The sequence below is a fragment of the Bombina bombina genome, chromosome 1, assembly GCF_027579735.1.
Source record: "Bombina bombina isolate aBomBom1 chromosome 1, aBomBom1.pri, whole genome shotgun sequence".
Taxonomy (NCBI): domain Eukaryota; kingdom Metazoa; phylum Chordata; class Amphibia; order Anura; family Bombinatoridae; genus Bombina; species Bombina bombina.
The window spans coordinates 1398194194-1398338372 of record NC_069499.1 but is presented as its reverse complement, the minus strand read 5'-3'; the positions used below and the strand labels follow the sequence as shown (position 1 = coordinate 1398338372).

General features: G+C 39.5%; 1 protein-coding gene across 7 annotated transcripts; it reads left to right on the top strand.

Moving 5' to 3' along the window:
- Positions 1 to 51302: 51302 nt before the first annotated feature.
- KHDC4 (KH domain containing 4, pre-mRNA splicing factor) lies at positions 51303 to 128376 on the top strand. Of its 7 annotated transcripts, none has more exons than XM_053705029.1 (14): positions 51303 to 51437; positions 58481 to 58763; positions 59380 to 59508; positions 60746 to 60825; positions 67798 to 67850; positions 68639 to 68802; positions 75094 to 75305; positions 75810 to 75870; positions 75971 to 76028; positions 90340 to 90590; positions 98701 to 98844; positions 100430 to 100542; positions 126302 to 126387; positions 127007 to 128376. In XM_053705029.1, exons 1-14 carry the CDS (start codon positions 51400 to 51402, stop codon positions 127204 to 127206), a joined length of 1872 nt encoding a protein of 623 aa, XP_053561004.1. In that variant the 5' UTR covers positions 51303 to 51399; the 3' UTR covers positions 127207 to 128376. The 7 variants fall into 7 exon arrangements, 5 of the variants coding, with proteins under 5 accessions (XP_053561004.1, XP_053561002.1, XP_053560995.1 ...); XM_053705027.1 differs by having other exon boundaries at positions 59377 to 59508; XR_008401266.1 differs by lacking the exon at positions 51303 to 51437 and adding an exon at positions 51445 to 51702 and having other exon boundaries at positions 100458 to 100542; positions 127007 to 127069.
- Positions 128377 to 144179: the final 15803 nt, after the last annotated feature.

The following is a 144179-nucleotide window of genomic DNA, read 5'->3' as shown; positions in this document are numbered from 1 at the left end:
GGACTTCAAAGGAAGAAAAGGAGAGAGATGGAAATGGAGATAGGTACTGATAGGAGCAGGAGGGGAAGAGTAAGATGCCAACACCGCCACCATGTCTCTCACCTAGCCTAGGTGTGTGGCTAAAGTGTTAGTTCGAAGGAAGGATGACAATTGAACCATATATTGTCCAAAAGCACCCTTGCAATACCCCAAGACCTAAAAGTCTTTCTAGAGTGACAAAACTCAGAAACTTGAGAATATCCAAATCATGGGAACAATAAATACACCTCTTTCAGGTCTACGATCATTATGAATGGACCCTCCTGGACCAGAGAAAAAGACTACTCCTTAAAGGTCAGCACCTGGGAAACTAGAAGAGATACTTAGATCCCATTCCCAGACTGGGACTGGAACTCTATCACTCCCAGAGAGGAAGATTCTGAGCCCAGCTCAAGGAATGTCTCTCATCATACCTGCATTGCAGATATTCTAGAAGAATCTGCCCTTGGGAGGAAATCTTAGATTGATGATTAGATGAAAGTCCCTGCAGAAAGAGAAAAAAGGAAAACTTTCCCTTAGTCTTACTTTCTTGACGTGTGGTAGAAAAACTTTCTTTTCACCCATAAAGTCAAAGGAAAAAATGTCAGACCAAGTCCAAACAAGGTCCCATTTCCAATTACAAACTAGGCCCAACCCTGCTTAGCTTTCGGGATCAGACTAGATCGGGCGCATTCAGGGTGGATGGCTGTAGACCTTGAAAAGAAACGCCAGAACCTCCAAGTGTAGAACTATAAAGCCTAGGCTGTACCACTAACCCACAGGTAGGATTCTCAGCTGTCCCAATGCCCGGCGGACAAGTACAGCAAGTCTAATAAGACAAGGCATTGTTTAAGGAACTATGGCAGCTATTGCATACCTCCCAACATTTCAAAATTCAAAAGAGGGACACCCCCCCCCCCCCCCCGCAAAAAAAAATAAAAAATTATGTGGGCGGGGCTTAAAAAATCATAAGACCAAATAAATATAAATAAAAAATTTAATAAATTCATAGATTTTAATACACTTAGGCAGCAAATCAAACACAAGCTCAAACCATTGGTATGGCTATGTGAGCTATGTATTTAATTATCCTTTGCACAGACATTGCTAAATATTTTTATCTTAATTGGACATTTAATAATAAATTCTTTAAAACTGCTCTCTGCATTCCTCATTAATATTCTAAGTTCTGGCCTTTAAAGTCAGCAAAAATGCACAGTAGCACACTACATAGTATACACTTATACATGCAGATACACACAAACACTACATAGCATACACTTATACATGCAGATACACACACACTACATAGTATACACTTATACATGCAGATACACACACACACACACACTACATAGCATACACTTACACATGCAGATACACACACACTACATAGCATACACTTATACATGCAGATACACACACACTACATAGCATACACTTACACATGAATATACACACACACTGCATACACTTATACAGGCAGACACACACACATTACATAGCATACACTTATACATGCAGCATACACTTATACATGCAGCATACACTTATACATGCAGATACACAGACACTACATAGTATACACTTATACATGCAGATACACACACACTACATAGCATACACTTATACATGCAGATACACACTTATACATGCAGATACACATACACACTGCATAGCTTACATTTATACATGCAGACATACACACACTACATAGCATACACTTATACATGCAGATACACACTTATACATGCAGATACACATACACACTACATAGCATACACTTATACATGCAGATACACACTTATACATGCAGATACACATACACACTACATAGCATACACTTATACATGCAGATACACACTTATACATGCAGATACACATACACACTGCATAGCTTACATTTATACATGCAGACATACACACACTACATAGCATACACTTATACATGCAGATACACGCTTATACATGCAGATACACATACACACTACATAGCATACACTTATAAATGCAGATACACACTTATACATGCAGATACACATACACACACTACATAGCTTACATTTATACATGCAGACATACACACACCACATAGCATAAACTTATACATACAGATACACACACACAGTTATGGATACAGATAGACACACACACTACATCATATATGGGTATCTGTAATTCATTGTATGGGGTCCTGGGGATGGCAAGCACATTAGCTGGCAGTCTGCGGCTGCCACTGTTCGTTACACTGCTTGTTACCCTGGTATTAGCACTGCTCATTGTATAAAACTGAAGGCATGCTAGTATTATCACCAGGGGTTAGACATCATCACTACCAGAGGTAGGTTAGAGAGGTCACCATTACCCGTGGTCAGAGTGTATACAGCCTTCTTACTCCTGCTTAACCCACACACCATTCCTTTTCCACAGGGAATATAACAGGTATCTAACCCTGTGAGAGCAAAGACAGCTGCTTCTGAGTATGGGACCAACAGAATTTAAAAAAAAATATATATATATTTTTTTTTTTTTAATTGCCTGGGGCAAATCGGGACAGATGGCTAGCAAGTCGGGACAGAGGGACAGACCCCTAAAATCGGGACTGTCCCGCGAAAATCGGGACAGTTGGGGGGTATGGCTATTGTCCATAGGGATTGAAGTTCTCTGAGCCAAAGCAGAAAAATTCCCTCCTACTTAGGACATGGTGCATTTTAATGGAGTCAGTGACAGGAAAATCCTATAAAGGACGGGAAACAGGGAGGATGGTATCCCTAGCTTCTCCTATTCCTGTGAAAATATTCAAGGCACAAAATCATATAAATGATAAAATTTACAAAACTTTTAAAGATTGACAACGACAGGGGTATCGATGTCGTCCAAGAAGCTAAAACCTCTTATAACAATACACGAGGTGTGCAAGCATACATCTGACGGAGATGACTTCAGCATCAGATGAAGGAATTATACTGTCCAAATCTGAGATTTCACCCTCAGAAATTAATGCGTATCAGAAAGTGGAGCAGAAACCTTACAATCTTAACTTTAAACGTCCTCTTGCATTTTCCCTATAGGAAGGAAAAAACAGACCAAGCCGCAGATACCGCAGGGGATACCTGGGCTGCCAATTCTGTATGCAAAAACACTCCTCCTGGAGATTTTGAGGAACTGCAGTGTGACGCCATAAAGGCTAGGGACGTTTAAGGAGAAAACTGTGGTGTAACCATAACAGTATCATCCTGGAAAACATAAAACTCATACAGCTAGATTACGAGTTTGAGTGCTATAGAGAAATTAACAAACACAACAAAAGTGGCGCTATCTAATCCCCTATAGCGCTGCCATTACAAGTTTAAAAAAACCCGTCTTACGCAGGCAATATGGAGATTTTGAGCTCCATACCGCACCAAAAACAAGCAGTGTTTTGATGTGCTCATGCATGCTTTCCCCATAGACATCAATAGGGAAAGCTGACTAAAAAAAAAGCCTAACACCTGCGATCGCGGAAACAAAAGCTCTGTAAACGCAGCCCCATTGATGTCTATGGGGGGAAAAAATTAATGTTTAAACCTAACACCCTAACATAAACCCTAAATCTAAACACCCCTAATCTGACGCTCCCAACATCGCAGACGCCTGTTTACAGTTATTAACCCCTAATCTCTTGCTCCCGATATCGCCGCCTTCTAAATAAAATGATTAACCCATAATCTGCCGCTCCCGATATCGGTGCCACTATACTATATTTATTAACCCTTATTCCGCCGCACCCCAACATCGCTGCCACTATATTAAAGTTATTAACCCCTATTCTGCCGCTCCCCAACATCGCCGCAACTAAATAAAGTTATTAACCCCTAAACCTCGGGCCTCCCACATCACTACCACTAAATAAACCTATTAACCCCTAAACCACCAGCCCCCCACATCGCAACAACCTAAATTAAACTATATTAACCCCTAAACCTAACCCTAACGTAACCCTAACACCAAATTGCAAACAAATATAAAGATGGCGCAACAAATATTGGTGAGGGTGTTATTTTTCTAACCTTTAGTTGTTTAAATAAGTGACACTTTATAATGGAATATTTTTAAAATATATATATATATATATATATATAGGTCAACTTTGCTCAAATATCTGATGTTAGCTGGTTCAAGTATGAACCTTTATTAAGGTTTCATACAAATGGTTCTTACAGGATTTTTCTAATGTCAGTGTGATGATAAGTAAACCTATTAAAATTTAAATAAACTCCAAGATCAAATTCCTTAAAAAAATTCAAAAATAATTTAATACACATAAAATTTCCAATGTTTCTACATACATGCAAGTATTTGATCATTCTGACTTCTTTTTACTTCTATTCACGCCTAGATTTAGAGTTTGGCATTAGCCGTCAAAAGCAGCGTTAAGGGGTCCTAACGCTGCTTTTTACCGCCCGCTGGTATTTAGAGTTAGCCAGGAAAGGGTCTAACGCTCACTTCCCTACCGCGACTCCTATCTTTTCAATGGGATCTGCCTAACGCCGGTATTTGGAGTCTTGGGAGAAGTGAGTGGTAGACCCTCTACCGACAAGACTCCTACCGCCAAAAAAAGTCAGTAGTTAAGAGCTTTATGGGCTAACGCCGGAATATAAAACTCTTAACTACTGTGCTACAAAGTACACTAACACCCATAAACTACCTATGTACCCCTAAACCGAGGCCCCCCCCACATCGCCGCCACTATAATAAAATGTTTTAACCCCTAATCTGCCGACCGGACACCGCCGCCACCTACATTATACCTATAAACCCCTAATCTGCTGCCCCTAACATCGCCGACCCCTATATTATATTTATTTATTATATTTATTAACCCCATTAGAAAAATCCTGTAAGAACCATTTGTATGAAACCTTAATAAAGGTTCATACTTGAACCAGCTAACATCAGATATTTGAGCAAAGTTGACCTATATATATATATATATATATATATATATATATATATATATATATATTAAAAATATTCCATTATAAAGTATCACTTATTTATTAAACAACTAAAGGTTTGAAAAATAACACCCTCACCAGCATTTGTTGCGCCATCTTTATATTTGTTTGCAATTTAGTATTAGCAAATTAATTTTTGGGATAATTTGTTTAATAAAGAGGCAGACTGGGGTTATACAGATTAGTTACTCTCACAATCTTTTGTAACCCTAACGCCCCCTAAATTTAACATAATTTAAATAGAGCTAAATTAAAGTTACAATTATTAACTAAATAATAGTTATATTATAGCTAGCTTAGGTTTTATTTTTATTTCACAGGTAAGTTTGTATTTATTTTAACTAGGTTATTAACTATTTACTAACTACCTAGTTAAAATAAATACAAACTTACCTGTGAAATAAAACCTAACCTGCCTTACAACACGCTCTAAAAAAATAAATTACAAAAAATAACAAACAAATTATCAAAAATAAAAAATAAATATTCCTATTCTAATAAAAAAAACACCCCAAAATAAAAAATCTAATCTAGAATGAACTACCAATGGCCCTTAAAAGGGCCTTTTGTAGGGCATTGCCCTAAAAATAGCAGCTCTTTTAGTGAAAAAAAATTACAAAGACCCACTAACATTACAAACCCCCACCCCCCCCAAACCCACAAAATAAAAAAAACTATCTAAAAAACTTAAGCTACCCATTGCCCTGAAAAGGGCATTTGCATGACGGCGAGAAGTCTTCATCCAGACGGCCTCTTCAATCTTCATACCAGCGTTGACGTCCTGATCCAAGCGGCGAGAAGTCTTCACCCAGGCGGCATCTTCTATCTTGATCCCGGAGGCACGGAGAGGGTCCATCCTGAAGACATCCGGCGTGGAGCATCCTCTTCATACGGTTGCCGCCGTACACTGAATCTTTAATGCAAAAGAAGCGATTCAAGATGGCGTCACTTGCATTCCTATTGGCTGAAAAAATTTAATCAGCAAATAGGAATTAGGGCTGCTAAAATCCTATTGGCTATTCAAATCAGACAATAGGATTTAAGCAGCTTTCATTTTATTGGCTAATTCATCGAATGGATGAACACTTCTCGCTGATTGGATCAGGACTTCAACTTCGGGATGAAGATCGTTCAAGTGGGACAAAAACTGTAAGTGGATTGTCGGGGGTTAGTGTTAGGCTTTTTTTAAAGGTTTTTTTAGGGTTTTTTTTTTTTAGTTTAGGGTTTGGGCAGTAAAAGAGCTAAACGCCCTTTTAAGGGCAATGCCTATACAAATGCCCTTTTCAGGGCAATGGGTAGCTTAGGTTTTTTTAAAATTAGGTTTTTTATTTTGGGGGGTTAGTTGGGTGGTGGGTTTTACTGTTGGGGGGGTCTTTGTGTTTTCTTTTACATGTAAAAGAGCTGATATCTTTGGGGCAATGCCCCACAAAAGGCACTTTTAAAGGCCATTGGTAGTTTATTGTAGGCTAGGGTTTTTTTTATTTTGGGTGGGCTTTTTTTATTTTGATAGGGCTATTAGATTAGGTGTAATTCTTTTTTATTTTGGATAAAAAAAAAATTTGTAATTTAGTATTTTTTTTGTTTTGTAATTAGATACTTTGTAATTTTTAGAGTAGTTTTAAGATTTTTTTCATGTGTAGTTTAGTTTTATTTAATTGGTAGTTAGTTTAATTTTAGTTTAATAATTATATTAGTTTAATTGGTAGTTTTTTTAATTTGACAGAAAAGTTTTAATTTATTTTAAGCTAGGGAAATTTTAATTTTAATATAAAGTTAGGGGGTGTTAGATTTAGGGGTTACTAGTTTAAATTAGTTTATTGCGATGTGGGGGGCTTCCGGTTTAGGGATTAATAGTTTAATTTAGTATATTTCATTGTGGGGGGGGGCTTGCAGTTTAGGGGTTAAAAGGTTTATTATAGTGGCGGCGGAGTAGGGTTTATTAACTTTAGTATAGTGGGGGCGATGTGGGCGGACGGCAGATTAGGGGTTAATAATATTTAAATAGTGTTTGCTATGCGGGAGGGCGGCAGTTTAGGGGTTAATAACTTTATTATAGTGGTGAAAATGGCGGAATAGGGGTTAATAAAAAATGTTAGTGGCGCGATGTTTAGAGCGGCAGATTAGGGGTTAATAACTTTATTATAGTGTTTGCGATGCAGGAGGGCCTCGGTTTAGGGGTTAATAGGTAGTTTATGGGTGTTTAGTGTACTTTGTAGCACTTTAGTTATGGGAATCCCATTGAAAAACATAATTTTTAGGAGTGGGGTACTGATGTTGCGTTACAGGCTAAAAGGCTTGCGGTACACCTATACCGACAAGACTTGTAATGGCTGCGGTGCTGTTTTAACACTGAAAATACCATATACTTGTAATCTATCTGATAGTAAATTACCTCTTGGTAACATCTAACTGTACTATACATCACTGTTGCTAAACAAACAGCACAGAAACATAAACATTTTAATCTCAAAACGTGCAAACTGAGATGGACAGATTTTAAAGAACCACAATTGTTCTTTAAGAGCATTAAAGGGACACTAAACCCAAAAAATGTCTTTCATAATTCAGATAGAGAATACAATTTTAAGCAACATTTCAATTTACTTCTATTATATAATTTGCTTCATTCTTTAGATATACTTATTGAAGAAATAGCAATGCACATGGATGAGCCAATCACACGCGGCATCTATGTGCAGCCACCAATCAGAAGCTACTGAGCCTATCTAGATATGGTTTTCAGCAAAGGATATCAAGAGAATGAAGCAAATTAGATAATAGAAGTAAATTAGAAAGTTGTTTAAATTGCACGCTCTGGGGGGCGGAGCTAGCCATCGAGGAGAACAGACACAGCACTCAGAAGCTCCCGCTTATTCTCACATTATATCCCCTTTACCTATAAAATCTTTCAAATATTTTACAGCAAAATGCTTCTACTTTAGATAGAAACACCAGAGATGTGAGAAATTGGGAAATTAAGCAGTTATGAGAATAGGGAACTGCAATGCAACGCTCCTACATGACGCGGCCCTGATTTGGAAAAGACAGTAAGTGGCCATTTCTGGTATCCCTGCATCCCTCAGAGAGGGGACATAAGATTGATAGCCCTCTGGTAGAACTCGGGCATACACGCAATGATCATCTAAGCCAAAGCCTACAGAAGCGTGTTGAGCACTCAGTCTTCCTTTTACCACACAGCAGGGCCGCTGAAACCCCCCTTCTCCCCCCCCTTCTCTTTATTTCTTTTCTTTTTTTTGACTGCCTGGAGAACGGAAAATATTTAAGGACAGTAAGAGCCATTGGAGCTGGACCCCTTAACCTATTTGGATTACTGCTCATCAATTGCACTTCACTCGAGTACTTAGAACTATGGCATACATGGACACTCTAGACGATCCTATTATTCAACGCATGGATGCCTGTTACTTGGATCTTAAACAGAGCCTATTTGTGGTATTACACCACGCCCAGCAATTTTTTCAGCCTTCACGGCGCGAACAGAGACGCAGGAGTTGCGGAGCTCCCCAGTCGCCACCTACTGACTACCCAGAGGCTGAAGAGAGGGACACATGGGATATCGAATCAGCTCATACGATCCTGAAAGCGTCTCACATCAGAAGCAAGAGACAAAAGACCGGACATGTCTCACCCTGTCAGATTGAGAATACCTCTCAAAGCAGCCTAAGGACTCTCCCTGATCCCCAACTAACAGGTACGCTGGAAAGACATGTGAACCCTCCACTTTGGCGTCTTATGCACACAGCAGATGCCCAGAGGTTAGAGATCTCCTGCACCATGACCATGGCTCTTTTTCCACTACCCCAGCACCGGACAGTTCAGCTGTACAGAAGTAGTAAGAACTCAATCTCTTTCTACTATGTTTTGCATAAGTCCGGAATTGGCTAAAAGATCTCTTATTTCAGGACAAGTAACTTTCAGTTTTATTATTTCTCCTTATTAGTTACTTGGACACCTGCACATCCCAGGACTTGTTCTTTCTCTCCCCTAATCCCTGTTGATTATTATCCATAGCATGTTTGTGGTTTTAATCCTACTGTTCAAAGTTAGTTAAATGGGAAAATGTTTTATTTATTTAATTCTTATCAAACCTCCTATAATATCTTGGTCTTATAAAGATCTATAATGTTTAATATGTCATATTTAGATGGTTTATACTTATCTAGAACAGCTATAGAGCACTCTTTACTGACTGAGCAAATTTAGTCCTTGATCTCCAGGGCAACCACAGGACTGGCATACAATTGCATAACTTCCCCCTCTGAGCTCTCTTCCGATATACGTATGATATTTAAAGATTGCAGGTCCCTCCTTGTTCCTCACCCTTACTCTAACACACACTACTTTGGCTGGGATGCTGTCAGCGGCCAGGGCAGCATTCTATCTAATGGATGGGGAGGGAAGAATATTAAATACCCAGTTCACAATACAGGAGGGGTACATCCTGGGGACCCTGAGAATCCCATATACAGTCATGTAGAGTGATCCTCTTCTCTGCTCAAATGTTTAAAATGTCCTGTTTAACCTATGCAGCCTCACTTAGAAACCTCTTATAGAAAAGACTTACATACCTCATTAGAACTACACTCTCCATATAAATAACAGGTCCCACCTTGAGACTTGTTGCGCACTATAACAGCTCTTATAAAATTCCTCTGGCCAGTTAATTACAATGTCGAAGCGCCAGCTCCTTGCAGTTCTCCTAGGCCCATAATATACTAATCCCACTTAAGTGGCTCTTGTTCATACTGCCCTTCTCTTTAACTCTCCCACATAATTGTGTTCCATCAACTCATTACTTTTCTTTATGTTCTTACCCTCAGATAGAACACATTTGTAACAGGGGCCCAACCTCCTTCCCCCCGCTCTCTTTCTTTCTCTTTTCATTTTCTTCTTATTCTCTAAAAGCAGCTTTTGTCTGCTGATTTTCCCCATCTTTCTATTCCCACACTAGGTCCAAAAGTGGCCACTTCAAATGCCAAGTTCCTCCTTAAATGTTCATAAGCTATGTAAGGTTGAAGAGCAACCTTCCTTATCAATTGAGGAACCCACTATAGAACTTAATATAAATATAAAATGAGGTTCAAGATGATTACCTATACTGACTCACTGTAAGACTGTTGCTTTATCTTGAATATAACTGTTTGTCATATCATATGTTATATATCTTTCATGGTATTTCATATTGATTGTACTATTCTTATAGCCTCAATAAAAAAATGTAATTAAAAAAATTTTAAAAAAAATTGCACGCTCTTTCTAAAGCATGAAAGAAAAAAATTAGGTTTCATGTCCCTTTAACTTTGTACATAGGAACAGGCAATGGTCCAAACACCATGAACATAAGCCCCACATAAAATCATGATAAACTTTTATTATATATAGCTCTTTATTTATTTATAAAAAATACAATAAGGCAGGGATGAGAAAAATAAAAATGTGTCATTCTCTTCAGAACGGCATCAAGAACAGGGAATGTTTTATTTTCATAAAAATCACTAAAAACGATGATAAACTCTTTTTATATATTAGCCACAACATAGCAGAATAACGACGACGCTCCACTCTCAGTTTGCGGAGAGTGAGGCGGTGTTCACCTGTCGATGAAACAATCTCCAACAATGGCGCCGCTCTTCATTGAGAAGGAGGCGGAGCCACAAACATACAGGGAAGAAGCGTGCTGAATCGCGCTTAACTCCAAATCTAGAGTAATTACTCCCCAACAATGGCGCCACTCTTCACTGAGGAGGCGGAGCCACAACGTACAGGGAAGAAGCACGCTGAATCACGCCTAACTACAAATCTAGAGTAAATACTCCCCAACAATGAAGGACATATGGGGCAATAAGGAACAATAATCATGTGAACATAAGCCCCTGCAGCTCTTATAAAACTGTCCCAAATAGAGAGTCACAGAAAAAACGGCAATTAAATCCCATAGGAATGGCGCCTAACATAAAAAGCGCACTGTCCTAAAATTTTACATTCGAGATACAGCTCGACATAGGCATTAACCCATTCAAACATAAGCCTCTCTGTTAAACTCTGAATAAAAGACAGAATCTTTCTCCCTGTTAACTCCTTCCTATTCTGAAGGATATTAACCCTTAGTCTCCATGTCACAAGTTATATAGTGCCTGCTCACTGCCATAAAACCCCACTCCTGAAGGGTTATGTGTCCCAAAGAAAATGCAGGTTAAAGCAATAGAAGATTAACTTTACCTGTAGGTATCTTGTCTTAACCCCTTCAGTGCTAGTCTCCTAACCCCTGAAGACAAACGGCACTTACCTGCTCATCCAGCTGTCCGGCAGGGAGACAGCCCACAAGTATGAAAGAATGCCGCTTCTTACAGAGACCTGTGGAAACAGAAAGATCAGAGTAAACCTACTCAGGCTTTCTATACCAGGGCAGCAACATGTTAGGAAAATGCAGCAACGCAAATGCTCACAAGTTCCTAACTGCTTTAAAGCCACCACTTCTTTGCTGAGTTCGGAGTTCAGCTAGATCCAGATTGTGATGGAAGATCAGAGCAATCCTGCCCTGGCTTCAAAACAAAGAAATCTTGATAGACGAATCTTTATCAGCCACCTAATTACTTCACCTCCTCCTTGCACAAGAGGCAAAGAGAATGACTGGGGGTTGTAGGAAGGGACGTGATACTTATCAGCTTTGCTGTGGTGCTCTTTGCCTCCTCCTGCTGGCCAGCAGTGATATTCCCAACAGTAATTGATGATCCCGAGGACTCACCGTGTCATAAGAAAGAAAAACTCAAAGCAATATTGCTTTTCTTCAAGAAACATATATACAGCAAAATGAAGCATATAAACTCAGAATAGATTGGGTAGGTGAAGTAATTGCAACTTCTGGAATCACTAGAAAAAGAGGTGTAGCAATACTTTTACACAAAAACTTGAAATATAAGATTATAAATTTAGAAATAGATGTAGAAGGGAGATTTATCATTTTACAGCTTCATATAATGGAACAAAGATATGTTTTATGTAATATCTATGGCCCTAACAACTAAGGAAAAGAATTTTGGGATAAAATGAAAAATAAATTCATGCAATTTGCAGACAGTAAGTTGATAGTAGCAAGTGATTTTAACTTAATTGCACAGTACCCATTAGATAGATTGTGTTATAAGGGAAAGGGGATCCCACCAAGACAATATGAAACTACCCTGTTCAGAGTATTTAGGAACTCACTAAATCTAAATTATATATGGCGCATAAGAAACCAGACACCTAAAAGCTTTACTTGTAAATCAAAAACACATAAAACTCTTTCCCGAATAGATTATTTCCTAATTAATGAAAAATTAACTGGCCATTTAGAGGCTGACATTGCATCTATTCTTATTTCAGATTATGCTCCAATTTCCCTGACAATAGCAATGGACGCTTCTTATATTTTTTCCAAATACCTTTATACAAATGTGAAATTTAAAAACTGGATGGTAGAAACCTGGAAGAATTTTGAATTTCATGATGCAAATTCAGTAAAAAGTCCTGAGATATACTGGGAGGCTTTCAAAGCTGTGCTCAGAGGAGAAATAAAGGCATATATTTATAAATTACGGGGAAAAAATCAGATACGTGATACACAATTAACTAATCAGATCACACTCCATAACACTCGTAAGGGCATAACAGTTGGAACTGCAGATATTTAAATCTCATTATATGCAGAGGATTTACTCAGATTCCTATTAAATACAGTGGAGAATATACCTAAGCTCAGAGGCGTAACTAGAAACCTCAGGGCCCCGGTGCAAGAATACATGAAGGGCCCCCCCTTATTTAAAACTGTTAGGGTGCAGGGGCGCAGGCACGCAGCCACTGAAAAAAAATATGGGGAAAAAACGTTTTTTAAAAAAGAGTGTTGAAAAATGCACCACTGTTAGTTACGCCCCTGCCTAAGCTGCTAACAGTTCTAGGATCTTTTGGTTCCTTCTCTGGATATGCAGTTAATTCACAAAAATCAGAACTGTTATGGCTATATAGGAATAAACATTCATACCCCTCCATACCATTTAAAGAAATAAGTAGTCTAAAATTTCTAGGAATCAATATAACTAGGTGTCCGCAAGAATGGTATAGGGAAAACAGTTCAGGAGTTATTAAGAACATTTTTTTTGTTTAAATATTTTTATTAATTTTCAAATCAAAATATCATTTTACAAATAAACTACAAACAAGTAACATTACAGGTTCAGTCTGTTCAAGAGTCACATTCATTATATATTTGTCGGTATTTTACTCCGAATAACTTTGTCATCGTAATAAACATAATATCTTATCCACAACAGAAAGAAACACTCTTATATATTATCACCTTCAACGTTGATTTTCTATGTGTCAATCCTTCTTACCCTTCTAGTCCCTTCCACATACATAATATATGGTTCCCACATTTCAATGAAGCGGTCCCTAGTATTTAGGAGTTCTGCCGTGGCATTTGACATATTATAGTGGTATTCTATTCTCTTTTCAATATATTCAAAGGTAGGAACATCTATCTTCCAGAACTTCGCTATGCACATACGTGTAACAGTACATATCATGTTAACTAACTTGGAGTGCCTCTTTAGATGCCCTTCTAATGGAAAATGTAGAAGGGCCTGCTCTGGAGAAAGGGCTATATCAGTTTCAAGTATTAAGCTTAAATAGTGTGAGGTGCGATCCCATATTCTCCTGACCTTACTACAATGCCACCACATATGTAGATATGTCCCCGCTTCGTCGCATCCTCTATAGCATTTATGGTGTTCACGGTCCTCAGCTTTAGCCCACCTATTGGGATAAATGTACCACCTATGTATTACCTTGAGGTAATTTTCTTTTAATGCAGCATTAGGGGAGAATTTAAGACCTCTCTGGATATTCTCTGCCCAGGTTTCAACTGACCAAGATCTACCTAAGTCCGGTTCCCATTTTATCATGCTATTGTTTTTTTTATCCTTCTCTTTGATGTTGAAAAGTGGATATAGTAAAGTAACCATACCCCTCTTATATTCTTTAGTTAAGCACAGTGACTCGTATATAGTGTTATGTTCTTTCTTTGTGTTTCCTAATATCTCTTGTACCCTGGATTTGAGTTGTAGGTAGTGAAACCAGAGATTTCTATCAGGTTCCCCCAGTTCTTCATATTGTTTAAAAGACAGTATCCTACCATTGACAAGTGTATCTGCTATGCGATATAGGCCTTTATTTTCCCATTTTCCCTGCATTTGTGAATTTGTTATTGACTTGATGGGTATCAAGGGTGTCGCTTGAGAACGGTTATTGATAATTGAAAGGTTCTGTTCAGTTTGTCCCATAGAATAATGGTGTGGTGTATTGCTACATACTGTCGTAGAATTTGAGGTCTGTCTTGTTTGTCTGCCCATAGTAATCTATCTAATCTGCCTATTTCCATGATATCAGATTCTAACTGAACCCATTGTGGAGTCTTTGTCGTTCTATGCCATTGGATGGTTTGGGCCATTCTAGCTGCATAATAATAAGATATTAAGTCTGGAAGTCCCACCCCCCCCTGATTTATGTCTGGTCAACGTGTCCTTATTAATTCTTGCCCTTTTCCCTTGCCATATAAATTTAAGAATTTCCTTTTGCATTATTTGTAGTTCTGAAATCGGTACATTTATTGGGAGAGAGCGAAATAGATAGAGGATCTTGGGCAGTATCGTCATTTTGATGGACATAATCCTTCCATATAATGAGAGTTTGTATTTGGCCCAGTTGGTCAACAAAGCTTTAACCTGTTTAAATATACCTGTGTAATTTTCTTTGTATAGATTATGCACATTTCGTGAAAGGAAAATACCCAGATACTTGATGGATGTCTTTGCCCAAGAGAAGGTAAAATTAATCTCCAGTAATTTTTTTGTGTGATTAGGTAGATGAATATCTAAGGCCTCGCATTTACCTTCATTCACCTTGTATCCTGATAATGAACCAAACTTACCTATCTCTGAGTATATTACTGGGAGGGATAGTAGGGGCTTAGTGACTGCGAGGATGACATCATCCGCAAACAGTGATATTTTGTATTCATTTTCACCTACTTTGATTCCTGTTATATTGGGGTTGTCTCTAATTTTCTGTGCTAGTGGTTCAATACATAATGCAAACAACATTGGTGATAGTGGGCAGCCTTGTCTGGTCCCATTCCTGATCTTGATTTGCTTCGATTGATATCCCGAGAGTCTGATAAACGCATCCGGCGTAGAGTACAACTTTTTTAACCCCATATAAAATGGACCCTTGATTCCTACCTTATTTAGGACTGCTAGCATGTAATCCCAATTGATCCTGTCAAATGCCTTCTCCGCATCCAGAGTAAGGAGCAGAGAAGGCATTCCTTTATTTGTTGCAAAATTTATCAAGTCTATGATCTTTCTTACATTATCTGGGGCTTCTCTTTGAGCTATGAATCCCACTTGGTCAGTATTTATTAAATTTGTGATGGGGGTAGCCAATCGATTTGCCAAAATTTTGGTGAAAAGTTTGAGGTCCTGATTTATTAGTGAAATTGGCCTATAATTTTTACAATATTGTTTGTATTTCCCCGGCTTTGGGATAATTGTCACCCTCGCAGTCAATATATCTTGTGGTATGTCTGTGCCTTGCAAAATATTATTAAAAATAGTTACTAAATGTGGTACCACCGATTTTTGAAGATCTTTATAAAAAGAGCCTGGGAACCCGTCCGGGCCCGGGGCTTTATTTCTCTTTAATCCTTTAATGGCTTGGTTTATCTCCTGAATTGTTATAGGTGCATTAAGCAGATCTAGATCCTCTTGGGGGATTTTTTTTATTGAGCTACTCTCCAGGAACCTATCTAATTCTTTTTGTTTATCTACTGCATTATTGGGTTGTGGCAGGTTATAGAGTGAGTTGTAATAGTTGGCAAACTCATTAGCTATCTGCAGGGGATCATTGGTTACTAATCCATTTGTTAATTGTATTTGTGGGATGGTGGAGGCTCTGGTCATATCTTTTAATTTATTTGCTAAAAATTTGTCAGGTTTATTACCATATGTGTAGTATCTTGTGTCGACTGCTTTGAAGGAGGAGATTGCCTCTTTATCAAGCATTAGGTTAAGTTCCTCACTTTTCTTTTTTAATAATTTAGTTAGACCTACCTTAGAATTTATCATTATTTGTTCTCGAATCGTGGAAATCTCCTTCCTCAATTTTTCTAATGTGGAGTTATATTGTTTTTTAACTTTAGAGGATTCAGCTATAATCAAACCCCTAATCGAAGCTTTCAGAGCACTCCAAATTATGTTTGGATTAGCTGTGGAACCCTCATTTATTCTCATTAATTCATCGATGTGCTTCTCAATTTGTTGTTTAAAGACTTCATTTTGAAGTACTTTGGGGTGTAGGGTCCAGGATCTTATTCTGCCTGGATTTAACACTCCTTCTAGATCTAATGTCATCATGTCATGGTCTGACCATACGCAGCTGCTTATAGTAGCCTCTGTAACTAGAGGAAGTATGATTTGACTTATTAAAATTAAGTCGATTCTAGAGCATGTGCCATCTACTGATGAATAGTAGGTGTATTCTTTGGCTCCTCTATTTACTGCTCTCCAGCTGTCTAGTAAGTTATGGTCTAATAATAAATCTCTTAAGATTTGCTGGTCTGGGGTCTGTCTTCTATTCTTTTGTGGGTCCGTTGTTGTCCTGTCTAATTTATTGTCTAAAGTCATATTAAAGTCGCCCCCCATGATTATTTTGTGTCTCTTCCAGGATATTAGCAGCTTACTTATTTTGGTGAAAAATGGCCCTTGGTGATCATTAGGAGCATAAATGTTCACTAACAGTATTGGTGTATTGTGTATCAATCCCCTTACTATGAGGTATCTCCCCTCCTTATCAGTGATTATTTCTTCCTCCTTAAAGTTAAGAGAGGCATGTAGGAGTATAGAAACACCAAATTTTTTCTTATTATTGATAGCATGATATTTAATAGGGAAAAGTTTATCCCAAAATTTGGGTGTCATGGTGGAGGTGAAGTGGGTCTCCTGAATCATCACTATGTTAGCTTTTTGAGCTTTATACTCTATAATGGCTTTCTTTCTTTTTATATTGGAATTAAGGCCCCTGGCATTATGTGAGATTATCTTAATCTGCATGGTAACTTTTTATTTTTAAGCTGAATAACATCTAGGAAACCTTGGTACCTGTAGCCTATACGGGCCGGAGATGTGGGACCTTTGCACACTGGGAGGATACCTTCATATTTGGAGTGTCTTAATGTACCTGTTTTTCATGACTGTTGTGCCTGAACCTTTAGAACTGAACAATAAAACATAAAACAGTTAAATATAACATTCAAACTGGGTGCCACAAACTGCACCTGCAAAATTTTTGACCTTCTGGTCAGTATTCAACTCTGGAATAGTCTTGTTATAACTTTCTTATTTTCTATAATCTGACATTATACCTTGAGGGAGAAAACATACCAGCAAAAAGAGAGTGAAGGATAGAGATCGGTATGAAAAGTAAGAGAAAAAGAAAAGAAGAAGAGAGGGACAATACAATTTTCCATTACAACTCATGTACTAATGTATCTTTCCATTATACCTTATATCCAGTCCAACTGTGCGAGGTAAAGTTCGAACTCTTATGGATCTTCTCACCCTAGTTCCATAAGGATGTAATCAGATATTATACCTTGAGGGAGAAAACATACCAGCAAAAGGAGAATGAAGGATAGAGATAAGTAGAGAAAGTAAGAGAAAAAGGAAAAAAGAAAGGAGAGACAATACACTTTTCAATTACCATTCGTGGACTAATGTCTCCTTCAATTATACCTTATACCTAGTCCAACTGTGTGAGGTAAAGTTCGTACTCTTAATAATCTTCTCATCCTAACTCCATAAGGATGTCTTCTTCAATGGACAGGAGGATTCTCCTCGCTGTTGGAGTTCTGGTCTTCATTGGAGGGTGTAGTTGGTCTTGATTTTTTTGGGTTACCTTTTTTAGTGACCATAGACCATTCTCTCTGGGGTGGTCTTCTCTCTGTCTGCTGTGTGGTCTGCGTTGTGGGTTCTTCCATTGTTATATCCAGTTTGTTCAGTGTCATTTGTCCCTCCTCTAGTGACGAGCAAGAATACAAGGTATTCTGGTGAGTAAAGATCAACTTGAAGGGAAAGTTCCAGCGGTACCTTATCTTCTCTTTGTTAAGTGCTTCTACAATTGGTTTCATTTCACGTCTTTTTCTCAGTGTTATGGGAGATAGATCCGTATATATTTGGATATTGTGTCCCTCATAGGTGATCGACTTAGCTTGTCTTGCTGCCTGCAAAATCATCTCCTTGACATGATAATAATGTAGTTTAACTATAATGTCTCTGGTTTTGGATTGGGAGGGTCTGGTGAGGGCTCTGTGGATTCTATCGAATAGCAGCATGTTGATTTCTGTATCTGGAATTAGTTGGTGGAATATTTCCGTAACATCCGCTTGGAGATTTTTGTAATCTTCTGGGAGGTTTCTGATTCTCAGGTTTGATCTTCTAGATCTGTTTTCTAAGTCTTCCACCTGCTCTTCAAGCTTTTTGATATATATAGCATGGTCTAACAGGGTGTGTTTGATTTGGGGAATCTCTTCCGTGATATCATCAATTTTGTTTTCCAATTCTGTTGTCCTTCCCCCTATTTCTCTTATGTCCTTTTTGAGGTCATGTATTGCTGTTTTCTCTTCTGTTGATTCTACTTCAGTAGGTAGCTTTGTTGGAGAGGCCGCTTTATCTATGAGTTTAAGTTTAAGCTGTGACTTAGATAAGCAGTCCTTTACTGTTTGGTTCCTGCTCTTCATCTTGGAGAGTGACCTCTTTCAGAAAATATGTTATAGAGTTAATCTGAGTTACAGATATATTGAAAACACGACCCCTGTATTTTCCTTTGCTCACTCCGCCTCCCTTTCCTCCTCCATCCATTTTATAAAAACATAAGTTAGTTGCTGGGCAGCATTTTAACAGATTATAACTTCATTGTCTCTTTAAGACTACTCCAGGTTGAATTTTTATAAGCTTAACCAAACATTGCAGAGTTTAAATCTTTTTCTAAAGTGCTGAAGGTATTTTTTAGTATCCCAGGGCCTTACGTTCTAGTGTCCACGTGACAGCTTTTACCACAGATATTCTCGCTAAAAGTGTCCCACTCTCGCCCTGATGAGGTGCAGAGTCAGGTTAGTGAGATGTGAGATGTTACCTGCTGTGGCAAACTTAGAACTACTTAAGTTAAGAGCCCTGAATCTGTTATTAGTGACTTCTCATGCTCATTGCCTAGTTAGGCATATGGTTAGTCAGTCTGCAGCTTTTAGATGTTATATGCTCTGGGAACTTCCCCCAATATCTTCTCTTTATATTGTAGAAAATGAGCCAGTTTATAATGCCCACTAACTCTCAATGTAAAATTTTGTGAAAGATTGATATATTGAGTGGATGTACAGTTCAGTCTTAATAGTGATGATGTATCAGAGAAAAGAAAAAAGAAATGGCGATTTTCCCGCCACTCACCCTTATGTTGTTGGTCCCTGATGTAGTCTCCAGAGCATATATGTGATTTCCAGAAGCTCTTTTCACCTTCTTTTTGTCTGATCTTCTCAGTCTTCACTTCCCAGCAATGACTCCTGAGGCCTCCCCCACCTCCTCTGATGAAAAACTTTCCGGTAAGCTGCTCACCTTTTAGAGCTTAATTTTGGCTTGATGCATCTAAGCCAAGGGTGAGAGGTCGGATGGTTAGGAGTTTATATATGATGAATTTGGCCCTTTGCTGTTCTGTCTCCGTTCCGGGGTAGGCCGCATCCCCAGCCTTTCCTGATTTTGGCATGGTCCTGAAAATCGGATCACTCGAAAATGGCTTAAAAACGCCTGAAATTTGTCCTGCTGCCTCTCAGTAGTATTTGGAAGCACACAGGACCAAATGTACACTGCTATTAGGGCCCAAAGAACTTTGTAAACACTTAATTTTATTCTCTTAGCCCAGAGCTCCAGCTAAATGCTTCTTTCCTGCTTGCTGGCTAGCTCCGCCCCCGTTATTAAGAACATTTTAACTGACAATTTTATTAGCTGGAAAAATTAATTTAATAAAAATGGTAGCCTTACCTAAATTACTGTATGTAATGCCAAACTGCAATATTCCACTTTTTAAAAAACTTCTGACATAAAACAATTAAAGGGCCATAATACCCAAATATTTAAACACTTGAAAGTGATGCAGTATAGCTGTAAAAAGCTGACTAGAAAATATCTCCTGAACATCTCTATGTAAAAAAGAAAAATATTTTACCTCAAAAGTTTCTCAGTAGCCACATCCCATTGTAAAGGACTTCTAAGCAACAAATCAGTATGCCTGTCTCGGGACAGCGGAAGGAGCGAGCTTTCGTGCACACTCATCTTATTTCCCTATTCAGTGTAAGGAAGTTTACAATGAAATCTCATGAGAGTTAAGTGAAATCTCATAAGATCACAGTAAAAAAAATCATGACCTCAGCCCTGCTGATGCTGATTGGCTGCTGTTCATTTCTTCATTTTTTATTTTTTTTACCTGCAGTTGGGCAGCAACTGAAGTATAACTTTTTACACAGAACCTATTCTGCTGAGCTGAGGAAGTTGTGAGGTAAAATATCTTCCTTTTTTACATAGAGATGCTCAGGTGATATTTTCCTGTCAGTTTTTTACAGTTACACTGCATCAGTTTCAAGTGATTTAGCATATGAGTATTATGTCCCTTTAAATGCTGCCTTTAAATTATTTTTATGGGGTAAGTCTTATAGAACTACTTCGTTTGGGACACTGCTATTTTTTACCTTTTACCTAAACTTTCATTAAAGAGACTCTCTCAGCTTAAAGAACATACTGGACATAATGCTGGACTTAATTTTCCCTCAATTCAGAAATATAACTAACGGCTAGATTACGAGTCTTGCGTTAGGCTTAAAAGCAGCGTTGGCCGGTCCCAACGCTGCTTTTTAACGCCCGCTGGTATTACGAGTCTTGAAGGTACAGGTGTACCGCTCACTTTTTTGGCCAGATTTACGTAAATTGCGTATCCTCTTTTTTCAATGAGACTTGCATAGCGCCGGTATTACGAGTCTGACAAAAAGTGAGCGGTAGACCCTCTCCTGTCAAGACTGGTACCGCATTTAAAAGTGAGTAGTTAAAAGTTTTACACTACACCGCTGTAGCATATAACTCTTAACTAAAGTGCTGAAAAGTACACTAACACCCATAAACTACCTATTAACACCTAAACCGAGGCCCTCCCACATCGCAAACACTATAATAAATTTTTTAACCCCTAATCTGCCAAACCGGACATCGCCGCCACTATAATATATTAACCCCTAAACCGCCGCACTCCCGCCTCACAAACACTAGTTACATTTTATTAACCTCTAATCTGCCGTTCCTAACATCGCCGCAACCTACCTATATTTATTAACCCCTAATCTGCCGCCCCCAACGTCGCCGCCACAATATTAAAGTTATTAACCCCTAAATCTAAGTCTAACCCTAACACCCCCTAACTCAAATATAATTTAAATAAATCTAAATAAAAATAACTATCATTAACTAAATTATTCCTATTAAAAACTCTTTTACCTGTAAAAAAAATTACAAATCCCCCCCCCCAACATTAAAACCCACACAACTAACCCTACTCTAAAACCCACCCAATACCCCCTTAAAAAAAACTAACACTAACCCCTTGAAGATCACCTTACTGGGAGAAGTCTTCACCCAACCGGGCCGAAGTCCTCAATGAAGCCGGGAGAAGTCTTCATCCAAGCCGGGCGAAGTGGTCCTCCAGACGGGCAGAAGTCTTCATCCAGACGGCATCTTCTATCTTCATCCATGCGGCGCGGAGCGGGTCCATCTTCAAGACATCCGGCGTGGAACATCCTCTTCCATCGAAGTCTTCTTATTAAATGACGGTTCCTTTAAGTGACGTCATCCAAGATGGCGTCCCTTCAATTCCGATTGGCTGATAGAATTCTATAAGCCAATCAGAATTAAGGTAGAAAAAATCCTATTGGCTGATGCAATCACAATTACACCTAACACTACACTATAATTAGATTAATTCCCTAAATTAAATACAATTAAATACAATTAAATAAAATTATCTAAAGTACAAAAAAACAAAACACTAAATTACAGATGAAGATAGAAGATGCCGTCTGGATGAAGACTTCTGCCCGTCTGGAGGACCACTTCGCCCGGCTTGGATGATGACTTCTCCCGGCTTTGTTGAGGACTTCGGCCCGGTTGGGTGAAGACTTCTCCCGGTAAGGTGATCTTCAAGGGGTTAGTGTTAGGTTTTTTTAAGGGGGTATTGGGTGGGTTTTAGAGTAGGGTTGGTTGTGTGGGTGGTGGGTTTTAATGTTGGGGGGGGATTTGTACTTTTTTTTACAGGTGAAAGAGCTGATTACTTTGGGGCAATGCCCCGCAAAAGGCCCTTTTAAGGGCTATTTGTAATTTATTGTAGGGTAGGGCTTTTTTTATTTTGGGGGGGCTTTTTTATTTTGTTAGGGGGGATTGGATTAGGTGTAATTAGTTTAAAAATCTTGTAATTTGTTTATTATTTTTTGTAATTTAGTGTTTGGTTTGTTTTTGTACTTTAGATAATTTTATTTAATTGTATTTAATAGTTTTTTTTGTTTGTTTGTTTTTTATAAACTCTTCATTTATTCTGTAAAAATATACATAATATAGAAGGAAAAACAAAAAAATGAAAAAACAGAATATATAATACAGAGAAATAACTAGTACCAATAAACAGTGATTAGCCAGCCTATAGTATTAGGCCTGGGGAGCCTTAATCTTCAAGGAAGGAGAAAATAAAAAACCCTCTCGCTAACCCCCCTTTCCTCCCTTACCCCTACTGCAGTTGAATATTAATAATTGCTTCTATTCGCTTTATACTCATATCTTGATGAATGATGAAGTCCCTCCAAATCTTTCCAAATGAGTTATCTTTTTTTCTCTCTGATCTATAATCATAGGCCGCTGTTATTGCTGCGTTCATTAATAATTTCCTTGCCTCATTAATAGAGGGAACTCTGGGGGTAATCCAGTTCTTAAACAGTAATTTCCTAAGAATTATTATAGCTGTTAGGATGAAATTACTTTTATTCCCCCATACAGGTCGAGCAGACAATAAAATTATAGAATCTATTGATAAAGTTACTCTGACTTTTATTACTTGGGAGAGAAAATACACTACTTTTAACCAAAATTATTTAACTTTTGGGCACTCCCATAAAAGATGACCTAGATTTGGGTCACTTTGAGAACATTTAAGACATTGATTTTTAACTTTATTATTCCACTTAGCTACTCGTCATGGTGTAAGATAGTCCCTATTCAAGTATGCTGAGTGGCAAAGTGATTGTTTTGGGGTTTTTTTGTTGTTTTTTTTTATACATAAATTAGCTTTATTATGTAAAGTATGAAATGAAAGTTACAGCTTTTGGAGACGCAGCTCCATATACGATACACAGAGAGCTTGATACTGTACATAGAAACTTGTGTGCTAATTAATTTTAATGAAACAATTTAACTTTGGACCGGTGCAACCCACGTCAATATAGGAACAACTTCATCTTAATTTCCATATGTAGCTTTATGTGAGATAAAAGTGTCTTCCGATTATTCTCATTTGTCTACAAGTCAGTAGAAAGGCCATAGGACTACACCATTCCCAACCCCACCGGTTGTGAGCCTGGAACAAAACTATCTGCTCTTAATGTATGATTCCCATGTTGTCAGGATATCCGAGTATATATCTAGTCAATCGTGTTTCAGATAATAAAGCTCCTCAAGATGGATCGACTCAGACACCCTTTGTGCCCACATTTCAATTGTGGGTGGGTCTTTTGAAATCCAATTTTTAGCTATTAAAAACTTCACGCTATTAGACATGATCAAAAATCATTTAAGAGAGGGTTTGCGTCTTATCTTAGGAGGTTTATTCAGTAGCCAAAGTAGTGGGTCTAGCAGAAATTGGATTTCCAATATATCCTCCACTTCAGTAATAACAGATCTCCATAAATTTTGAATAACTGTGCACCACCACCACATGTGAGTCATGCCACTATTAACGTGGCCACAACGCCAGCACTTATTGCTAGCTCTGTGATATAATCTGTGAATTTTTTGAGGTGTATAATACCACCTATGAAGAATTTTCAGGTTAATTTCTATAGTGGGTGGCGGTGATTGGGTTTTTTTAAGGCTTTTTTAAGGGAAAGATTCTTGAAAGTTTACAAATATAATTTTTTAATTGCAGAAAGTAGAATTTATGTTTAGTTTGAACTGTAGTGAATTTATCCTGATATTTAGGAAAATTATACAGCTTCTTAGAATCTTGGTCAAAAAGATCTTTAAAACTTAGAGCTTTAATGAGTGACCAAATATTAAAAATGTTAACTGTGTTCCCTAATGGGAAATAGCAATTCCCTTGTGCTGGTAACCATTTAGAAACGGTGGATGGATAACCAAGAAGCCTCATGGCTTTCCTCCATACCACTAAGATATCTTTATATAAGGGATGGTTAGGGATTGCCTTTCCCAAAACTTTATTTGATGCGTGTACCACTGTCAGGGATTTATCTCTTCTCTCACTGTGCCTTTAAGAATGTGAACTCACTACCCCTATTTAAGGCTCCTCCCAACAGAACTCATTGCTTGGTAATTTGTTGCTCAGTGTCAAGCTGCTTCAGAAGAGACCTAGCCGTTTATACAACTTTGTATTTTCAACTTATTGCTCACCCTGAGTTTCTGCCTACTCGAATCAACCTGCAGATTCTCTTTTGTGCCTGAAGTTTTGCTCCGTTTGTTCACTAAGAGATTTCTCAGTCTCTCTCCTGTATTGAGGTTGTTCCCTGTAGCGTGTGACGTCACGCCCGACATTCTCCCGCCGCGGTTCTCAGCCAGGCTCTCTGTGATACCGCTGGGACTTGTTGCTGTCTGGTAACTGTATCGCTCTGTCATCTCCAATATTACTGGTCTGTATATATTGCATTGTATGAACTGTGTGTATTGCTGCAACCTCATTACACTTACGCTTGCTATATATTAATTGTGAAACTCTCACTTGCTGGATATTCATATTCGCTTCAGATATCAATATGCACTAAACCTCTTACTGCTACTTACCAAATTACAAACAAATAACTGTGACAAAGATTATTACAACTACCATTATTCATTATCGGACTGCCTAAGCATATTTCAAACTTTACAACAATTAACCTCTATTGTGCTTGAAATGAACTGTTTGCTTTAACTTAAACTTTATCTGTTTCATCAGTTAAACACAGCTTATATTACTCTGATTGAACAACTCTGGAAATTACTAATATTCATTATCAAAGTATGGTTTACAAAATGACCAGAGGTTGATTTATTCACTTATCAAAGTACTGTGTGAATTTCAGTGTGTTTGCTAAAGCCTCCTGCATATACTATTTTCACTGCTAGACTGTTTGAATTAAGGCACCTGCACTAATTAACTCTTTCACTACTGCTGAAGTCAATCTTATAAGACTTACTCTCTTTTCTGCTACAAGCAGTTATTGTTGCGTGAAGGTTCCGTTTTCACTCAGCTACCCTGCTGTAGTGACCCTCAGATCAATGAGCATATCAGGGTTCCCTTAAGTTAAATCTGTGGGAATCCGAGGTAAGGTGTGAGACTGAGTGGTCCTGCATAAAGCAGTAAGCTGTAATTGTAGTGTTCTCTAAAACAACTAAACATATCCTTACATATTACCAAGCCTTAAAAAAGGAATACTACTAACAGCTAAAATCATGGATGTAAGTGAACTGTCCAGGAGAGTTGGATCTTTAGCTCAGAGTATGGATCACATGATTCAAGGCTTAAGGGATATACAACTAGAGAATCAGAGTATAAAATTTTTTATTAATGATCATCTTGCTAACAAAACTCCTAATGTTGAGTCAACTCCAGAACCCATTGTTAGTCCACCTGAAAAGTTCTCTGGGGACAGAGCTATGTTTAGGGATTTCAGGAATTCCTGCACTCTGCTTTTTACTTTGAAACCTAAGTCATACCCAACTGACAGGATTAGAGTTCTAACTGTAATTTCATTTCTCAGAGGTGAGGCCAGGTCTTGGGCCAATGCTTTTTATGAAAAAAATGATCCTATCCTAAATTCCCTAGAAGATTTTTTTTCTGCTATGTCTCTTTTATATGAAGATCACAATAGAAAAAATACTGCTGAAACTGCCATTAGGTCTCTAAGGCAGGGCAAAAGAATGGTAGAAGACTACATTACTGAATTTAAAAGATGGGCTCCTGACACCCTGTGGAATATTCCTGCTCTACGCAATCAGTTCCGTCTGGGACTCAATGATGCAGTTAAGGATGAGTTGGCAAGGGGTGTGATTCCAGAGGACTTGGATGAATTGATGACTCTCTCTATTGGCATTGATTGTCGACTTAGGGAAAGGAAGTCAGAGAGATCTTATTCAGAGACTACCCCCAGAAGAACCCCCAATTATCATCACTCAACTCCTTCCACAGCATTCACTAGACCCATAGAAGAACCCATGGATGTTGCAGTTATTAGGGGACCCTTGAGACCTGAGGAGAAAGCTAGGCGTAAGCTACTAAACTTATGTCTATACTGTGCTGAAAAGAACCATGCTGTTAGGGACTGTCCCTCTCTGATTCGACAAAAGAAGGGTAAGACTCCATTCAATAACCATACAGTTAATTTGGTTGACAGCATAAAATCTCATCTATCTATTTATGTCTCCTTACAGTGGTCCCATCAGAAGATAAACGTTCAGGCCATAATTGACTCTGGGGCTTCTGGGAATTCTGCTGATAACACTTTTATTGTTAATAATCACATCCCACTAATAAAGAAGAGTGTTGCATTAGCTATTCGTCTGGTTGACGGTTCATTCTTTAGCTCTGGTCCCATAACTCACCACACTATCCCACTCAAAGTGGTTACCCCTTCAGGACACACAGAGCTTATTTGTTTTGATGTTCTTCCATCTTCTGTTTATCCACTAATCCTTGGACTGAATTGGTTAATAAAGCATAATCCCACTATATCGTGGTCCACAGCTTCAGTAGTTTTTGATTCAAACCACTGTAAACAATCCTGTTTTGGGGTACACACACTTTGTCATATCACTGAACATAAGTTACCAGAATGTTATAGTGAATTTGCTGATGTTTTTGACAAAAAGGAGGCTGAGTCTTTACCTCCACACAGAGACTATGACTGTCCTATTGATCTTATACCTGGAAGCTCCATACCATATGGACATATATATCCATTGTCACAGCCAGAATTAAATCATTTAAAAGAATATTTAGATGATAACCTGAAAAAAGGCTTTATTAGACCTTCCACATCCTCTGCAGCTGCAGCAATGTTCTTTGTAAAAAACAAGGATGGCAGTCTTAGACCCATCATCGATTATAGGCAATTGAACAAATGCACAAAAAAGAACAGATACCCCCTGCCCCTCATACCTGAACTTATTGAACGTTTACAAGGTGCCACAGTTTTTACTAAACTTGACCTCAGAGGTGCTTACAATCTGATTAGGATGAGGGCAGGGGATGAATGGTTAACTGCATTTTGTACTAGATACGGTTTGTATGAATACACTGTAATGCCCTTTGGGTTGTGCAATGCCCCAGCGACTTTTCAATGTTTTATAAATGATGTCTTTCATGATTTGTTAGATATTTGTATTGTCGTATACTTGGATGACATCTTGGTTTACTCAAATTCTCTACAGGCTCACATTGTACATGTCAAACAAATATTGACACGTTTAAGGGCACACCATCTATATGCAAAGCTTGAAAAGTGTATTTTTAATACAAACACCATATCATTCCTTGGTTATTGCATCTCACCAGCTGGAATTTCAATGGAGTCAAGCAAAGTAGAAGCTATCACTAATTGGCCTATTCCACGTAATAAAAAAGATGTTCAAAGATTCCTTGGCTTTGCGAACTTTTATAGAAAGTTCATTAAAGATTTTTCTCTTATTGTCAGACCTCTCACTACGCTAACACGTAAGCAAGTTAAGTTTGTATGGAATCAAGATGCTGATCATTCCTTTAATACTCTAAAAACTAAATTTGTTTCAGCCCCTATTTTACAATTTCCAGATCCCACATGTCAATTTACGCTAGAAGTCGATGCTTCTGAGTTTGCTGTGGGGGCTGTTTTATCTCAAAGACGTTCTGAAAAAGAACCTTTACATCCTGTCTCCTACTATTCTAGAACTATGAGTTCAGCAGAGATTAATTATGGAATCGGTGATAAGGAACTTCTTGCAATCAAATCAGCTTTGGAGTTTTGGCGACACCTCCTAGAGGGTGCAACATATCCAATCACCATCTATACTGATCACCGTAATTTAGAATATTTAAAATCAAACAAGACCCTTACTGCTCGCCAGGTTCGATGGAGTTTGTTCTTTTCTCGTTTCGATTAAGTCATTACTTATAGACCAGGATCCAAAAATATGAAAGCTGATGCTCTTTCTAGAAAAGACCCTCGTCCTACTGATGTGGTTTCTCCTTCATCTATCATACCTCCGGATATAATTATTTGTTTAACAACTGAGTTTAAAACCATCTTACAAGAACATCTGAAGGATGATTCATCTTTGGGTCATTTGGATGTACTAAAACATTCAGACAACTTATACTACCATGGCACTCTATTATATATACCTCCTTCTCTCAGGAATGAGATACTTACCTCTGCTCACGACTCTTTATTGGCTGGTCATCCTGGAGTTCATAGAACTGCTCATTTGATTAAAAGGAATTACTGGTGGCCAAAGATGAATGATACTATTAAACAGTATATTGATTCCTGTATGGTATGTACAACTAAGAAACATCAGCATAAGAGTCCCTATGGTTACCTTCTCTCTTTACCAGTACCAGACAGACCTTGGGCAGCGATTGCTATGGATTTTATTGCTGATCTACCTTCATCAGCTAATTATAACACCATATTAGTAGTAGTGGACTTATTCTCTAAAATGGCACATTTCCTACCACATAGAGGATTGCCTACATCTTCAGAAACTGCTTCACTATTTTTGAATCACATTGTAAAACTACATGGTCTACCTGAAACAATTACCACAGATAGAGGTACGCAATTCACCTCAAGGTTTTGGAATCAACTGTGCTCCTCTCTTAACATTACTAAACGTTTGAGTACCGCTTATCATCCACAAACGAATGGTCAAACAGAAAGAACAAATCAAACATTAGAGCAGTACCTTCGTTGCTACTGCAATCAACAACAAGATAACTGGCATTCTCTACTTGCTACTGCGGAATTTGCCCATAATAATGCCGTAAATTCATCAACTAAAATGACACCATTTTACATCAACTACGGATTTCATCCCTCATACTACCCAAATCGGATCAACAATTCCGACATGCCTATAGTTAATGATCTTGTTAACACCATTGCCACCAATTTCACAACATTGAAACAAGTTTTACTAGAAGCTCAGGCTGTTCAGAAACACCATTACGATCTACGTAGATCCAAGCCTCCAGCTTACAAGATTGGTGACAAAGTCTGGTTAAGCACCTAAACATTTACGCTTACAAGTTCCATCTAAAAAACTTGCTTCTCTATATTTAGGGCCTTATCCAATACAAAAGGTCATCAATGTTAATGCTGTAACACTTAAACTACCAGACTCTCTAAAGATACATCCCACATTCCATGTTTCTCTTTTGAAACCGTACAGTACAATCAGAGACACGACTCAGAATGACACGGTGGATCCTTCAGTCATTGATGGCATGGAATATGAGATTGAGTCTATCCTAGACTCTCGTTACCATCGTAATCAACTTCAATATCTTGTCAGTTGGAAAGGGTTTGGTCCTGAGGAGGACTCTTGGGAGCCTTCCAATAATGTCTCTGCACCACGTCTTGTCTCCTTGTTTCATCGTAGAAATCCTGATCGTCCTGGTCCTTGATCCGCGGAGCGGCTCCTTGGGGGGGGTGTCCTGTCAGGGATTTATCTCTTCTCACACTGTGCCTTTAAGAATGTGAACTCACTACCCCTATTTAAGGCTCCTCCCAACAGAACTCATTGCTTGGTAATTTGTTGCTCAGTGTCAAGCTGCTTCAGAAGAGACCTAGCCGTTTATACAACTTTGTATTTTCAACTTATTGCTCACCCTGAGTTTCTGCCTACTCGAATCAACCTGCAGATTCTCTTTTGTGCCTGAAGTTTTGCTCCGTTTGTTCACTAAGAGATTTCTCAGTCTCTCTCCTGTATTGAGGTTGTTCCCTGCAGCGTGTGACGTCACGCCCGACATTCTCCCGCCGCGGTTCTCAGCCAGGCTCTCTGTGATACCGCTGGGACTTGTTGCTGTCTGGTAACTGTATCGCTCTGTGCTAATATCATCTCCAATATTACTGGTCTGTATATATTGCATTGTATGAACTGTGTGTATTGCTGCAACCTCATTACACTTACGCTTGCTATATATTAATTGTGAAACTCTCACTTGCTGGATATTCATATTCGCTTCAGATATCAATATGCACTAAACCTCTTACTGCTACTTACCAAATTACAAACAAATAACTGTGACAAAGATTATTACAACTACCATTATTCATTATCGGACTGCCTAAGCATATTTCAAACTTTACAACAATTAACCTCTATTGTGCTTGAAATGAACTGTTTGCTTTAACTTAAACTTTATCTGTTTCATCAGTTAAACACAGCTTATATTACTCTGATTGAACAACTCTGGAAATTACTAATATTCATTATCAAAGTATGGTTTACAAAATGACCTGAGGTTGATTTATTCACTTATCAAAGTACTGTGTGAATTTCAGTGTGTTTGCTAAAGCCTCTTGCATATACTATTTTCACTGCTAGACTGTTTGAATTAAGGCACCTGCACTAATTAACTCTTTCACTACTGCTGAAGTCAATCTTATAAGACTTACTCTCTTTTCTGCTACAAGCAGTTATTGTTGCGTGAAGGTTCCGTTTTCACTCAGCTACCCTGCTGTAGTGACCCTCAGATCAATGAGCATATCAGGGTTCCCTTAAGTTAAATCTGTGGGAATCCGAGGTAAGGTGTGAGACTGAGTGGTCCTGCATAAAGCAGTAAGCTGTAATTGTAGTGTTCTCTAAAACAACTAAACATATCCTTACATATTACCAAGCCTTAAAAAAGGAATACTACTAACAGCTAAAATCATGGATGTAAGTGAACTGTCCAGGAGAGTTGGATCTTTAGCTCAGAGTATGGATCACATGATTCAAGGCTTAAGGGATATACAACTAGAGAATCAGAGTATAAAATTTTTTATTAATGATCATCTTGCTAACAAAACTCCTAATGTTGAGTCAACTCCAGAACCCATTGTTAGTCCACCTGAAAAGTTCTCTGGGGACAGAGCTATGTTTAGGGATTTCAGGAATTCCTGCACTCTGCTTTTTACTTTGAAACCTAAGTCATACCCAACTGACAGGATTAGAGTTCTAACTGTAATTTCATTTCTCAGAGGTGAGGCCAGGTCTTGGGCCAATGCTTTTTATGAAAAAAATGATCCTATCCTAAATTCCCTAGAAGATTTTTTTTCTGCTATGTCTCTTTTATATGAAGATCACAATAGAAAAAATACTGCTGAAACTGCCATTAGGTCTCTAAGGCAGGGCAAAAGAATGGTAGAAGACTACATTACTGAATTTAAAAGATGGGCTCCTGACACCCTGTGGAATATTCCTGCTCTACGCAATCAGTTCCGTCTGGGACTCAATGATGCAGTTAAGGATGAGTTGGCAAGGGGTGTGATTCCAGAGGACTTGGATGAATTGATGACTCTCTCTATTGGCATTGATTGTCGACTTAGGGAAAGGAAGTCAGAGAGATCTTATTCAGAGACTACCCCCAGAAGAACCCCCAATTATCATCACTCAACTCCTTCCACAGCATTCACTAGACCCATAGAAGAACCCATGGATGTTGCAGTTATTAGGGGACCCTTGAGACCTGAGGAGAAAGCTAGGCGTAAGCTACTAAACTTATGTCTATACTGTGCTGAAAAGAACCATGCTGTTAGGGACTGTCCCTCTCTGATTCGACAAAAGAAGGGTAAGACTCCATTCAATAACCATACAGTTAATTTGGTTGACAGCATAAAATCTCATCTATCTATTTATGTCTCCTTACAGTGGTCCCATCAGAAGATAAACGTTCAGGCCATAATTGACTCTGGGGCTTCTGGGAATTTTGCTGATAACACTTTTATTGTTAATAATCACATCCCACTAATAAAGAAGAGTGTTGCATTAGCTATTCGTCTGGTTGACGGTTCATTCTTTAGCTCTGGTCCCATAACTCACCACACTATCCCACTCAAAGTGGTTACCCCTTCAGGACACACAGAGCTTATTTGTTTTGATGTTCTTCCATCTTCTGTTTATCCACTAATCCTTGGACTGAATTGGTTAATAAAGCATAATCCCACTATATCGTGGTCCACAGCTTCAGTAGTTTTTGATTCAAACCACTGTAAACAATCCTGTTTTGGGGTACACACACTTTGTCATATCACTGAACATAAGTTACCAGAATGTTATAGTGAATTTGCTGATGTTTTTGACAAAAAGGAGGCTGAGTCTTTACCTCCACACAGAGACTATGACTGTCCTATTGATCTTATACCTGGAAGCTCCATACCATATGGACATATATATCCATTGTCACAGCCAGAATTAAATCATTTAAAAGAATATTTAGATGATAACCTGAAAAAAGGCTTTATTAGACCTTCCACATCCTCTGCAGCTGCAGCAATGTTCTTTGTAAAAAACAAGGATGGCAGTCTTAGACCCATCATCGATTATAGGCAATTGAACAAATGCACAAAAAAGAACAGATACCCCCTGCCCCTCATACCTGAACTTATTGAACGTTTACAAGGTGCCACAGTTTTTACTAAACTTGACCTCAGAGGTGCTTACAATCTGATTAGGATGAGGGCAGGGGATGAATGGTTAACTGCATTTTGTACTAGATACGGTTTGTATGAATACACTGTAATGCCCTTTGGGTTGTGCAATGCCCCAGCGACTTTTCAATGTTTTATAAATGATGTCTTTCATGATTTGTTAGATATTTGTATTGTCGTATACTTGGATGACATCTTGGTTTACTCAAATTCTCTACAGGCTCACATTGTACATGTCAAACAAATATTGACACGTTTAAGGGCACACCATCTATATGCAAAGCTTGAAAAGTGTATTTTTAATACAAACACCATATCATTCCTTGGTTATTGCATCTCACCAGCTGGAATTTCAATGGAGTCAAGCAAAGTAGAAGCTATCACTAATTGGCCTATTCCACGTAATAAAAAAGATGTTCAAAGATTCCTTGGCTTTGCGAACTTTTATAGAAAGTTCATTAAAGATTTTTCTCTTATTGTCAGACCTCTCACTACGCTAACACGTAAGCAAGTTAAGTTTGTATGGAATCAAGATGCTGATCATTCCTTTAATACTCTAAAAACTAAATTTGTTTCAGCCCCTATTTTACAATTTCCAGATCCCACATGTCAATTTACGCTAGAAGTCGATGCTTCTGAGTTTGCTGTGGGGGCTGTTTTATCTCAAAGACGTTCTGAAAAAGAACCTTTACATCCTGTCTCCTACTATTCTAGAACTATGAGTTCAGCAGAGATTAATTATGGAATCGGTGATAAGGAACTTCTTGCAATCAAATCAGCTTTGGAGTTTTGGCGACACCTCCTAGAGGGTGCAACATATCCAATCACCATCTATACTGATCACCGTAATTTAGAATATTTAAAATCAAACAAGACCCTTACTGCTCGCCAGGTTCGATGGAGTTTGTTCTTTTCTCGTTTCGATTAAGTCATTACTTATAGACCAGGATCCAAAAATATGAAAGCTGATGCTCTTTCTAGAAAAGACCCTCGTCCTACTGATGTGGTTTCTCCTTCATCTATCATACCTCCGGATAGAATTATTTGTTTAACAACTGAGTTTAAAACCATCTTACAAGAACATCTGAAGGATGATTCATCTTTGGGTCATTTGGATGTACTAAAACATTCAGACAACTTATACTACCATGGCACTCTATTATATATACCTCCTTCTCTCAGGAATGAGATACTTACCTCTGCTCACGACTCTTTATTGGCTGGTCATCCTGGAGTTCATAGAACTGCTCATTTGATTAAAAGGAATTACTGGTGGCCAAAGATGAATGATACTATTAAACAGTATATTGATTCCTGTATGGTATGTACAACTAAGAAACATCAGCATAAGAGTCCCTATGGTTACCTTCTCTCTTTACCAGTACCAGACAGACCTTGGGCAGCGATTGCTATGGATTTTATTGCTGATCTACCTTCATCAGCTAATTATAACACCATATTAGTAGTAGTGGACTTATTCTCTAAAATGGCACATTTCCTACCACATAGAGGATTGCCTACATCTTCAGAAACTGCTTCACTATTTTTGAATCACATTGTAAAACTACATGGTCTACCTGAAACAATTACCACAGATAGAGGTACGCAATTCACCTCAAGGTTTTGGAATCAACTGTGCTCCTCTCTTAACATTACTAAACGTTTGAGTACCGCTTATCATCCACAAACGAATGGTCAAACAGAAAGAACAAATCAAACATTAGAGCAGTACCTTCGTTGCTACTGCACTCAACAACAAGATAACTGGCATTCTCTACTTGCTACTGCGGAATTTGCCCATAATAATGCCGTAAATTCATCAACTAAAATGACACCATTTTACATCAACTACGGATTTCATCCCTCATACTACCCAAATCGGATCAACAATTCCGACATGCCTATAGTTAATGATCTTGTTAACACCATTGCCACCAATTTCACAACATTGAAACAAGTTTTACTAGAAGCTCAGGCTGTTCAGAAACACCATTACGATCTACGTAGATCCAAGCCTCCAGCTTACAAGATTGGTGACAAAGTCTGGTTAAGCACTAAACATTTACGCTTACAAGTTCCATCTAAAAAACTTGCTTCTCTATATTTAGGGCCTTATCCAATACAAAAGGTCATCAATGTTAATGCTGTAACACTTAAACTACCAGACTCTCTAAAGATACATCCCACATTCCATGTTTCTCTTTTGAAACCGTACAGTACAATCAGAGACACGACTCAGAATGACACGGTGGATCCTTCAGTCATTGATGGCATGGAATATGAGATTGAGTCTATCCTAGACTCTCGTTACCATCGTAATCAACTTCAATATCTTGTCAGTTGGAAAGGGTTTGGTCCTGAGGAGGACTCTTGGGAGCCTTCCAATAATGTCTCTGCACCACGTCTTGTCTCCTTGTTTTATCGTAGAAATCCTGATCGTCCTGGTCCTTGATCCGCGGAGCGGCTCCTTGGGGGGGGTGTCCTGTCAGGGATTTATCTCTTCTCACACTGTGCCTTTAAGAATGTGAACTCACTACCCCTATTTAAGGCTCCTCCCAACAGAACTCATTGCTTGGTGATTTGTTGCTCAGTGTCAAGCTGCTTCAGAAGAGACCTAGCCGTTTATACAACTTTGTATTTTCAACTTATTGCTCACCCTGAGTTTCTGCCTACTCGAATCAACCTGCAGATTCTCTTTTGTGCCTGAAGTTTTGCTCCGTTTGTTCACTAAGAGATTTCTCAGTCTCTCTCCTGTATTGAGGTTGTTCCCTGCAGCGTGTGACGTCACGCCCGACATTCTCCCGCCGCGGTTCTCAGCCAGGCTCTCTGTGATACCGCTGGGACTTGTTGCTGTCTGGTAACTGTATCGCTCTGTGCTAATATCATCTCCAATATTACTGGTCTGTATATATTGCATTGTATGAACTGTGTGTATTGCTGCAACCTCATTACACTTACGCTTGCTATATATTAATTGTGAAACTCTCACTTGCTGGATATTCATATTCGCTTCAGATATCAATATGCACTAAACCTCTTACTGCTACTTACCAAATTACAAACAAATAACTGTGACAAAGATTATTACAACTACCATTATTCATTATCGGACTGCCTAAGCATATTTCAAACTTTACAACAATTAACCTCTATTGTGCTTGAAATGAACTGTTTGCTTTAACTTAAACTTTATCTGTTTCATCAGTTAAACACAGCTTATATTACTCTGATTGAACAACTCTGGAAATTACTAATATTCATTATCAAAGTATGGTTTACAAAATGACCAGAGGTTGATTTATTCACTTATCAAAGTACTGTGTGAATTTCAGTGTGTTTGCTAAAGCCTCCTGCATATACTATTTTCACTGCTAGACTGTTTGAATTAAGGCACCTGCACTAATTAACTCTTTCACTACTGCTGAAGTCAATCTTATAAGACTTACTCTCTTTTCTGCTACAAGCAGTTATTGTTGCGTGAAGGTTCCGTTTTCACTCAGCTACCCTGCTGTAGTGACCCTCAGATCAATGAGCATATCAGGGTTCCCTTAAGTTAAATCTGTGGGAATCCGAGGTAAGGTGTGAGACTGAGTGGTCCTGCATAAAGCAGTAAGCTGTAATTGTAGTGTTCTCTAAAACAACTAAACATATCCTTACAACCACGAACCCTAAAGAGTGTGGAGAGCAAACCTGTTCTTATAGGTATTTGTTTGAAAATGTAAACGACTGTAATAACCAGTCAATTGGCAGTCGTAAGATAGTTGCAAAATTGTACCATTCTAAATTTGGTAACGCCAATCCCCCTCTGGAGTAAGTTTGATATAAAGTCTCAAGTTTTATTCTAGCTTTCCTCCCACTCCATAGAAAGTATCTCAATGCTTGATTGAAACGCCATAAATTGAGTTTCTTAATCAAGAGGGGAAGCATCCTAAGTACGTATAAAATTTTAGGAATTATAAACATCTTATAGAGGTTAATTTTACCCGAGAATGAAACAGGAAGCGATGCCCAGCTCTTCATCTTATCTTTACTCTCCTGAAGAATTGGGGAAATATTATTCCGATACCAATCTGCAGGATTAGCAGAAAGTTTTAACCCCAGATACTCCAAGACGTTTGTTTGGATAAATTGATGCGGTTGAGAATTGTTCAGTTTTTTTAACCAGATTGTTTTGGATTTCGAAAAGTTAGTCTTATAACCAGAAACGGCACCGTACCTATCCAAGAGATTCAGAACAGAGTTAATAGAATCTTTAGGGTTAGTCACAAAGAGGAGAAGGTCATCAGCAAACAACAAGATTTTTAATGTCAACTTACCTATGCTAATTCCTGATAAGATCTCTCTCAATTTGATAGACAGGGGTTCTAAGATTAAATCAAATAAAAGTGGGGATAAGGGACAAACTTGACGGGTTCCCCTTAAAAGTACAAAAGATTGAGTGATACCATTGTTGATTAACAGGGATGCCTTAGTATCAGAATATATGTTACCAATGAAATCAACAAAATTGCCTCCAAAGCCATATCTCTTTAAAACCTCAACCACTCCATTCTGTCGAAGGCCTTCTCTGCATCCAAAGATATCAGGAAGGCCTCCGGCAGAGCAGAACTATCACCACTGTATAAAAAAATTGCATGGATGGCTTCCGGTGGGAGGGGCATGTTGCAGGTAGCACGCTCTGTAGCTTGTGAGTGAAGAGCCAAGTTTCAAACTTCCCCGCAGTTTCCCTATAGCCGGGAGTATTCAACCCGGCCAGGGAAGGTAGAGGCTGAAAAGGTTTGGACGGAAGCCTTACTTGCCAACAAAGGCCAGATGGCACTGTCCGCGAGCACATACGGCATACACAGAGCCGGGTGATGCAACAGAAGCATCGTGCAAAGTCAACAGTAGATGCCGATCCGGAACAAGGTTAGTGTGTCAGCACGAAGACAAGTGGAAGAGAAGCAGAGTGGCGCCTGTAGTGCCGGAACATCTTCGTAATTCCATCTTACCTCCCACTTGGTGAAGGCCGGGAGGTATCTCGCTCTGAGCCAGGTACGGAAGGTGACGGTGAAGCGACAGGAATCAGGTAGCTATTTTTCAATTGTGTACCAGAAGAAAAATTTTCACGTAAATTATGGGTCATATTAGCTGAATTGTAACACCACCCGGACTGTATGTGTTTGTTGTGGAGGACTTTTAACAGAGACTCATTTCTATTGTATCGGCTTGTAGCAGGAGAACTTTGACACATTTTTCTAGGATTTAATTGTTTGGTTGCTGGCTATCATAAGAGGGAAGCCTTATAGCAGGAGGAGATCAGATAAAGGAAGAAGAAGAAAAAAAAATATTTACTTATCAAGGAGTTATACACTCATAAAAAGGAAGCTTGATAAACTATACATTATGCAAGCCCCTATATAATGTAAGGATTAATCTGTCGGCAGCTGGAGGGAATATTTTCTGTGAAAAGCGTTTTTGGAAGACAAAGGTGGTTTAAGACCCAGTGTGCTTAGGCATGTGGACCAGTGTCTGGGACTTATTCAAGAAAAAGCTTAATTTAAGAGCGGATATTTGCTTTTGGAACACTTGGGCAAAAAAAAAAAAAAAAAAAAATAGAAAGCAACTCCCTTCTGTATAGCAGGGTTTTGAATTTGTCAGTGTGGAGACAGGTGTAACTGACTATCCAGCTACGGGCCTGGTCAATTAACAGGGACTTAAGAAAAATATAATTTGGAGATACTGAATTTATTCCTGTAGGTTTAAGGGGCAGGTACACTAAGTACTGGCCTCTGTTTGTGGGGGATTTGATTTATGGCCCTTATGGGATTGTTTGCAAGCTTTGTATAGAACATAAGCAGCCTGTTAATCTATATTGACAACAGAGCAGTAAATAAGTAGCATTTTAAAGAAAATATAGCTGACAATGTGGTCATAAAATAGCTGAGGTTTATTCATAGGCGCAGATTTACTGTTGATAAGCTAACACAAGTAGGGTCTAGAGGGCTGCTTTTGTTTTTTTTCCTTTGTATTGCTGTAACATCAATAATGCTAAAACCTATTTTTCCCTAGTAGGAATAAAGGGAAGAAAAAAAAAGAAAGAAGAGGGGGGGAAGAAAGGGAATGATAAGGGAAGGAAAAAAAAATATATAGAGATAGCGGCAGGACATTGTGTGAACTAGACATATTAGAGCATCTCAGCAGAAAATTTTGGGAGGATTTATATTTTTTGTTACAACTTAATATCCGCTGATTAAGTGCAATACTTTTGCCCCAGCTGTAACTAATATTTTCCTAGTGAATGGCTTGGCGTCGGAACAGCCAATAGAATGCGAGCTCAATCTGATTGGCTGATTGGATCAGCCAATTGGATTGAACTTGAATCTGATTGGCTGATTGAATCAGCCAATCAGATTTTTCCTACCTTAATTCCGATTGGCTGATAGAATCCTATCAGCCAATCGGAATTCAAGGGATGCCATCTTGGATGACGTCACTTAAAGGTACAGTCATTTAGTCGTCGGATCAAGAAAGAAGAGGATGCTCCGCGTCGGATGTCTTCTGGATGCTGCCGCTCTAGTCCGGATGGATGAAGATAGAAGATGCCGCCTGGATGAAGACTTCTGATGGATGGAAGACCTCTTCTTGCCCCGCTTGAATGAAGACTTCTGCCGGTCTGGATGTCCTCTTCTGCCCCAACGGATGAAGACTTCGGCCCGGCTGGGTGAACACGACTCAAGGTAGGGAGATCTTCAAGGGGGTAGTGTTAGGTTTATTTAAGGGGGGTTTGGGTTAGAGTAGGGGTATGTGGGTGGTGGGTTGTAATGTGGGGGGGGGTTGTGTTTTTCTTTACAGGCAAAAGAGCTGTTTTCTTTGGGGCATGCCCCACAAAAGGCCCTTTTAAGGGCTGGTAAGGTAATAGAGCTGTTAACTTTTGTAATTTAGTATAGGGAAGGGCATTTTTTTTATTTTGGGGGGCTTTGTTATTTTATAAGGGGGCTTAGATTAGGTGTAATTAGTTTAAAATTCTTGTAATATTTTTTTATTTTTTGTAATTTAGTGTTTTTTTTTGTTGTTCTTTAGTTTAGTTTATTTAATTGTATTTAATTGTAGGTACTTGTAGTTAATTTATTTAATTTATTTAATGATAGTGTAGTGTTAGGTTTAATTGTAACTTAGGTTAGGATTTATTTTACAGGTAATTTTGTAATTATTTTAACTAGGTAGCTATTAAACAGTAAATAACTATTTAATAGCTATTTTACCTAGTTAAAATAAATACAAAGTTGCCTGTAAAATAAATATAAATCCTAAAATAGCTACAATGTAACTATTAGTTATATTGTAGTTATATTAGGGTTTATTTTACAGGTAAGTATTTAGTTTTAAATAGGATTAATTTATTTAATTAATTTAATGATAGTGTAGTGTTAGGTGTAATTGTAACTTAGGTTAGGATTTATTTTAAAGGTAAATTTGTATTTATTTTAGCTAGGTAGTTATTAAATAGTTATTAACTATTTAATAACTATTGTACCTAGTTAAAATAAATACAAAGTTGCCTGTAAAATAAATATAAATCCTAAAATAGCTACAATGTAACTATTAGTTATATTGTAGCTATATTAATAGCTAGTAGTGGGCTTAGATTAGGTGTAATTAGTTTAAAATTCTTGTAATATTTTATTATTTTTGGTAATTTAGTGTTTGTTTGTTTTTTGGTACTTTTCTGATGGATGGAAGACCTCTTCTTGCCCCTCTTGGATGAAGACTTCTGCCGGTCTGGATGTCCTCTTCTGCCCCATCGGATGAAGACTTCGGCCCGGCTGGGTGAACACGACTCAAGGTAGGGAGATCTTCAGGGTTAGGTTTATTTAAGGGGGGTTTGGGTTAGAGTAGGGTTATGTGGGTGGTGGGTTGTAATGTTGGGGGGTGGTATTGTGGTTTTTTTTTACAGGCAAAAGAGTTGTTTTCTTTGGGGCATGCCCCGCAAAAGGCCCTTTTAAGGGCTGGTAAGGTACTAGAGCTATTAACTTTTGTAATTTAGTATAGGGTAGGGCATTTTTTTATTTTGGGGGGCTTTATTATTTTATTAGGGGGCTTAGATTAGGTGTAATTAGTTTAAAATTGCCGGTCTGGATGTCCTCTTCTGCCCCATCGGATGAAGACTTCGGCCCGGCTGGGTGAACACGACTCAAGGTAGGGCGATCTTCAGGGGGGTAGTGTTAGGTTTATTTAACGGGGGTTTGGGTTAGTGTAGGGGTATGTGGGTGGTGGGTTGTAATGTTGGGGGATGGTATTATGTGTTTTTTTACAGGCAAAAGAGCTGTTTTCTTTGGGACATGCCCCGCAAAAGGCCCTTTTAAGGGCTGGTAAGGTAATAGAGCTGTTAACTTTTGTAATTTAGTATAAGGTAGGGCATTTTTTTTATTTTGGGGGGCTTTGTTATTTTATTAGGGGGCTTAGATTAGGTGTAATTAGTTTAAAATTCTTGTAATATTTTTTTATTTTTTGTAATTTAGTGTTTTGTTTTGTTTTGTAATTTAGTGTTTTGTTTTTTTTGTACTTTAGTTTAGTTTATTTAATTGTAGATAATTGTAGGTACTTGTAGTTAATTTATTTAATTTATTTAATGATAGTGTAGTGTTAGGTTTAATTGTAACTTAGGTTAGGATTTATTTTACAGGTAATTTTGTAATTATTTTAACTAGGTAGCTATTAAATAGTCAATAACTATTTAATAGCTATTGTACCTAGTTAAAATAAATACAAAGTTGCCTGTAAAATAAATATTAATCCTAAAATAGCTACAATGTAATTATTATTTATATTGTAGCTATATTAGGGTTTATTTTATAGGTAAGTATTTAGTTTTAAATAGGATTCATTTATTTAATTAATTTAATGATAGTGCAGTGTTAGGTGTCATTGTAACTTAGGTTAGGATTTATTTTACAGGTAAATTTGTATTTATTTTAGCTAGGTAGTTATTAAATAGTTATTAACTATTTAATAACTATTGTACCTAGTTAAAATAAATACAAAGTTGCCTGTAAAATAAATATAAATCCAAAAATAGCTACAATGTAACTATTAGTTATATTGTAGCTATATTAGGGTTTATTTTATAGGTAAGTATTTAGTTTTAAATAGGATTAATTTATTTAATTATAGTAATTTTATTTCGTTTTATTTAAATTATATTTAAGTTAGGGGGTGTTAGGGTTAGGGTTAGACTTAGGTTTAGGGGTTAATAACTTTATTATAGTAGCGGCGACGTTGTGGGGCGGGAGATTAGGGGTTAATAATTGTAGGTAGGTGGCGGCGATGTTAGGGAGGGCAGATTAGGGGTTAATAAAATTTATTATAGTGTTTGCGAGGCGGGAGTGCGGAGGTTTAGGGGTTAATACATTTATTATAGTGGCGGCGATGTCCGGTCAGCAGATTAGGGGTTAATACTTGTAGTTAGGTTGCGGCGACGTTGGGGGTGGCAGATTAGGGGTTAATAACTATAATGTAGGGGTCGGCGATGTTAGGGACAGCAGATTAGGGGTTAATAGCTATAATGTAGGTGGCGGCGATGTCCGGTCGGCAGATTAGGCGTTAATACTTGTAGTTAGATTGCGGCGACGTTGGGGGGGCAGATTAGGGGTTAATAACTATAATGTAGGGGTCAGCGATGTTATGGACAGCAGATTAGGGGTTAATAGCTATAATGTAGGTGGCGGCGATGTCCGGTCGGCAGATTAGGGGTTAATACTTGTAGTTAGATTGCGGCGACATTGGGGGGGCAGATTAGGGGTTAATAACTATAATGTAGGGGTCGGCGATGTTAGGGACAGCAGATTAGGGGTTAATAGCTATAATGTAGGTGGCGGCGATGTCCGGTCGGCAGATTAGGGGTTAATACTTGTAGTTAGATTGCGGCGACGTTGGGGGGGGCAGATTAGGGGTTAATAACTATAATGTAGGGGTCGACGGTGTTAGGGGCAGCAGATTAGGGGTTAATAGCTATAATGTAGGTGGCGGCGATGTCCGGTCGGCAGATTAGGGGTTAATACTTGTAGTTAGATTGCGGCGACGTTGGGGGGCAGATTAGGGGTTAATGAACTTTATTATAGCGTTTGCGAGGCGGGAGTGCGGCGGTTTAGGGGTTAATACATTTATTATAGTGGCTGCAATATCCGGTCGGCAGATTAGGGGTTAATAAGATAATGCAGGTGTCAGCGATAGCGGGGTCGGCAGATTAGGGGTTAATAAGTGTTAGATTAGGGGTGTTTAGAGACTCGGGGTACATGTTAGGGTGTTAGGTGCAAACTTAGTGTTTCCCCATAGGGCTGCGGTGTTAGGTTTTTTTTCAGCCGAAACTGTCCCATTGTTTCCTAAGGGGGAATGCCGAATTTTACCGAGCTAATTCGGATTTATTCGGAGATACGGCAGCTATTTTGGATTCATTCAGTAGATTCGGAAGTATTTTAATTCGGAAATTCGAATCGATCCGAATCTCTGAATTTTCCGAATTTTCCGAATTTCCGAATAAATCCGAAACTAATCGCACATGTCTAGAAAATGTAGCATTTTGGTTAAATAGGTTTGTGAGCCACTCTGTGATTTTCACGCCTGAGAATATTGTCTTCTTCAGATTTGGTAAACAGTTTGCAACAAAAGAATATCTATTAATCACTACAGCTATTCAAATCGCTTGGATATTAATTTTCCGACACTGGAAAGATAAAAAGTATCCAACCATAGCTGAATTTGGTCAAAAAATGATTGATTAACTAATTATAGAACAAATGAACTTAGAGCCCAATAATGAAAGAGAGGTTAGAAATTTTTACTTAAAGGGACAGTCAACACCAGAATTTTTGTTGTTTAAAAAGATAGATAATCCCTTTATTACCCATTCCCCAATTTTGCAAAACCAACACTGTTATATTAATACACTTTTTACTTCTGTGACTAACTTGTATCTAAGCATCTTCTCACCGCCCCTAATCACATGACTTTTAGTTATTATCTATTGACTTGCATTTTAGCCAATTAGTGCAGTGTCTGCCACTAGCCACGGGCGTGATCACAATGCTATCTATATGGCCTACATGAGCTAGCTCTCCCCTGCTGTGAAAAGTAAATAAAATAGAGGCGGCCTTCAAGGTCTTAGAAATTATCATATGCACCTTCCTAGGTTTGCTTTCAACTAGAATACCAAGAGAACAAAGCAAAATTGTTGATAAAAGTAAATTTGAAAGTTGTTTAAAATTACATGCCATATTTGAAAAATTTAAGGTTTTTTTGGACTTGACTGTCCCTTTAAAATGGAGGAATATTATTAGTTCACAACCATTGGAATTACAAACAGAGATCTTGAGACCCCTGCGACAATCGGGTTTTGTGTTTTTAAAAGGAGTCATAGAATGTGGGACAGTACCTGAGAACACATATACGGTACTAGAAGGAAATAGTTGACGTATAGAAAGACCTAATAACCTAAATCTGTGGGGCTCCCCCCTCCTTCCCTCTGGTGGGTGTTTTTTTTGGGGGGGGGGGTTTCCACGTCTTGTCTTGTCATGTCTTGTTTTGTTTTATTTTGGCTTTATTATGTTTTTGTCTTGTTCTATTTTGTTTTGTCTTATGTTAGGTGTTGTGTGTATACTGTAAAAAAATCCCAATTCAGGTACTTAGAGTAAATTGACTTTTTGCAATAGATAAGCGACGATTTCTTTGAAGGGTAGAGACATTGCTTTAGTTTGAGTGTTTTAGTTGGAAACATACGCCTAGATTACGAGTTCTGCGTTAGCCTTAAAAAGCAGCGTTAAGGGGTCCTAACGCTGCTTTTTAACGCCCGCTGGTATTACGAGTATGGCAGGTAGAGGCTCACCGCTCACTTTTCTTCCGCGACTTTTGGCTTCCGCAAATCGCCTTACGTTAATTGTGTATCCTATCTTTTTAATGGGATTTGCCTAACGCCGGTATTACGGGTCTTGGAAGAAGTGAGCGGTACAGCCTCTACCTCCAAGACTCCTACCGCATAAAAAAGTCAGTAGTTAAGAGTTTTATGGGTTAACGCCGGAACATAAAGCTCTTAACTACAGTGCTACAAAGTACACTAACACCCATAAACTACCTATGAACCCCTAAACCAAGGCCCCCCCACATCGCAAACCCTATAATAAAATGATTTAACCCCTAATCTGCCGACCGGATACCGCCGCCACCTACATTATAGCTATGAACCCCTAATCTGCTTCCCCTAACATCGCCGACACCTACATTATATTTATTAACCCCTAATCTGCCCCCGCAATGTCGCCGCCACCTACCTACACTTATTAACCCCTAATCTGCCGACCGGACATCGCCGCCACTATAATAAATGTATTAACCCCTAAACCGCCGCACTCCCCCAACGTTGCCGCTACTATAATAAAGTTATTAACCCCTGAACCTAAATCTAACCCTAACCCTAACACCCCCTAAGTTAAATATAATTTAAAGAAATCTAAATAAATTTACTATAATTAAATAAATTATTTCTATTTAAAACTAAATACTTACCTATAAAATAAACCCTAAAATAGCTACAATGTAATTAATAATTACATTGTAGCTATTTTAGGATTTATATTTCTTTTACAGGCAACTTTGTATTTATTTTAACTAGGTACAATAGCTATTAAATAGTTAATAACTATTTAATAGCTACCTAGTTAAAATAATTACAAAATTACTTGTAAAATAAATCCTAACCTGAGTTACAAATACACCTAACACTACACTATCAATAAATTAATTAAATAAATTACCTACAATGATCTAAACTAAAATACAATTAAAAAAACTAAACTATATTACAAAAAAAACAAACACTAAATTACAAAAACTAAAAAAAATATTACAAGAATTTTAATCTAATTACACCTAATCTAAGACCCCATATAAAATAAAAAAGTTCCCCAAAATAATAAAATTCCCTACCCTATACTAAATTACAAAACTAATCAGCTCTTTTACCAGCCCTTAAAAGGGCTTTTTGCAGGGCATTGCCCCAAAGTAATCAGCTCTTTTACCTGTAAAAAAAAATACAAGACCCCCCCAACATTACAACCCACCACCCACACACCCCTACTCTAAAACACACCCGATCCCCCCTTAAAAAAACCTAACACTACCCCATTGAAGATCACCCTACCTTGAGCCGTGTTCACCCAGCCAGGCACCGATGGGCCAGAAGAGGACATCGGGACCAGCAGAAGTCTTCATCCTATCCGGGCAGAAGAAGACATCCGGACCGGCAGACATCTTCATCCAGGTGGCATCTTCTATCTTCATCCTTCCGGAGCGGAGCCATCTTCAATCCAGCCGACGTGGAGCCATCCTCTTCTTCCGATGTCCTAACGCAGAATGAATGTTCCTTTACATGACGTCATACAAGATGGCGTCCCTCGAATTCCGATTGGCTGATAGGATTAAGGTAGGAAAAATCTGATTGGTTGATTTAACCAGCCAATCGGATTGAAGTTCAATCCGATTGGCTGATTGGATGAGCGAATAGAATTGACCTTGCATTCTATTGGCTCATCTAATCAGCCAATGGGATTGAACTTCAATACGATTGGCTGATTAAATCAACCAATCGGATTTTTCCTACCTTAATTCCGATTGGATGATAGAATCCTATCAGCCAATCGGAATTCGAGGAACGCCATCTTGGATGACGTCATTTAAAGAAACCTTCATTCGTCGTTAGTCGTCAGGAAGAAGAGGATGCTCCGCGTCGGATGTCTTGAAGATGGACCCGCTCCGCGCTGGATGGATGAAGATAGAAGATGCCGCTTGGATGAAGACTTCTGCTGGATGGAGGACCTCTTCTGCCCCGATCGGATGAAGACTTCTGCCGGTCCGGATGCCCTCTTCTGGCCCATCGGTGCCCGGCTGGGTGAACACGGCTCAAGGTAGGGTGATCTTCAATGGGGTAGTGTTAGGTTTTTTTAAGGGGGGATCGGGTGGGTTTTAGAGTAGGGGTGTGTGGGTGGGTTTTTTTTTTACAGGTAAAAGATCTGATTACTTTGGGGCAATGCCCCGCAAAAAGCCCTTTTAAGGGCTGGTAAAAAAAGCTGATTACTTTGTAATTTAGTTTAGGATAGGGAATTTTATTATTTTGGGGGGCTTTTTTATTTTATTAGGGGGCTTAGATTAGGTGTAATTAGTTTAACATTCTTGTAATATTTTTTTATTTTTTGTAATTTATTGTTTTTTTTTTTGTAATATAGTTTAGTTTATTTAATTGTATTTTAGTTTAGATCATTGTAGGTAATTTATTTAATTAATTTATTGATAGTGTAGTGTTAGGTGTATTTGTAACTTAGGTTAGGATTTATTTTGCATGTAATTTTGTAATTATTTTAACTAGGTAGCTATTAAATAGTTGTTAACTATTTAATAGCTATTGTACCTAGTTAAAATAAATACAAAGTTGCCTGTAAAATAAATATAAATTCTAAAATAGCTACAATGTAATTATTAATTATATTGTAGCTATTTTAGGGTTTATTTTATAGGAAAGTATTTATTTTTAAATAGGAATAATTTATTTAATTATAGTAAATTTATTTAGATTTCTTTAAATTATATTTAAGTTAGGGTGGTGTTAGGGTTAGACTTAGGTTTAGAGGTTAATAACTTTATTATAGTAGCGGCGACGTTGGGGGCGGCAGATTAGGGGTTAATAATTGTAGGTAGGTGGCGGCGATGTTAGGGAGGGCAGATTAGGGGTTAATAAAATTTATTATAGTGTTTGCGAGGCGGGAGTGCGGCGGTTTAGAGGTTAATACATTTATTATAGTGGTGGCGATGTCCGGTCGGCAGATTAGGGGTTAATAAGTGTAGGTAGGTGGCGGCGACGTTGGGGGGCAGATTAGGGGTTAATAAATATAATATAGGTGTCGGCGATGTTAGGGGCAGCAGATTAGGGGTTCATAGGGATAATGTAGGTGGCGGCGGTGTCCGGAGCGGCAGATTAGGGGTTAATAGTATAATGCAGGTGGTGACGATGTTGGGGGGCGGCAGATTGGAGGTTAATAAGTGTAAGGTTAGGGGTGTTTAGACTCGGGGTTCATGTTAGGGTGTTAGGTGTAGACTTAGAAAGTGTTTCCCCATAGGAAACAATAGGGCTGCGTTAGGAGCTGAACGCTGCTTTTTTGCAGGTGTTAGGTTTTTTTTCAGCCAGCTCAGCCCCATTGTATCCTATGGGGAAATCGTGCAAGCACGTTTTTCCATCTTACCTCTACCGTAAGCAACGCTGGTATTGAGGTTAGAAGTGGAGCTAAATTTGGCTCAACGCTCACTTTTCTGAGGCTAACGCAGCCATTCAGAAAACTCGTAATGCCAGCGTTGGCTTAAGGGAGCGCTGGAAAAAAAAGGAGTGTTAGCCCCGCAGGTTTTTACCGACAAAACTCGTAATCTAGGCGATTATAAGGATACCCTTTATGCAGGGTAATTGATTGTGATATGGCTTTTTATATGTTTCTTCTTTTGTTCTCAATGACTCTGTGTAAAGTACCATGAATTGGATTGTAAATAAAAAGATATAAAAAAATAAATAAACAAATTGCATGAAGAATTCTCCTTATGTTATTTTCTGATGTCCTCCCGCTCACAAAGCCTACTTGATCGGGATGGATAACTTTAGGTAGAATTGCTTTCATCCTGTCTGCCAAAACCTTCATCAGAATCTTATAATCAAGGTTAAGCAGAGAAATTGGTCTATACACCGTTAGTTCTAAAGGATCTTTATTGTTTTTAGGGATAATGTAGGTGGCGGCAGTGTCCGGAGCGGCAGATTAGGGGTTAATAGTATAATGCAGGTGGCGATGATGTTGGGGGCGGCAGATTAGAGGTTAATAAGTATAAGGTTAGGGGTGTTTAGACTCGGGGTTCATGTTAGGGTGTTAGGTGTAGACTTAGAAAGTGTTTCCCCATAGGAAACAATGGGGCTGCGTTAGGAGCTGAACGCTGCTTTTTTGTAGGTGTTAGGATTTTTTTCAGCCAGCTCAGCCCCATTGTATCCTATGGGGAAATCGTGCACAAGCACGTTTTTCCATCTTACCGCTACCGTAAGCAACGCTGGTATTGAGGTTAGAAGTGGAACTAAATTTGGCTCAACGCTCACTTTTCTGAGGCTAATGCAGCCATTCAGAAAACTCGTAATACCAGCGTTGGCTTAAGGGAGCGCTGGAAAAAAAAAGGAGCGTTAGCACCGCAGGTTTTTACCGACAAAACTCGTAATCTAGGCGATTATAAGGATACCCTTTATGCAGGGTAATTGATTGTGATATGGCTTTTTATATATGTTTCTTCTTTTGTTCTCAATGACTCTGTGTAAAGTACCATGAATTGGAATGTAAATAAAAAGATATAAAAAAAAAAAATAAACAAATTGCATGAAGAATTCTCCTTATGTTATTTTCTGATGTCCTCCCGCTCACAAAGCCTACTTGATCGGGATGGATAACTTTAGGTATAATTCTCAAAAGATAAATTACTAATAACCTTACAGTGATAAATATAGCTATGTGACCGTAGTCACAGAAAATAATACAGAAGGAACCAAAAACATCTCTCAGCAAATAAGCTAGCATTAACATCCCGGTTTTTTTTATTTTTTTTTATTTTGAGGGGGCTTTTTTATTTTGATAGGGCTATTAGATTAGGTGTAATTAGTTTAAAAATCTGATAATTTGTTTTTTTATTTTGTGTAATTTAGTGTTTGTTTTTTTTGGTAATTTAGGTAATTGTAATTAATTCATTTAATTGTAGTGTAATGTTAGGTGTTAGTGTAAGACAGGTTAGGTTTTATTTTACAGGTAAATTTGTATTTATTTTAACTAAGTAGTTAGTAAATAGTTAATAACTATTTAGCAACTATTCTACCTAGTTAAAATAAATACAAACTTGCCTGTAAAATAAAAATAAACCCTAAGCTAGATACAATGTAACTATTAGTTATATTGTAGCTAGCTTAGGGCTTATTTTACAGGTAAGTATTTAGTTTTAAATAGGAATTATTTAGGTAATGATAGCAATTTTTATTTAGATTTATTTTAATTATATTTAAGTTAGGGGATGTTAGGGTTAGACTTTAGGGGTTAATACATTTAGTATAGTGGCGGCGACGTTGGGGGTGGCAGATTAGGGGTTAATAAATGTAGGTAGGTGGCGGCGATAGGGGCGGCAGATTAGGGGTTAATAATATTTAACTAGTGTTTGCAAGGCGGGAGTGCGGCAGTTAGGGGTTAATATGTTTATTATAGTGGTGGCGATGTCCGGAGCGGCAGATTAGGGGTTAATAATTTCATTTTAGTGTTTGCGATGCGGGAGGGCCTCGGTTTAGGGGTTATTAGGTAGTTTATGGGTGTTAGTGTACTTTTTAGCACTTTAGTTATGATTTTTATGCTACAGCTTTGTAGCGTAAAACTCATAACTACTGACTTTAGAATGCGTAAGGAATCTTGCGGTATAGGCTGTACCGCTCACTTTTTGGCCTCCCAGAAAAAGCTTGTAATACCGGCGCTATGGAAGTCCCATTGAAAAAAGACCACGCAAATTGCGTAAGTTAATTTGCGTTAAGGCCAAAAAAGTGTGCGGGACAGCTGTACCTACAAGACTCGTAATAGCAGCGGTAGTGAAAAAGCAGCGTTATAACCCATAACGCTGTTTTTTTACTCATAACGCAAAACTCGTAATCTAGCCGCAAGTTTTTTTTAAATGAAATTACTTTTTTGTAAGTAGTATAGTAAAAAATTTGTTATTTTAAAAAAAAAAAGTTATCACGAAAACAATTTTGTTATTTAAAAAAAAAAAAACTCGAGAAAACAACTTATGTTGACAAATAACTTTTTATGTTGAGATAACAAGTTAAAAAATAAATAAAAATGCATGCCCTCTCTGGGCTTCCGTATAAAACACAGATTCTCTATAGAATATTTGAAATCAAAATACACCTATAAAAATATCTGTTTTATTAAGAGACACTGCATAATCTGTACATCATTCAGGGTAGCACCTTCCTCTATGTGCACTGCAGTTACAGTGACACACGACGACTTCGGGATACATCAGTCATGTCAAGCAACTACAATATAACTCGGAAGCGCTCACCTGCGCATGCGTATAATTTGCGCAAGTTACGGTTCCCATTTGGGACACAATATACAGTACAGTATCTTCCTGGAGGCGGAGTGTTTACGTTTTGCTGAAGGCGTGTTAATGTCAGTACTAGTAGACTAACAGAGCGTAGTGACGCAGCGGAAGAACGCTGGAGAAGGCCGATTGCAGATGGTCGCCATGTCAGCGGGTAGCGCGCAACCCGGCGGGTGAGAGGAATGGGCTAACGCATGTTTAAAAACAGGAAAATACTGATGTGGTCTAGTGATTAATTCATTAGGCGTACGGTAGTATTTGGGTCCACGTTTAGGCTTAACCTCTTAGTTGCCAGAACGTACTGAACGCGTTTTCTTCTTTCTGGCTGCCAAGGAGTTAAGTAATGGAAGACCGACTTCGATACCCGTATAGTTGGGTAGGCCAAGTGGATGACGAGATATGGCGGAAGTGCTCGGGAGCTGAGGAGTGCAGCTCAATGTAAGACTCGAGGAGAAGCCTCTACTGGGTCAAGGCCTAATAAAGCAGGTTCAGCTGGAATTTATCCCGTCCTACAAATTCTTATTACTTGGCATTGAGAACCGTGGCACATTGCACAACACCCACCTTAGAGTAGATAAAAGGCTTAACCAGATGACAAATGTACGGTGTATAAACTATGGCCTGAGAACCTCTCAGCTTAGTGCAGATTTAGGATATGGCGAGTGTGATAGCTTCTTGAAAGGACTTTTTATGTGCATAGAATGTTAGCAACTGCATTGCAAAAAAAATAAAATTTCATTCAAAATAAATATTTTAAAGGGTTTACACCGGATGTCACTTGTTGGTTTGTAAAGCTATTTAAAAATGTTTGCAGATTGTAGCAAACAGTAATAGTTTGTAAGCTAAGTTTACAAAATGCAAATTATGCTTGCATGTTATGATGTATTCGTCAAACAAGCTTTAGTGAAACTGCCAGGAAAAAGTTTATGGGGATTTCATAGCTTTTTTCTTTCTTTTTTTAAAGCCCCCAAATATTTTTGTCAGTAGAAACATATTTTGCAGCTTTGAAGTAACACCTCAATGCCAATTTTTACAGCAAACTATTTTGTATGTCTGTATAATTTAAAAGGTTAAAGTGATGGTAAACTCTCTACTTTGTATAAACAGATCCGAAATGTTAGTAATATTTTAATTTGAGTTTAATTAATCAGCTGTAATGAAGGTGCGCTATAACTTTTTATTGTACATATGAAATTGAAATACCCACCAAGACCAATTTTTCTGTGAGCTAACGGTTTGAATATTTCTCTTATCAGAGCTCTAGCTGCAACAAAAGTGCTTTAAAGGGAAACTGAACCCAAATTTTTTCTTTCTCCATTCAAATAGAGCATGCAATTTTAAGCAACATTCTAATTTACTCCTATTATCATTTTTTCTTTGTTCTCTTGCTATCTTTATTTGAAAAAGAAGACATCTAAGCATTTTGTTTGGTTCAGTACCATGGAAAGCACTTGTTCATTGGTGGATAAATGTATCCACCAATCAGCAAGAACAACCCAGGTTGTTCACCAAAAATGGGCCGGCATCTAAACTCACATTTTTGAATTTGAAATAAAGATACCAAGAAAATTAAGACAATTTGATAATAGGAGTAAATTAGAAAGTTGCTTAAAATTGAATGCTCTATATGAATCATAAAATAAAAAATTTGGGTTCAGTGTCCCTTTAAAGGGACAGTCTAATTAAAAATATTGTTTAACAAGATAGATAATTCCTTTATTACCCATTCCCCAGTTTTGTATAACCAACACTGTTATAGTAATACACTTTTTACCTCCGATTGCCTTGTATCTAAGCTCTGAAGACTGCCCCTTTTATCTCCATTATTTTGAGACTCATAAATAACTCCACAGGAGTGAGCACGTTACTTGTATAGCACACATGAACTAGCACTATAACTGAAAACTGTCAAAATGCAATGAGATAAAAGGCGACCTTCATCGGCTTAGAAATCAGTTTGAGCCTAACTTGGTTTAGCTTTCGAAAAAGAATACTAAGAAAACAAAGCAAATTTGATGATAAAAGTAAATTGGAAAGTTGTTTAAAATTGCATGTCCTATCTGAATCATGAAAGTTTATTTTTGACTAGACTGTCCCTTTTTTAAAGGGACAGTCTAGTATAAATTAAACTTTCATTTATTAAGATAGGACTTTTAATTTTAATCAACTTTCCAATTTACTTTTATCATTAAATTTGCTTTTTTCTCTTGGTATTCTTAGTTTAAACTAAACATAGGTAGGCTCATATGCTGATTTCTAAGCCTTTGAGGGCTGCCTCTTATTACAGGCTTTTTAAATCTCTTTTCAACACAAAGAGACAAAAAGTACACGTGGGCCATATAGATAACACTGTGTTCAGACACAGGGGGTTATTTAAGATTTAGCACAAAACAATGCTAAATACAAGTCAATAGATAATAAACAGTCACAGTCATGTGATCAGGGGGCTGGAAGAAGGTTCCTAGATACAAAGTAATCACAGAGGTAAAAAGTATATTAATATAACTGTTGGCTGTGCAAAACTGGGGAATGGGTAATAAAGGGATTATCTATCTTTTCAAACAATAACAATTCTATGGTAGACTGTCCCTTTAAGTTGAGAGCACTGAACCATTAAAGGGACATTATACACTAATTTTTTTTTCTTTGCATAAATGTTTTGTAAATGATCTATTTATATAGCCCATAAAGTGTGTTTTTTTTTTTTTTTTAAATGTATAGTTTTGCTTATTTTTAAATAACATTGCTCTGATTTTCAGACTCCTAACCAAGCCCCAAAGTTTTATGTGAATACCGTCAGCTACCTTCTCCAGCTTGCTCCTGTTTGTGTAAAGGGTCTTTTCATATGCAGGGGAGGGGGGGTGTCTTATTTACCACTTGCAGTGGGCTTTCCAGCTACCTTTTCAACAGAGCCAAACTGACAGCTTCTAAGTAAGTTTTTAAACAGTTTTATACTGGATTTTTATATCAGTATCTGTGCATCTTATTCTTTATAGTAATGTCTATTACATGCAGTTATATGAAAATGAGTGTATACTGTCCCTTTAACTGTATTTTAATATCATATTTTTTTCTAAAAAGTATGTTGTTTTTTATAGCACTTACAACTAATGAATTAAACTCCATCTAAAATATTGCTCACATTCCTAATCTGTTTTATAAAGGGGAAAGTTGACTATCACTTTAATTCATTTTTTACAGTTTCATTATTTGATTTGCCTGCTTTTTTATGATGTTTTTATTTTTTTTTATTGCCCTCATAGAGGTGAGATTGCATACCATAGAATGCGTACCATAGAATGCATAGCCCCAATAAAGGTAGGATTGCATACCATAGAATACATACCCCCAATTCTTCAACATCCTTTACAGTTATTGATTGATCAGTGAGGGATTCTATATAATTTTAGTTAGCTCCCACTCACTTATAGCTAGCCTTTGAGTGTGTAAATTCCCATAAAGAAACAAGGTAATGTGATCTTAAAGGGACAGTCAACCATAGAATTGTTATTGTTTTAAAAGATAGATAATCCCTTTATTACTCATTCCCCAGTTTTGCACAACCAACACAGTTATATTAATGTACTTTTTACCTCTGATTACTTTGTATCTAGGAACCTTCTTCCAGCCCCCAGATCACATGACTGTGACTCTTTATTATCTATTGTCTTAAATTTAGCATTGTATTGTGCTAGATCTTAAATAACTTTCTGTGCCTGAACACAGTGTTATCTATATGGCCCACGTGTACTTTCTGTCTCTTTGTGTTGAAAAGAGATTTAAAAAGCATGTGATAAGAGGCAGCCCTCAAAGGCTTAGAAATTAGCATATGAGTCTACCTATGTTTAGTTTAAACTAAGAATACCAAGATAAAAAAGCAAATTTGATGATAAAAGTAAATTGGAAAGTCAATTAAAATTAAAAGTCCTATCTGAATAATGAAAGTGTAATTTATACTAGACTGTCCCTTTAATATACAGGTTGCATTCCATATGAAATGAGTGTTCCTTAAACTTTAAGAAACTCATCAACATACTTGTGCAGCTCACTCATTCCCAATACATTTTCTGCAGCAAATGACTACACAATTATATACACTTAAATGTTGATATATACAGTAAGAGGAAGCATTGAAAACGTAGTGTTTCCTAGTAACAAATCTCCAAAGGGAAAGCGGTCTCTCACTTTGCACATGAGTGGCCCAGCTTGTTTCATGGACATTACTTTTTCCTTAGGGGGTCCAGGAGGTATGTAGCTAAAAAATGTGTATAATGAAAAGTAGTGTGTGGTTGCTGAAAGAGATTAGAGCTGCAGTTTTACCTTGTGATAGTCTTTGCCAGCAGAAGTTATTCTTAGTCAAACAGAAGCTGACCTCTCCTTGGCACACATCAACTCACTAAACTGCCCATAACTTGTGTATGTGATGTCTCAGATGCCTGAGGCCGTTGATAATTGCAGCCTCTAGCTGGCTCCAGTCAGTCACCGCTGAGCCACTATGATGGCTGCAGCCACTCCCTCAATGCTGTGTAAAACACTCAAATTTAAAAAGCTTCCACATAGCACAGCACCACAAATGTTGCTTATTTGCTTTTGTCACAGCTTTCAGGGGCACCACTGTACCTCAGGCATAGCCTAGAGGAAATTTGGCAAACCATACCATGGCCAAGATGGAATCTGTGGGCAGTATGATGGTCAGACAGAGCAGGAGCGAGCTGCACTTAGTCTTATGGCGCGGTCGGGCCGGGCTGTGACTATACAGCTGGCCCGATGCGCTGAGTAAATATAACAGACCCGCTCAGCAGAGTACAGAGAGCGGGTCTGTAAAACAGCGTTTGTTTTTTTTTAAAAAAATTAGTAGGGTACAATTGTTTTATAATGTTTGGCTAATATAATGTTATATAATTCTGCACTATGTGCAGAATTATATAACATTATTTTTAAGGTTTACTGTCCCTTTAAAGTGATTGTAAACTCTCTACTTTGTATACTCAGATCCGGAATGTTAGTGATATTTTAGATGGAGTTTAATTAATCAGCTGTAATGAAGGTGCGCTATAACTTACTTTTTATTGTAAATATGACATTGAAATACCCACTAAGACAAATTTTTCTGTGTGCTAATGGTTTGAATTGTTCTCTAATCAGAGCTCTAGCTGCAACAAAAGTGCCTTAAAGGGACGGTATACTTAAAAATGTTGTTTAAAAAGATAAATAATCCCATTATTACCTATGCCCCAGTTTTGTATAACCAACACGGTTATATTAATACACTTTTTACCTCTATGATTACTTTTATATCTAAGCAGACTGCCCCCTTATCTCCGTTATTTTGACACTCATAAATAACTCCACAGGAGTGAGCACTTTACTTGTATAGCACACATGAACTAGCACTATCTAACTAAAAACTGTCAAAATGCAATGAGATAAGAAGCGGCCTTCATTGGCTTAGAAATCAGTTTGAGCCTACCTAGGTTTAGCTTTCGAAAAAGAATATTAAGAAAACCAAACAAATTTAATGATAAAAGTAAATTTATAAAGTTGTTTAAAATTGCATGTCCTATTTGAATCATGAAAGTTTAATTTTGACTAGACTGTCCCTTTTTAAGTTGAGCGCTGAATGGAGAACAGTTCAAACCGTTAGTCTTTTGAAGTGGGTGGTGGAGCTCAGGTATTTTAATTTCATATCTTTTCTAAAAAGTACATTTTGTGTTTTTTTTTTTTTTTTATAGCACTTCTTCATTACAACTGATTAATTAAACTTCATCTAAAATATTGCTCACATTCTCGATTTGTTTTTATAAGGGGAGAGTTGACCATCATTTTAATTCAGAAATGGAGGGCGGAGTTTGGCTATTGAAAAGTAATGGCAGTAAAAAGGATGTTAATTTGTTTTAAAAACATTAAGATTTGGCTAATATTTTATTCTGTTGCAACACAACATAAATGTTTTTTAATTACAAGGTGTTTACTGTCTAAGCTATTAAATTTGCAAAATGCATAATTTAATTAAATTGATTTAATGATAATGTGTTACAAAATCAGTGTAAACAATATTAAAGGCATAGTAAACCCAAATATTTTCTTTCATGATTCAGATAGAGCAGGGAATTTTAAGCAACTTTTCAATTTACTCCTATTATCAATTTTTCTTTGTTCTCTTGGCATCTTTATTTGAAAAAGCAGGAATGAATGCTTTAGAGCCGGCCTATTTTTGGTTTAGTATCCTGGATAGGGCTTGCTGATTGTTGGATACTTTTAGCCATCCAATCAGCAAGCGCAACTCAGGTTCTGTACCTAAAATGGGCCGGCTCCAAAGCTTTCATTCCTGATTTTTCAAATAAAGATACCAAAAGAACGAAGAACAATTGATAATAGGAGTAAATTAGAAAGTTGCTTAAAATTACATTCTCTATCTGAATCATGAAAGAAAATATTTAGTTTTAGTATCCCTTTAACCCCTTAATTGCTTAAAATTTCATGCTCTATCTGAATCACGAAAGAAAAAAATTGGGTTCAGTGTCCCTTTAAGAGTCTTAAAATAACACTCTATCTAAATAGTGCAAGTTTAATTTTTACTTTCCTATCTCTTTTAATAAAGGATATCAAGGGAACAAAGCAACATTGATAATAGAAATAAATTGAAAAGTTGTCTAACCTCTTAAGGACATATGACTTAATTTTTCCGTCACAAAACAATTGAGCAAACTGAAAGCTGTGTCCTTAAAGGGTTAAAATAGCATGTTCTATCTGAATCCTAAACATTTCATTTTGACTTTAAAAGCTACACATGCCTCCTAAGTGAGACAATAAAGGGACACTCAAGTCAAAATGAAACTTTCATTATTCAGACAGAGCAGCAATTTTAAACAACTTTCCAATTTACTTCCATTAACTAAATGTGCACAGTCTTTTTATATTTAAACTTTCTAAGTCACCAGCTCCTATTGAGCATGTGCAAGAATTCACAGAACAAGCGTGTATGCATTTGTGATTGGCTGATGGCTGTCACATGGTACAGTGGAAGTTTAAATAGACATAACTTAAAATTGTCAGGAAAAAAAAATCTACTGCTCATTTGAAGTTCAGATTAAGTGCTATTCCATTGTCTTGTTATCTTGCATTTGTTTATGTAAATCTACTGTGTTGACTGGTCCTTTAAGATTTGTAAGTACATGCAAGAGTTTTTAGCTAGTCTCATCATTATGTTTTGTAGGAGAAGAAGCAAATGGGACCAGCCAGGACCTATTGCAGCAACTCTCCTGCACCCTGGAGTGATGTCCTCTGTGGCCACCTTACCAACCATACCTACTATACCTGCCCTCAATATGGCTGGTGTATACATGGCTCCTGTAGAAACACCACCTCTAAATACTTTATCCGAAAGTGTCAGTGCTCCCTGTGGGGCCCTTGATGCTGCAGCAGCTGTAGCTGCAAAGATTAATGCTATGCTCGTGGCAAAGGGGAAAATCAAGCCTGCACAGAATACACCAGAGAGGGTAATATTACATTTCAATTCTGTGGACAATACAAAGGGAAAACAAATATATGTGGGCATTACATTTGAAACGTTCAACAATAGCAAACAAACAAAACAAAAACACAAGTGTATCAACATTTAAAGGGATATGATGCTTAATTTTGGTGGTTCTATCTAAAATAGATTTCCAAATGTATTACAGTGCTTTTATATAAGTATTCTTCAGTTAAATAAGTCAACTTTTTGCTTTTATCCATACCAATGAGTAGTATACTATAGGTATTAGTTGCATTGTGTTAGCTTTACTTTTAAAAAGCTCTTGTATTTACTTACAAATATTCTATCAGGTATATGAAAGTGAAGCAGAAAAATGTTAGAGTAGAATGCCCAGTCAAATAAAAATAATCTTATACATAACCAATGCTAAGTTGCCTTATAAAATACTTGCTACGCTCTGTAATAGCAACTTGCATCATGCTTGCCTGCCAAGAACTTTCAATTGAATGGCCAGTTCATACATGTAATTAAGATATGTATTCACTCTGCTTCACATAGAATTAAGGTATTTATGGGGTATAATTGCTATATTTTGAATTCTTAAAAAAAAAAATTATATTTTTTTCACTTGTCAGCAGATTCATACACCTGGTAAACCGCCTTCTGCTACAAAAAGCAAAGATGACTTGGTGGTTGCAGAAGTTGAAATCAATGATGTCCCTCTTACCTGCCGAAATCTTCTAACAAGGGGGCAGACACAAGATGAGGTTTGTGCTTTTTTCATATTAATACCTTTTCAGTGTTATGTAGTTCTTGACTTTACTAAAACATGCATATTAATTTTTCTCAACCATGGGTGAGTTCTATAAAAAAAAAATATTTTTAGATTATAGTCAATTTTAATTTAGCACATATTAAGTCTTATTTTTATGTATCATATACTTTTCTCGGGTTAACCCATAGCAATATTTAATGGGAACACTTTTTTATAGGATTAGGATATATTGTGAGTTGTTTGTCTTTTTTTCCCCCCGCTCTGTCTTTGAACTGTTTATTACTGATTTCAAATTAGTTAATGTAAAGTTAAATGAACACCCGGTTTTTAAAATTACTATTAAAAACAGGCGCACATTCATTAAACTTTACATTGCAGCGCTTTTTTAAATTTTTTTAAATACTTTTTTCTGTAGGAAACCCAGACCGGCGATACTCCGCCCGCAGCTCCTCTGTACTTAGCATATCAATGACGAAACCGGCTTCCTCCAACGATTGGATGAAGCCGGTTAAGTCATCGATATACTAAGTACAGCATGAGAAGTGGGCTGAGGATCGCCGGTCTAAAGAAAAAAGTGTGTGTATGTATGTATGTATACATATATACACACACATACATATATACACGCGCGCGCAGTCCCCGGGTTACGTACAAGATAGGGACTTTAGGTTTGTTCTTAAGTTGAATTTGTATGTAAGTTGGAACAGGCACTTTTTTTTTTTTAGGTGAAACTCTAGCCAAACCGTTTTGTTTTGGATAGCATAGGATAAAGTTTGTTTTGCTATCTGTGCCCCTGTTCAAAAAATTTCACATCACTTTCTATCCTTGTGACAATTGGATTTTCAGTATTTTGGATTATCCTGGAAAGAAGGATTGCCGATAAAGCTCTATTTTCTCTGTATGTAAGTACGAGTTGTACTTAAGTCGGATGTCTGTAACCCGAGGACTGCCTGTATGTATGTGTATATATGTGTGTGTGTGTATATATATATATATGTGTGTGTGTGTATATATATATATATGTGTGTATATATATATATATATATATATATGTGTGTATATATATATATATATATATATATATATATATATATATATATATATATATATATTATTCCTAAATTACAATATATTTATGGAAATATTACATTTTACATTGAACATATTACTTTATGTATTACTGAGTCCCATGGCCAGGTATAAAGGGCTGTGCATATTTGTCTCTGCAGATTAGTCGGATAAGTGGAGCTGCAGTATCCACCCGCGGAAGGTATATGACATCAGAGGAGAAAACTAAAATAGGACCTGGGTGTGTAAACTTTAATTATCTTTTTCTTTTTTTTTTTCTTTGTTTAAATTCGGTGTCTAGCATACCTATGCAAACACAGTACTGTAGACTGGTAACATTTAAAAGTATTTGAGTAAGGTGCATAAATAAATTTTAATATGAAAAACAAATAATGGAGAATAAGTTAAAGGGACAGTCAACACCAGAAATGTTGTTGTTTAATAAAATAGATAAGCACTTTATTACCCATTCCCCAGTTTTGCATAACCAACACAATTATAATAATACTTTTTATCTCTGTGATTACCTTGTATCTAAGCCTCTGCAAACTGCCCCCTTATCTCAGTTCTTTTGACAGGCTTGCATTTTATCCAATCAGTGCTCGCTCCTAGGTAACTTTACGTGCGTGAGCTCAATGTTATCTATATGAAACACATGAACTAATGCCCTCTAATGGTGAAAAACTTTCAATATCAAAGGCGGCCTTCAAGGTCTAAGAAATTAGCATATGAACCTCCTAGGTTTAGCTTTCAACTAAGAATACCAAGAGAACAAAGCAAAATTTGTGATAAAAGTAAATTGGAGAGTTGTTTTAAATTATATGCCCTATTTGAATCATGAAAGTGTTTTTTTTGGACTTGACTGTCCCTTTAATTCAACGGATGTTTAGGAACTTAAAGGGACACTGAACCTAATTTTTTTCCTGATTCGAATAGAGCATGCAATTTTAAGCAACTTTTTAATTTACTCCTATTATCAATTTTTCTTCGTTCTCTTGCTATCTTTATTTGAAAAAGATGGCATCTAAGCTGTTTTTTTTTTTTTCAGAACTCTGGACAGCACTTTTTATTGGTAGATGTATGTATCCACCAATAAGTAAGGACAACCCAGGTTGTTCACCAAAAATGGGCTGGCATCTAAACTTACATTCTTGCATTTCAAATAAAGATACCAAGAGAATAAAGAAAATGTGCTAATAGGAGTAAATTAGAAAGTTGCTTAAAATGTCATGCTCTATCTGTATCACGAAAGAGAAAAAAAATTGGTTTAGTGTCCCTTTTAAAGGGACAGTTCACTGTAAAAAAAAAAAAATCCCTGCATGTATTTCTTATGACTTGTTATACCAGCTGCAGAGTATAAAATGTATGCAAAGTTGCTAATTTATGCTTCTTTTTGCAAAATAAATAGCTAGATTTACTCTTTGAAACCACATCCCATCAAAATAGTCTTGGCTTGCTGACAGATCAGATCTCATTATCTTCTCAATCAAATGCTTCTTTCTTATCTCTGTCTCTGTACAATACTTATCACTTCCACCTCCCACTGCGAATGTAATTTCTTCTGCTGTCTGTGATTACAGTTACTCAATAACCTACACCTAGGTATAGAAACTTCAGTATAGGTAGGGATACTATAGGCTAAATCAGCTATTTGAAATGCCACTATAAAGGCTAAGGAGCTATTTGTAAACAATTTAATACACGGTTAATATGGATCATTAGGAACAAATTAAACAAGCGTTTTTGGGTTAATTGTCCCTTTAAAATGACAGTGTAGTCCTGGTTCCATCATTTTAAATATGTTAAGAACAAATGTTGCTATGATGAATAACTCTATTTTGTAAGGCAAATACTTAGTGATGGTAAACCCAAGCAAATAACAAACGCTGGGATTTACCATCACAAAAAAAATAAACGTTAGTTTCTCTCATTATTTTATAAAAAAAAACAATGTTAAGCTCACCCTATATGTGCACAAATATGTATTCCCTGCTGATTTTAGTTATCCTTTATAAAATAAAAATGATTTTTGTTTTATACATTTTGGTCTTCAACTTTCCTTTTAATGAGATCTAACTAGGTATTTATGTGCATACATATATAATGATAGTTACCAAACTTACAAATCCTCTATTAAAAAATGCTGCCGCCAATGTGTATTTTAGCGAAGTTTCTTTGGGACTCGCCTAATAAAACAGAATTTATGCTTACCTGATAAATTACTTTCTCCAACGGTGTGTCCGGTCCACAGCGTCATCCTAACTTGTGGGATATCTCTTCCCCAACAGGAAATGGCAAGAGTCCCAGCAAAGCTGGCCATATAGTCCCTCCTAGGCTCCGCCCCACCCCAGTCATTCGACCGACGGACAGGAGGAAATATATATAGGAGAAACCATATGGTACCGTGGTGACTGTAGTTAGAGAAAATAATTCATCAGACCTGATTAAAAAACCAGGGCGGGCCGTGGACCGGACACACCGTTGGAGAAAGTAATTATCAGGTAAGCATAAATTCTGTTTTCCCTCCAACAGTGTCCGGTCCACGCGTCATCCTTACTTGTGGCAACCAATACCAAAGCTTTAGGACCACGGATGAAGGGAGGGAGCAAATCAGGTTACCTAAACGGAAGCACCACAGCTTGCAAAACCTTTCTCCCAAAAATAGCCTCTGAAGAAGCAAAAGTATCAAATTTGTAAAATTTGGCAAAAGTGTGCAGTGAAGACCAAGTCGCTGCCTTACATATCTGGTCAACAGAAGCCTCGTTCTTGAAGGCCCATGTGGAAGCCACAGCCCTAGTGGAATGAGCTGTGATTCTTTCAGGAGGCTGCCGTCCGGCAGTCTCATAAGCCAATCGGATGATGCTTTTAAGCCAAAAGGAAAGAGAGGTAGAAGTCTCTTTTTTTGACCTCTCCTTTTACCAGAATAAACAACAAACAAGGAAGATGTTTGTCTCGAAATCCTTTGTAGCCCTCTAAATAGAATTTTAGAGCACGGACTACCGTCCAAATTGTGTAACAAACGTTCCTTCTTTAAACTGGATTCGGACATAAAGAAGGTACAACTATCTCCTGGTTAATATTTTTGTTAGAAACAACCTTAGGAAGAAAACCAGGCTTAGTACGCAAAACCACCTTATCTGCATGGAACACCAGATAGGGCGGAGAACACTGCAGAGCAGATAACTCTGAAACTCTTCTAGCAGAAGAAATTGCAACCAAAAACAAAACTTTCCAAGATAAGTAACTTAATATCTATGGAATGTAAAGGTTCAAACGGAAACCCCTTGAAGAACTGAAAGAACTAGATTTAGACTCCAGGGAGGAGTCAAAGGTCTGTAAACAGGCTTGATCCTAACCAGAGCCTGAACAATGCTTGAACATCTGGCACAGCTGCCAGTCTTTTGTGTAGTAAGACAGATAAGCGGAGATCTGTCCCCTTTAGAGAACTTGCAGATAATCCTTTCTCCAAAACCTTCTTGTAGAAAGGAGAGAATCTAGGAATTTTTATCTTATTCCATGGGAATCCTTTGGATTCACACCAACAGATATATCTTTTCCATATTTTATGGTAAATCTTTCTAGTTACCGGTTTTCTGGCCTGACAAGTCTGTATAGTCCCCATTCCACTGTTTGAGCATGCACAGTTGTAATGGTCTTAGATGAATTTGTGCAAAAGGAACTATGTTCCATTGCTGCAACCATCAACCCTACTACTTCCATGCACTGTGCTATGAAGGACGAGGAACAGAATGAAGAACTTGACAAGTGCTATAGAAGTTTTGACTTTCTGACCTCTGTCAGAAAAATCCTCATTTCTAAGGAATCTATTATTGTTCCCAAGAAGGGAACTCTCTGTCGACGGAGACAGAGAACCTTTTTTCTATGTTCACCTTCCATCCGTGTGATCTGAGAAAGGCCAGAACGATGTCTGTATCGAGCCTTTGCTTTTGACAGGGACGACGCTTGTATTAGAATGTCGTCCAAGTAAGGTACTACTGCAATGCCCCTCAGTCTTAGTACCGCTAGAAGGGACCCTAGTACCTTTGTGAAAATCCTTGGAGCAGTGGCCTAACCCCGAATGGAGGGCCACAAACTGGTAATGCTTGTCCAGAAAAGCGAACCTTAGGAACTGATGATGTTCTTTGTGGATAGGAATAGTAGGTACGCATCCTTTAGATCCACGGATAGTCATAAATTGACTTTCCTGGATAGTGGGGTAGAATCGTTCGAATGGTTTTCCATACTTGACGATGGTACCCTGAGAAATTTGTTTAGGATCTTCAAATCCAAAATTGGTCTGAAAGTTCCCCTCTTTTTTGGGAACTACGAACAGATTGGAATAAAATCCTATTCCTTGTTCCTTTATTGGAACTGGTGTATCACTCCCATCTTTAAAGGTCTTCTACACAATGTAAGAACGCCTGTCTCTTTATTTGGTTTGAGGGATGTGAGACATGTGGAACCTTCCCCTTGGGGGGTAGTTCCCTGAATTCCCGGAGATAACCTTGAGAAACTATTTCTAGCGCCAGGGATCCTGAACATCTCTTGCCCAAGCCTGAGCAAAGAGAGAGTCTGCCCCCCACTAGATCCGGTCCCGGATCGGGGGCTACTCCTTCATGCTGTTTTGTTAGCAGCGGCAGGCTTCTTGGCCTGCTTACCCTTGTTCCAGTCTTGCATCGGTTTCCAGGCTGGTTTGGGTTGTGAGGCATTACCCTCTTGCTTAGAGGATGCAGAATTAGAGGCCGGTCCGTTCCTGAAATTGCGAAAGGAACGAAAATTAGACTTATTCTTGGCCTTGAAAGGCCTATCTTGTGGAAGGGCGTGGCCCTTTCCCCCAGTGATGTCTGAAATCTTTCAATTCTGGTCCAAATAGAGTTTTACCTTTGAAAGGGATGTTAAGCAATTTTGTCTTGGATGACACATCCGCTGACCAAGACTTTAGCCAAAGCGCTCTGCGCGCCACGATAGCAAACCCTGAATTTTTCGCCGCTAATCTAGCTAATTGAAAAGCGGCATCTAAAATAAAAGAGTTAGCCAACTTAAGTGCGTGAACTCTGTCCATAACCTCCTCATATGGAGTCTCTCTACTAAGCGAGTTTTCTAGTTCCTCGAACCAGAACCACGCTGCTGTAGTGACAGGAACAATGCACGAAATGGGTTGTAGAAGGTAACCTTGCTGTACAAAAATCTTTTTAAGCAAACCCTCCAATTTTTTATCCATAGGATCTTTGAAAGCACAACTATCTTCGATAGGAATAGTAGTGCGTTTGTTTAGAGTAGAAACTGCCCCCTCGACCTTAGGGACTGTCTGCCATAAGTCCTTTCTGGGGTCGACCATAGGAAATAATTTCTTAAATATAGGGGGGGGGGGGGAACAAAAGGTATGCCGGGCTTTTCCCACTCCTTATTTACTATGTCCGCCACCCGCTTGGGTATAGGAAAAGCGTTGGGGTGCACCAGAACCTCTAGGAACTTGTCCATCTTGCATAATTTCTCTGGAATGACCAAGTTGTCACAATCATCCAGAGTAGATAACACCTCCTTAAGCAGTGCGCGGAGATGTTCTAATTTTAAATTTAAATGTCACAACATCAGGTTCAGCTTGTTGAGAAATTTTTCCTGAATCTGAAATTTCCCCATCTGACAAAACCTCCCTCATGGCCCCTTCAGATTGGTGTGAGGGTATGACAGAACAATTATCATCAGCGCCCTCCTGCTCTTCAGTGTTTAAAACAGAGCAATCACGCTTTCTCTGATAATTAGGCATTTTGGATAAAATATTTGCTATGGAGTTATCCATTACAGCCGTTAATTGTTGCATGGTAATAAGCATTGGCGCACTAGATGTACTAGGTGTAGACACAGTAGGAGATGATGTAGTATCATGTTTACTCCCCTCATCTGAGGAATCATCTTGGGCAATTTCATTATCTGTGGCAGTACTGTCCTTACTTTGTTTGGACGCTATGGCACAATTATCACATAAATTTAAATGGGGAGACACATTGGCTTTCATACATATAGAACATAGCTTATCCGAAGGCACAGACATGTTAAACAGGCTTAAACTTGTCAACAAAGCACAAAAAACGTTTTAAAACAAAACCGTTACTGTCTCTTTAAATTTTAAACAGAAAACACTTTATTACTGAATATGTGAAAAAGTATGAAGGAATTGTTCAAAAATTACCAAAAATAACGGAACCGGAGCCGTTTACAAATTTAACCCCTATACAGTCCCAGCTATAGCCTTTGCTGAGACCCAACCAAGCCCAGAGGGGAATACGATACCAATCTTTTCCAGCAAATTTCAGATCCTCACACATGCATCTGCATGCCCTGCTCTCAAAAAACAACTGCGCAGTAATGGCGCGAAAATGAGGCTCAGTCTACAACTAGGAAGGCCCCCTGACTGGAAAAGGTGTCTAACATAGTGCCTGCCGTTTAATAAACGTTCCCCAAGTTTATAAATGCGAATTGTCAGCATAAATATGAATAAAATGCCCAAATAAAGCAATCGATTTAGCCCATAAAAATGTCTACCAGTTTTTTAGCCCATATTAAGCCCTTTATTCTGTTTGTTTGACTAAGAAAATGGCTTACCGGTCCCCATGAGGGGAAATGACAGCCTTCCAGCATTACATGGTCTTGTTAGAAATATGGCTAGTCATACCTTAAGCAGAAAAGTCTGCTAACTGTTTCCCCCAACTGAAGTTACTTCATCTCAACAGTCCTATGTGGAAACAGCAATCGATTTTAATTACTGTCTGCTAAAATCGTCTTCCTCTCACAAACAGAAATCTTCATCCTTTTCTGTTTCAGAGTAAATAGAACATACCAGCACTATTTTAAAATAACAAACACTTGATAGAAGAATAAAAACTACATTTAAACACCAAAAAACTCTTAACCATCTCCGTGGAGATGTTGCCTGTGCAACGGCAAAGAGAATGACTGGGGTGGGCGGAGCCTAGGAGGGACTATATGGCCAGCTTTGCTGGGACTCTTTGCCATTTCCTGTTGGGGAAGAGATATCCCACAAGTAAGGATGACGCCGTGGACCGGACACACCAATGTTGGAGAAAGAGGAATTGTATTTCTGGTAGTTTTAATTGGCATGAGATGTTCCATATTACCCATATTTTATTTTTCTGGCTGTTCTCTTAAATACCATGTGCCTTATTTACCTTCTCATTTTGCATTTTTGTTTTAGAGACCGGCCACTGTATCTGCATGTTCAGGGTCAGACTCGAGAACTCGTTGATCGTAAGTAATCCTGTTTGGCTCTTGTGATGACTTTCTGTTTGGCCTTGTGATGTTCTTTTTGTCTTTTTACTTTGACACCAGAAGAATTAAAGAGCTTTGTATGTTATTTACTTGTTTTATCTTTTTATGATAATTGCTTTCTTATGATTTTGTATTGTCCACAACTGCAAGTGTCTGTTCCATAGAGTAACGTATGATGGTTAGTAATTGCTGGTTCCCATAGATCCCCTTTTTTTTTTTTTCTGTGTTTTTTGTGGGCCTGATTACATGAAGAGTAGCTTTATAGTAGGGTTGTCCACTGTTGGATCCAATTTTGTGGAAATACCTATTTGAGCTGAGGAAATGGAAGTACTTGAGCTACTAATTAACTTACCTCTGCTCATACAAGGATATTGTTAAAAATCTAGTCCTGTTCCTAGCCCTCAGACTGATGTCCAATTAGCACGCTGTGTATTCTTGCAGATACATGGTGGTGATGGCTTCACTAGCTTACATTGAACAAACTTTGCTAATTAGTATTAAACAGCACAAACCTTGTGAGTAGGGAAGACCATGTGCAGCTACATTTCTTACACAATCTACTGCTAGTGTTGTCATGCAAAATATCGGTGACAGCACTCTGAGCTTGCATGAGTTGGAAATGTATGTTTACTTTGCATGTTGCCTTTTAGGTTGGAGTTCTGGTACACATTAAAAGTTGTTACAAAGAGTGATTACATTTAAACTATGATTTTTTTGCACATAAGTAAACTGCAAAGTGCTTCAGATGAAATCTGTCTTGTCATTAGGGGCTGTAAATCGAATAAAGGAAATAATCACCAATGGAGTTGTAAAAGCAGCTACAGGTGCCAGTCCAACGTTCAATGGAGCCACAGTAACAGTGTATCACCAGCCTGCTCCTGTGGCAACACTACCTCCAGTTGCTCCACCAAAGCCTCAGTTCCAGTCAGGGGTAAGTGAACAAGCAATATTTCCACAGCAGCTATAAAATTATTGTGCTCGCAGGTTAAAATGCTAACTAGCCCAGAGGGAAAAAGTTACTAGTCCACTCCAGGCCACTTGACCACTGGAAATTTCAAGCCTTATGTGTGTCCCAACATTGTAGAATTTGATCATTTTCATAAATACATTTCTTTCTAATGACACGATGAGTCCACGGATCATCTATAATTACTATTGGGAATATACTAGGAGGCAAAGAGCACCACAGCAAAGCTGTTAAATATCACCTCCCTTCTCTCCAACCCCCTGGTCATTCTCTTTGCCTACGTTAAGAGCAAGGAGGTGGTAAAGTTTATGTGTCTGGAAGAAGATTCTTTAATCAAGATTTTATTATTTTTAAACATTGCAAGTTTGTTCTGCTTCTTCCAGGGGTTTAGCCGTAGCCCATGTCAGTCTCTTCAGTAGAGCAGTGGTGGCTTTTAAGCATTTGGGAACTTGTGGGGTATAATCCTCACTGCGCCTCCCAAGTAATTAATGCTGCCCTAACTTGAAAGCCTGAGTAAGATTACTCAGTCTTTGTCTTTTTTCCACAGGTCCATGTGAGGGAGCAGCCTCTCAAACCTAGTGAGCTGCCGGGCAGATTATATTGAGGTAAGTGCTATTTTTATTTTTCTGAGCAGTTTAAGGAAAAATATGGCACTTTAATACTTCACTTGAATGGGACACCATATACATTGCTCTTATTGTAGTTAGGGGATAATGTAAGGCAGTGTTTGCAGGCACTGGAGACGAGGAGACATAGACTCAGTATATTCCGGTCTAGAGGTGGTGGTGGGTTTTTTTTTTCTTCACTTGTTCCCGGCGGAATTACTTCAGTCAACCATCATGTTACGTCCACGATGGGCTTGGCTAGCTGAGGCAAGGTTTCTGTTGAGTGCCTTTTCACTTCCTGTGTTCCCGGAAGGGAGACATTCTGATTGCGGTCTTGCAGTTTGTGTAATACAGTCGCCGGAAAATGAAGCAGTTACGTTTTTAAAATTAAAGGGACAGTAATGTTTTTTTTTTTTTGTGAAGCTCAGATTAAAATACAAGTATATTTATTTCTAATTTGTTCAAATCTGGGTAAAGATGGACCAAGAGGCCCTGCAAAATGTTACTTGTTCTTTGTTTTGATTCTAACGGGGAACCACCAATGCCTTTCTGTTCCTCATGTAGAGAGAACATTGAATTACAGGGATAGACTTTTTGATTCTGAGCCAACATTATCTAAGGCAGATGTTGTTCACGGGTCTTCTGACAATGTTCAAGATATGCCGCAGCTTTCTCCTTAAGTGTCCAAAATGTTCGTCCACACATGCAGTGTGCCCCGTGCTTCCTCTCAAACTCTGCCTGGAGTTACGTTGCAAGACATCGCTACTCATGTCTTCTGCGGTATCTGATGCGCTGTCTGCTTTTCCCATGCTGCAGGGAAAGCGCAAGAGGAAATCTATGGATTCAGTGAGTAAGGTTTCTGACACAGTAGTAGCTATTCCTAAAGTTCCTTCCCAGAAATCTGAGGAGGAGGATACTTCGGTAGTATCTGAGGGGGAAATCTCAGACTGTAATTCCTTCTTCTGATGCTGAAATGGTATCATTCAGATTTAAGCTGCAACACCTCAGTTTGTTACTTAAGGAGGTTTTGGCTACCTTGGACGACTCAGACACTACTGTCGTAGTTAATTCTAAGAAGTCTAGCAAGCTAAACAAGTATTTTGATGTACCTTCCATGGTGGAGGTTTTCTCTGTACCAGATCGAACTACAGAGATTATTGCTAGGGAATGGGAGAGACCTGGTATCCCTTTTTCTCCATCCCCTATTTTTAAGAAGTTTCCTATTGCTGACTCTATTAGAGAGTCTTGGCAGACAGTTCCCAAGGGGCAATTGGAAGGGGCAATTTCTACTCCCATAGAGGATAGTTGTTCCTTTAAGGATCCTATGGATAAGAAGTTGGGGGGGTTGCTCAAAAAGATGTATGTGCACCAGGGTTTACAATGGCAACCAGCGGTGTGTATTGCTACTGTCACCAGTGTGGCGGAGTTCTGTATTGATGCATTGTCTGATTCTGTTCAGACAGACACTCCCTTTGAAGAGATCCAGGACAGGATCAAGGCCCTTAAGTTGGCCATTTATTTTATTATGGATGCTTCCCTACAGGTTATCAAGCTGGGAGCAAAGATTTCTGGTTTTGCCGTTCTGGCCCGCAGAGCCTTATGGTTGAAATCCTGGTCTGCGGATGTTTCATCTAAGTTTTTGGTGATTCCCTACAGGGGTAAGACCTTGTTTGGGCCGTGCTTGGCTGAAATTATTTCTGACATTACGGGGGAAAGGGTCATTTCCTCCTCCAGGATAACAGGAATAAACAAAAGGGACGTCAAGAGTAATTTTCGTTCCTTTCAAAACTTCAAAGGTAAGACTTCCTCTCCCTCTGCCAAACAAGATCAGCCCAAGCCTTTCTGGAGGACCAACCAGTCTTGGAACAAGGGGAAGCAATCTAAGAAGCCTGTTAATGACTCGGTCAGCATGGAGGGTCTGCCCCTGATCTGGGACCAGATCTTGTGTGGGGCAGACTCGCCTTTTTCTCTCAGGCCTGGGTTCGGGATTTTCCGGATCCCTGGGTGGTGGACATTGGGTTCCAAGGATACAAACTAGAATTCAAGACCTATCCTCCCAGGGGCAGGTTTCTGCTCTCAAAATTATCTGTATACCAGATAAAGAGAGAGGCGTTCTTACACTGTGTTCGAGACCTTTCCGCTCTGGGAGTGATAGTCCCTGTTCCACTGCAGGAACAGGGTCTGGGATTTTATTAAAATCTGTTTGTGGTTCCCAAAAAAAGAGGGAACTTTTCAGACCAATTTTAGACCTCAAAAGTCCAAACAAGTTCCTCAGAGTACCGTCCTTAAAGATGGAAACTATTCGTTCCATTCTTCCCTTGGTTCAAGAGGGTTAATTCATGACTACGGTAGACTTAAAGGATGCCTACCTGCATGTTCCTATCCACAGGGATCATCACAAGTTTCTGAGGTTCGCCTTTCTAGACAAATCCTTTCAGTTTGTGGCTCTTCCATTCAGCCTTGCTGCAGCTTCCAGAATTTATTTCTTAGGTTCTGGGATCCCTGTTGGTGCTCCGTTTGTGGGGCATCGCAGTGGCGCATTATCTGGACGACATTCTGGTTCAGGCGCCATCCTTTCAACAAGCAAACTCCCACATGGAGATGTTAACTTTTCTGCGTTCTCACAGATGGAAGGTGAATTTTGGAAAAGTTCCCTAATTCCAGCTACAAGGGTAGTGTTCCTGGGAACCATAATAGATTCCCTATCAATGAAAATATTTCTGACAGAGGTCAGGAAATCAAAGATAGACTCTTGTCTGACCATTCAGTCCTCTCCTCGGCCGTCAGTGGCTCAATGCATGCAGGTGATCGGTTTGATGGTAGCCGCAATGGACATCATTCAGTTTGCCCGTTTCCACCTCAGGTCTCTGCAGTTATGCATGCTCGGGTAATTGAACGGGGATTATGCGGACCTGTCTCTGCGAATTCTTTTGGATCAGGCGACAAGAGACTCTCTTCCTTGGTGGTTGTCTCAGGATCATCTTTCCCAGGGAACCTTCTTCCACAGACCCTCCTGGGTGATTGTGACAACAGACGCAAGCCTGCTGGGATGGGGAGCTGTCTGGGGCTCTCTAAAGGCTCAGGGGACATGGACTCGGGAGAAGTCTGTTCTACCCATAAACATCCTAGAGCTGAGGGCAATTTTCAATGCTCTTCTGGCCTCAACTAACGTCAGACCAGTTTATCAGGTTTCAGTCGGACAACATAACCTCAGTGGCTTATATCAACCATCAGGGAGGAACTCTTGAGTTCCTTGGCCATGACGGAGGTAGCCAAGATTATTCGGTGGGCAGAGAGCCACAACTGCTGTCTATCTGCGATCCACATTCCAGGAGTGGACAATTGGGAAGCGGATTTTCTGAATAGACAGATTTTTTTTTTAATTTTTTTTTCACCTGGGGTGTGGGAACTCCATCCGGAAGTGTTTTCCATCTTGATTCTCAAATGGGGACAGCCGGAGCTGGATCTCATGGCATCTCGTCAGAATGCAAAGCTCCTGAGCTACGTGTCGAGGGATCCTCAGGCTGTACTTATAGATGCTCTGGCGGTCCCTTGGAATTTCAGTCTAGCATACCTATTTCCTCCGTTGGCTCTCCTTCCTCGGGTCATTGCTCGGATCAAACAGGAGAGAGCGTCGGTGATCCTCATTGCACCGGCATGGCCTCGCAGGATCTGTTATGCAGACCTAGTGGAGATGTCATCTCTCCCACTTTGGAGACTCCCTCTGAGGAAAGACCTTCTACTTCAAGGGCCCTTCGATCATCCAAATCTCGTTTCTCTGAAGCTGACTGCTTAGAGATTGAACGCTTAATTTTATCTAAGCGGGGATTTTCTGAGTTGGTCATTGAGACCATGATTCCGGCTAGTAAACCTGTTGCCAGAAAGATTTACTATAAGATATGGTGTAAATATCTGTATTGGTGTGGATCCAGAGGCTACTCTTGGAGTAGAGTTCAGATTCCTAGAATTCTGTCCTTTCTCCAGGAGGGTATGGAGAAGGGTTTATCGGCAAGTACCTTGAAGGGGCAAATTTCTGCTTTGTCTATTTTGTTACATTAACGTCTGGCGGATGTACCAGACGTGCAATCATTCTGTCAGGCCTGTGTTCAAACCTGTTACTCCTCCCTGGAGTCTTAACCTTGTTCTGAGAGTGCTTCAGCAGGCTCCGTTTGAGCCTATGCATTCCTTAGATATTAAATTATTATCTTGGAAGATTTTGTTTCTTGTTGCTATTTCATCTGCTCGTAGAGTTTCAGAGCTCTCGGCATTACAGTATGAGTCTCCTTACCTTATTTTTAATTTGGATAAGGTAGTTTTGCGTACCAAGTTAGGGTTTCTCCCTAAGGTGGTTACGGATAGGAACATAAATTAGGAGATTGTTGTTCCTCCTTTGTGTCCTAACCCATCTTCTCATAAGGAACATCTGCTGCACAGCCTTGATGTGGTGCGTGTGATTTTCGCCAGTTTTCTGCTCTGTTTGTAGTTTTCTCTGGGAAGCGTACGGGTCAGAAAGCTGCGGCTACTTCTTTCTTTGTGGCTGAAGAGTATAATTTGCTTGATTTATGAAACTGCTGGACAGCAGCCTCTTGAGAGTCACGGCTCATTCTACGAGGGCTGTTTCCTCTTCCTGGGCATTCAAAAATGAAGCTTCTGTGGAACAGATTTGCAAGGCTGCAACGTGGTCCTCTCTACGCACTTTTTTTTAAAAAAAATTCAATACTTTTGCTTCGGCTGAGGCTTCTTTTGGGAGACAGGTTCTTCAAGCAGTGGTGCCTTCTGTTTAGGTTCCCTGTCTTGTCCTTCCCTTATCTGTGTCCTCTAGCTTGGGTATTGATTCCCAATAGTAATTATAGTTGATCTGTGGACTCACCGTGTCATTAGAAAGAAAACTAAATTTATGCTTACCTGATAAATTTCTTTCTTTCTTGACACAGTGAGTCCACGGCCCGCCCTGTTTATTTAGACAGTTTTTTTGAATTATAAACCTCAGGCGCCTCTGCACCTTGTTACTTCCTTTCTCTCCTTTTACTTCGGTCGAATGACTGGGGTTGGAGGGAAGGGAGGTGATATTCTTATTAGTAATTATAGATGATCCGTGTCAAGAAAGAAATACATCAGGTAAGCATAAATTTCGTTTTTTTGAAAGCTGGGTACAAAGCAATATATGTGGAGGGTTCAGGAAGCAGTGTCTGTGAAGTCTGGCTCTGTTGAAAGTACCGTCCTATAAAAAATGGATGATTAGAGAGCAGCGCATTTTAAGAGACTTTGTATGGGCTGATTGCAACATCCAACAAAAATGTCTTAATTGTCCGTTACTACTCATGTGTGCATATGAAATTCTACTCATTTCCTCTCTGAAGAACACACCATTTTGATCTGCAGTGACTCCTCATGGGAGTAGCTTTAACTTTTTATATTTGAATATACTGAGGGAATATATTTGAGCAATGCCTATTAAAATCTTCAGGGTTTATTTTGTTTTTCATATTAATATGAGGGAATTATTCTGCACAATTAAATTTGATTGTAAAGACCCAACTTTTTTTTGTTGTTTTTTTTGTTCTATAGCTTCAAATAATTTTTGTTGAGCTGAGGTTGCTCAGTATAAGGTGTATGTGTGTGGTCTTTAACTTGCTTTCCCTTTACTCAGATGCACTATGTTCAAGATAAACTATTTGTGGGTCTGGAACATGCATTGGCTCATTTCAATGTGAAGGAGAAAGTAGAAGGACCAGCTTGCTCCTACCTCCAGCACATCCAGATAGAGACAGGAGCCAAAGTCTTCTTGCGTGGAAAGGGGTCAGGTTGCATTGAACCTGCTTCAGGAAGAGAAGCTTTTGAACCCATGTACATCTATATTAGGTATAAAGAGTGATGTGTCTTTTATAAACAATTCAAATCTCTCTACCACTGTTTCTACTTTCAGTCCATATTTTATTTAAATAAAAAAAGGAAAATCATCTTCACTGTTGTATATAGTTGTTTTCTAGTTAAAGGGACACTATACCCAAACATTTTCTTTCATGATTAAGGTAGAGAATACAATTTTAAACAACATTCCAATTTACTTCTATTAACTAATTTGCTTCATTCTTTAGATATACTTTAATGAAGAAATAGCAATGCACACAGTGAACCAATCACAGGAGGCATCTGTGTGCAGCTACCAATCAGCAGCTACTAAGCATATCTAGATATGCTTTTCAGCAAAGAATATCAAGAGAGTGACACAAATTAGATAATAGAAGTAAATTAGAAAGTTGTTTATAATTGTATGCTTTCTAGATCATGAAAGAAAAAATTTGGGTTTCATGTCCCTTTAACTGTGTCTGCATTTTAAACCTGCTCTGTATCATCTGTTTATAGTCACCCAAAACCAGAGGGCCTTGCAGCTGCCAAGAAACTGTGCGAGAATCTCTTACAAACAGTAAGTATCATTTGTTTAAATGCTACTGTAAACAAAACAGTCTTCAAACAGCGTGATCACCTTGAATATCTTGCACATTTCTGTTCTGTTTTCTTTTAAGGTCCATGCAGAATATGCTAGGTTTGTCAATCAAATAAGCACAGCTGCGCCTATTTCTGGTAAGTGGGATTTATTGTGTTGCAAGTGTTTATGCAGTGTAATATCTCTATGTAAAACTAGTACTTTTGAATTTGTGTAGCAGTGGGCAAATGATAGCCCAGGGACTGCTAAAGGCCTACTGAGGTTTTCTCTGAACATATCCTCCAAATGAATAAATAAAATAACTTATTTAAACCCTATAAGCAGCATGCACCCAGTGCACTTTCCTTCATTAAATTACCTTTTTGTCTACAGTTACTGTAGATTTTTTTTTACTTGCAGTGAGTTCAGTTTGAAAGTTAAAATTACAGTATGGTTTTTTTTTTGTGCGATTTTTTTTTTTTTTTTTTTTTTTTTTTTTTTTTTTTTTGTGTGTGTGGATTCCTTAGCTGAATTGATAGTTTGCCTATCACTGACCAAGTGCTTGCATTAGTACTGTGAACAAATAAGTACAAAAATTCTCTTAGTAGCAGTAATAGAAATTTAAGCGTCAGTAAAGTAAAAATTAAAGAGATGTGAAACAGTCTTTCATTGTAAGAAAAAAAACGCACTAAGCTATGGCTTATACTTAAAGGGACACTGAACCCAATTTATTTATTTCGTGATTCCAATAGAACATGCAATTTTAAGCAACTTTCTAATTTACTCCTATTCATTTTTTTTTCGTTCTCTTGCTATCTTTATTTTAAAAAGAAAACACCTAAGCTTTTTTTTCAGGACTCTGGTCAGCACTTTTTTATTGGTGGATGAATTTATCCACCAATCAGCAAGGACAACCCAGGTTGTTCACCAAAAATGGGCCGGCGTCTAAACTTACATTCTTGCATTTCAAATGAAGAACATTTGATAATAGGAATAAATTAGAAAGTTGCTTAAAATGTCATGCTCTATCTGAATCACGTAAGAAAACATTTGGGTACAGTGTCCCTTTTAATATAAATGATTCCAATATGTAGTATTCATAATATTAGAGTGCTCATTTTGCAAGAAAACAAGTAATTTGCTGTTTTTTATGCAATGTTAACATTTGATTTTACTAAGGGAGCACTGTTTCATATCCCTTTAAACTTTGATGATTCACACAGACAGAACATGCAATTTTAAACAACTTTCCAATATACTTTTATTACAAATTTGTTTTGTGCCCTTGGTATCCTTTGTTGAAGAGTAAATCTAGGTAGGCTGATAGGAGCGTGCACGTGTCTATAGCAGTCTATGGCAGCAGTGCTTGGAACTATGTATAGCATTTCTAAAAACAATGTTGCAAACACTGCTGCCAAATGGCTAGACACGTGCACACTCCTGAGCTCACCTAGGATTACTCTTTAAGAAAGGATACCAAGGAAACTAAGCAAAATTGATAATAGAAGTAAATTAGAATCCTTGATTCAAGCTTCATGGTCTAATACATTTAAGGTTAAGTTTCACTTTACTATCTCTTTAAAGCCATACACCAAATGCTTTTTCTTCAAGACATGAGTCCACGGATCATCTTCATTACTTATGGGATATTCACTTCCTGGTCAGCAGGAGAGGCAAAGAGCACCACAGCAGAGCTGTTAAATAGCTCCTCCCTTCCCTCCCACTCCAGTCATTCTCTTTGCCTACGTTAGTGATAGGAGCAGGGTAAAGTAAGGTGTTAGTTTAGATTCTTCAATCAAGAGTTTAATTTATGAGTAGTGCCAGAGAGTGCTACTTTGTTCTGGGGTGTAGCCTAGTCCATATCAGTCTCTACAGTAGAGCTCTGGTGGCTTTAGAGCTATGGGAACTGGTGAGATATAATTCTCACTGCGCCTCCCATTTTCAGCTGCCCCATATCCTTCAGCCTGAGATCCATACTAACTCAGCATTGATTATCTCTCAGGCCAATGTGAGGGAGAGGACCTCTCAAGCTTGGGAACTGCCCTACTGCCAGGCAGTTTTTGAGGTAAGTGCTGCCTTTTTCTGGGATTTAAGGAGTCTCAGTGTTTGTTTCATTAGCACTACGGTACATAAGGGGTTAATGGTAAACCTTATGTGGGGACAGTTTCAGACTTTCAGAAGGGAAGTCTTATTTGGGCAGTGATTTGGTGCGGGCACTGGGGCTGGAGTTATGTTGCTAAGTTTATTTTCACTAAAATGGAGGGCTCCGGTGGTTTCACTTTTGTTTTTTCCCTGAGAGGGAAGCCTCTGCTTGTAGCACTATTTCCAAGCAGTTGCAGGTCTTCAGGTGTGCTGTACTGGGGTTTATCTGGGCTAGAGCAGCATGTAGAACATATCTTTCATGTAATTAGCAAGAGTCCTTGAGCTAGTGACGTATGTGATATACATTCCTACCAGGAGGGTCAAAGTTTCCCAAACCTTAAAATGCCTATAAATACAGCCCTCACCACACCCACAAATCAGTTTTACAAACTTTGCCTCCTATGGAGGTGGTGAAGTAAGTTTGTGCTAGATTCTACGTTGATATGCGCTTCGCAGCAGGCTGAAGCCCGGTTTTCCTCTGAGTGCAGTGAATGTCAGAGGGATGTGAAGAGAGTATTGCCTATTTGAATACCATGGTCTTCCTCTAGGGGATCTATTTCATAGGTTCTCTGTTATCGGTCGTAGAGATTTCTTCTCCTACCTCCCTTTTCAGATCGACGATATACTCTTATATACCATTACCTCTGCTGATTCTCGTTTCAGTACTGGTTTGGCTATCTACTTTATGTAGATGAGTGTCTTGGGGTAAGTAAGTCTTATTTTATTTGTGACACTCTAAGCTATGGTTGGGCACTTTATATGTAAAGTTCTAAATATGTGTTTAAACTTATATTTGCCATGATTCAGGATAATCAGTATTCCTTCATTCAGACTGTCAGTTTCATTATTTGGGATAATGCATATGAATAAATATTTTTTTCCTACCTTGAAAATTTTCTATTGACTTTTTTTTCCCTGCGGGCTGTTAGGCTCGCGGGGGCAGAAAATGCTTCAATTTATTGCGTCATTTTTGGCGCAAAACTTTGTCATTTCCGGCGCCGTAGTTGACGCCGGAAGTTTGTTCGTAGTTACGTCATTTTTTGACGCATGTGTGTTCAGACTTTTTTTGCGCCAAAAAATGTGGGCGTCGTTTTCGATGTCAGAGGATGTGGCGTCATACCTGGCGCCAAAAAATATGGGCGTTGTACTTGGCGCCAATAATGTGGGCGTCATACTTGGCTCCAAAAATGTGGGTTTCATACTTGTTCCACTTTTTCTCACATTATTTAAGTCTCACTTTTTTGTTGCTTCTGGTTTCTAGAGGCTTGTTTATTTTGCATTTTTCCCATTCCTGAAACTGTCATTTAAGGAATTTGATAATTTTGCTTTATATGTTTTTTTTCTATTACATATTGCAAGATATTCAAAACACTGTTCCTGTATCAAGAAATGCTGAGGGATTCCTGTTTACTGATATCAGTCCTACCAGAGCTAAGTTAATTTATTTTAATGTTATGAATGTTTATCTTTAGCTATGGTTTGTAATAAGTTATCATGGTAAACTTTTACATGCAGAATCCATTAGTATTTATGCTTTATATATTGCTATTCTTTTTATATCTTGTGTAAAGATATACTTAGAAATTTATTAGAATATTTTTCTGATTCTATTTTAAAGGCTTTCTGACATATCCCGCCTTCTAATAAAAATTTTAGGTCTTTTTCAAACTTCTTTTTTTAGTTGATGAAGTTTCAAATGACCAACATAATGAATTATCCTTCTCTGATGGTGTTTTTTCTCATTCAAAATTTTTCTTCATCAGATATTGACACTAACAAATCTACTTTTTTATTTTTTAATAGAGTACATTTGTTCTTTGTTCAAAAGGTGTTGATTATTTTGGATTTTGAAGTAACTAGTTCTTTTGATTTTAAAAACTAGCTAACATTTAAATTCTGCTTATTTATCTTCTGTGGTTTCTTCAGAGGTTTTTTTCCAGTTCCTGAAACTAGGGAATGGAATAGGCTGAGAATTTTCTTTTAGTCCTTCTTTAAGGTTTTTAAATTGTATTCTTTGCCGGCAGTTAGTTTTCAGTTTTGAGGAAAGATTCCCCAAGTTAATGGGGCTATCTCTACTCTTGCTAAATATACTATTATTCTTATAGCAAATAGTATTTATTTTTTTCCTTCAGATGGTCGTATCTTATTTAAGGAAAATTATTTTCAGGTACTTTTCTTAGACCTGTAATTTATTTGGCTGATGTTGCAATTGCTTCATCTTTCTTGTTGGATACTTTAAGATCAAGTATCGGATTATGATATGTTTAGCATTGTTAAAAGGACAAAATCTACTACTTATTTGAAGTTCAGACTAAGTGCTATTGCATTGTCTTGTTATCTTGCATTTGTTGATTGTGCAAGTCCAGTGTGTTGACTGGTCCTTTAACTTGATTAACATGCTAATAATTTCATTTGTGTTGTCATTTTATTAAATATTTTCCAAACTAGGTTTAATCTATGTCTTTAGCTATTTTAGCTAGAAGAACTTTGTGATTTCAATCTTGGAATGCTAATTTGATTTCTAAAATCCATATTTCTTTTTTTCCAAGATAATCAATTATTTGGTTTATAATTGGATTCAATTCTTTAACTGTTACTCTGGGCTTCAAGATTGAGTTCTAAGACTAAAACTTTATGCTTATATTAGTTTTCTGTTCTTACTAAGGAACGGAATCCTGAATTTTTCCCCAAGTAACATGTTTATAATTTGAACTTTTAAAAGGCTTAATTGAATGAAGAAAAAAACTTCCAAGTCAGCTCCCCAAATTTGCATGTAGGTGCGGTTCTTATTCCAGCTTGGCTGGTAAGGGGCAGGTTAAGACTTTTTTGAAATTTGTTTGGTTCTATTCGGTCCAAACTTCTTAGACTTTGGGTACAGAATAGGTTTCAGAGTAAAACCATCTGTGAGAAGTCTTTTTTCTCTATCATATTCCAGCTATTCCAGTAAGACTAACACTTTCCTGAAGTGTGTTTCATACCTATATGTTTTGGGTACTGGTGAAGTGCGGTTGGTCACCCGTTGGGGCTTAAGTGCTGCTCAGACCTGGAGTTTTCTGGGGTATTTATTCCAGTTTCATTTTAGGAACTGGGTTTTGGGGTTTTATTCAAGACTATTCATTGTTCCAAAGATAGAAAATCTTTTTGAACTGTCATATAAGTGTACCATCTTTTAGAATGGTGTTTATATGGTCTATTCTGCCTTTTTGGTCAGTGATGGCATTATTTGTTTACAATAGATGCATATCTTCATTTTTTGTTTTCATTCAGATTTATTTTTATTTTCTGAGATTCTCTTTTTTTGACAAGCATTACCAATTTGTTGCTTTTCCTTCTGGTCTAGCGACAGCTCTAAGAATCTTTTTCAAGGTTCTCAGTGTTCCTTATTTGGACGGTATCGTGGTACTGGCTCAGTCTTTTCGTTCTGCGGATTCTCATACGATTCAACTTTGTTGTTTCTTCAAGACATGGTTAGAGGATCTTTTTATCAAAAGCTCTTTGATTTCTCACACAAGGGTCACCTTTTTTAGGTTTCCAGATAGATTGTGTCAATGTTTTTGTCTCTAACAGACAAGTGACAAGTTTATTGGGTTCCGTTTGTCGGAACCTTCAGTCTCTATTATTTCCTTCAAGTTGCTATATATGCATGGAAGTTTTAGGTTTCATGGCTGCAGCATTGGATTCGATTCCCTTTGCTCCTTTCATAGGAAAAGAACAAGGGGATATGGGAACGCGCTGTACAAAACAGCATATGAGAGGTAAAGAACTATATAAGGAATGTGGATTACAGAAGAGTATAATAAAAAAAGTTTATATTTGTAATTGTATTACAATAAGCGATGCCGGCATCTGATACAAAGTAAAATAGTACAATTAAAATAGGATAAGAATCAACATAAATTATAAAACATCATTGTGTAGTGCTGTAAGTAACTATAAAAATATGTTGCAAAGTAACACAATGTTAAAATTGAAACAGAGTCAATGTTACTGTCCTTTCACAATCAGGCCAGTGATTAGAGTGTCTGATCCAGCTGTTTATATGAATGCAGGTATGACTTGGAAAATTCCCTCTGCGTTGTTTTTAAAACAGCGAAAAGCTTGCAGAATCTTCTGGCTTGTATCCAATGACTGTGAGTTAAATTTCAAAGACACATTCACAGCCGTATTTGCGGGATGTCCCGTGCTGTGGACCGGTTCCGGTCAGGAGGTTAAAGTGCAGGAGTAATGATGAGCAACGACAGACTTCGTTTCTTTGAAGTAAAAATGAATCAGACTGCTTTTAACAAATGTGGGTCATGGGTGGGAATTGCGCATATAGAGTCAATTCATATATTAAAGAGGCTCAATGCACCGCACCTACCGCATATGTAAGTCAAGCAGTTGTATTGCAAGTGAAGTTTGTAACAGCGTCCATATTGTTCAGATTCCAGTGCTGGACAGAAGAAAGTAGATCATGGGTATGATGGTATTTCCAAGAAAAAACAACTCAGTGAATTAGAGTTGGTCTCAACCACCTTACCTACTACTTAATTTCACAAGTTATGAGCAAATACTTCAAAGAAACGAAGTCTGTCGTTGCTTATCATTACTCCTGCACTTTGACCTCCTGACCGGAACCGGTCCACAGCACGGGACATCCCGCAAATATGGCTGTGAATGTGTCTTTGAAATTTAACTCAGTCATTGGATACAAGCCAGAAGATTCTGCAAGCTTTTCGCTGTTTTAAAAACAACGCAGAGGGAATTTTCCAAGTCATACCTGCATTCATATTAACAGCTGGATCAGACACTCTAATCACTGGCCTGATTGTGAAAGGACGGTAACATTGACTCTGTTTCAATTTTAACATTGTGTTATTTTGCAACATATTATTATTTTTATAGTTACTTACAGCACTACACACTGATGTTTTATAATTTGTTGATTCTTATCCTATTTTAATTGTACTATTTTACTTTGTATCAGATGCCGGCATCGCTTATTGTAATACAATTACAAATATAAACTTTTTTTATTATACTCTTGTGTAATCCACATTCCTTATATAGTTCTTTACCTCTCATATGCTGTTTTGTACAGCGCGTTCCCATATCCCCTTGTTCTTTTTCTATTTTGGTTTGATGTTAGGAGGTGCACTTACCTTTTGGGAATAGCATTTGAGCGTTGTATCTTATACCTACCCTGTTTTCATTTCATAGGGAACCTTTCCAGTTTTTTATGCTAAATAATGGTGCAGGGATTCTAGGATATCACTTTTTATATCTTTGAGTCCTAATGTTTAACTATCTTTGATTCGGTGGTTAAGATCACCATCATTTAGTTCTACAGGTCTCTTCGGTTCTTTCAACCTGGACCATGATCTCTACAGATGCGAGTCTTTTAGGTTGGGAGGCTGTCTGAGGATCTCTGTCAGCACATGGGGTTTGGAAATCTCAGGAGGCGAGATTACCATTTGATATTTTGGAACTCCGTGCATTCTCAGAGTTCTTCAGTTTGGTTTCTTTTTGAAGAAGAGACGTTTTTCAGACAGACAATGTCACAACTGTGGTGTATGTCAATCATCAGGGTGGGACTATCAGTCTTTAGGCTGTGACAGAAGTATCTCGGATATTTGCTTGGGCTAAATCCAGCTCCTATCTAATTTCTGTGGTCTTTTTCCCAGGTATAGACAATTGGGAAGCGGATTATCTCTGTTAATCAAGCTTTACATCCTGGAGAATGGTCTCTTTACCCAGATATGTTTTTAAATTTTTCAGATGTGAGGACTTCCAGAAATAGATCTGATGGCATCTCATCTAAACAAGGAACTTCCCAGGGGCCTATTCAGGTCCTGGGATCCTCAGGCGGAAGTAGTGTATGCATTAACACTTCCTTGGAATTATCAATCTGCCTATATTTTTTCATCTCTGGTTCTTCTTTTTAGAGTGATTTTCTAAATCATCAGAGACCAATCTTTGGTGTGGCTGGTGGCTCCAGCATGGCCACACAGGTTTTGGTATATGGTTCTTGTTCGGATGTCCAGTTGCCAATCTTGGTTACTTCCATTAAGGCCAGACCTTATATCTTAACATTCGTTTTTTTTTTCATCAGGAATTCAAATTATTAATTTGATGGTATGAAAATTTAACGCTTGGTACTTAGTCATAGAAGTTTCTCTGACTCAGTGATTAATACTATGTTGCAGGCTCGTAAATCTGTGTCTAGTAGGATTTATTATCGAGTTTGGAAGATTTACATCTCATGATGCTTTTATGAATTCTCTTGGCATTCTTTTAGAATTCCTAGGATTTTATAGTTTCTTCATAAGGTTTTGTCTGCATGTTCCTTGAAAGGACAAATCTCTGCTTTTTCTGTGCTGTTTCACAGTAAGAATTGCTAAATCTTTCTGATATTCATTGTTTTGTTCAGGCTTTGGTTCGTATCAAGCCTGTCATTTAAGCCAATTTCTCCTCCTTGGAGTCTTATTTTGGTTCTGAAGGCTTTACATGCTCTTCTGTTTGAGCATATGCTTTCTTTGGACATTAATTACTTTCATGGAAAGTATTGTTCTTTTTAGACATCTCTTCAGCTAGAACAGTTTTTTGAATTATCTGTTCTTTCTTGTGAATCTCCTTTTTCTGATTTTTCATCAGGATAAGGTGGTTTTTGCTGTCCTCATTTCAATTTTTAGCTAAACTTGTGAATTCTAAAAACATTAGTAGAGGAATTATTGTCCCTTCCTTGTGTCCTAATCCTAAGAATTCTTTGGTAAGATTCTTACATTCTTTGGATGTGGTAAGAGTTTTGAAATATGTTGAAGCTACTCAGATTTCAGACAGACTTCTAGTCTATTTGTTATCTTTTCTGGTTTTAGGAAAGGTCAGAAGGCTTCTGCCTTTTCTTTGGCATCTTGGTTAAAGCTTTTGATTTCATCATGCTTATTTGGAGTCGGGTTAATCCCCGCCTCTGAGGATTACGGCTCATTCTTCTAGGTCAGTTTCTACTTCCTGGATTTTTAAGAATGAAGCTTCTGTTGATCAGATTTGCAAAGCAATGACTTGGTCTTCTTTGCATACTTTTACTAAATTCTACCCTTTTGATGTTTTCTCTTCTTCAGAAGCAGTTTTTGGTAGAATAGTACTTCAGGCAGTTGTTTCAGTTTGATTCTTCTGCTTATATTTCAGTTTTTTTCATTATAAAAATTGAAACTTTTGATTTGGGTAGCGGATTAATTTTTTCAGCGGAATTGGCTGTCTTTATTTTAACCCTCCCTCTCTAGTGACTCTTGCGTGGAAGTTCCACATCTTGGGTATCTGCTATCCCATACGTCACTAGCTCATGGACTCTTGCTAATTACATGAAAGAAAACATAATTGATATAAGAACTTACCTGATAAATTCATTTCTTTCATATTATGAGTCCATGAGGCCCACCCTTTTTGTGGTGGTTATGATTTTTTTTGTATAAAGCACAATTATTGCAATTCCTTATTTTTGATGCTTTCGCTCCTTTCTTATCACCCCACTTCTTGGCTATTCGCTAAACTGAATTGTGGGTGTGGTGAGGGGTGTATTTATAGGCATTTTAAGGTTTGGGAAACTTTGCCCCTCCTGGTAGGAATGTATATCCCATATGTCACTAGCTCATGGACTCTTGCTAATATGAAAGAAATGAATTTATCAGGTAAGTTCTTACATAAATTATGTTTTTTCATGCGCTTTTAGCACAGATGCGATCCTTGTTCGGTTTTTCTGGCAGGTTGCAGTAACGTATCGTTTCTACAAGGGATCCGGTAGCATTGATTAAGGTAGGAGCACCTCAGCAGGTTGCTGTGGTGCAGAGGTTTAATTATTGCTTAAATTTTGTAACCGTTTTGTAACTACAGCAAAATTAGCAGTTTGTCAAGAGAAAGAAAAAAAGTTTAAATTTAAAGAGACAGTAACGTTTTTTTTTTATTTTATTGTTATTCCCAGTATTTTTTCTGCTCAATACCAATATTTTATGTGAAAAAATGGACCAAGATGAGGTGCAAGCTGGCAGGGCCTTATGGCTGAAACCTTGGTCTGCGGACGTTTCATCTAAGTCAAAGCTTCTAGCTGTCCCTTACAAGGGGAAGACCCGTGTGTGGTCCTGAGCTGAATTAGATTATTTCTGACATTACGGGAGTTAAGGGTCACCTTCTCCCTCAGGACAAAAAGATTAGGCAAAAGGCAAGACAAATTAATTTTCGTTCCTTTCGCAACTTCAAGTGATTCTCTTCGTCTTCTCCCTCAACTAAGCAGGAACAAGCCAAATCTAATTGGAGACCCGCCCAATCTTGGAATAAGGGTAAGCAATCCAAGAAGGCGGCCAATGACTCCAAGACAGCATGAAGGTTTTGCCCCCGATCCGGGACAAATGGATGTGGTAGGGGGCAGACTTTCTTTTTCTCAAGCCTGGATTTGGGACATTCAGGATCCCTGGGCTATAGAAATAGTGTCTCAGGGATACAAGCTGGAGTTCAAAATTTGTCCTCCCAGGGGCAGGTTTCTAATTTCAAGGTTATCTGCAGACCAGACAAAAAGATAGGCATTCTTACATTGTGTAGAAGACCTCTTAGCTCTGGGAGTGATCGTTCCCGTTCCACCTCAAGACCAAGGTATGGGATTCTATTCCATTCTGTTTGTGGTTCCCAAGAAAGAAGGAACCATCAGACCAATTCAAGACCTCAAGAGTCTAAACAAGTTTCTCAGAGTACTGTCCTTCAAGATGGAAACTATTCGTTCCATCCTTCCCTTGATCCAGGAGGGTCAGTTTATGAGAACAGTAGATTTAAAGGACGCGTACCTGCATGTTCCCATTCACAGGGATCATCACAGGATCTTAAGGTTTGCCTTTCTAGACAAGCATTTCCAGTTTGTGGCTCTTCCTTTTCGGTCTTGCCACAGCTCCCAGAATCTTCACAAAGGTTCTGGAGTCTCTTCTTGTGGTGCTTCGTTCAAGAGGCATTGCGTTGTTGTCGTATCTGGACGATATCCTAGTTCAGGCGCCGTCCTTTCACCTAGCAAAATCTCACACGGATCTGATAGTGGCTTTCCTAAGGTCACACGGGTGGAAGGTGAATCTAGAAAAGAGCTCTTTAGTTCCTCATACAAGAGTGACCTTTCTAGGGACCATCATAGACTCTGTCTATAAAGATTTTTTCTGACAGAAGTCAGGAAATAAAAGATAGATACTTGTTGAGCTCTGCAATCTTCTCCTCGTCCTTCTGTGGCCCAGTGCATGGAGTTAAAAGGTTTGATGGTAACGGCAATGGACATCATCCTGTTTGCTCGCTTTCATCTCAGAGCTCTGCAGTTGGACATTCTCAAAAAATGGAACAGAGATTATTTGGACTTGCCCCCTCGACTTCTATTGGCACAGGAGACAAGGGAGTCTTTGGTGGTTGTCTCTAGATCATCTCTCCCAGGGAATATGTTTTCGCAGACCAACCTGGGAGCTTGTGACAACAGATGCCAGCCTTCAGGGGTGGGGAGCAGTTTGGGGCTCCCTAAGGGCTTAGGGGATATGGTCTCAGACAGAGTCTCTTTTGCCCATAAACATTCTGGAACTGAGAGCAATCTACAATGCTCTTCTGTCCTGGCCTCAACTAGCTTCGGTTCAGTTTATCAGGTTCTAGACGGACAACATAATAACAGTGGCCTACATCAATCATCAGGGAGGGACAAGGAGTTTCTTGGCGATGACAGAGGTTTCGAAAATAATTCAGTGGGCGGAGGCCCATTGTTGTCTGTTGGCAATCCACATCCCAGGGGGGAACAACTGGGAGGCGGATTTTCTGAGCAGACAGACATTTCATCCGGGGGAGTGGGAACTTCATCCGGACGTTTTCTCCAGTCTGATCCTCAAATGGGGTCAGCCGGAGTTGGATCTCATGGCATCCAGACAGAATGCCAAACTTCCCAGGTACGGGTTGATATCCAGAGATCCTCAGGCGGAGCTGATAGATGCTCTGGCGGCCCCTTGGTCCTTCAATCTAGCATATCTGTTTCCTCCGTTTGCTCTCCTTCCGCGAGTGATTGCCCGGATCAAACAGGAAAGGGCTTCAGTGATTCTCATAGCAACGGCCTGACCTCACAGGATCTGGTATGCAGACCTAGTGGAGATGTCGTCTCTACCTCCTTGGAGGCTTCTGCTTTGAAAGGACCTTCTGATTCAGGGACCCTTCTATCATCCAAATCTAGATTCTCTGAAGCTGACTGCTTGGAGATTGAACGGTTGATTCTAGCCAAGCGAGGTTTTTCTGACTCAGTCATAGACACTTTGATTCCTGCTCGTAAGCCTGTCACTAGAAAGATTCATCACAAGATTTGGCGTAAATACCTTTATTGGTGTGAATCCAAGGGCTACTCTTGGAGTCGAGTTAGGATTCCTAGGATTTTATCTTTTCTCCAGGAAGGATTGGAGAAAGGATTATCTACAAGTTCTTTAAAGGGTCAAATGTCAGCATTATCTATCCTGTTACACAAGTGTCTAGCTGATGTCCCTGTTGTTCAGTCTTTTTGTCAGTTCTTAACCAGAATTAGGCCTGTGTTTAGACCAGTTACTCCTCCATGGAGTCTTAATTTAGTTCTCAAGGTTCTTCAAGGGGTACCGTTTGAACCTATGCATTTCTTAGATATCAAGTTGCTATCTTGGAAGGTTTTATTTTTGGTAGCGATTTCTTCTGCTCGTAGAGTGTCTGAGCTTTCAGCATTACAATGTGAGCCCCCTTACCTTATTTTTCATGCGGATAAGGTTGTCTTACATACGAAATTTGGATTTCTTCCTTTCTTCTCAAGGTTGTTTCTGATCGGAACATTAATCAGGAAATTGTTGTAACTTCCTTGTGTCCTAATCCTCCTAAGAAGCAGAGGCTCTTACAAAATTTGGATGTAGTTCGTGCTTCAAAGTTTTATTTACAGGCGACTAAAGACTTTCGCCAGTCTTTCTCTTTGTGGTATTTTAAGGCAAACGTAGGGGACAGAAAGCTACAGCTGTTTCTCTTTCTTTTTGGCTGAAGAGTATTATACGTTTGGCTTACGAAACTGCTGGACAGCAGCCTCCTGAGGGGATTACGGCTCATTCCACTAGGGCTGTTGCTTCCTCATGGGCATTCAAAAATGAAGCTTCTGTGGAACATATTTGCAAGGCTGCAACTTGGTCTTCTCTTCACACTTTTGCAAAATTTTACAAATTTGATACTTTTGCCTCGGCTGAGGCGGCTTTTGGGAGAAAGGTTCTTCATGCAGTGATGCCTTCCGTTTAGGTATCCTGTCTTGTCCCTCCCATATCAGTGTACTCTAGCTTGGGTATTGGATCCCATAAGTAATGAAGATGATCCGTGGACTCATAGTGTCTTTAAGAAGAAAAGAAAATGTATGCTTACCTGATAAATTTGTTTCTTCTTAGACACAGTGAGTCCACGGCCCGTCCTGTCATTTTTAGACAGGATGTTTTTTATTGTAAACTTCAGTCACCTTTGCACCTTGGCTCTTCCTCTCTCTTCCTAACTTCGGTCGAATGACTGGAGTGGGAGGAAAGGGAGGAGCTATTTTACAGCTCTGCTGTGGTGCTTTTTGCCTCTCCTGCTGACCAGTAAGTGAATATCCCATAAGTAATGAAGATGATCCGTGGACTCATTGTGTCTAAGAAGAAACAAATTTATCAGGTAAGCATAAATTTTCTTTTTTTCCCTTTCCCAAAATTATATATTTAACAAATTGAGCTTATCCAGTGTACTGTAATTCACATTACTCACTCCTGGAGTTTTAGGTCAGGAACTAGTAAAACAAAAAAAAACTTCCCATAATCTCCCAAGCCTTTTTCTACCTGCTATAGTAATTCACCAGCTTTATTCAGATTTAGCTATGATTTCATCTTATTCCATTGTCCTCTTCCACTTTTGCTAGTTTGCATATGCAATTCAACCTTTTTGTTTTAACACAAGATTTTAGTCCAGACAACAAAGATATCCACTCTCATAAAGTTAGTATGAAGAAATTTGTTTTGCACTTATCTGATAAAAGCCAATTGGGAACACATAAGTAGCAGTGTTAGCCTTTATAAGTCAGAGTGCATTTCAAATACTGAGAATTAGAAATTATGCAATTTTCAGAGCTAAATTACACAAAAAGGGGAAGACTAAATAATGAAAATATATTGCAAAGCTGTTTTTTTTTTTTTGTTTTTTGCTAAGCATAATGTTAAAGGGTCACAAAACCCAATTTTGTTCCGATGTAGACTTTTTAGCCCAGTCATGAAAGGGTTAATTACATTTTATGTAGATCATTTCAGGTCTTAAATGTATTTATCATTTCTGATCCAGGGTACGCACAGCCACCCCCCATCGGCACAGTGCCTCTACAGCCCCCATACTATCCATCAAACGGATTCCAGAGTGGATTTTCTGTGTGCCCACCACCACTTCAGCAGCCAGTTCCTGTACCATATGTGGTTCCAGTAGGCAGTACTGTGCCTCCATCTACTGGTGTTATGCCCCCTCTGTCTGCTCCTGTACCCCCAGTGCCAACACGCTATCCAATTCCACAAGTACAGCCTCAGGTCACCACAATTCCTGTAAGTATATTTTATCCTTTGACTTTATAGGAAGATACTACGCAATGTTGTCCGGTAGCTGAATACCAGTGTATGTGTGTGTGTGCCACCTGCAACTGACAAGGGGACAAATTAATGTGAGAATCTGAGCTTTTGCCCTTTTAGCAATATAACGAAACTGAAGTATTGTCAGTGGAGGAAAAGCTGTAGAGTATCCTCATCAAAAGTATTTTAAATGAGATGAGTAACCTGAAAACATGATTGAAAAATAAGACATCCCATTAAAGACTTGGATTAAAGGAACATTAAAGTGTCGGTAAACCTAAAAAATAATGTTATATAATGCTGCACATAGTGCAGAATTATATAACATTATATTAGTGTTATCGTTATAAAACCTTATTTCCCCTTTGAATCTTTTTAAAATGACAGGTTTTCAGACTCTCTCTCTGCGCTCTTCTGAGCGGGTCTGTTTTTATTACACAGCACATCGGGCCAGCTGTATAGTCACAGCCCGGCCCAAACGTGCCATAACACTAAGTGCAGCTCTCTCCTGCTGTCAGACAGAGTAGGAGCGAGCTGCACTTAGTGTTATGGCGCAGTCGGGCCGGGCTGTGACTATACAGCTGGCCCGATGCGCTGTGTAATAAAAACAGACCCGCTCAGAACAGGGCAGAGAGCGGGTCTGAAAACCTGTCATATTTTTAAAAAATTCAAAGGGGAAATAAGGTTTTAGAACGATAACACTAATATAATGTTATATAATTCTGCACTATGTGCAGAATTATATAACATTATTTTTTAGGTTTACTGTCCCTTTAAGTAGAATTGTATAATCAAAAAACGTGTAATAAAAAGATAATGCAGCAATGCTGTATTTCAAATGAGTAGTAGATTACTTTTTTGACACACTTCTTCCCTGCTCTTGGTATCATGTGATAGCCATTAGCCAATCACAAAACACCTACATATATACTATCAAGTCTTGCTTATGTTCAGTAGGAGCTGGTGCATATAAAAACAATGTGTACCTTATGCATTATTTTTCTTATGGAAATAAATTGGGAAGGTTTTTTTTTATTGCAGGCACAATCTTAACTCATGAAAGTTTAATTTTGACTCTAGTGCCCCTTTTTAATGCTTTCATGTGGTGAATTATTACACAGGCTATTCACACAAACTGTTTTATTTTTTCTGTCAGAGTTCAACATGAAGTATTACTATTTCCTCCTTAATATAAGGAGAGTCCATGGCTTCATTCCTTACTGTTGGGAAATACTGAACCTGGCCACCAGGATGAGGTAGACACCCCAGCCAAAGGCTTAAATACCTCTCCCACTTCCCCTGTCCCCAGTCATTCTTTGCCTTTCGTCACAGGAGGATGGCAGATAAGTGTCAAAACATTTCAGAGTTGTTCCTCAGGAGGGATATATGCCTTTTGTTATGGAACTGGAGTTTTAAGTAGTCTTGTCAGCCTCTCAGTGAGAGCATTGACAAAAGTTAGTCTAGAGATGCAGGGAGAGTCTGCGAACCAATCCAGACTGCTTGCTAACAGCTCCTTAAGCAACTAGTGTTGACGAGTTTCACTGTCTGCTTTCTTCACTCAAGTCCATGTCAGGAGCTATGCTACAAGATTGTGTCACACTTGAGAGGCTGTGTCTCTATTCCACAGCACGGATTCTGGTAAGATCATTTAAAATTTTTACTTATGTTGAAAACGCTAGATGACAGGGTCACAGTGTGACTCCTTTTATATTTATCGAATCATGGGTTAATATCTCCTGAGGGAGGTTATTGAACAGTGAGGATTAATCAAATGTGTTTTCTTTGATTTATGCTGCTTTATATGTGAGATTTATTTTGTGCTCATAGACTGTTTGTTTGTTATGCGGTAACGGAACATACAGGTTTTTACTTTCACTTTGGACGCTGTGCAGCTTGTAGCTTGGCGTGCTTTTTATCATAGCAGGGGCAGTCCTGCATTACGCACCACGTGACCGGGTGTGGTCACACTTTCATTTTCTCTTTCCTGACCAAGCTAGCTGTTGGGTGAGGTCGCTTCTTCTCTGGTTGCTTGGGTCTAGGAGGTGTTGAGTGCCCCGTCATTGGGGGTATAAAGGTGCCGTTTTTGTGAGAAAATAAAAATTCATTTATTTGTATCCTACTGTTACTGCAAGCTATGGAGGATCCTGATATGCTTGAGGGTACTCCCTCTATTCATAATAGTAATACCTGTCTATATTATGAGGAGGCCTTGGTGTGCCCGCCGTCTCAACTATGTTCCATATGCATCAACAAGGTTATGTCTAAGAAGGTTAACCCCTTTAGTATGACTGAGCCGTCTACCTCTGAGGACTCGCTGTCCTGCAAGGTACATACCCATCATTCATCTCCATTTGTAACATGCAGCTTCCCGTAGCACACCTGATCCTCCGTCTGGAGGGAGCCTTTTACCATCAGACTTTACCGTGCAGTTAAAAATGGCGATGTCTGTGGCCCTTAGTGCTCTACCTCGCCCTGCTTAAGAGCAAGTAAAAGGTTAAACATAGCTCTCCGGTCCAGGGGACATCCAGTGATTTGCTTGATTTGTCTGCCTTTCAAATATCCCAGGATCGGTCACACTCTGAGTCGTCGGAGGGGGGAATTTATGGATCGGAGTCTGCTACCTCTAGGCCTCTGGCTGCGCAGGAGCCAGCCTTTAGATTTAAAATTGAACACCTACGTTTTGTTCTAAAGGAGGTTCTGTCGACATTAGAGGTTCCAGAGGCCAAGTTTCCTGATGAACATTTGATCCCTAAATTTGACGGTGTACAAAGACAGGGTAGCCCCGCTAACTTTTCCTGTACCTGTAAAGATGGCGAATATTATTAAAAACTAATGGGATAGAATTGGATCTTTTTTCCCCCCTTCGTCTGCCTTTAAAAAATTATTCACGGTCCCGGACTCTCAAATGGAATTGTGGGGTTCCATCCCTAAGGTGGATGGCGCTATCGCCATGTTAGCTAAGCGTACTACTATCCCTCTTGAGGATAGCTTGTCTTTCAGAGAGCCGATGGATAAAAAAATAGAAACTTTTCTCAGAAAAAATGTTTCAGCATACGGGATATTTATTTCAACTGGCGGCTGCTGTTGGAGCGAGGTGGAGGGTCCCCTCGACGTTATCCAAGATAGAATTAAGGTCTTGAGAATTGCAAATTCTTTTATCTGTGATGCAAACATGCAGATTATTCTCCTGAATGCTAAAATCGCTGGTTTCTCGTGCAGCTGTGTCGGCGCTCTGGCTGAAGTCCTGGTCTGCGGACATGACTTCTAAGTCTAGACTACTTTCATTTTAAGGGAAACATTTTATTTGGTCCAGGCCTGGACTCCATTATCTCCACGGTTACAGGGGGCAAGGGTGCCTTCCTACCACAGGATATAAAGAACAAATCTAAGGGACAAGGATCTCATTTTTGTTCCTTTCGTTTTGAAAAGTCCCAACGTCAGCAGTCCTCCTAAGCCTGAGCAAGCTAAGAGCACTTGGAAGCCAGCTCAATCCTGGAATAAATCCAAGCAGAGCAAGAAGCCTGCCAAGAATAAGTCGGCATGAAGGGGCGGCCCCTGATCCAAAGCCGGATCGTGTAGAGGGCAAACTGTTGCTGTTTATACCTCTTGATGCTACCTAAATATACCTATTTCTCACCTATGCAAAATATACCTATGCACGATCTAGAATACAGCATTTCTGAGATAAAAAGAAAATGTCCTTCATACATACCACCTTAAGCTAAGAACCGCAAGGATTTACACAAATCCACCTTTTAATATGGGTCACTCACCGACAACCAATCACAAAGGCCCCACAGGTATATATTTCAGGCTCCAAACACGGCTATGCATCTTGATAAAGCCCTAGGAACTGGGCAAAACGCGTTGATTGAATGCTGTGGAGAGCCTATGTGATTACTGTCAATACTTGCATACGAAAGGAGACACGAAACTGCATCTATTGTCAAATGTTTAAAAATCCGCTTTTTTACCAATGAAAAGACAACCCTAAGTCAGATGACCCCTATTGGAAGTAACCGCTAAGCCAAGTGGAATGCTACACGGAGATAGCAGGGAGTCTCACCAGGTTCACACAAGGTGTGGATATCGGAAGTAACTGTTAAACCAAGTGGATCGCTACACAGAGGAAGCAGGGAGTCCCACCAGGTTCACACAAGGTGTGGAAATGGCTTGGGAGATGTGACTCCGGCTGTTTGTGAGCACCAGGCATATGAAAGTTACCAAGGTCAGGTAATATAAGCGGTTTACTACTTTTCACTCGGAATGACTTATTGGCTTTAAAGGAGGCAAGTTTTACCACACTCCTAAGTGTTGGAACGGCTATATAAGCCGCATCTGTGAGAAATATCCAAGTACATTTGTGTGGTGGAATACTATCTGACTGTTTGTCACTTATATGACTGTTACTTATATTGCATAGGTGGATTACCAGTCTGGATCGATCTCGGGAAGTTTTTATGTTTGCACAATATGTGATCTTACTTATGGGGAGAGGTCTCATCCTTTTTTTTTTTTTTTTTTTAAGACTATCATTTATGGTATATCGCCTTCTTGCTTTTTTACAGGTTTTTTTTTTTTTTTAGAAAATGTACATGTTTTATTAGATAAAATTTAAACTGATCTATAAGTGATTTTATTGTATCTTTTGTGTTCACTGTATAGCGCCCTATTCTCACCACACTTTCTTCAAATCTCATCCACCCAAGGGCAGATTTCTCCTCTCAAGCCTGTCTTTAAAACCAGAAAAGAGGGAAGCCATTCTGGGGTGCGTGCAGGATCTGTCCTCCTTGGGGGTCATTGTCCCGGTTCCTATTGCAGAAAGAGGTTTGGGATACTACTCAAACCTGTTTGTGATTCCAAAGAACTTTACACCCAATTCTGGACCTAAAGTGCCTGAACAAATTCCTTAATGTCCCATCGTTCAAGTCCATTCTTCCTCTAGTTCAGGAAGGACAGTTCATGACCACTATAGATCTGAAGGATGCCTACCTTTACGTTCCAATCCACAGGGACCACTTCCAGTTCCTATGGTTTGCGTTCCTGGATCAGCACCAGTTCATTGCACTTCCTTTTGGTTTTGCTACGGTCCCAAGAATCATTACAACGGTTCTAGGAGCTCTCCTGGCCGTCACAAGAACCCAAGGTATGGCAGTAGCTCCCTACTTGGATGACATTCTGCTTCAAGCACCATGCTTTCGTTTAGCAGAGGACCATTCGGTATCTCTTCTCTCTCTTCTTCGATCACATGGATGGAAGATAAACTTAGAGAAGAGTTCTCTCATACCAAGAACCAGGGTAGAATTCCTGGGTACTATAATATATTCAATATCCATGAGGATATTTCTATCAGACCAGAGACAAGCTAGCTTCGGCATGTGCTGCCCTCTGGACCTCCTTTAGGCCATCTGTGGCTCAGTGTATGGAGGTAATTGGTCTCATGGTGTCCAGTAGGGCTGGGCGATATGGGCAAAAATGAAAATCGCGATTTTGTACCCCAAAAATCTAAAATTTTCTTTGCAGGTAGCAGATCACTCCGCTGGAGTGTGACGTCACTTCCAGGCGACCTTTCCGCTCCGGGCTACAGCATTGTCCCGGAATGAAGGTGCCCGGGACCGACCTGTACACGGCATGATAGTCCTGACGTGATATTCCCCCAGGCCCTCCCCCACCCCCAATAAAAAACTTGGAACGGCGATCATTCGGATCCTTCTCAACAGATTTCCCTGGACAGTCGCTCGAGAGAATCGCTCTCTTGGTGGCTCTGTCCAGATAATCTGTCCCGAGGGACATCCTTTCTCAGACCATCCTGGGAGATTGTGACTATGGACACAAGCCTCTCAGGATGGGGAGCTGATTGGGGTGCCAAGAAGGCACAGGGCCTGTGGTCACAGGAGGAACGCTCTCTCCCGATCAACATTTTGGAGCTTCGAGCAATCTACAATGCTCTGAAAGCTTGGCCTCTTCTGGGTTCGTCCTGGTTTATCAGATTCCAATCGGACAATATCACCTCGGTGACAACTGTTCGCTGTCGGCTATCCGCATTCCGGGTGTGGACAACTGGGAAGCTGATTTTCTCAGCAGACAATCCTTTCACCCGTGGGAATGGTCTCTCATCCCAAAATGTTTGCGGCGATATGCTACAGGTGGGGGACGCCAGAGAGAGATCTCATGGCGTCTCGTCTCAATACCAAACTACCCAGATATGGGTCGAGGTCCAGTGATCCTCAGGCGGAGCTAATAGATGCATGAGAGGGTTATTGATACTCTCATCCAAGCTCGTAAGCCAGTTACTCGTCCCATATATTGTAAGGTATGGAGAACCTACTTATTCTGGTGTGAAGAGCGTGGTTTTCCTTGGCATAAAGTCTGTTTCTCCAGGATGGTCTGGAGAAGGGTCTTTCGGCCAGTTCCCTGAGGGGACAGATTTTGGCCTTGTCTGTTTTGTGGCACAAGAGGCTCTCTGAGCTTCCAGATGTTCAGTCTTTTGTTGGGGCTCTGATTTATGATCAGACCTGTGTTCATATCTTCGCCCCCCCCCCCCCTTTAAGTCTGGATCTGGTTCTTTAAGTTTTGCAACGGGCTCCGTTTGAGCCTATGCATGAAATTGATATTAAGTTGTTGTCCTGGAAAGTTCTCTTTCTACTGGCTATTGCCTCTGCACGCAGAGTACCTGAGATTGCCGCCTTGCAATGTGAGCCTCCTTATCTGTTCCATTTGAATAAGGCTGTCCTACGTACTAAGTTAGGGTTTCTCCCTAAAGTTGTGTCAGACCGCATCATCAGTCAGGAGATTGTGCTCCCTTTGTGTCCTAATCCTCCTTCTTTGAAGGAACGTTTACTTCATAACTTGGACGTGGTTCGTGCTTTGAAGTTTATCTTCAAGCTACTTAGGATTTTAGACAAACTTCTTCCTTGTTTGTGGCATATTCTGGGAAGCGTAAGGGTCAGAGGGTCTTTTTGACTTATCTTTTTGATTGAGGAGTCTTATCCACTTAGCCTATGAAACAGCAGGTCACAGACCACCTCAGAATTACGGCTCATTCTACTAGAGCAGTGGCTTCCTCTTGGGCCTCTATGGAGCAGATTTGTAAGGCTACCTGGTCCTCCTTACACACTTTTTCTAAATTCTACAAGTTTGATGTTTTTGCTTCTGCTGAAGCAGCCTTCAGAGAGATTTTGCAGGCTGTGGTGACCTCAGATTAGGGTCCACCTCTCTTTTGTCCCTCCCATTATCATTAATTGTCCCCTAGAGCTTGGGTATAAGTTTCCCAATAGTAAGGAATGAAGCCATGGAAAACATAAATTATGCTTACCAGATAATTTCTTTTCCTTCTGTATAAGGAGAGTCCACGGCTCCCACCTGTTTCTCCGATGGGCGGCCCCCTAAATTTTTAGTTTTTTTCTTCTGGCACGTTTTATACCCTGATATTTCTCCTACTGTTCCTTGTTTCTTCTGCAGAATGAATGGGGGGATAGGGGAAGTGGGAGAGGTATTTAAAGGGACGCTGAACCCAAATTTTTTCTTTCGTTATTCAGATAGAGCATACAATTTTAAGCAACTTTCTAGTTTACGCCTATTATCACATTTTCTTCATTCTCTTGGTATGTTTATTTGAAAAGCAAGAATAAGTTTAGATGTCGGCCCATTTTTGGGTAACAATCTGGGTTCTTGCTGGTAGGTTGGATAAATTCACCCACCAATAAACAAGTGCTGTCCAGTGGGCTGAACCAAAAATTATCTGGCTTCTTAGCTTAGATGCCTTTTTCAAATAAAGATAGCAAGAGAACGAAGAAACATTGATAATAGGAGTAAAGTAGAAAGTTGTTTAAATTGCATGCTCTGTCTGAATCATGAAATAAAAAAAAATGGGTTTAGTGTCCCTTTAAGCCTTTGGCTGGGGTGTCTTTGCCTCCTCCTGGTGGCCAGGTTCAGTATTTTCCCAACAGTAAGGAGTGAAGCCGTGGACTCTCCTTATACAGAAGGAAATTTAAATTATTTGGTAAGCATAATTTGTTTTTCTTTAATCTCTGCCATAACACTGGCCTCCGTTTTTAGTGTTTCATTTGTTTCCATCCTTTTTAAGGCACCCTTAAGTAGTCCTTATGCACCTGTGGCCCTTGTCAAATCAACTGCTCCCCATACGATGCCTCCTTTGCCTCAAGGACAGAAGAGACGTTTCACAGAGGAGCTTCCAGATGAGGAAGAGTCCGGGCTGCTGGGATACCAGGTGCTATAACATAGACATGAAATAGACCTTAAAAAAAATCACTGATGATTTAAATGCCTTACACGCTGTTCTGTTGCATATGTTTGTGTGACACATTCTATTGAGTGCCTATACTAAAAATTGCAATATCTTTCTTTTAGAGGGAGAAGAAATAACTGTAGACTGTTTGCTCAACACTTTCTAAAACAAATGTGCTTTAATTTTAGGTAGTTTGTAAAGCCTTGCAAAAGGTGGTTGTTGTGACCTGCATCCTGATTTCTTTTTTCTTAAGTATAAACATGGATTCTACCATAATTTAAGTTACTAGAATTGTAGATATGGTTTTGTAAGACTTTCTATCACTCAAGATGCATGTTTATAATTAGGCTACAAAGTATGTTTTGTGAAATAACAATATAAGTAGGTAATTGAACACGCATCAAAACAAAGGTGTGGAGGAGAAGCAAGAGGGAAAAAAAGTGTTCTTTAGCTTTCGTGACAAACATGGCAATATTTTTAGTTCTTTCTTACCTATATAGCTTATTAATTGAATTTGAAAAGATAATGTGGATGCACTATATTTAAGCACAGTGCTTTTTGTTGTAACAGATATTTAATAGTTCCTAATGATTTGTGAAAAATTACATTTTGAAAAGGATCCCTCGTTTAAGCTAGAAAATAACATGAAAATTATTAATTTTCTTTAATGACTTTATGTTTTAATTACTGAGTAGTCTCCCTGGATTAGTTTTGAGAGGTGAGAGATGCTTGGTCATGTAAATTGTTTATATATATATTTGCTGATTCTTGTTTTTGGGTAGAAAGCCTTTAGCCACAATGCCGAGAAGAGGTAGTATTGAACACACATGATTCTGTGGCTGTTCTGTCAGTTGAGACAGGGCATGAAGTAGAAAAATAGATTATTTTTAATACATTCTTCTAGGTTAAAGCAGATGTCATCCCTTGATTTGATTTTGCAGAACTGGAACTTTTTTTTTAAAAGATTTTATTTTCCGGATCTGAACAGTTTTTTTTTTTTTTTTTTTTTTTTTTTCTTTAACTTTAAAACATTATTTTTAGCCAATTTGTAAATGGCTGTAATTATTTTGCAGTTCTACTTCCAGGTAATGATATAAATAGTCTTGCATATCACTGTGTAAAGACACTTTAATGGCAATAGAAGAAATATTGTTTGATGTCTGTCCTCTGATTCCAGTTCTGTTAAAAAAAAAAAAAAAAAAAGTAAGGCTGAAAGGTATCCAGTGTTGAACATTCATGTTCAGGACTACATTTTAACCCCTTGGCTTCCATAGAAGACTGCAGTGCACTTCTGTACAATGCAAGGCAGTCCTCTCTGGCAATAAATATGGTAAAACACTGGATCCCTGAAAGGTGATACCCTACAGAGTAACAGAGGAAGCCATTCCATGCAGTCCTATGTGATTGTTTCAATGGCCGCCTTGGTTGCCAGAGATGCCTGCAAAACATTCCTTTGCAGATCCATTGCAGGCTCCTGTGGTGGCTAAAGTGGGTTAAAATTTGGGAGCTGGATATTGCTCAGTACCTGTAGAATTGCTAATGCCACTGTGTATTTTTCTGCTCATAGCATGGACCCATTCATATGACTAATTTAGGTACAGGCTTACCGGCCCAGATCAAGGTGGATAGACCTGCAGTCAAACCGGATAGCAACTCAACCAGGGAACGAGAGAGGGACAGGTAAGGAGATGGCAATTCACTTTTATAGCCAGAACTTTCTTTATTCTGACATGTTTTAAAGAGACATTAAACACCTTGATGTTTTTGTAAAAAATATTTAGTTATGCATAATGAAACATTGCAATTTTTTTCATATTTTATTAACTAAATACAATCTCAAGCACCAAGTAAATAATACATATAAAATTATAGCTTGCTCTATACATTCAAATAATTCCATTCATAATTAAAACTATATAAGATTATTCTTATCCCTTAATTTGCTGTTATACAACAAATGACGCTCTGCTTCAGAATTTATTCAATAGTCAATATTACGAAATGTCTTATTAAATTTATTTTAAATACTCTAATAAATAAGCTCATACCTTCCTCAATTTTAAACTGAAAATACTATTATTCCCAAATAACAGAATACTTCATGCATTAGATTTGACATTTGAGAATATACATGTATTCTAATTAACTATAAATAAACTTTAAATAGCATTGTTTTTTTTTTTTTTTTTTTTTGCTATATTAGATCCGCCACTCTGAGCTTGGCATTGGTCAAATATTCAGAATTAGCAAAAGGAAGAATAACCTGTTGCGGTTCAGACACGGGTTGTCTTTTAATATATTTCCCCCATTAGATAAAAAAAACTATACCTGCTTCCTTTTTAGCATACATATCAAGTTGTTCAATTAACATTAGTTTATGTAATTTATTTTTTAAATTTGACCATCTTGGTGCATTCTTGGAATTCCAGGGCCTGAGTATATTTCTACCAATAAGTAATATGGTATTTAAATGCTTTAATATCTAAACTGTAGGTTTCACCATGGAAAAGAAAGCAGATATTCAAAGATTTCTCCTACATTGGTGTATCCGGTCCACGGCTTCATCCTTACTTGTGGGATATTCTCAATCCCTACAGGAAGTGGCAAAGAGAGCACACAGCAAAGCTGTCCATATAGCTCCCCTCAGGCTCCGCCCCCCAGTCATTCTCTTTGCCGCTCTAACTAGTAGCATCTCCCCAGGGGTGGTAAAGAGTATGTGGTGTTAGTTGTAGTTTTTTATTTCTTCTATCAAGAGTTTATTTTAAAATAGTGCCGGCTTGTACTATTTACTCTGCAGCAGAAAGTGAAGAAGATTTCTGCTAAGAGGACTATGATTTTAGCACCAGTAACTAAAATCCATTGCTGTTCCCACGCAGGACTGTTGAAACCAGATAACATCAGTTGGGGGGAACAGTTTGCAGGCTTAACTGCTTCAGGTATGATCAGTCATTTTTCTAACAAGACCCAGTAATGCTAGAAGACTGTCAGAAATTCCCTCTGGGATAGGTAAGCCATTGTTATTAGATTCAGCAATAAAAGGATGGCTTATTTTGCTGCTTGACACTATTGTGGGCTAATCGATTGCTTTTTAGCAAGTTTTCAACTTAAATAGGTGTTTTTTTATCAACTTAAAACACTTTTGGGGATTAATTTGCGCCTGGCACTTAGTTGGACACCTAATCTAGTCAGAAAGGCCCCTCCACTCTGGTATGCAGAGGAAGGAAGCCTCATTTTCGTGCCTCAATTGTGCACTTGTTTTGACTAGCCAGTTCATGCAGCTTCACGTGGGGAGTCCGGAGGCATCAGGAAGCGCTCCAGGGAGGCTTATATTCTTACCAAAATAACCCTAAGGAAGGTAAAAGCCACAGGGCAAGCTGTGGCAGAGTACTGTAGTGTGTTAACCGGTTAACTGCTGTTATTAGCTCCGGTTTGGGCATTAAGGGGTTAATTGGTCTGAAAATTTGTGTGCAACCTTTTCAAAGCATTATGACACTGTGGTGAAAATTTCATAAAAATCGGATGTGTTTTTGATGGTTTTTTGATGTTTCACTAATAAAGTGTGCACTTTTATTATTTAAAGAATCAGTAACGTTTTTGTCAAAAATAAATTTTATTGCATTGAAGTTACATTTAAGTCTGTTAAACATGTCTGAACCTTCAGATAACCTATGTTCTCTATGTTCAAAGGCCAAGGTGGTTCCCCCATTAAATTTATGTGTGAAATGTGCTATAGCGTCGAAACAGCTTAAGGACCGTACAATTACACTTAAAGATGCAGCCCAAGATGATTCTTTAGCTGAAGGGTGTGAAGATAGCTCGCTATCCTCCCCTTCTGTGTGAACACCAGCTATGCCCGCGCAAGCGATGCCCAGTACATCTAACGCACCAATTGCGATTACTATGCAACAGTTGGCGGCAGTAATGGGTAATTCTCTCTCAGCATTTTTATCCAAACTGCCAGCTTTTCCTAGGAAGCGTGATTGCTCAGTTTTAAACACAGAAAATGAGCAAGCTGACGCAGAGGATAATTTATCTGTAGTGCCCTCACATCAATCTGACTTGGCGGTGAGGGAGGGCCTGTCTGAGGGAGAAATTTCTGACACAGGGAATGTTTCTCAGCAGGCAGAGCCTGATGCCATAGCATTTAAATTTAAGCTAGAACACCTCCGCGCCCTACTTAAGGAGGTCCTAGCTACACTTGATGATTGTGATCCTTTGGTGATCCCTGAAAAATTGTGTAAAATGGACAAATTCTTAGAGGTCCCAGTACACACTGATGCATTTCCGATACCTAAGAGGGTGGCGGATATCGTGACTAAGGAGTGGGAGAAGCCAGGTGTACCCTTTGTTCCCCTTCCTATATTTAAGAAAATGTTCCCAATTGTTGACCCTAGAAGGGACGCATGGCAGACGGTCCCTAAGGTAGAGGGGGCAGTTTCAACGCTAGCTAAGCGAACGACTATACCAATAGATGACAGTTGCGCTTTCAAAGATCCTATGGATAAAAAATTAGAAGGTTTACTTAAGAAAATCTTTGTTCAACAGGGTTTTCTTCAACCAATTTCTTGCATTATTCCTGTAACCACTGCAGCGGCTTTTTGGTTTGAGGAACTAGAAAACTTGCTCCAAAAGGAGACTTCTTATGATGAAGTCATGGACAGAATTCACGCCCTGAAGTTGGCTAATTCTTTCATTACAGACGCCGCTTTCCAGTTAGCTAAATTAGCGGCGAAAAATTCTGGTTTTGCAATTGTGGCGCGCAGAGCGCTTTGGTTAAAGTCTTGGTCGGCGGATGTGTCGTCCAAAACAAAATTACTTAATATTCCTTTCAAGGGTAAGACCCTATTTGGGCCAGAGTTGAAGGAAATTATTTCAGATATCACTGGGGGAAAGGGCAATGCCCTTCCACAGGATAGACCTTTCAAGGCTAAAAATAAGTCTAATTTTCGTTCCTTTCGCAATTTCAGGAACGGACCGACTTCCACCTCTACAGCCACTAGGCAAGAGGGTAACGCATCCCAGCCCAAACCAGCATGGAAGCCATTGCAAGGCTGGAACAAGGGAAAACAGGCCAAGAAGCCTGCTGCTGCTACCAAGACAGCATGAAGGGGTAGCCCCCGATCCGGGACCGGATCTAGTAGGGGGCAGACTGTCTCAGGGAATGAGTTTCCGCAGACCGGAGTGGATCATCGTAACGACCGACGCCAGTCTTTTGGGCTGGGGCGCGGTCTGGGAGTCCCTGAAGGCTCAGGGTCTATGGTCTCGGGAAGAATCTCTTCTCCCGATAAACATATTGGAATTGAGAGCGATATTCAATGCGCTCCAGGCATTACCTCAACTAGCGGAGGCCAGATTCATCAGATTTCAGTCGGAAAACATGACTGTAGCGTACATCAATCATCGGGGGGAACGAAGAGTTCCCTGGCGATGAGAGAGGTATCCAAGATCATCAAATGGGCAGAGGATCGCTCCTGCCATCTATCAGCAATTCACATCCCAGGAGTGGACAACTGGGAAGCGGATTATCTGAGTCGTCAGACTTTCCATCCGGGGGAGTGGGTACTTCACCCGGAGGTTTTTGCCCAGTTAACTCAACTATGGGGCATTCCGGATCTGGATCTGATGGCGTCACGTCAGAACTCAAAAGTTCCATGTTACGGGTCCAGGTCCAGGGATCCCAAGGCGACACTGGTAGATGCCTTAGCAGCGCCTTGGTCGTTCAATCTAGCTTATGTCTTTCCACCGTTTCCTCTTCTCCCACGGCTAGTAGCCAGGATCAAACAGGAGAAGGCTTCGGTAATTCTGATAGCTCCTGCGTGGCCACGCAGGACCTGGTATGCAGACCTGGTGAATATGTCATCGGTTCCACCATGGAAGCTACCTTTGAGGCAGGACCTTCTAACTCAAGGTCCATTCGTACATCCAAACCTAGTCTCTCTGCAACTGACTGCTTGGAGATTGAAAGCTTGATTCTAGCTAAGCGTGGGTTTTCGGATTCAGGCTAGAAAGCCTGTCACTGGGAAAATTTACCATAAGATATGGCGGAAATATCTTTGTTGGTGCGAATCCAAGGGTTACTCATGGAGTAAGATTAGGATTCCAAGGATTTTAGCTTTTCTCCAAGAAGGATTGGAGAAAGGTTTATCAGCTCTGTCTGTTTTGTTACACAAACGTCTGGCAGCAATGCCAGATGTTCAGGAGTTTGTGCAGGCTTTAGTCAGAATCAAGCCTGTCTACAGACCTGTGGCTCCTCCATGGAGTCTTAATCTAGTTCTTTTAGTTCTTCAGGGGGTTCCGTTTGAACCTCTACATTCCATAGATATTAAGTTACTATCTTGGAAAGTTTTGTTTTTGGTTGCTATCTCTTCAGCTAGAAGAGTTTCTGAATTGTCTGCTTTGCAGTGTAATTCACCCTATCTGGTGTTTCATACAGGTAAGGTCGTTTTACGTACCAAACCTGGTTTTCTTCCAAAAGTGGTTTCCAATAAGAATATTAACCAGGAAATAGTTGTTCCTTCTCTGTGTCCTAACCCAGCTTCTAACAAGGAACGCCTGTTACACAATCTCAATGTGGTTCGTGCTTTGAAGTTTTACCTAAAAGCAACTAAAGATTTCAGACAAACTTCGTCCTTGTTTTGTTGTCTATTCTGGTAAGAGTAGAGTTCAAAAGGCGACTGCGACCTCTCTGTCTTTCTGGCTGAAAAGCATCATCCGGTTGGCTTATGAGACTGCTGGAAGGTAGCCTCCTGAACGAATTACAGCTCACTCTACTAGAGCTGTGGCTTCCACTTGGGCTTTCAAGAATGAGGCTTCTGTTGAACAGATCTGTAAGGCAGCGACTTGGTCTTCACTGCATGCATTTGCCAAATTTTACAAATTCGATACTTTTGCTTCTGCGGAGGCTATTTTTGGGAGAAAGGTTTTGCAAGCAGTGGTGCCTTCCGTTTAGGTTACCTGACTTGTTCCCTCCCTTCATCCGTGTCCTAAAGCTTTGGTATTGGTTCCCACAAGTAAGGATGAAGCCGTGGACCGTATACACCAATGTAGGAGAAAACAGAATTTATGTTTACCTGATAAATTTCTTTCTCCTACGGTGTATCCGGTCCACGGCCCACCCTGGCATTTTAGTCAGGTTTAAATTTATTTTTATAAACTACAGTCACCACTGCACCCTATGGTTCTCCTTTTTCTCCTAACAGTTGGTCGAATGACTGGGGGGCGGAGCCTGAGGGGAGCTATATGGACAGCTTTGCTGTGTGCTCTCTTTGCCACTTCCTGTAGGGATTGAGAATACCCCACAAGTAAGGATGAAGCCGTGGACCGGATACACCGTAGGAGAAAGAAATTTATCAGGTAAACATAAATTCAGTTTTTAGAGAAAAATCATATTTCATAGTTTTTTTTTCTTCTTAGGCTTTTCTGTAAATAGATTTAATTAATATTCATATAAAATGTGGTGGTCCATTTCTGTTTTAATACCATTAGAATTTAATTTGCCCTTCAAATAAGTCAATAATTATATAAGTGAGAAATTAAATGTTGTATCTTTATTATATGGTATAATATCCCAGAGAGAATACCAATTCTTTTTGTTTTATCTCCTAACTTGTCTGGAAGTAAGAAAACAACATATGAGATTTAGGTATCTGATATTTTACTTTAAAACTCTTAAGAGGCCACTGTTTTAAGATCTTAATGGAACAACTGAGAAATATATATTTAACCCGTTCCTCTACCAAATCTTGAATAAAGAAATGCCTGCAACACATTTTAAATTGCCCAAAATAGTAAGAAAAGATGAAAACATAAAATTAAGTTCATTTTTCTAAACAAGTTTTGACCACGCAAAAAAAAAAAAAGACAACCGAAACTGAAATTTCTCCAACTGCCATATGAATTAGACCATTAAAAGAATAAGGCACTATCATTTCTCTTCCAATATTAATAAGTGTATAATAATTTTGTTTCCATTAGCCACTCCACTACAAACGTAGCCAAACAGTTATGATTTAAAGGGACATGATACCCAAATGTTGAAACACTTGAAAGTGATGCAGCATAGCTTGTAAAAAGCTTACTTTAAAATATTTCCTGAACATCTTTATGTAAAAAAAAAAAAAGGAAATGTATGCTTACCTGATAAATTTATTTATTTTATGTTTATGACGAGTCATTGGATTTCATCCTTATGGGATTACGCCTCCTGGTCAGCAGGAGGAGGCAAAGAGCACCACAGCAGAGCTGTATATATAGCTCCTCCCTTCCCTTTCTCTCCAGTCATTCGACCGAAGTTAGGAAGAGAAAGGAAAAGCCAATGGTGCCGAGGTGACTGAAGTTTAACAAAAATAAGTAAATACCTGTCTTAGAAATGACAGGGTGGGCCGTTGACTCGTCATATCGTAAAATAAATAAATTTATCAGGTAAGCATAAATTTCCTTTTATTTTACAAGATATGACGAGTCCACGGATTTCATCCTTACTTATGGGATACAATACCAAAGCTGTAGGACACGGATGAAAGGGAGGGACAAGACAGGAGCCTAAACGGAAGGCACCACTGCTTGAACCTTTCTCCCAAAACCAGCCTTAGATGAAGCAAAAGTATCAAATTTGGAAAAAGTATGAAGACGACCAAGTTGCATCCTTGCAAATCTGTTCAACAGAAGCATCGTTTTTAAATGCCCATGAAGAAGCCACAGCCCTAGTGGAATGAGCCGTAATTCTTTCAGGAGGCTGCTGTCCAGCAGTCTCATATGCCAGATAGATGATACTCTTCAGCCAAAAAGAAAGAGAGGTAGCCGTAGCTTTCTGGCCCCTACGCTTTCCAGAAAAAACAACAAATAATGAAGATGATTGACAAAATTCTTTAGTCGCCTGCAAGTAAAACTTCAGGGCACGGACCACGTCCAAGTTATGCAACAGACGCTCTTTCTTAGGAGGAGGATTAGGACACAATGAAGGAACAACAATTTCCTGATTAATATTTTTATTAGAAACAACCTTGGGAAGGAAACCAGGTTTGGTACGTAAAACCACCTTATCAGAATGGAAAATAAGATAAGGCGAGTCACATTGTTACGCTGAAAGCTCAAACTCTACGAGCAGAAAAAATAGCAACCAAAAATAAAACCTTCCATGATAACAACTTAATATCTAATGGAATGCATGGGTTCAAACGGAACCCCTTGAACATTAAGAACTAAATTCAAACTCCAGGGTGGAGCAATTGGTCTAAACACAGGCTTGATTCTAGACAGAGTCTGACAAAGGACTGAACGTCTGGAACATCTGCCAAACGCTTGTGTAGTAAAATCGACAAAGCAGAGATTTGTCCCTTTGAGGAACTTGCTGACAACCCTTTCTCCAATCCTTCTTGGAGAAAAAGATAAAATCCTGGGAATCCTAACTCTACTCCATGAGTAGCCCTTGGATTCGCACCAATAAAGATATTTACGCCATATCTTATGGTAGATCTTTCTAGTGACAGGCTTACGTGCCTGAATCAAAGTTTCAATGACTGAATCAGAGAACCCCTGCTTAGATAAAATCAAGCGTTCAATCTCCAAGCAGTCAGCTGCAGAGAAACTAGATTCGGATGATGGAAGGGTCCCTGAATGAGAAGGTCCTGCCTCAATGGAAGCTTCCACAGCGGCAGAGAGGACATGTCCAACAGATCGTCATACTCTGTCCTGCGAGGCCACGCTGGAGTGATTAGAATTACAGAAGCCCTCTCCTGTTTGACCCGTGCAATCACCCGGGGAAGGAGAGCAAATGGTGGAAACACATAAGCTAGGTTGAACGACCAAGGCATCTATCAGTTCGGCCTGAGGATCCCTTGACCTGGATCCGTATCTTGGAGGCTTGGCATTCTGACGAGACGCCATCAGATCCAATTCCGGTCTGCCCCATCTGAGAATCAGGGTGGCAAAGACCTCCGGATGGAGTTCCCACTCCCCCGGATGAAACGTCTGTCTGCTTAAAAAGTCTGCTTCCCAGTTGTCCACTCCTGGGATGTAGATTGCTGACAGATAACAAGAGTGAGCCTCCACCCACTGAATTATCTGATACTTCTGTCATCGTTAAAGAACTCCTTGTTCCTCCCTGATGATTGATGTAGGCCACAGTCGTGATGTTGTCCGACTGAAATTGGATTAATTTGGCCGAAGCCAACTGAGGCCAAGCCTGAAGCGCATTGAATATTGCTCTCAATTCCAGAATATTGATTGGAAGTAGAGACTCAGACCAAGTCCACACCCCCTGAGCCTTCAGGGAATTCCAGACCGCACCCCAGCCTAGTAGACTTGGCGTCCGTTGTCACTATCACCCAAGAGGGTCTGCGGAAGCATGTCCCTTGGACAGATGATCTGGTGATACAGATTTATCTGAGGAGACAAATTTGCATAATCTCTATTCCACTGCTTGAGCATGCACAGTTGTAGTGATCCGAGATGAAAGCGAGCAAACGGAATGTCCATTGCCACTACCATCAATCCAATCACCTCCATGCACTGAGCCACTGGTGGTCGAGGATTGGACTGAAGGGCTCGGCATGTATTCACACTCTTTAACTTTCTGACTTCCGTCAAGAACATTTTCATGGATATAGAATCTATTAGAGTTCCCAAGAAAGGAACCCTTGTCTGTGGAATTAGTGAACTCTTTTCTAGATTCACCTTCCACCCATGAGTCCTCAGATAGGACAGAACCATGCCTGTATGAGATTTTGTCAGTTGGTAAGACGACGCCTGGATCAGAATATCGTCCATATAAGGCGCCACTGCAATGCCCCGTGGCCTGAGAACCGCCAGAAGATACCCTAGAACCTTCGTGAAGATCCTGTGTGCTGTAGCCAACCGGAAGGGAAGAGCCACAAACTGAAAAGGTTTGTCCAGGAAGGCAAACCTTAGGAACTGGTGATGATCCTTATGGATAGGAATATGAAGATATGCATCCTTCAAGTCCACGGTAGTCCTATATTGACCCTCCTGGATCAATGGCAGAATTGTTTGAATAGTCTCCATCTTGAAGGATGGGACTCTGAGGAACGTGTTCAGACTTTTGAGATCTAAAATGGGTCGAAACATGCCCTCTTTTTTTGGGGGGGGTGGGACTACGAAAAGATTTGAGTAAAGCCCCTGTTCCATTATTGGAACGGGCCGAATTACTCCCATAGTAGGAGAGGTCTCTTACACACCGTAAGAACGCCTCTCTTTTTATCTGGTCTACAATCGTGAAAGAAGAAACCTCCCCCTAGGGAGAGAATTTTTAAATTCCAGTTGATACCCTTTGGACACGATCTCCAGTGTCCAGGGGTCCTGAACGTCTCTTATCCAAGCCTGGGTAAAGAAAGTAAGTCTGCCCCCTACTAGATCCGGTCCCGGATTGGGGGCCGCCCCTTCATGCTGATTTGGGAGCAGCTGCAGGCTTCTTGGGTTGTTTACCCTTGTTCCAAGCCTGGTTGGGTCTCCAGACGGACTTGGCTTGAGCAAAATTCCCTTCCTGTTTAGCGGAAGGAGAGGGGACTCCCTTGAAGTTCCGAAAGGAACGAAAATTATTCTGTTTACCCATCAGTTTAGCTGCTTTATCCTGAGGTAGGAGATGACCCTTACCTCCCGTAATGTCAGAGATTATTTCTTTCAAGTCAGGCTCGAATAGGGCCTTTCCTTTGAAAGGAATAGCCAAAAGCTAGACCCAGATTTTAACCATAACGCCCTACGCGCTAAAATGGCAAATACCGCATTCTTAGCCGCCAATTTGGCAATCTTAAAGGCGGCATCCGTAATAAAAGAATTAGCCAGCTTAAGAGCCTTAATCCTATCTAGAATTTCCTCTTAAGAGACTCTTCTAAGGCATGAAACCAAAAGGCCGCCGCAGTTGTAACTTGTACAGTACAGGCCGTCGGTTGTAAAAGAAAACCCTGATGAATAAACAACTTTTTCAGAAGACCCTCCAACTTTTTATCCATAGGATCTTTGAAAGCACAACTGTCCTCAATAGGAATAGTTGTACGCTTAGCCAGGGTAGATATAGCTCCCTCCACCTTAGGGACTGTTTGCCAAGAATCCCAAACATTGTCAGCTATGGGATACATTTTCTTAAAATTAGGGGAAGGTGAGAACGGGATACCCGGTCTTTCCCATTCCCGCGTAATCTCCGAGATTCTCCTAGGAACGGAAAAAACATCAGAGTAAGCAGGGACCTTCAAGTATTTGTCCATCTTACACAATTTCTCTGGTGGCACCACAATAGTCACAGTCATCCAGAGTCGCTGAAACGTCCCGAAGTAACAGGCGTAGGTGTTCAAGCTTAAATCGGAAGGACATGACGTCCGTGTCTGTCTGAGGTAACACACTTCCCGACTCGGAAAGTTCCCCCTCAGACAGAAGTTCCTTACCCCCCAAATCAGATCCCTGAGAGGGTACATCGGAAATAGCCATCAAAGCATCAGAAGTCGCAGGAATCAGAGTGGCTTCTGTCCTGCTGCGCTTGCCCTGCAACACTGGCAACTTAGATAAAACCTCTGTAAGGGTAGATGACATAACTGCAGCCATATCCTGCAGAGTAAATGAAGTGGATGCAGTTGAGGAACACGGCGTCGCTTGGGTGGGTGTTAAAGGTTGTGACGCTTAGGGAGAAAGTAGCGGCATACCCTGATTATCATCATTCTGAGAAGCATCCAGTAGACATACTTGGCATTAAGAAAAATCTGTTTCTTTACATTGTAAGGCCCCTTTCAGTACCTGAGGGACAAAAAGTAAGAAGGGATTCACATTGGGCATCTTAACACATTAGAACAGGTAACTTTCGGAAGTTCAGACATGTATAACAGGACTAGCATAATAGTCGCTCTTTACTTGATATAATTAACCTTGAAAGATCAAATCTTATAGCCAAATATTTGAATAAAAATGCCTACTGCGCCTTTAAAAAATAAAAGCGCAACAATTTTTCTGCTTGCAGTATAGTAACTTTTGCAGCGTTAAACAAAGTGTCCTGATATGCACAAATGAACTTAACAAATATTGCTCCGTTTGTTCAGTTATTCTATTTTATCACACTCCAGACACTGTACCTCGCCACAGCACTGCTGCGGCACCTACCTGCCCCCAGACAACACTGATCTTTCGTGAGCAGCGCCCCCAAGTCTCTTTGCACCTCTATGTGTACAAACTGACTTAGGCCACACTGGAGCCCAGGAACCTACTGCCGATCCGGATGATTACTGCGTGGCTGAGCGCGTGAAACTAGGCCCTGCCCACCGTGGACGTAACTCGAGACATACTGTGACCCGCATGGGAAGCAAAAACATGTCGGATATCTATGCACTAACAAAACGCCATGTGCCCCTCTAAAAAAAACACACTCCCATTGCCAGTTATTATCAATATAAATAACGACAGCCCTTAGGAATAAACCATATCGCCCAGCGTTGGCCGACACACAGCATAAGCATAAGTGAACACAATGTTCACTGCACAAACACACTGACAATTAATTAAATAAAAAGGGAATTCCAGGTACACCATTTCCATTTTGCATACCGATTATCCCTCCCCAGTACAGGGAATAATGTCAGCCTGTTCTGATGTATCTAGTCTCCCCAGAATCAAATGACTGAACATACCTCAATGCTGATTGTAGCATGACACGGTTCTCCACACTGAAGATGTTTCTTTACACTACCTTCAACCGCTCTGTGGGAACCAGCAGGATCTTAGAGAATGTTTTGCTAAGATCATCAACAATCAGGGTAGAAAATAAATGTCTCCACTCCTCTTGGGAAGATATTGACTAACTATTTCTCCCTGAGAAAAATAGTACTCACTGGCACCATTTAAAAAAAAAAACTTCTTGATTTAAGAATCTAAACCAACACCTCACTTTACCTCTTCCTATCACTAACACAGGCAAAGAGCTACATATACAGCTCTGCTGTGGTGCTCTTTGCCTCCTTTTGCTGACCAGGAGGTGTAATCCCATAAGTAAGGATGAAATCCGTGGACTCGTCCTATCTTGTAAAAGAAAGTAAGATATTTTACCTCAAAATGCCCTAAAGTATTCACACCTCATTGTATTCAGTTTAAGGAAGTTTACTATGGGATCACAGCAAAACCGTTCATGACCTCAGCACAGCTGATGCTGATTCCCTGCTTTTTTTGTAACCTACAGCTGGGCAGTAATTGAAATAACTTTCTACAGAACACTTACTCTGGTGAGCTGAGGAAATTGTGAAATAAAATATCACCTGAACATCTCTATGTAAGAAAGGAAGATATTTTCTTCTTAAAATTGGGAGAGTCCACAGCTGCATTCATTACTTTTTGGGAAATACAGAACCAGACCACCAGGAGGAGGCAAAGACACCTTAGCCAAAGGCTTAAATACCTCCCCCTCTTCTCTCATTCCCCAGTCATTATTTGCCTTTCGTCACAGGAGGTTGGCAGAGAAGTGTCTGAAGATTACGGAGTTGTCTTATGGAGGGTAGTACTCTTCGAGATGGGACGGGAGTTTTAAGTAGTCCTGTCAGCCTCTCAGTAAGAGCATGGATGAAAGTTAGAGTTCAGAGATACAGGGAGTGTCTTTCGGCAAAACCATCCTGACTCATATTAACAGCTCCATAAGCAATCAGCGTTGACGAGTTTCGCTGCCTGCTTTCTTCACTCAAGTCCATGTCATAAGCAATGCTACTATCCGTCAAACTTGAAGGACCGTGTTACTGTTCCACAGCATAGATTTCGGTAAGATCGTTTCATTTTCCTTTAATTGTGGGAATGTATACTAAATGATAGACAGGGTCTCAGTGGGACTCCTTTATGTTTATGGAATCAAGGGTTAATATCTCCTGAGGGGGGTTATTGAGCAGTGGGGGACTTTAATCATGTTTTGTTATGTGATTGTCAGCTTATGTGTAGAAATGTTGGGGCTCATGGCTATTACGTAACGTACAATTTTTTTCAAGCTACGCAGTTCTTGACCGGGCGTGGTCACGTTTTCGTTCTTCATTTCTTTATTCTTGACCTAGTGTCGGTGGAGAGGATCTGTTTATCTACTTGTCTGGGTCATAGGAGGTGGTGAGTGCCCCAGCCATTGGGGGTGTAAGGTGCCAGTTGCTTTTGTCCATAATTTAATAAGTCAAGCTATGGAAGACTCTTGATTGTTCGGAGAAGCATTTCTCTGATTCAGATTCTGTTACTTGCGTAGATTGTGGGGAGGCCAGGGTAATCCAGCCCAATCAATTATGTTCCGTATGTCGTAATAGCGTGCTCTCTTTTCCCTCTGGGGAGAGGTTGGAGACCACTGAGCCATCCGCCTCTGAGGATTCTGTGTCCCATTGAGGTGCATTCCCTAGAATATTCTGTTCTTACACAGGCAGTTGTCCCGAATACCGTTACCCCTTCTCCGGAAGGAGGTTTATTTCCACCAGAGGTTACTGCACGGTTCCCCATGGCCATATCTTTGGCATTGACGCACTTACATCTTCCTAATTGCAAGCGAAGAGTTCATCCGTGTCCACTTAAAGTAAATGTAAATTTTAATGCTAAAGTGCCCGGTTTTTAAATATTCGATAAAAACAAGGGCACTTTAATTCATCAAAATTTACATTTCACTCGTGTTGTAAAAAAATACTTTTTAATCTTGACAGTTGATCCAGCTTCCTCCACCCGTCGCAAAGCCTCTTCCTGGGTCTAAAATGAGGACTCAGTCTTCCTCCAATCACGGCGTTGAATCAGACACTGATTCCCCGGGGGGGAAGCCGTGACTGGCGGATGACCGATCCATCATTTCTGACCTCAGAAATGGCTTGTGATGACGGGGGAGAAGCTGGAGCGGCTGTCAAGTTTAAAAGGTAAGTTTTTTTTTTTTTTTTTTTGTTTTTTTTTCACAACACTCATGAAATGTACGTTTTGATGAATTAAAGTGCCCCTGTTTTTAATCTGGTTTTTAAAAACCAGGCACTTTAGCATCAAAATTTACATTCACTTTAACCTGGGAGCGCAAGGTGCGAGTTCAATTATATTCGATCTTTCCTCTGGGGAAGCGGTTGCCTCTGAGGCTTCAGGGGTACAGCCTTCAGGGTCAGGGCCTTCAGATGCCCCGCCGGAGGTGGATTTTGTGTTTAGATTCAGACTGGCGCGCCTGTGTGTACTGCTAAGGCATGTGTTGGCGGCTTTGGAGGATTCCAGTTCTGACTCGTTAACGGATCCTCAGGCTTCTGAATCTGATGGTGAACAGCGCTAGACGATGGAGGGATGTGATCCTACTCCTGATCATCTCTTGTTTTCTGTTTCTAATCCCAGTTCTGAGCTCCTGATTAGGATATCTGACAGGCTGGTCCTGTTAGTGTTTCTATTCCTCTTTGGTGTTCACCTGCGGGTGCAGCCTACTTTCTTTTGATCCGGTTAGGATGTGTTTATTTCTTTATTTTGGAGCTTGTGGCTGTTGTAGATTTTTCCTTTTAGTAAAATTCCTTTTTTTTTCTGGGATTTTGATGCTAGCGATTTTATGGTCGCAATAGATGTTACTTCCAGCGGAAGTCCACAAAAAAAACAAAAAAAGAATTATTTAAAGGCAATGTTTAGGCCTCATAGCTTATTTGTCTGTTTTAGTCTATCCCTACTAGTGTTTAGAATTTTCAGTTGGCCTTGAACAGTTCAGTTGTACCCTGGTCAGCAGGCTGGTCCTGTTTGGGTACTAGTTCACTCTGTTCTTTTGAGGTTTCTATCAGACATTTTGTATGCTTAACAGGCTGGTCCTGTTTGGGTCCTAAGTTTGCTTAAGTTTTAAGAGGCCCTTCTATCCTGGATATCAGGCTGGTCCTACTTTATTTCATCTTAGTGGGGCGTCCGACGTTTGGTCGTACTCGATACTAAGTGTTTTGTCCCTGCATAGCTTACGTGGTTGCTGGGATTATGAATTCTGCTATGGCAGTATATTTGTAGTTCCTGAGGTCCTTTGGACAGGTGCTAGAGTCCTCCCTTCCGAGGGGGGGGGGGGATCAGATGACTGCGTGGAGATCTCCAGTACCTAGTGTAGGGGGCGATTATTTCTTCCCCCCCTATTGGTACTCCTTGTGTATTGAATTGTCCGATTTTTCCGATTTCCTTCGCAAGTGTTTACTCTTTTTGAGGATTGCTGTACTTTTGCTTCCCCTTGCCTTTTGGGGTAGTATTTTCAGTCATCTGGTTGGGACCGTTTGTGTCCTTGCAGTATCCTCTTTTTGATCCTATATACTTGGGATCTGGGGGATTGATAGGCAGTCTTGCTTGCTGTCACCCGATAGGAGTTTTAGGATGCTCGTTCATTCGTTAATTCCTTGTGCTGTAGGTTTTCTGGGAGTTGATCCAGACTGGATCTTTAGAGACTGTCATATTTTTTTTTTAATCATGGAGTTCTGATCTCTTTTGGGTCCTTCCTTTTGTTTTCAGACTTTGTGGGTGTTATCTTAGAGGCCTTTTGGGGAGTGGACAGCCATTGGGATGCTTCATGAGAGATCTGAGTTCGAGACCCCATGGGGGTTTAATATGCATCAAATTTGGTGCAAATTTCATTTCCAGATAACTTTGTGGTTGCTCCGCAAGGTTTTTGGTTTTGATCCGGCACCTGGTTTTGAGGGTCCGGTTTTTAACCTAGTCCTTGTTTTTGACTTGGTGTTTTGGTTAATCTGTTTTCCAGATTTTAATAGTCTTGGCTCTGTCCAGCGTTTTAGTAGCAGGCTTGTTTTCCCGGTACTGGGGAAATCTCCTTGTTACTACTGGGGCGGTTCTTTTTCTCTCTTCTGGAGAGATGGAGGAAGTTTTTCCTGGGAATTTCTTTACTGGTATATTCCTGGGTTTCTTCGTTTTCCTTCTATTTGGAAGGATCTGGTCTACTGCGACTATACATTTTGTCTCCTACTGAGGTTGTTTTCCTCATCTGACTCTAGGAGTTCAGTGGGTCGAGTTTGTTTTTCCCTTGCCATTGTTCATGCTTCTGGAGAGTGGGACTTTTCTCTCCTTTAGAGGCTTTTGTGCTCAGTGGAGTCCAGAATTTAGAGTGATCTCTGACTGGGATCCTTATGGTTCTAATTGATGGGCAGTTACCTTTTCCTTTCTCCATATTTTTGTTCCTCATGCTTCTGTTAAAGTAGTTTTATTGGGAATTCTGGTTGTCAGGCTGTGGTGCCATCAGAATGGGCCGCATTTTTGTTCCCGCCCGTTTGCATTCAGTGTCCTCTATAAGCTTGGGTATTGATTTCCCAGAAGTAATGAATGCCGCAGTGGACTCTCACCGTTTTAAGCAGAAAAACTTAAATTCTGCTTACCTGATGATGATTTTCTTTTCTTCTGTGGGGGGAGAGTTTAGTTCCCCTCCCGTTTTTGTTCTGTGGGCGGCCTTGAATTCTTTTTTCTTCGTCGTTCTGGCACCTTTTTTTCACCCTGATATTTCTCCTACTGTTCCTTGTTCCTTTGGCAGAATGACTGGGGAATGAGGGAAGTGTGGGAGGTATTTAAGCCTTTGGCTGGGGTGTCTTTGCCTCCTCCTGGTGGCCAGGTTCTGTATTTCCCAAAAGTAATGAATGCAGCTGTAAAATAACTGTTTACTAATCGGCACAGATATCCTCAAAATCTGGTTTGTTAGGGAAGCCTGAGGACAGGATTGAAAATCAGTGGTCTAAACTATATAGCAAGAAGATATTCTAAAAAAAATAACTTGCAATAATATATATTTTTAACAAATATAGTGGGATTACAGCATTAAAGTGAAGGTCAATTTTTAATGTTCTCAATATATCATATTAAAGCGTATGTAATAAAAATTAAAGTCGCTGAGTTGATATGTATAAATTCTTATTCCTTTGCAAATAAAATAGATATATAATGTACCTTCATTATCACGCGTTGCTCCGCCCATACAACACTTCCCTATTTGGATCCTCTGACGCCGCTTTGTTTATTACAAGCGGACTACGCTCGTGCACCCTTGTTTTAATTTCCAGTGCGCATGCGTATAGTTAGCTCTATTGCGCATGCGTTTCCTTCACGGCCGTAAATTTCTATACAATTGGCCAAAGAAATAGTATATGTCATTGTTACGTAACGCAAGTATGTCAGTGACTCACTAGCAAGATCGTTCTGGACACTCTATCAGTTTATATTATTTATCAAATCTCTATAAAGGGTCAGTTTAGCAATTGTAATGTATTTTTAAACATACTATTTATTAAATATATCTTCGTGGATCTTATTTTTATATCCTTCATTTTTCTACTATCACAACTAACTGCAGCAATAACATATATATATTGATTAAAAATGAATTAATTATGCAAGATTAAAAACAATTAATATGTTATCCCAAATTGATAATGCAAAAATGCCATAAAGATGAATAGATAGATTATAAGGTTGCCCGGTTGTTATATATAAAACAGCTAAATGGCGAGGATGCGAGTGAGCTATGCTGTGGATTCAAAGTGCCAATACTTCTGCGAGGGTACAACGCATGCGCGTAACATGAACGAGCATGCCGACGATGACGCGATATTTCATTACACGCATGCGCGGAAGCTCTCAATGACGACACTAAAAAGGAGCTGGACGCCACAGGGGTAAACAATAGATTGGAGGTAAACTCTGTCAATCAATAGAGGCTCGATGACGGGCGGAATATACCGCATAAACGGAGCGCTTTGAAAAGATAAATTTTACTACTTTTACTTGGATTTGCAAGGTATTTGATGAATGAACATCATATTGATTTTAGAAAAGATATTAGAAAATGATGAGCACATACGCAGACTTGACCTTCACTTTAACAGTTGTAAGAAAAGTATGTTTAACATACTGACCATACAATCATGCATTAAACAATGAGATCTACATGCACAAACGCATGTAATTTCCAACAGAAAGACTAACCGTTAACAATGACCAGTCTTTATACATAAAAAAAAAATCCGAAAATAATTAACGGCAAATAAAATAAACAAATGTTAAAAACACTAATAGAAGGAACAAACACCTGTCCAGACTGGAACTGCTATTCACAACACATTCACATAAAGGGGCGTGTCCTTGAAATGTGCTCTGAATAGCAGTTTTATAACAGTCTTTAACATTTTTATAGTATTCCCTTAAAGGGACACTGAACCCAAAAATTTTCTTTCATGATTCAGATAGAGCATGCAATTTTAAGCAACTTTCTAATTTACTCCTATTATCAATGTTTCTTCTTTCTCTTGCTATCTTTATATGAAAAAGAAGGCATCTAAGCTTTTTTCTTGGTTCAGAACTCTGGACAGCAGTATTTGATTGGTGGATGAATTTATCCACCAATCAGCAAGGACAACCTAGGTTGTTCACCAAAAATGGGCCGGCATCTAAACTTACATTCTTGCATTTCAAATAAAGATACCAAGAGCATAAAGAACATTTGATAATAGGAATAAATTAGGAAGTTGCTTAAAATGTCATGCTCTATCTGAATCACAAAAGAAAAAATTTGGGTACAGTGTCCCTTTAACCCCTTAACGACCAAGGACATGCAGGGTACGTCCTCAAAAAAAAGGCAGTTAATGCCTGAGAACGTACCCTGCACGTCCTCGGTGTGGAAAGCAGCTGGAAGCGATCCTGCTCGCTTCCAGCTGCTTTCCGGTTATTGCAGTGATGCCTCGATATGGAGGCATCCTGCAATAACCCCCCTTGGCCATCCGATGCTGAGAGAGCCACTCTGTGGCCCTCTCTGCACCGGACATCGGTGGCCGGTATCGTTGGTGGGTGGGAGCAAGTCTGGGAGGCGGGTGGGCGGCCATCGATGTGCCCAGTGGAGGGGGGCGGGATCGGGGGCGGGAGGGGCGGGAGCGCGCACGGGGGGCGGCAGGCGGGCGCGTGGGCGGGAGCGGGAGGGAACCGCTACACTACAGAAAAATCAAGTTTCAAAAGTACATCAAATAACTTTTTGAAAGCTGTAAATAACAGCTAAGAGATGTGGAAGGGGTGGGGGGTTGATCTTGGGGGGGGGGGGGGAAGCTACACTGCAGAAAAGGGTTTTTTTTTTTTTAAAAAGGCACATTTTTTCACTAAACTGGGTACTGGCAGACAGCTGCCAGTACCCAAGATGGCGCCCATTAAGGCAGAGGGGGAGGGTTAGAGAGCTCTTTGGTGGGGGATCAGTAAGGCTGGGGGCTAAGGGGGGATCCTACACAGCAGCATATGTAAATATGCTTAAAAAAACAAAAAAAAAACAAATATAGCTTTTATTTTAGTACTGGCAGAGTTTCTGCCAGTACTTAAGATGGCGGGGACAATTGGGGGGTGGGGGAGGGAAGAGAGCTGTTTGGGAGAGATCAGGGGGTCTCATGTTTCAGGTGGGAGGCTGAGCTCTACACTAAAGCTAAAATTAACCCTGCAAGCTCCCTACAAGCTACATAATTAACCCCTTCACTGCTAGCCATAATACACGTGTGAAATGCAGCGGCATTTGGCGGCCTTCTAATTACCAAAAAGCAACGCCAAAGCCATATATGTCTGCTATTTCTGAACAAAGGGGATCCCAGAGAAGCATTTACAACCATTTGTGCCATGATTGCACAAGCTGTTTGTAAATGATTTCAGTGAGAAACCTAAAATTGTGAAAAATTTAAAGTTTTTTTTAATTTGATCGCATTTGGCGGTGAAATGGTGGCATGAAATATACCAAAATGGGCCTAGATCAATACTTGGGGTTGTCTACTACACTACACTAAAGCTAAAATTAACCCTAGAAGCTCCCTACATGCTCCATAATTAACCCCTTCACTGCTGGGCATAATACACGTGTAGTGCGCAGTGGCATTTAGCAGCCTTCTAATTACTAAAAAGCAACGCCAAAGCCATATATGTCTGCTATTTCTGAACAAAGGGGATCCCAGAGAAGAATTTACAACCATTTAAGCCATAATTGCACAAGCTGTTTGTAAATAATTTCAGTGAGAAACCAAAAGTTTGTGAAAAAAATTGTAAAAAAGTGAATGATTTTTTGTATTTAATCGCATTTGGCGGTGAAATGGTGGCATGAAATATACCAAAATGGGCCTAGATCAATACTTTGGGATGTCTACTAAAAAAATTATATACATGTCAATGGATATTCAGAGATTCCTGAAAGATATTAGTGTTCTAATGTAACTAGCGCTAATTTTGAAAAATAATGGTTTGGAAATAGCAAAGTGCAACTTGTATTTATGGCCCTATAACTTACAAAAAAAGCAAAGAAGATGTAAACATTGGGTATTTCTAAACTCAGGACAAAATTTAGAAACTATTTAGCACGGGTGTTTTTTGGTGGTTGTAGATGTGTAACAGATTTTGGGGGTCAAAGTTAGAAAAAGTGTGTTTTTTTTCAATTTTTTCCTCATATTTTATAATTTTTTTTATAGTAAATTATAAGATATGATGAAAATAATGGTATCTTTAGAAAGTCCATTTAATGGCGAGAAAAACGGTATATAATATGTGTGGGTACAGTAAATGAGTAAGATGAAAATTACAGCTAAACACAAACACCGCAAAAATGTAAAAATAGCCTTGGTCCCAAACGGACAGAAAATGGAAAAGTGCTGTGGTCATTAAGGGGTTAAGATAAATAACATACTCATTATCTAAAGATCTTAAAAGTCAAATACCCTTCAAATTACCATATCTAAGTGATACACAAAGAAATCCCCCAAACCTAATAGGATATTAAAAGTTATTCCATTTTCTTACATCACAGATGGAAAATAGCCAGATATAATTTTGGCTCCTATTGGAATTAAATAAATGGCCCCCACCTAGACCCACAAGGGAAAATGTGAAGGGTATTTTGAGGCCCAGCTACATCAAGTCAAGTTGTGACAATCAACATTTGTTGTGAAAAACCTAAAACGATGTGCCTAGACATTTGGCTACAATTCAGTTGCACCCTTGGAGCCAGAACTTTAATGTCCTCCTTCCTTTTTTCTTTATAGATTAGTGTATATTAAACACACAAAAATGTAGTTTCATAATTCAGAAAGAGCATGCAATTTTAAATAACTTTCTAATTGACATCTATTATCAATTTTTCTTGTTCTCTTGGTATGTTTTGTTGAAAAGCAAGGACTATGCTTGGGAGGCAGCCCATTTCTGGAGCACTATATAGCAGCTGTTTTGAAAGAATGTTATCCATTTTCTAAAGCACTGGCAAGCACTATTTCCTCCCATGTATTGCTCCAGAGGCCTACCTAGGTATCTCTTCAACACAGAATATTAATGAGATCTAAGCAGAAGTTGTATAATACAAGTAAATTGAAAACTTGTGTTTGGGTTTTATATGCCTTTATTAAATAGCTCCAGTTTTGGGACTTTAATGTGTGTGTCCCCGACCTTAGGACCCTTACCCAAGGCTTTGTGGATTTAGAGGCCCAACAATATCAGGGAACTTCTTTAGTTACTTTGTAGAACGTCTAACTTCCTCTCTGAGCTTCCGACCACCACCCATCTTTTGCACAATATACTTTAGAAGAAAATTAAAGTAATGTTCTCTTAACCCTAGTCAGATGACTATGGAAAATACAAACAAACCTTTTTATAATTTCAACATAGTCCAACTTTAATTATACTTCTATGGACAGATCACTGATGCAAACATTCTCAGCAGTAGTTAGATTTTAAAGGGACATGAAACTTACATTTTTTTATTTCATGATTTGAAAGAGCATGCAGTTTTAAACAACTTTCTAATGTACTTCTATTATCTAATTTTGCTTCATTCTCTTTGATATTCTTTGCTGAAAAGCATATCTAGATAGGCTTAGTAGCTGCTGATTGGTGGCTGCACATAGATGCCTTGTGTGATTGGCTCACCCATGTGTATTGCTATTTCTTCAACAAAGTATATCTAAAGAAAAAAGCAAATTAGATAATAGAAGTAAATAGGAATGTTGCTTAAAATTGCATTCTCTGTCTGAATCATTAAAGAAAAATGCTGGGTTTAATGTCCCTTTAAGTACGATTTTATACTCTTTTTAAGGAGGATGACACTGGTGTACAACTTTCCCGACGCTCAGATGTCCTCTCTTTAATCATCCAGTGACAGACATTGGATCGACAGCAGACTTCTAATTAATTAACCCCAGATTTGTTACTTAAAGGGATTTGAAACCCCACATTTTTCTTTCATGATTCAGACAGTGCATACAATTTTTAGCAACTTTCTAATTTACTTCTAAAATTTGTCTTCGTTCCTTTGGTATCTTAGTTAACCCCTTAATGACCACAGCACTTTTTCCATTTTCTGTCCGTTTGGGACCAAGGCTATTTATTACATTTTTGCGGTGTTTGTGTTTAGCTGTAATTTTCCTCTTACTATTTACCGTACCCACACATATTATATACCGTTTTTCTCGCCATTAAATGGACTATCTAAAGATACCATTATTTTCATCATATCTTATAATTTACTATTTTACCATTTTTTTTCAAATTAGCGCTAGTTATCATTAGAACACTAATATCTTTCAAGAATCTCTGAATATCTATTGACATATATATATTTTTTTTAGTAGACATCCCAAAGTATTGATCTAGGCCCATTTTTGTATATTTCATGCCACCATTTCAGCCGCCAAATGCGATCAAATAAAAAAAATTGTTCACTTTTTCACAAATTTTTTTCACAAACTTTAGGTTTCTCACTGAAATTATTTACAAACAGCTTGTGCAATTATGGCACAAATGGTTGTAAATTGTTTCTCTGGGATCCCCTTTGTTCAGAAATAGCAGACTTATATGGCTTTGGTGTTGCTTTTTGGTAATTAGAATGCCACTAAATGCCACTGCCGCACCACACGTGTATTATGCCCAGCAGTGAAGGGTTATTTAGGGAGCATGTAGGGAGCTTTTTGGGGTAATTTTAGCTTTAGTGTAGTGTAGTAGACAACCCCAATATTGATCTAGGCCCATTTTTGGTATATTTCATGCCACCATTCACCGCCAAAATGCGATCAAATTAAAAAAAAGTAACATTTTTCACAATTTTTAGGTTTCTCAACTGAAATCATTTACAAACAGCTTGTGCAGTTTATGGCACAAATGGTTGTAAATTGCTTCTCTGGGATCCCCTTTGTTCAGAAATAGCAGACATATATGGCTTTGTGGGCGTTGCTTTTTGGTATTTAGAAGCCGCTAAATGCCGCTGGCGCATCAACACGTGTATTATAGCTAGCAGTGAAGGGGTTAATTAGGTAGCTTGTAGGGAGCTTGCAGGGTTAATATCACATTAGAGTAGAGCTCAGCCTCCCACCTGAAACAGTCAGACCCCTGATCCTCCCAAACAGCTCTCGTTCCCTCCCCCAGCCCCACAGATTGTCCCCGCCATCTTAAGTACTGGCAGAAAGTCTGCCAGTACAAAATAAAAGCTATATTTGTTTTTTTTGTGTGTTATTTAAAAAAGCATATTTACATATGCTTTGTGTACTATCCCCCCTTAGCCCCTAACCTCACTGATCCCCCCCAAGACAGCTCTATAACCCTCCCACTCTAACTTAAATTACTGCGCCATCTTGGGTACTGCAGCTGTCTGCCAGTACCCAGTTTAGAAGAAAACATGCTTTTTTTTTATTTTTACTAATTTTTCTGTAGTGTAGCTTCCCCCCACATCCAAACCAACCCCCCACCCCTCCACGATCTCTTTTTGTGAGATTTGGGCAATTCTGATTAAAGATTTGGGCAGTTCTTTGCCGTAGTGTAGCGGTTCCCCACTCCGCTCCCCACTCCCGCCCGTGCACGGCGAGCCCGCCCCGCCACCATCCGTGCACGGCGCCGCCCAGCGCGCGCCCCCTAAACGTTCCCACCCCCGATCCCGCCCCCGTTGACTAAACAGCACACACCGATGGCCCCCACCACCCGCCTCCCAAGCCGGCTCCCCACCCACCAACGATACCGGCCATCGATGTCCGGTGCAGGAGAGGGGCCACAGAGTGGCTCTCTCTGCACCGGAAGGCCATGTACAGGTTATTGCAGGATGCCTCCATATCGAGGCATCACTGCAATAACCGGAAAGCAGCTGGAAGCGATCAGGATCGCTTCCAGCTGCTTTCCACACAGAGGACGTGCAGGGTACGTCCTCAGGCATTAACTGCCTTTTTTTTGAGGACGTACCCTGCACGTCCTCGGTCATTAAGGGGTTAAAAAGCAGGGACATAAAATTAGAGCCAGCCTATTTCTGCAGCACTAGATGGCAGCACTGTTTCCTGCCATGTAGTGCTCTAGATGCCTACCTAGGTATCTCTTCAACATAGATTAGCATGGAACAAAGCAAATTTCATTATAGAATTAATAAAATAACTTGTGGAAACTTTTTAAAATTTGTCTTAATCACAAAAGAAACATTTTGGATTTCATATCCCTTTAAATGGGTGGCCCCTCCCACATTGAGTCACTCATACAAGGCTTGGGTAATTAAGGCCCAGCAAAATCAAGGGATATAGCTTGCAGATCTTTTATTGCTTTACTTATGATTTTTCCTCTCTGAACTTCAGGCCACCACTCGGCTTCACCCAAAACTCTTCAGGGGATAATCTAAGCAATGTTCTTTTCTTTAAAATGTCCTTAATATGAACAAACCTAAGCTTCAATACTGGCCAGGTTCAAGAAACTCTTTAGCAAGATTCCCATCACATAGTACAACAAACTTTAAATCTGAAGTAGCTAGAGATTTTAGACGCTTTGTAGGAACAAAATCACTGATGAACATTTTTCAAATCACCAGGTGATTTCTTGTAAGCAACTCTTCAAAATGCTATGTAGGTTTTAAGCTGATAAGTAAACCTAGCATCTTTCAACTTTAAAATAGCCACTCATTTATTTAAAGCAAGAGGAGGATTTAAAGAAAGAAAGCTAAACTTTCTTTAAAGGCCCATACAATAAGTAAGAATGTCTCTTTCCAAAAGAATAAAGCAGGAAAAAATATTAAATGATGGGGTCGAGGGGGGGGGGGGGGAGCAAAATCTGATTTGCCATTTACTTTCATTGTTTTCTTTTTACTCCCCTTTCATATAATTTAACTCTGAAAATTGTTGATTTTCTAATTCTCAAAACGTAAAATGCACTCTGGTAACTCCTCAAGTCTATCCCTGCTACATATTTGTCCTTAAAGGGACACTTAACCCAACAATTTTCTTTTATGATTCAAGTAGAGAATACAATTTTAAACATTATAATTTGCTTAATATCCTTTGTTGAAGAAATTGCAATGCACATGAGTGAGCCAATCACACGAGGCATCTATGTGCAGCAACCAATCAGCAGCTACTTAGCCTATCTAGATATGCTTTTTCAGCAAAGTATATCAAGAGAATGAAGCAAATGAGATCAAATAAGTAAATTAGAAAGTTGTTTAAAATTGCATGCTTTTTCACTCCTCTTTTATCATGGCCATCTTATTATTTATTCCCCACAGTCAGCTGATGCCTCCACCTTGTTTACCAGTCGTAGCACAGCAAGAAGCTGAAGAAAATGCCTCCTGGACTTTAGGGGCTACAGATGGTGAGTTAAATCCTACCTTTGTTGAGCAGTTTAGCAGCTAATGCAGTGTGGATAAGAGTCATTAGTCCAGAGCTGAGCCCAGCATCTCACACGATGTACAGATAAGGTTTTGCTTTAACAGATCAGATTTCCACCGGAATCTGCAGCAACCATCTTTGAGTACCCTCTTACCCTTAAATGCTCTGTCAAGATTTAAATGTCTTGGCTGTGATGCAAACCTACACTTAAAATTACATTTAATGGATGTAGGAGCAATAATGCTCTACAAGACTTGGGTTCACACAAAGAGGGTTGGGATCAAACATTAATAGTGCTTCCACCAATTTGATGTAATCTCTAACTGTATATTTTTGTATTTTCTTTTGTGTTTTTTTTTTTTTTTTTTTTTCTCTTTTTTTTTCTCTTCTATGTCCATGAACCGATCGTGTCTGCACCATGATTGACATCTGCCTTCTGACCCGTGGGGACCTTGGCCTGTTAAAAACCTCCAAATGGTCTTCAACTCTTAACACATTTGCTCACTTAATGTTTCTTATGTATTAACGGATACTGGTTGTTGTTTGGGTTGTCTTTTGTCTCCTTGTTTTGTTCCCCCCCCCCCCCTTTCTTAATATTTCAGATAACCCTAACAAAAAGCTGAAGACATCAGAGAAACATACTGGATTAGTGGCATATGCAGGAGACTCATCTGATGAGGAGGAAGATCACAATGGAATCAAGAATGCAGGCTCTTACACTCAAGGTTGGAATGTAGGATATCAATATCAAGGCTCTCAGTCGCGGGGAAAGCAACAGATGCCCTTCTGGATGGCACCTTAGGCTTACCTGTGATTCTAATTTTCTCCAACAACTTGTAGCAATAATTTAGCATGTACATTTCATGACAGCTTTTTATGGGGGGGGGGGTTTCCTCCATGATCTTTCAAAGATGCTGAAGGATATCATGGAGTGGGATGCATTAATAAACTTTAACTGCCCCTTTTTGTACCAAAAAAGCTAAAAAAAAAAAAAAATTGCTTCATATGGTGCCTGAGAGACTGTTTGACATGATAGTCACTATACAGCATCATTCAATATTAAAGGATTAATTCAAGAAACTGCCTTCTGTATTGAGAAAATGACTACGGAAAAATCTGTCAGCTGGTCATTGAAGAAAATGTGGACTGAAGATAAGGCATCCCTATTAGAGCTTTACAAGTCCTGAGCGTGTGGGATATGGGTTAATTGTATCACTGCATTTTAGCAGTTTGACAAAGTTATAGTCTATCTGGATAAAAATATTAAGTTAATCAGCTTCTCGACTCACAACAGCTGATTTCTGAATCCTTTTTACATTGGTAATATTACTATTACACTGTATTTGTCATATTTATATTTCAGTATTTGTGTTTTTAAGCACATTAAAATGTGTTTAATTTTATTTTCATTTGTCATCTAAAATACACCAGCCAGATTGTGAATAATTTGAAAGCCACAAGTATCATGTTGTAGGACTAAGATGCACATTTTTAAATTATATTTCTGAGATCTTTTAAATGTATAATTTATATTTAGCCAACTATACCTTGTCACCCAGTTCACAGTCCAACAGGGTGAATCATTGGGACCAAGTATAATTCCATAGCAGAAAATGTTAAAATAGGCTACAAACACCACAATACATTGTCCTATGCAAACAGCCTAGATTTAGAAAAGGAAATCTGTATCCCTCTAACCAATGCATACAAAGTTTTTTTTTTGCCTGCATGTTGCTTTCCAAACTTAATTCTCCTCTTGTCTGTAGGTAATGTTGCCAGTATCTCTCATGCACATCCAGGAAATTCTGACTTAAGCTTTATACAAATTTGTACTAGATTGTTGCTGTAGTGAATAGGAATTCAGGATCCTACTGTGTGCCCATCCACCTGCCAAAAAATGTACCGCTAAAAATGTTTTTCCTGTAAATATTTGGAACCCACTTTAATGTAAATAAATGTATACATATGCTTAGTTGTATTTATTTATTCACATGAAATAAGTGTTTTGTTATAAGGTACCCAGAATTACATATCATTTGAGGTAACAAAGTATTTTAAATAAGCGACTTGAGTACAGTAAGCAGCATTTGCATCTCCTCCTAGAGAGAGTATAATTTTGTGATGGCTGTACCCTACACAGGTTTGCTGCCTTCAGTTCATTGCTAACACATTTATCAATTGAAAAACTTATGGAGAGCATGATAAGCTTTAATGTTTTGATGAATCTTTGCTTGACTGTACAGAGAGATGTGAATGATGACCATGTGCTTACTGTTGGCAATTTTTATAATATTTATGATAAATGGGGAGCACTGTTCAGGTCTCACAATTTATATTAAAAATGGAAACATTAGCCTGACTATTTTGAGATATATATCCTTAAATAGGTTTAATTTCTATAAAATAATGGGCTATATGTTTTATAGTTTCCTTAGGTTAAAAAGCCTGTTTATTTCTAATGGCAGTGAATACACAAATTCATTTATAACCTATGGGAAATACTTCACCTGGCCACCAGGAGGAGGCAAAGACACCTCAAACAGATTTAATATCCCTCCCACTTCCCCTACCCTCTCAGTAGTTCTTTGCCTCATTTAATGGAGAGATGTGCTTTGCTGAATATTCTGAATTTATTGTCCTCAGTGGATTGTTCCCTGCATGAGAGTTGTTTAAAGCCATGTAATTCTTAGTAGTGTTTTTGGGGTCGATTTTTCAATCTGTGGCGGACATGGGCACATATACGCATCGCTGCCCGCAGCAGCTCGCCTCTGGCGGGCTGAATTCCGCTGGCGGAATTCAGCATTGCACACTAGCACTATTTTGCTCTTGCGTGCAATAATGCCCACGCACAGCTAATCACGCGCGGGCAGGAGCTGTCAATCTCCCTGGTCGGACGAGACTGGGGAGATTGAAATTTGCCACCTTAGAAGTGGCGAAAGGTTAGGAAAGCAGCGGTCATCAGACTGAACTGCAGGTTGTTTTGTGAGAACCTGCAGTCGTAGGGGGTCAAAAGGCTTGCAAAGGTGTATGCTAGATACTGGTGGTCGCAGTGAAGTTTCTATGCCTCTTTCAGTGTTTTCTGCTATCCTTCCTTTTAAGCAAACAGTGTTGGTTACACTGATTTACCTTTTGTGTGTTACAGGACTCATACAGGAGACTAGTAAAAAGAACCTGGCCAGCAGGAGGCGGCAAAGAGCACCACAGCAAAACTGTTAAAGGGACACTGAACCCAATTTTTTTTCTTTTGTGATTCAGATAGAGCATGCAATTTCTTTCATGTAATTAGCAAGAGTCCATGAGCTAGTGACGTATGGGATATACATTCCTACCAGGAGGGGCAAAGTTTCCCAAACCTCAAAATGCCTACAAATACACCCCTCACCACACCCACAAATCAGTTTTACAAACTTTGCCTCCTATGGAGGTGGTGAAGTAAGTTTGTGCTAGATTCTACGTTGATATGCGCTCCGCAGCAGGTTGGAGCCCGGTTTTCCTCTCAGCGTGCAGTGAATGTCAGAGGGATGTGAGGAGAGTATTGCCTGTTTGAATTCAATGATCTCCTTCTACGGGGTCTATTTCATAGGTTCTCTGTTATCGGTCGTAGAGATTCATCTCTTACCTCCCTTTTCAGATCGACGATATATATATATACCATTACCTCTGCTGATTTTCGTTTCAGTACTGGTTTGGCTTTCTACAAACATGTAGATGAGTGTCCTGGGGTAAGTAAGTCTTATTTTCTGTGACACTCTAAGCTATGGTTGGGCACTTTTTTAATAAAGTTCTAAATATATGTATTCAAACATTTATTTGCCTTGACTCAGGATGTTCAACATTCCTTATTTTCAGACAGTCAGTTTCATATTTGGGATAATGCACTTGAATCAATTATTTTTCTTACCTTAAAAATTTGACTTTTTTCCCTGTGGGCTGTTAGGCTCGCGGGGGCCGAAAATGCTTCATTTTATTGCGTCATTCTTGGCGCTGACTTTTTTGTCGCAAAAAATCTTTTCTGTTTCCGGCGTCATACGTGTCGCCGGAAGTTGCGTCATTTTTGACGTTCTTTTGCGCCAAATATGTCTGCGTTTCCGGATGTGGCGTCATTTTTGGCGCCAAAAGCATTTAGGCGCCAAATAATGTGGGCGTCTTATTTGGCGCTAAACAAATATGGGCGTCGCTTTTGTCTCCACATTATTTAAGTCTCATTTTTCTTTGCTTCTGGTTGCTAGAAGCTTGTTCCTTGGCATTTTTTCCCATTCCTGAAACTGTCATTTAAGGAATTTGATCAATTTTGCTTTATGTTGTTTTTTCTCTTACATATTGCAAGATGTCTCACGTTGCATCTGAGTCAGAAGATACTTCAGGAAAATCGCTGTCTGGTGCTGGAACTACCAAAGCTAAGTGTATCTGCTGTAAACTTTTGGTAGCTGTTCCTCCAGCTGTTTGTATTAAATGTCATGACAAACTTGTTAATGCAGATAATATTTCCTTTAGTAATGTACCATTACCTGTTGCAGTTCCATCAACATCAGAGGTTGATGCTGATAAATCTTCATATTTATTTAAAATGGAATTTATTCGTTCTTTACTTAAAGAAGTACTAATTGCTTTAGAAATTGAGGATTCTGGTCCTCTTGATACTAAATCTAAACGTTTAGATAAGGTCTTTAAATCTCCTCTGGTTATTCCAGAAGTTTTTCCTGTTCCTGGTGCTATTTCTGAAGTAATTTCCAGAGAATGGAATAATTTGGGTAATTCATTTACCCCTTCTAAACGTTTTAAGCAATTATATCCTGTGCCGTCTGACAGATTAGAATTTTGGGACAAAATCCCTAAAGTTGATGGGGCTATTTCTACCCTTGCTAAACGTACTACTATTCCTACGTCAGATGGTACTTCGTTTAAGGATCCTTTAGATAGGAAAATTGAATCCTTTCTAAGAAAAGCTTATCTGTGTTCAGGTAATCTTCTTAGACCTGCTATATCATTGGCTGATGTTGCTGCAGCTTCAACTTTTTGGTTAGAAACTTTAGCGCAACAAGTAACAGATCATGATTCTCATTATTATTCTTCTTCAACATGCTAATAATTTTATCTGTGATGCCATTTTTGATATTATCAGAGTTGATGTCAGGTTTATGTCTCTAGCTATTTTAGCTAGAAGAGCTTTATGGCTTAAAACTTGGAATGCTGATATGGCTTCTAAATCAACTCTACTTTCCATTTCTTTCCAGGGTAACAAATTATTTGGTTCTCAGTTGGATTCTATTATCTCAACTGTTACTGGTGGGAAAGGAACTTTTTTACCACAGGATAAAAAATCTAAGGGTAAAAACAGGGCTAATAATCGTTTTCGTTCCTTTCGTTTCAACAAAGAACAAAAACCTGATCCTTCATCCTCAGGAGCAGTTTCAGTTTGGAAACCATCTCCAGTCTGGAATAAATCCAAGCCTTCTAGAAAAGCAAAGCCAGCTTCTAAGTCCACATGAAGGTGCGGCCCTCATTCCAGCTCAGCTGGTAGGGGGCAGGTTACGTTTTTTCAAAGAAATTTGGATCAAGAACATTGTTTCAGAAGGGTACAGAATTGGTTTCAAGATAAGACCTCCTGCAAAGAGATTTTTTCTTTCCCGTGTCCCAGTAAATCCAGTGAAAGCTCAAGCATTTCTGAAATGTGTTTCAGATCTAGAGTTGGCTGGAGTAATTATGCCACTTCCAGTTCTGGAACAGGGGCTGGGGTTTTATTCAAATCTCTTTATTGTACCAAAGAAGGAGAATTCCTTCAGACCAGTTCTGGATCTAAAAATATTGAATCGTTATGTAAGGATACCAACGTTCAAAATGGTAGCTGTAAGGACTATCTTGCCTTTTGTTCAGCAAGGGCATTATATGTCCACAATAGATTTACAGGATGCTTATCTGCATATTCAGATTCATCCAGATCATTATCAGTTCCTGAGATTCTCTTTTCTGGACAAGCATTACCAGTTTGTGGTTCTGCCGTTTGGCCTAGCTACAGCTCCAAGAATTTTTACAAAGGTTCTCGGTGCCCTTCTGTCTGTAATCAGAGAACAGGGTATTGTGGTATTTCCTTATTTGGACGATATCTTGGTACTTGCTCAGTCTTTACATTTAGTAGAATCTCATACGAATCGACTTGTGTTGTTTCTTCAAGATCATGGTTGGAGGATCAATTCACTAAAAAGTTCATTGATTCCTCAGACAAGGGTAACCTTTCTAGGTTTCCAGATAGATTCAGTGTCCATGACTCTGTCTTTGACAGACAAGAGACGTCTAAAATTGATTTCAGCTTGTCGAAACCTTCAGTCACAATCATTCCCTTCGATAGCCTTATGCATGGAAATTCTAGGTCTTATGACTGCTGCATCGGACGCGATCCCCTTTGCTCGTTTTCACATGCGACCTCTTCAGCTCTGTATGCTGAATCAATGGTGCAGGGATTACACAAAGATATCTCAATTAATATCTTTAAAACCGATTGTACGACGCTCTCTAACGTGGTGGACAGATCACCATCGTTTAATTCAGGGGGCTTCTTTTGTTCTTCCGACCTGGACTGTAATTTCAACAGATGCAAGTCTTACAGGTTGGGGAGCTGTGTGGGGATCTCTGACGGCACAAGGAGTTTGGGAATCTCAGGAGGTGAGATTACCGATCAATATTTTGGAACTCCGTGCAATTTTCAGAGCTCTTCAGTCTTGGCCTCTTCTGAAGAGAGAATCGTTCATTTGTTTTCAGACAGACAATGTCACAACTGTGGCATACATCAATCATCAAGGAGGGACTCACAGTCCTCTGGCTATGAAAGAAGTATCTCGAATTCTGGTTTGGGCGGAATCCAGCTCCTGTCTAATCTCTGCGGTTCATATCCCAGGTATAGACAATTGGGAAGCGGATTATCTCAGTCGCCAAACGTTGCATCCGGGCGAATGGTCTCTTCACCCAGAGGTATTTCTTCAGATTGTTCAAATGTGGGAGCTTCCAGAAATAGATCTGATGGCGTCTCATCTAAACAAGAAACTTCCCAGGTATCTGTCCAGATCCCGGGATCCTCAGGCGGAAGCAGTGGATGCATTATCACTTCCTTGGAAGTATCATCCTGCCTATATCTTTCCGCCTCTAGTTCTTCCAAGAGTAATCTCCAAGATTCTGAAGGAATGCTCGTTTGTTCTGCTGGTAGCTCCGGCATGGCCTCACAGGTTTTGGTATGCGGATCTTGTCCGGATGGCCTCTTGCCATCCGTGGACTCTTCCGCTAAGACCAGACCTTCTGTCGCAAGGTCCTTTTTTCCATCAGGATCTCAAATCCTTAAATGTAAAGGTATGGAGATTGAACGCTTGATTCTTGGTCAAAGAGGTTTCTCTGACTCTGTGATTAATACTATGTTACAGGCTCGTAAATCTGTATCTAGAGAGATATATTATCGAGTCTGGAAGACTTATATTTCTTGGTGTCTCTCATCATTTTTCTTGGCATTCTTTTAGAATTCCGAGAATTTTACAGTTTCTTCAGGATGGTTTAGATAAAGGTTTATCCGCAAGTTCTTTGAAAGGACAAATCTCTGCTCTTTCTGTTCTTTTTCACAGAAAGATTGCTAATCTTCCTGATATTCATTGTTTTGTACAAGCTTTGGTTCGTATAAAACCTGTCATTAAGTCAATTTCTCCTCCTTGGAGTTTGAATTTGGTTCTGGGGGCTCTTCAAGCTCCTCCTTTTGAACCCATGCATTCATTGGACATTAAATTACTTTCTTGGAAAATTTTGTTCCTTTTGGCGATCTCTTCTGCCAGAAGAGTCTCTGAATTATCTGCTCTTTCTTGCGAGTTTCCTTTTCTGATTTTTCATCAGGATAAGGCAGTGTTGCAAACTTCTTTTGAATTTTTACCTAAGGTTGTGAATTCCAACAACATTAGTAGAGAAATTGTGGTTCCCTCATTATGTCCTAATCCTAAGAATTCTAAGGAGAAATCGTTTCATTCTTTGGATGTTGTTAGAGCTTTGAAATATTATGTTGAAGCTACTAAGTCTTTCCGAAAGACTTCTAGTCTATTTGTTATCTTTTCCGGTTCTAGAAAAGGCCAGAAAGCTTCTGCCATTTCTTTGGCATCTTGGTTGAAATCTTTAATTCATCTTGCCTATGTCGAGTCGGGTAAAACTCCGCCTCAAAGGATTACAGCTCATTCTACTAGGTCAGTTTCTACTTCCTGGGCGTCTAGGAATGAAGCTTCAGTTGATCAGATTTGCAAAGCAGCAACTTGGTCCTCTTTGCATACTTTTACTAAATTCTACCATTTTGATGTATTTTCTTCTTCTGAAGCAGTTTTTGGTAGAAAAGTACTTCAGGCAGCGGTTTCTGTTTGAATCTTCTGTTAATGTTTTTCATTAAACTTTATTTTGGGTGTGGATTATTTTCAGCAGGAATTGGCTGTCTTTATTTTATCCCTCCCTCTCTAGTGACTCTTGCGTGGAAAGATCCACATCTTGGGTAGTCATTATCCCATACGTCACTAGCTCATGGACTCTTGCTAATTACATGAAAGAAAACATAATTTATGTAAGAACTTACCTGATAAATTCATTTCTTTCATATTAGCAAGAGTCCATGAGGCCCGCCCTTTTTTGTGGTGGTTATGATTTTTTTGTATAAAGCACAATTATTCCAATTCCTTATTTTATATGCTTTTGCACTTTTTTCTTATCACCCCACTTCTTGGCTATTCGTTAAACTGATTTGTGGGTGTGGTGAGGGGTGTGTTTGTAGGCATTTTGAGGTTTGGGAAACTTTGCCCCTCCTGGTAGGAATGTATATGCCATACGTCACTAGCTCATGGACTCTTGCTAATATGAAAGAAATGAATTTATCAGGTAAGTTCTTACATAAATTATGTTTCTCCTGTTAAGTGTAGTCAGTCCACGGGTCATCCATTACTTATGGGATTATATCTCCTCCCTAACAGGAAGTGCAAGAGGATCACCCAAGCAGAGCTGCTATATAGCTCCTCCCCTCTACGTCATACCCAGTCATTCTCTTGCACCTAACTAATAGATAGGACGTGTGAGAGGACTGTGGTTGTTAAACTCCAGGGGTCTCCAAAACTAGTTTTGAGGGAGGTAATCACTCACAGCAGACCTGTGAAGACTGTGTTTTGACTGTGATAAAAATGCTTATATTAAATTATCCGTTTTTGGGTACTAAGGGGTTAACCATCCATTTGCTGGTGGGTGCGATCCTTTGCTAACTTAATGCATTTACTGTGAAAATTTGGTTGCTATAACTAATTTGGTTCATTGTTATTTCAACTGTGACAGTTTTTTGTGCTTCTTAAAGGCACAGTAACGTTTTTTATATTGCTTGTAAATTTATTTGAAAAGTATTTTCCAAGCTTGCTAGTCTAATTGCTAGTTTGTTTAAACATGTCTAAACATATTGCACAAAGAGATTCCTCTGTGTCAAAGGTCAATGTGGAGCCCAATAGAAATTTGTGTACTAATTGCATTGATGCTACTTTAAATAAAAGCCAATCTGTACATGTAAAGAAAATTTCACCAGACAACGAGGGGGAAGTTATGCCGTCTAACTCTCCTCACGTGTCAGTACCTTCGTCTCCCGCTCAGGAGGTGCGTGATATTGTGGCGCCAAGTACATCAGGGCGGCCCATACAAATCACTTTGCAAGACATGGCTAATGTTATGACTGAAGTATTATCTAAATTGCCAGAATTTAGGGGTAAACGCGACCATTCTGGGGTGAGAACAGAGTGCGCTGATAATAATAGAGCCATGTCTGATACTGCGTCACAATTTGCAGAACATGAGGACGGAGAGCTTCATTCTGTGGGTGACGGATCTGATCCAAGTAAACTAGACTCAGACATTTCAAATTTTAAATTAAAGCTTGAGAACCTCCGTGTTTTACTAGGGGAGGTTTTAGCGGCTCTGAATGATTGTAACACTGTTGCAATTCCAGAGAAATTATGTAGGCTGGATAGATACTATGCGGTACCGGTGTGTACTGATGTATTTCCTATACCTAAGAGGCTTACAGAAATTATTAACAAGGAGTGGGATAGACCCGGTGTGCCTTTTTCACCCCCTCCTATATTTAGAAAAATGTTTCCAATAGACGCCACCACACAGGACTTATGGCAGACGGTCCCTAAGGTGGAGGGAGCAGTTTCTACTCTGGCTAAGCGCACCACTATCCCGGTGGAGGATAGCTGTGCTTTTTCAGATCCAATGGATAAAAAGTTAGAGGGTTACCTTAAGAAAATGTTTGTTCAACAAGGTTTTATATTACAACCCCTTGCATGCATTGCGCCTGTCACGGCTGCGGCGGCATTCTGGTTTGAGTCTCTGGAAGAGACCATTAGCTCAGCTCCATTGGATGAGATTATAGACAAGCTTAAAGTCCTTAAGCTAGCTAATTCATTTATTTCTGATGCCGTAGTACATTTAACTAAGCTTACGGCTAAGAACTCCGGATTCGCCATTCAAGCGCGTAGAGCGCTGTGGCTTAAATCCTGGTCAGCCGATGTGACTTCTAAATCTAAATTGCTTAACATACCTTTCAAAGGGCAGACATTATTCGGGCCCGGTTTGAAAGAAATTATCGCTGACATTACTGGAGGTAAGGGCTATGCCCTGCCTCAAGACAGGGCCAAACCAAGGGCTAAACAGTCTAATTTTCGTGCCTTTCGTAACTTCAAGGCAGGAGCAGCATCCACTTCCTCCGCTCCAAAACAGGAAGGAACTGTTGCTCGCTACAGACAGGGCTGGAAACCTAACCAGTCCTGGAACAAGGGCAAGCAGGCCAGAAAGCCTGCTGCTTCCCCTAAGACAGCATGAAGTGAGGGCCCCCGATCCGGAAACGGATCTAGTGGGGGGCAGACTTTCTCTCTTCGCCCAGGCTTGGGCAAGAGATGTCCAGGATCCCTGGGCGTTAGAGATCATATCTCAGGGATATCTTCTGGACTTCAAAGCTTCTCCTCCAAAAGGGAGATTTCATCTTTCAAGGTTGTCAGCAAACCAGATAAAGAAAGAGGCGTTTCTACGCTGTGTACAAGACCTTTTACTAATGGGAGTGATCCACCCAGTTCCGCGGTCGGAACACGGACAAGGGTTTTACTCAAATCTGTTTGTGGTTCCCAAAAAAGAGGGAACCTTCAGACCAATTTTGGACTTAAAGATCCTAAACAAATTCCTAAGAGTTCCATCGTTCAAAATGGAAACTATTCGGACAATCTTACCTATGATCCAAAAGGGTCAGTACATGACCACAGTGGATTTAAAGGATGCCTACCTTCACATACCGATTCACAAGGATCATTATCGGTACCTAAGGTTTGCCTTCCTAAACAGGCATTACCAGTTTGTAGCTCTTCCCTTCGGGTTAGCTACGGCCCCAAGAATCTTTACAAAGGTTCTGGGCTCTCTTCTGGCGGTACTAAGACCGCAAGGAATATCGGTAGCTCCGTACCTAGACGACATTCTGATACAAGCGTCAAGTTTCCAAACTGCCAAGTCTCATACAGAGTTAGTTCTGGCATTTCTAAGGTCGCATGGGTGGAAGGTGAACGTAGAAAAGAGTTCTCTATTGCCACTCACAAGAGTTCCCTTCTTGGGGACTCTTATAGATTCTGTAGAAATGAAAATTTACCTGACAGAGGACAGGTTAACAAAACTTCTAAATGCTTGCCGTGTCCTTCATTCCATTCAACACCCGTCAGTGGCTCAATGCATGGAGGTAATCGGCTTAATGGTAGCGGCAATGGACATAGTACCTTTTGCACGCCTGCATCTCAGACCACTGCAATTGTGCATGCTAAGTCAGTGGAATGGGGATTACTCAGATTTGTCCCCTATGCTGAATCTGGATCAAGAGACCATAGATTCTCTTCTATGGTGGCTTTCTCGGCCACATCTGTCCAGGGGGATGCCCTTCAGCAGGCCAGATTGGACGATTGTAACAACAGACGCCAGCCTGCTAGGTTGGGGCGCTGTCTGGAATTCCCTGAAGGCTCAGGGATCATGGACTCAGGAGGAGAGACTCCTTCCAATAAACATTCTGGAATTAAGAGCAGTTTTCAATGCCCTTCTGGCTTGGCCTCAGTTAGCAACTCTGAGGTTCATCAGGTTTCAGTCGGACAACATCACGACTGTGGCTTACATCAACCATCAGGGAGGGACAAGGAGTTCCCTAGCGATGATGGAAGTCTCAAAGATAATTCGCTGGGCAGAGTCTCACTCTTGCCACCTGTCAGCGATCCACATCCCAGGCGTGGAGAACTGGGAGGCGGATTTCCTAAGTCGTCAGACTTTTCATCCGGGGGAGTGGGAACTTCATCCGGAGGTATTTGCCCAACTGCTTCGGCGTTGGGGCAAACCAGATCTGGATCTCATGGCGTCTCGCCAGAACGCCAAGCTTCCTTGTTACGGATCCAGGTCCAGGGACCCGGGAGCGGTACTGATAGATGCTCTGACAGCACCTTGGGTCTTCAACATGGCTTATGTGTTTCCACCCTTCCCGATACTTCCTCGATTGATTGCCAGGATCAAACAGGAGAGAGCATCGGTGATTCTAATAGCGCCTGCGTGGCCACGCAGGACCTGGTATGCAGATCTAGTGGACATGTCGTACTGTCCACCATGGTCTCTGCCTCTGAGACAGGACCTTCTGGTTCAGGGTCCTTTCAAACATCCAAATCTAATTTCTCTGAGGCTGACTGCATGGAGATTGAACGCTTGATTCTATCAAAGCGTGGATTCTCGGAGTCAGTGATTGATACCTTAATACAGGCTAGGAAACCTGTTACCAGGAAAATTTACCATAAAATATGGCATAAATACATTGGTGCGCATTGGTGCGAATCCAAGAGTTACTCATGGAGTAAGGTTAGGATTCCTAGGATATTGTCTTTTCTACAAGAAGGTTTAGAAAAGGGTTTATCTGCTAGTTCCTTAAAGGGACAGATCTCCGCTCTGTCCATCCTTTTACACAAACGTCTGTCAGAAGTTCCAGACGTTCAGGCTTTTTGTCAGGCTTTGGCCAGGATTAAGCCTGTGTTTAAAACTGTTGCTCCGCCGTGGAGCTTAAACTTAGTTCTTAACGTTTTACAGGGTGTTCCGTTTGAACCCCTTCATTCCATTAATATCAAGCTGTTATCTTGGAAAGTTCTGTTTTTGATGGCTATTTCCTCGGCTCGAAGAGTCTGAGTTATCGGCCTTGCATTGTGATTCTCCTTATCTGATTTTTCATTCAGACAAGGTAGTTCTGCGTACTAAACCTGGGTTCTTACCTAAGGTGGTCACTAACAGGAATATCAATCAAGAGATTGTTGTTCCATCATTGTGTCCTAACCCTTCTTCAAAGAAGGAACGACTTCTGCACAATCTGGACGTCGTCCGTGTACCCTGAAATTTTATTTGCAGGCAACTAAAGATTTTCGCCACACTTCTTCCCTGTTTGTCGTTTATTCTGGACAGAGGAGAGGTCAAAAAGCTTCGGCTACCTCTCTCTCTTTCTGGCTTCGTAGCATAATACGTTTAGCCTATGAGACTGCTGGACAGCAGCCTCCTGAAAGAATTACAGCTCATTCTACTAGAGATGTGGCTTCCACTTGGGCCTTTAAAAAATGAGGCCTCTGTTGAACAGATTTGCAAGGCTGCAACTTGGTCTTCACTTCACACTTTTTCAAAATTTTACAAATTTGATACTTTTGCTTCTTCGGAGGCTGTTTTTGGGAGAAAGGTTCTACAGGCAGTGGTTCCTTCCGTGTAAAGATCCTGCCTGTCCCTCCCGTCATCCGTGTACTTTTAGCTTTGGTATTGGTATCCCATAAGTAATGGATGACCCGTGGACTGACTACACTTAACAGGAGAAAACATAATTTATGCTTACATGATAAATTCCTTTCTCCTGTAGTGTAGTCAGTCCACGGCCCGCCCTGTTTTTACGGCAGGTCTAAATTTTAAATTAAACTCCAGTCACCACTGCACCCTATAGTTTCTCCTTTCTCGTTGGTTTCGGTCGAATGACTGGGTATGACGTAGAGGGGAGGAGCTATATAGCAGCTCTGCTTGGGTGATCCTCTTGCACTTCCTGTTAGTTAGGAGATATAATCCCATAAGTAATGGATGACCCGTGGACTGACTACACTACAGGAGAAAGGAATTTATCAGGTAAGCATAAATTATGTTTTTTAAGCAACTTTCTAATTTGCTCCTATTATACATTTTTCTTCGTTCTCCGTTTTTTGTTCACTAAAAATGGGCCGGCATCTAAACTTACATTCTTGCATTTCAAATAAAGATACCAAGAGAATGAAGAAAATTTGTTATTAGGAGTAAATTAGAAAGTTGCTTAAAATTGCATGCTCTATCTGAATCGCGAATGAAAAAATTTGGGTTCAGTGTCCCTTTAAGTATCACTTCCCTTCCCACAAACCCCAGTCATTCTCTTTGCCTGCGGTGCAAGGAGGAGGTGAAGTTTTCGGTGTCTGAAAATAAGTTTTCTTTAATCAAGATTTTATTATTTTAAAGCAGAGTAGGTTTGCTCTGATCTTTCCTTGGGTATAGCTGTAGCCCACATCAGTCTCTTCAGTAGGGCAGTGGTGGCTTTTAAGCAATTAGGAACTTGTGAGGTACAATCCTCACTGTGCTTTCTCAAACAGTTTTGCTGCCCTATTCAGAAAGCCTGAGTAAGCTTACTCGGTTCTTTCTTTTTCCACAGGTCCATGTGAGGAATGGCATCCTCTCAAACCAGGTGAGCTGTCCTTCTGCCGGACAGACTGACATTCAGGTTAAGTGCCAAGATATTTTGGCACTTCAGCAGTTTGATGCTGTATGGGGACATGGTATTCATTGACCCTATTGAGGGTTAATTACATTGGCATAGAAGCAGGCACTGTGGACGATGGGGAGGTATTGGTGGCTCAGTAAGTGTCCTAAGCTCCGGTTTAGACCTGGTCAAGGACTATGTAAGATAGTGGTGCCGTTATTAATATACATGTTCAATATGGCCATGCTTTTTCTAAAAGTTTTTCTTCTGTCTTAATGGCTGCCGGGACTGCCCCCGATTACAGGAGAGGCGGCAGACAGTTTAAGGCGCGCTTTCCGGACTCACTACCTGTAAGTTACGGAGTTGTGACGATGGTTATATTCGGCTGCTCTGCTTTAGAAAAGATCGCTCAGCCGACTTATCGCGATTCCAGGGTAAAGCCGAATCGTTGTGTTCTAGTATTGATCTCAGTCAGCAGGGCAGGTAGGCACCTCAGCAACATAACTGAGGTGTAGAGGGTTGCCTGAGGATTGTAGCAGAATTACTGCTCTGTTTTAGCTAAGAAAATATTTAAAGGAGCAGTTGTGTGTGTGGTTTTTTTTTGTTGTTTTTTTTTTAGCACTAATATAAAAAGGTGAAATAAACTTTTTTTTTTTTTTTCCTCATTTTATAGTCTTTTTTTGGCCTTCTTGTTTGTAAAGATGGATCAAGTGGCCTTGCAAAATGTTGCATGTAGACTCTGTTTTGACTCCCAGGTGGAACCACCAGTACCTTTTTGTTCTTTGTGTATTGAAAAAACTTTGTGTTAGAGGGATAGACTTTTCTTTTTAATGACACGATGAGTCCACGGATCATCTTAATTACAAATGGGATATTCACGTCCTGGTCAGCACCACAGCAAAGCTGTTAAATTTCACCTCCCTTCACTCCCAAACCAGTCATTCTCTTTGCCTACATTAGTGCTTGGAAGTGGTAAAGTTAGGTGTTAGAAAAGATTCTTCAATAAGAGTTTAATATTTTTAAAGTAGTGCAAGATTGTGCTGCTTTGTTCTGTGGTGTAGCCGTAGTCCATATCAGTCTCTTCAGTAGAGCAGTGGTGGCTTTAGAGCAATGAGAACTTGTGGGACAAAATTCTCACTGCGCCTCCCATGTTTCATGCTGCCCTAACTCCTAAAGCCTGAGGGACATTACTCAGTTTTTTATTTCTCCACAGGTCGATGTGAGTGAGGACCTCTCAAGCCTGTGAGCTGCCTTGCTGTCAGGCAGATGTTCAAGGTAAGTGCAGCTTTTTTATTTCTGGAGTGACAGAAATATTCTCAGATAAAAGTGAGCATGTTAAACAGCATAAAGGGCACGTGATAGAAGGGGCACTTGATTGTTTGTGGGACATTGTAAACTCTCTTAGGTTGGAGAGGAATTGTGACAGCTTTTGTATGCTGGGGCTGGGAGAGAAGCATTATGACTGGCTCTGGTGGTTAGAATCTCCCGGCGGTTTAACTTAAAAATGCCGACCGGGAGATTTCTTATGGCAATGCCCGCGATGGGCGGATCTTACTGAGTTGCGCACCATTCCTCTTGCTGATACTGAGGTTGTATATTTCAGGTTTAAGCTAGAACACCTCCGTCTGTTACTTAAGGAGGTTTTAGCTAGTTTGGGCGACAGCAACTCCACAGTAGTTGTGGTTCCTAAGAAGTCCAGTAAGCTGAATAAATATTTTGAGGTTCCTTCCTCGACAGATGTGTTTCCGGTCCCAGACTGAGCTTCTGAGATCATTGCTAAGGAGTGGGAGAGACCGGGTATACCTGTTTTTCCATCTCCTATATTTAAAAAGATATTTCCCATAGCCAACTCTATTAAGGAGGCTTGGCAAACAGTTCCCAAGGTGGAAGAAGCAGTTTCTACCTTGGCTAAGAGAACTACTATTCCCATAGAGGATAGTTGTGCTTTCAAAGATCCTATGGACAAGAAATTAGAGGGTTTACTCAAAAAGATGTATGTACACCAGGGCTTACAATGGCAGCCAGCTGGGTGCATTGCTACCGTCACTAGTGCGGCGGCATATTGGTTTGAAGCATTGTCTGATACTATCGGGAAGGAGACTTCTCTGGATGAATTCCAGGATAGGATAAAAGCTCTTAAACTGGCTAATTCCTTTATTACGGATGCTTCCCTTCAAGTTATCAAGCTGGAAGCAAAGATTTCAGGTTTCTCTATTCTAGCTCGCAGAGCCTTATGGTTAAAATCTTGGTCTGCGGATGTGTCGTCTAAGCTTCTAGCTATTCCTTACATGGGGAAGACCTTTTTTGGACCTGGCTTGATGGAAATTAACTCTATCACGGGAGGTAAAGGTTATCTCCTCCCTCAGGTTAAGAGAAACAAACAAAAAGGACGACAGAGTAATTTTTCGTTCCTTTCGAAATTTTAAGGGAAATTCTCCCTCTACCGCTTCCAAGCAGGAACAGTCTAAACCTGCATGGAGACCCAATCAGTCTTGGAATAAGGGAAAACAATCCAAAAAGCCTGCTATTGAATCAGACAGCATTAAGGGCATGCCTCCGATACGGGGCCGGATCTTGTAGGGGACAGACTTTCCTTCTTCGCTTGGGTTTGAAATAGTGTCCCAGGGATACAAATTGGAGTTCAAAAGTTTTTCTCCCAGAGGCAGGTTTCTGCTTTCAAGATTATCTGCAGACCAGACAAAAAGGCGTTCTTACACTGCGTAGGAGACCTCTCTGACCTGGGAGTGATTGTTCCCGTTCCAATACAGGAACAGGGTCTGGGTTTTTATTCCAATCTGTGGTTCCCAAGAAAGAGGGAATCTTCAGACCAATTTTAGATCTCAAGAGTCTAAACAAATTTCTCAGGGTACCGTTCTTCAAGATGGAAACTATTTGTTCCATTTTTCCTTTGATCCAAGAGGGTCAATTTATGACAACAGTGGATTTAAAGGAAAACGTACCTGTATGTTCCCATTCACAGA

Excerpts from the sequence above, each read along its gene's own strand:
- KHDC4 (XM_053705014.1), top strand. The coding sequence starts at position 51,608 with ATGGAAGACCGACTTCGATACCCGTATAGTTGGGTAGGCCAAGTGGAT. Across the intron at positions 58,764-59,376 it reads CACAGAATACACCAGAGAGG|CAGATTCATACACCTGGTAA; the intron begins GTAATATTACAT and ends TTCACTTGTCAG. Across the intron at positions 90,591-98,700 it reads CTCAGGTCACCACAATTCCT|GCACCCTTAAGTAGTCCTTA; the intron begins GTAAGTATATTT and ends ATCCTTTTTAAG.